At 53.7% G+C, this 112,166-nt stretch overlaps 1 protein-coding gene across 2 annotated transcripts; it reads left to right on the top strand.

Annotated features, from left to right (window-relative positions):
• Nucleotides 1-25,816: 25,816 nt before the first annotated feature.
• On the top strand, nucleotides 25,817-75,404 carry MAB21L3 (mab-21 like 3). 2 transcript variants are annotated; one of them, XM_077479199.1, is made up of 7 exons: nucleotides 25,817-26,212; nucleotides 53,029-53,169; nucleotides 55,866-55,937; nucleotides 59,605-59,896; nucleotides 65,240-65,421; nucleotides 65,734-65,928; nucleotides 73,657-75,404. In XM_077479199.1, the coding sequence occupies exons 1-7, from the start codon at nucleotides 26,156-26,158 to the stop codon at nucleotides 73,915-73,917; spliced, it is 1,200 nt and encodes a 399-aa protein (XP_077335325.1). In that variant the 5' UTR covers nucleotides 25,817-26,155; the 3' UTR covers nucleotides 73,918-75,404. The 2 variants fall into 2 exon arrangements, with proteins under 2 accessions (XP_077335325.1, XP_077335326.1); XM_077479200.1 differs by lacking the exon at nucleotides 55,866-55,937.
• Nucleotides 75,405-112,166: the final 36,762 nt, after the last annotated feature.

The raw sequence follows: 112,166 nt of genomic DNA, 5'->3' as shown, positions 1-112,166 counted from the left end.
ATATGGGGGGAGGGGAGAGGACAGTGCGGTCACAGACAAGGATTGGAGATATGGGGGGGGAGGGGAGAGGACAGTGCGGTCACAGACAAGGATTGGAGATATGGGGGGAGGGGAGAGGACAGTGCAGTCACAGACAAGGATTGGAGAAAAGGGGGGGGGGGGAGAGGACAGTGCGGTCACAGACAAGGATTGGAGATATGGGGGGAGGGAGAGGACAGTGCGGTCACAGACAAGGATTGGAGATATGGGGGGAGGGGAGAGGACAGTGCGGTCACAGACAAGGATTGGAGATATGGGGGGGGGAGGGGAGAGGACAGTGCGGTCACAGACAAGGATTGGAGATATGGGGGGAGGGGAGAGGACAGTGCGGTCACAGACAAGGATTGGAGATATGGGGGGGGAGGGGAGAGGACAGTGCGGTCACAGACAAGGATTGGAGATATGGGGGGAGGGGAGAGGACAGTGCAGTCACAGACAAGGATTGGAGATATGGGGGGGAGGGGAGAGGACAGTGCGGTCACAGACAAGGATTGGAGATATGGGGGGGAGGGGAGAGGACAGTGCGGTCACAGACAAGGATTGGAGATATGGGGGGGAGGGGAGAGGACAGTGCAGTCACAGACAAGGATTGGAGATATGGGGGGGAGGGGAGAGGACAGTGCAGTCACAGACAAGGATTGGAGATATGGGGGGAGGGGAGAGGACAGTGCAGTCACAGACAAGGATTGGAGATATGGGGGGAGGGGAGAGGACAGTGCAGTCACAGACAAGGATTGGAGATATGGGGGGGGAGGGGAGAGGACAGTGCGGTCACAGACAAGGATTGGAGATATGGGGGAGGGGAGAGGACAGTGCGGTCACAGACAAGGATTGGAGATATGGGGGGAGGGGAGAGGACAGTGCGGTCACAGACAAGGATTGGAGATATGGGGGGGAGGGGAGAGGACAGTGCGGTCACAGACAAGGATTGGAGATATGGGGGGGAGGGGAGAGGACAGTGCGGTCACAGACAAGGATTGGAGATATGGGGGGGAGGGGAGAGGACAGTGCGGTCACAGACAAGGATTGGAGATATGGGGGGGAGGGGAGAGGACAGTGCAGTCACAGACAAGGATTGGAGATATGGGGGAGGGGAGAGGACAGTGCAGTCACAGACAAGGATTGGAGATATGGGGGGGAGGGGAGAGGACAGTGCGGTCACAGACAAGGATTGGAGATATGGGGGAGGGGAGAGGACAGTGCGGTCACAGACAAGGATTGGAGATATGGGGGAGGGAGAGGACAGTGCGGTCACAGACAAGGATTGGAGATATGGGGGGGGGGGGAGAGGACAGTGCGGTCACAGACAAGGATTGGAGATATGGGGGGGGGGAGAGGACAGTGCGGTCACAGACAAGGATTGGAGATATGGGGGGGAGGGGAGAGGACAGTGCGGTCACAGACAAGGATTGGAGATATGGGGGGGGGAGGGGAGAGGACAGTGCAGTCACAGACAAGGATTGGAGATATGGGGGGAGGGGAGAGGACAGTGCGGTCACAGACAAGGATTGGAGATATGGGGGGGAGGGGAGAGGACAGTGCGGTCACAGACAAGGATTGGAGATATGGGGGGAGGGGAGAGGACAGTGCAGTCACAGACAAGGATTGGAGATATGGGGGAGGGGAGAGGACAGTGCGGTCACAGACAAGGATTGGAGATATGGGGGGGGAGGGGAGAGGACAGTGCGGTCACAGACAAGGATTGGAGATATGGGGGGAGGGGAGAGGACAGTGCGGTCACAGACAAGGATTGGAGATATGGGGAGGGGAGGGGGAGAGGACAGTGCGGTCACAGACAAGGATTGGAGATATGGGGGGGAGGGGAGAGGACAGTGCGGTCACAGACAAGGATTGGAGATATGGGGGGAGGGGGAGAGGACAGTGCGGTCACAGACAAGGATTGGAGATATGGGGGGAGGGGAGAGGACAGTGCGGTCACAGACAAGGATTGGAGATATGGGGGAGGGGAGAGGACAGTGCAGTCACAGACAAGGATTGGAGATATGGGGGGAGGGGAGAGGACAGTGCGGTCACAGACAAGGATTGGAGATATGGGGGGGGAGGGGAGAGGACAGTGCGGTCACAGACAAGGATTGGAGATATGGGGGGGGAGAGGACAGTGGCAGGTCACAGACAAGGATTGGAGATATGGGGGGGGGAGGGGGAGAGGACAGTGCGGTCACAGACAAGGAGTTGGAGATATGGGGGGAGGGGGGAGAGGACAGTGCGGTCACAGACAAGGATTGGAGATATGGGGGGGGGGGGAGAGGACAGTGCGGTCACAGACAAGGATTGGAGTATGACAGTGCGGTCACAGACAAGGATTGGAGAATATGGGGGGGAGGGGAGAGGACAGTGCAGTCACAGACAAGGATTGGAGATATGGGGGGAGGGGAGAGGACAGTGCAGTCCACAGACAAGGATTGGAGATATGGGGGAGGGGGGAGAGGACAGTGCGGTCACAGACAAGGATTGGAGATATGGGGGGAGGGGGGAGAGGACAGTGCGGTCACAGACAAGGATTGGAGATATGGGGGAGGGGAGAGGACAGTGCGGTCACAGAACAAGGATTGGAGATATGGGGGGAGGGGAGAGGACAGTGCGGTCACAGACAAGGATTGGAGATATGGGGGGGAGGGGAGAGGACAGTGCGGTCACAGACAAGGATTGGAGATATGGGGGGGAGGGGAGAGGACAGTGCGGTCACAGACAAGGATTGGAGATATGGGGGGAGGGAGAGGACAGTGCAGTCACAGACAAGGATTGGAGATATGGGGGGGAGGGAGAGGACAGTGCGGTCACAGACAAGGATTGGAGATATGGGGGGAGGGGGAGAGGACAGTGCGGTCACAGACAAGGATTGGAGATATGGGGGGGGAGGGGAGAGGACAGTGCGGTCACAGACAAGGATTGGAGATATGGGGGGGGGGGAGAGGACAGTGCGGTCACAGACAAGGATTGGAGATATGGGGGGGAGGGGAGAGGACAGTGCGGTCACAGACAAGGATTGGAGATATGGGGGGAGGGGAGAGGACAGTGCGGTCACAGACAAGGATTGGAGATATGGGGGGGAGGGGAGAGGACAGTGCAGTCACAGACAAGGATTGGAGATATGGGGGAGGGAGAGAGGACAGTGCGGTCACAGACAAGGATTGGAGATATGGGGGGGAGGGGAGAGGACAGTGCGGTCACAGACAAGGATTGGAGATATGGGGGGAGGGGAGAGGACAGTGCGGTCACAGACAAGGATTGGAGATATGGGGGGGGAGGGAGAGGACAGTGCGGTCACAGACAAGGATTGGAGATATGGGGGGAGGGGAGAGGACAGTGCGGTCACAGACAAGGATTGGAGATATGGGGGGAGGGGGAGAGGACAGTGCAGTCACAGACAAGGATTGGAGATATGGGGGGGAGGGGAGAGGACAGTGCGGTCACAGACAAGGATTGGAGATATGGGGGGGGAGGGGAGAGGACAGTGCGGTCACAGACAAGGATTGGAGATATGGGGGGGGGGAGAGGACAGTGCAGGTCACAGACAAGGATTGGAGATATGGGGGGAGGGGAGAGGACAGTGCGGTCACAGACAAGGATTGGAGATATGGGGGGGGGGGAGAGGACAGTGCGGTCACAGACAAGGATTGGAGATATGGGGGGAGGGGAGAGGACAGTGCGGTCACAGACAAGGATTGGAGATATGGGGGGGAGGGGAGAGGACAGTGCGGTCACAGACAAGGATTGGAGATATGGGGGGAGGGGAGAGGACAGTGCGGTCACAGACAAGGATTGGAGATATGGGGGGGGGAGGGGAGAGGACAGTGCGGTCACAGACAAGGATTGGAGATATGGGGGGAGGGGAGAGGACAGTGCAGTCACAGACAAGGATTGGAGATATGGGGGGGGGGAGGGGGAGAGGACAGTGCGGTCACAGACAAGGATTGGAGATATGGGGGGGGGGGGGAGAGGACAGTGCGGTCACAGACAAGGATTGGAGATATGGGGGGAGGGGAGAGGACAGTGCGGTCACAGACAAGGATTGGAGATATGGGGGGGGGAGGGGAGAGGACAGTGCGGTCACAGACAAGGATTGGAGATATGGGGGGGGAGGGGAGAGGACAGTGCGGTCACAGACAAGGATTGGAGATATGGGGGGGGAGGGGAGAGGACAGTGCAGTCACAGACAAGGATTGGAGATATGGGGGGGGAGGGGAGAGGACAGTGCGGTCACAGACAAGGATTGGAGATATGGGGGGGAGGGGAGAGGACAGTGCGGTCACAGACAAGGATTGGAGATATGGGGGGAGGGGAGAGGACAGTGCGGTCACAGACAAGGATTGGAGATATGGGGGGGAGGGGAGAGGACAGTGCGGTCACAGACAAGGATTGGAGATATGGGGGGAGGGGGAGAGGACAGTGCAGTCACAGACAAGGATTGGAGATATGGGGGGAGGGGAGAGGACAGTGCGGTCACAGACAAGGATTGGAGATATGGGGGGGGGGGGGAGAGGACAGTGCGGTCACAGACAAGGATTGGAGATATGGGGGGGAGGGGAGAGGACAGTGCAGTCACAGACAAGGATTGGAGATATGGGGGGGAGGGGAGAGGACAGTGCGGTCACAGACAAGGATTGGAGATATGGGGGGGGGGAGGGGAGAGGACAGTGCGGTCACAGACAAGGATTGGAGATATGGGGGGAGGGGAGAGGACAGTGCGGTCACAGACAAGGATTGGAGATATGGGGGGGGGGAGGGGAGAGGACAGTGCAGTCACAGACAAGGATTGGAGATATGGGGGGGAGGGGAGAGGACAGTGCAGTCACAGACAAGGATTGGAGATATGGGGGGGGGAGGGGAGAGGACAGTGCGGTCACAGACAAGGATTGGAGATATGGGGAGGGGGAGGGGAGAGGACAGTGCGGTCACAGACAAGGATTGGAGATATGGGGGGGGAGGGGAGAGGACAGTGCGGTCACAGACAAGGATTGGAGATATGGGGGGAGGGGAGAGGACAGTGCGGTCACAGACAAGGATTGGAGATATGGGGGGGAGGGGAGAGGACAGTGCGGTCACAGACAAGGATTGGAGATATGGGGGGAGGGGAGAGGACAGTGCGGTCACAGACAAGGATTGGAGATATGGGGGGGGAGGGGAGAGGACAGTGCGGTCACAGACAAGGATTGGAGATATGGGGGGAGGGGAGAGGACAGTGCAGTCACAGACAAGGATTGGAGATATGGGGGGAGGGGAGAGGACAGTGCGGTCACAGACAAGGATTGGAGATATGGGGGAGGGGAGAGGACAGTGCGGTCACAGACAAGGATTGGAGATATGGGGGGAGGGGGAGAGGACAGTGCGGTCACAGACAAGGATTGGAGATATGGGGGGAGGGGAGAGGACAGTGCGGTCACAGACAAGGATTGGAGATATGGGGGGGGGGAGGGGGAGGACAGTGCGGTCACAGACAAGGATTGGAGATATGGGGGGGAGGGGAGAGGACAGTGCAGTCACAGACAAGGATTGGAGATATGGGGGGGAGGGGAGAGGACAGTGCGGTCACAGACAAGGATTGGAGATATGGGGGAGGGGAGAGGACAGTGCGGTCACAGACAAGGATTGGAGATATGGGGGGAGGGGAGAGGACAGTGCAGTCACAGACAAGGATTGGAGATATGGGGGGGGGAGGGGAGAGGACAGTGCGGTCACAGACAAGGATTGGAGATATGGGGGGAGGGGAGAGGACAGTGCGGTCACAGACAAGGATTGGAGATATGGGGGAGGGGAGAGGACAGTGCGGTCACAGACAAGGATTGGAGATATGGGGGGGGGGGGGGAGAGGACAGTGCGGTCACAGACAAGGATTGGAGATATGGGGGGGGGGGGGGGAGAGGACAGTGCGGTCACAGACAAGGATTGGAGATATGGGGGGGGGGGAGAGGACAGTGCGGTCACAGACAAGGATTGGAGATATGGGGGAGGGGAGAGGACAGTGCAGTCACAGACAAGGATTGGAGATATGGGGGGGGGAGGGGAGAGGACAGTGCAGGTCACAGACAAGGATTGGGAGATATGGGGGAGGGGAGAGGACAGTGCAGTCACAGACAAGGATTGGAGATATGGGGGAGGGGAGAGGACAGTGCGGTCACAGACAAGGATTGGAGATATGGGGGGAGGGGAGAGGACAGTGCGGTCACAGACAAGGATTGGAGATATGGGGGGGGGAGAGGACAGTGCGGTCACAGACAAGGATTGGAGATATGGGGGAGGGGAGAGGACAGTGCAGTCACAGACAAGGATTGGAGATATGGGGGGAGGGGAGAGGACAGTGCGGTCACAGACAAGGATTGGAGATATGGGGGGGGAGGGGAGAGGACAGTGCGGTCACAGACAAGGATTGGAGATATGGGGGGAGGGGAGAGGACAGTGCGGTCACAGACAAGGATTGGAGATATGGGGGGAGGGGAGAGGACAGTGCGGTCACAGACAAGGATTGGAGATATGGGGGGAGGGGAGAGGACAGTGCGGTCACAGACAAGGATTGGAGATATGGGGGGAGGGGGAGAGGACAGTGCGGTCACAGACAAGGATTGGAGATATGGGGGAGGGGAGAGGACAGTGCAGTCACAGACAAGGATTGGAGATATGGGGGGGGAGGGGAGAGGACAGTGCGGTCACAGACAAGGATTGGAGATATGGGGGGGAGGGGAGAGGACAGTGCGGTCACAGACAAGGATTGGAGATATGGGGGGAGGGAGAGGACAGTGCGGTCACAGACAAGGATTGGAGATATGGGGGAGGGGAGAGGACAGTGCGGTCACAGACAAGGATTGGAGATATGGGGGAGGGAGAGGACAGTGCGGTCACAGACAAGGATTGGAGATATGGGGGGAGGGGAGAGGACAGTGCGGTCACAGACAAGGATTGGAGATATGGGGGGAGGGGAGAGGACAGTGCGGTCACAGACAAGGATTGGAGATATGGGGGGGAGGGGAGAGGACAGTGCGGTCACAGACAAGGATTGGAGATATGGGGGGAGGGGAGAGGACAGTGCGGTCACAGACAAGGATTGGAGATATGGGGGGGGGGAGGGGAGAGGACAGTGCGGTCACAGACAAGGATTGGAGATATGGGGGGGGAGGGGAGAGGACAGTGCGGTCACAGACAAGGATTGGAGATATGGGGGGGAGGGGAGAGGACAGTGCGGTCACAGACAAGGATTGGAGATATGGGGGAGGGGAGAGGACAGTGCGGTCACAGACAAGGATTGGAGATATGGGGGAGGGGAGAGGACAGTGCAGTCACAGACAAGGATTGGAGATATGGGGGGGGAGGGAGAGGACAGTGGCGTCACAGACAAGGATTGGAGATATGGGGGGGGAGGGGAGAGGACAGTGCAGTCACAGACAAGGATTGGAGATATGGGGGGGAGGGGAGAGGACAGTGCGGTCACAGACAAGGATTGGAGATATGGGGGGAGGGGAGAGGACAGTGCGGTCACAGACAAGGATTGGAGATATGGGGGGGAGGGGAGAGGACAGTGCGGTCACAGACAAGGATTGGAGATATGGGGGGGGAGGGGAGAGGACAGTGCGGTCACAGACAAGGATTGGAGATATGGGGGGGAGGGGAGAGGACAGTGCGGTCACAGACAAGGATTGGAGATATGGGGGGAGGGGAGAGGACAGTGCAGTCACAGACAAGGATTGGAGATATGGGGGGAGGGGAGAGGACAGTGCGGTCACAGACAAGGATTGGAGATATGGGGGGGAGGGGAGAGGACAGTGCGGTCACAGACAAGGATTGGAGATATGGGGGGGAGGGGAGAGGACAGTGCGGTCACAGACAAGGATTGGAGATATGGGGGGGAGGGGAGAGGACAGTGCAGTCACAGACAAGGATTGGAGATATGGGGGAGGGGAGAGGACAGTGCGGTCACAGACAAGGATTGGAGATATGGGGGGGGAGGGGAGAGGACAGTGCGGTCACAGACAAGGATTGGAGATATGGGGGGGGGGGAGAGGACAGTGCGGTCACAGACAAGGATTGGAGATATGGGGGGAGGGGAGAGGACAGTGCGGTCACAGACAAGGATTGGAGATATGGGGGAGGAGGGAGAGGACAGTGCGGTCACAGACAAGGATTGGAGATATGGGGGGAGGGGAGAGGACAGTGCGGTCACAGACAAGGATTGGAGATATGGGGGGGGGGAGAGGACAGTGCGGTCACAGACAAGGATTGGAGATATGGGGGGAGGGGAGAGGACAGTGCGGTCACAGACAAGGATTGGAGATATGGGGGGGAGGGGAGAGGACAGTGCGGTCACAGACAAGGATTGGAGATATGGGGGGAGGGGAGAGGACAGTGCGGTCACAGACAAGGATTGGAGATATGGGGGGGGAGGGGAGAGGACAGTGCAGTCACAGACAAGGATTGGAGATATGGGGGGAGGGGAGAGGACAGTGCGGTCACAGACAAGGATTGGAGATATGGGGGGGGAGGGGAGAGGACAGTGCGGTCACAGACAAGGATTGGAGATATGGGGGGGAGGGGAGAGGACAGTGCGGTCACAGACAAGGATTGGAGATATGGGGGGAGGGGAGAGGACAGTGCGGTCACAGACAAGGATTGGAGATATGGGGGGGGAGGGGAGAGGACAGTGCGGTCACAGACAAGGATTGGAGATATGGGGGGGGGGGAGAGGACAGTGCGGTCACAGACAAGGATTGGAGATATGGGGGGGGGAGAGGACAGTGCGGTCACAGACAAGGATTGGAGATATGGGGGGAGGGGAGAGGACAGTGCGGTCACAGACAAGGATTGGAGATATGGGGAGGGGAGAGGACAGTGCGGTCACAGACAAGGATTGGATATATGGGGGGAGGGGAGAGGACAGTGCGGTCACAGACAAGGATTGGAGATATGGGGGAGGGGAGAGGACAGTGCAGTCACAGACAAGGATTGGAGATATGGGGGGGAGGGGAGAGGACAGTGCGGTCACAGACAAGGATTGGAGATATGGGGGGGGAGGGGAGAGGACAGTGCGGTCACAGACAAGGATTGGAGATATGGGGGGGGGGGAGAGGACAGTGCGGTCACAGACAAGGATTGGAGATATGGGGGGAGGGGAGAGGACAGTGCGGTCACAGACAAGGATTGGAGATATGGGGGGGGGAGGGGAGAGGACAGTGCGGTCACAGACAAGGATTGGAGATATGGGGGGAGGGGAGAGGACAGTGCGGTCACAGACAAGGATTGGAGATATGGGGGGAGGGGAGAGGACAGTGCGGTCACAGACAAGGATTGGAGATATGGGGGGGGGGAGGGGAGAGGACAGTGCAGTCACAGACAAGGATTGGAGATATGGGGGAGGGGGAGAGGACAGTGCGGTCACAGACAAGGATTGGAGATATGGGGGGAGGGGAGAGGACAGTGCGGTCACAGACAAGGATTGGAGATATGGGGGGAGGGGAGAGGACAGTGCGGTCACAGACAAGGATTGGAGATATGGGGGGGGGAGGGAGAGGACAGTGCAGTCACAGACAAGGATTGGAGATATGGGGGGGAGGGGAGAGGACAGTGCGGTCACAGACAAGGATTGGAGATATGGGGGGAGGGGAGAGGACAGTGCGGTCACAGACAAGGATTGGAGATATGGGGGGGGAGGGGAGAGGACAGTGCGGTCACAGACAAGGATTGGAGATATGGGGGGAGGGGAGAGGACAGTGCGGTCACAGACAAGGATTGGAGATATGGGGGGGGAGGGGAGAGGACAGTGCGGTCACAGACAAGGATTGGAGATATGGGGGGGGGAGGGGAGAGGACAGTGCAGTCACAGACAAGGATTGGAGATATGGGGGGAGGGGAGAGGACAGTGCGGTCACAGACAAGGATTGGAGATATGGGGGGGGGAGAGGACAGTGCGGTCACAGACAAGGATTGGAGATATGGGGGGAGGGGAGAGGACAGTGCGGTCACAGACAAGGATTGGAGATATGGGGGGGGAGGGGAGAGGACAGTGCGGTCACAGACAAGGATTGGAGATATGGGGGGGAGGGGAGAGGACAGTGCGGTCACAGACAAGGATTGGAGATATGGGGGGGGGAGGGGAGAGGACAGTGCAGTCACAGACAAGGATTGGAGATATGGGGGGGAGGGGAGAGGACAGTGCGGTCACAGACAAGGATTGGAGATATGGGGGGGGGGGAGAGGACAGTGCGGTCACAGACAAGGATTGGAGATATGGGGGGGGGGGGAGAGGACAGTGCGGTCACAGACAAGGATTGGAGATATGGGGGGGAGGGAGAGGACAGTGCGGTCACAGACAAGGATTGGAGATATGGGGGGAGGGGAGAGGACAGTGCGGTCACAGACAAGGATTGGAGATATGGGGGGAGGGGAGAGGACAGTGCGGTCACAGACAAGGATTGGAGATATGGGGGGGGGGGGAGAGGACAGTGCGGTCACAGACAAGGATTGGAGATATGGGGGGAGGGGAGAGGACAGTGCGGTCACAGACAAGGATTGGAGATATGGGGGGGGGAGGGGAGAGGACAGTGCGGTCACAGACAAGGATTGGAGATATGGGGGAGGGGAGAGGACAGTGCGGTCACAGACAAGGATTGGAGATATGGGGGGAGGGGAGAGGACAGTGCAGTCACAGACAAGGATTGGAGATATGGGGGGAGGGGAGAGGACAGTGCGGTCACAGACAAGGATTGGAGATATGGGGGGAGGGGAGAGGACAGTGCGGTCACAGACAAGGATTGGAGATATGGGGGGGGGGGGAGAGGACAGTGCGGTCACAGACAAGGATTGGAGATATGGGGGGAGGGGAGAGGACAGTGCGGTCACAGACAAGGATTGGAGATATGGGGGAGGGGAGAGGACAGTGCAGTCACAGACAAGGATTGGAGATATGGGGGGAGGGGAGAGGACAGTGCGGTCACAGACAAGGATTGGAGATATGGGGGAGGGGAGAGGACAGTGCGGTCACAGACAAGGATTGGAGATGGGGTCACAGACAGATGATATGGGGGGGGGAGAGGACAGTGCGGTCACAGACAAGGATTGGAGATATGGGGGAGGGGAGAGGACAGTGCGGTCACAGACAAGGATTGGAGATATGGGGGGGAGGGGAGAGGACAGTGCGGTCACAGACAAGGATTGGAGATATGGGGGAGGGAGAGGACAGTGCGGTCACAGACAAGGATTGGAGATATGGGGGGAGGGGAGAGGACAGTGCGGTCACAGACAAGGATTGGAGATATGGGGGGGAGGGGGAGAGGACAGTGCGGTCACAGACAAGGATTGGAGGATATGGGGGGAGGGAGAGGACAGTGCGGTCACAGACAAGGATTGGAGATATGGGGGGAGGGGAGAGGACAGTGCGGTCACAGACAAGGATTGGAGATATGGGGGGGGGAGGGGAGAGGACAGTGCGGTCACAGACAAGGATTGGAGATATGGGGGGAGGGGAGAGGACAGTGCGGTCACAGACAAGGATTGGAGATATGGGGGGAGGGGAGAGGACAGTGCGGTCACAGACAAGGATTGGAGATATGGGGGGAGGGGAGAGGACAGTGCAGTCACAGACAAGGATTGGAGATATGGGGGGAGGGGAGAGGACAGTGCGGTCACAGACAAGGATTGGAGATATGGGGGAGGGGAGAGGACAGTGCGGTCACAGACAAGGATTGGAGATATGGGGGGGGGGAGGGGAGAGGACAGTGCGGTCACAGACAAGGATTGGAGATATGGGGGAGGGGAGAGGACAGTGCGGTCACAGACAAGGATTGGAGATATGGGGGGAGGGGAGAGGACAGTGCAGTCACAGACAAGGATTGGAGATATGGGGGGAGGGGAGAGGACAGTGCGGTCACAGACAAGGATTGGAGATATGGGGGGGGGAGGGGGAGAGGACAGTGCGGTCACAGACAAGGATTGGGATATGGGGGGAGGGGAGAGGACAGTGCGGTCACAGACAAGGATTGGAGATATGGGGGGAGGGGAGAGGACAGTGCGGTCACAGACAAGGATTGGAGATATGGGGGGGAGGGGAGAGGACAGTGCGGTCACAGACAAGGATTGGAGATATGGGGGGGAGGGGAGAGGACAGTGCGGTCACAGACAAGGATTGGAGATATGGGGGGGGGAGGGGAGAGGACAGTGCAGTCACAGACAAGGATTGGAGATATGGGGGGGGAGGGGAGAGGACAGTGCAGTCACAGACAAGGATTGGAGATATGGGGGGGGGAGGGGAGAGGACAGTGCAGTCACAGACAAGGATTGGAGATATGGGGGGGAGGGGAGAGGACAGTGCGGTCACAGACAAGGATTGGAGATATGGGGGGGGGGGGGAGAGGACAGTGCGGTCACAGACAAGGATTGGAGATATGGGGGGGGGAGAGGACAGTGCGGTCACAGACAAGGATTGGAGATATGGGGGGGAGGGGAGAGGACAGTGCGGTCACAGACAAGGATTGGAGATATGGGGGGAGGGGAGGACAGTGCGGTCACAGACAAGGATTGGAGATATGGGGGGAGGGGAGAGGACAGTGCGGTCACAGACAAGGATTGGAGATATGGGGGGGGGAGGGGAGAGGACAGTGCGGTCACAGACAAGGATTGGAGATATGGGGGAGGGGAGAGGACAGTGCAGTCACAGACAAGGATTGGAGATATGGGGGGAGGGGAGAGGACAGTGCAGTCACAGACAAGGATTGGAGATATGGGGGGGAGGGGAGAGGACAGTGCAGTCACAGACAAGGATTGGAGATATGGGGGGGAGGGGAGAGGACAGTGCAGTCACAGACAAGGATTGGAGATATGGGGGGGAGGGGAGAGGACAGTGCAGTCACAGACAAGGATTGGAGATATGGGGGAGGGGAGAGGACAGTGCGGTCACAGACAAGGATTGGAGATATGGGGGGGAGGGGAGAGGACAGTGCAGTCACAGACAAGGATTGGAGATATGGGGGAGGGGAGAGGACAGTGCGGTCACAGACAAGGATTGGAGATATGGGGGGAGGGAGAGGACAGTGCGGTCACAGACAAGGATTGGAGATATGGGGGGAGGGGAGAGGACAGTGCAGTCACAGACAAGGATTGGAGATATGGGGGGGGGAGGGGAGAGGACAGTGCGGTCACAGACAAGGATTGGAGATATGGGGGGGGGGAGAGGACAGTGCAGTCACAGACAAGGATTGGAGATATGGGGGGGGGAGGGGAGAGGACAGTGCGGTCACAGACAAGGATTGGAGATATGGGGGGAGGGGAGAGGACAGTGCGGTCACAGACAAGGATTGGAGATATGGGGGAGGGGAGAGGACAGTGCGGGTCACAGACAAGGATTGGAGATATGGGGGGGGGGAGGGGAGAGGACAGTGCGGTCACAGACAAGGATTGGAGATATGGGGGGGAGGGGAGAGGACAGTGCGGTCACAGACAAGGATTGGAGATATGGGGGAGGGGGAGAGGACAGTGCGGTCACAGACAAGGATTGGAGATATGGGGGGGGGAGGGGAGAGGACAGTGCGGTCACAGACAAGGATTGGAGATATGGGGGGGGGGAGGGGAGAGGACAGTGCGGTCACAGACAAGGATTGGAGATATGGGGGGGGGAGGGGAGAGGACAGTGCGGTCACAGACAAGGATTGGAGATATGGGGGGAGGGGAGAGGACAGTGCGGTCACAGACAAGGATTGGAGATATGGGGGAGGGGAGAGGACAGTGCGGTCACAGACAAGGATTGGAGATATGGGGGGGGGGGGAGAGGACAGTGCGGTCACAGACAAGGATTGGAGATATGGGGGAGGGGAGAGGACAGTGCGGTCACAGACAAGGATTGGAGATATGGGGGAGGGGGAGAGGACAGTGCAGTCACAGACAAGGATTGGAGATATGGGGGAGGGGAGAGGACAGTGCGGTCACAGACAAGGATTGGAGATATGGGGGAGGGGAGAGGACAGTGCGGTCACAGACAAGGATTGGAGATATGGGGGAGGGGAGAGGACAGTGCGGTCACAGACAAGGATTGGAGATATGGGGGAGGGGAGAGGACAGTGCGGTCACAGACAAGGATTGGAGATATGGGGGGAGGGGAGAGGACAGTGCGGTCACAGACAAGGATTGGAGATATGGGGGGAGGGGAGAGGACAGTGCGGTCACAGACAAGGATTGGAGATATGGGGGAGGGGAGAGGACAGTGCGGTCACAGACAAGGATTGGAGATATGGGGGAGGGGAGAGGACAGTGCAGTCACAGACAAGGATTGGAGATATGGGGGGGGAGGGGAGAGGACAGTGCGGTCACAGACAAGGATTGGAGATATGGGGGAGGGGAGAGGACAGTGCGGTCACAGACAAGGATTGGAGATATGGGGGAGGGGAGAGGACAGTGCGGTCACAGACAAGGATTGGAGATATGGGGGGGGGAGGGAGAGGACAGTGCGGTCACAGACAAGGATTGGAGATATGGGGGGGAGGGGGGGAGAGGACAGTGCGGTCACAGACAAGGATTGGAGATATGGGGGGGGGAGGGGAGAGGACAGTGCGGTCACAGACAAGGATTGGAGATATGGGGGGAGGGGAGAGGACAGTGCGGTCACAGACAAGGATTGGAGATATGGGGGAGGGGAGAGGACAGTGCGGTCACAGACAAGGATTGGAGATATGGGGGGAGGGGAGAGGACAGTGCAGTCACAGACAAGGATTGGAGATATGGGGGAGGGGAGAGGACAGTGCGGTCACAGACAAGGATTGGAGATATGGGGGAGGGGAGAGGACAGTGCGGTCACAGACAAGGATTGGAGATATGGGGGGAGGGGAGAGGACAGTGCGGTCACAGACAAGGATTGGAGATATGGGGGGGGAGGGGAGAGGACAGTGCGGTCACAGACAAGGATTGGAGATATGGGGGGAGGGGAGAGGACAGTGCGGTCACAGACAAGGATTGGAGATATGGGGGAGGGGAGAGGACAGTGCGGTCACAGACAAGGATTGGAGATATGGGGGAGGGGAGAGGACAGTGCGGTCACAGACAAGGATTGGAGATATGGGGGGGGGAGGGGAGAGGACAGTGCGGTCACAGACAAGGATTGGAGATATGGGGGAGGGGAGAGGACAGTGCGGTCACAGACAAGGATTGGAGATATGGGGGGGGGGGAGAGGACAGTGCGGTCACAGACAAGGATTGGAGATATGGGGGGGAGGGGAGAGGACAGTGCGGTCACAGACAAGGATTGGAGATATGGGGGAGGGGAGAGGACAGTGCGGTCACAGACAAGGATTGGAGATATGGGGGGAGGGGAGAGGACAGTGCGGTCACAGACAAGGATTGGAGATATGGGGGGAGGGGAGAGGACAGTGCGGTCACAGACAAGGATTGGGGATATGGGGGAGGGGAGAGGACAGTGCAGTCACAGACAAGGATTGGAGATATGGGGGGGGAGGGGAGAGGACAGTGCGGTCACAGACAAGGATTGGAGATATGGGGGGGGAGGGGAGAGGACAGTGCGGTCACAGACAAGGATTGGAGATATGGGGGAGGGGAGAGGACAGTGCAGTCACAGACAAGGATTGGAGATATGGGGGGAGGGGAGAGGACAGTGCGGTCACAGACAAGGATTGGAGATATGGGGGAGGGGAGAGGACAGTGCAGTCACAGACAAGGATTGGAGATATGGGGGGGGAGGGGAGAGGACAGTGCGGTCACAGACAAGGATTGGAGATATGGGGGAGGGGAGAGGACAGTGCAGTCACAGACAAGGATTGGAGATATGGGGGGAGGGGAGAGGACAGTGCGGTCACAGACAAGGATTGGAGATATGGGGGGAGGGGAGAGGACAGTGCGGTCACAGACAAGGATTGGAGATATGGGGGAGGGGAGAGGACAGTGCAGTCACAGACAAGGATTGGAGATATGGGGGGGAGGGGAGAGGACAGTGCGGTCACAGACAAGGATTGGAGATATGGGGGAGGGGAGAGGACAGTGCGGTCACAGACAAGGATTGGAGATATGGGGGGAGGGGAGAGGACAGTGCGGTCACAGACAAGGATTGGAGATATGGGGGGGGGAGGGGAGAGGACAGTGCGGTCACAGACAAGGATTGGAGATATGGGGGGGGGAGGGGAGAGGACAGTGCGGTCACAGACAAGGATTGGAGATATGGGGGGGAGGGGAGAGGACAGTGCGGTCACAGACAAGGATTGGAGATATGGGGGGAGGGGAGAGGACAGTGCGGTCACAGACAAGGATTGGAGATATGGGGGAGGGGAGAGGACAGTGCGGTCACAGACAAGGATTGGAGATATGGGGGGAGGGGAGAGGACAGTGCGGTCACAGACAAGGATTGGAGATATGGGGGGGGAGGGGAGAGGACAGTGCAGTCACAGACAAGGATTGGAGATATGGGGGAGGGGAGAGGACAGTGCGGTCACAGACAAGGATTGGAGATATGGGGGAGGGGAGAGGACAGTGCGGTCACAGACAAGGATTGGAGATATGGGGGAGGGGAGAGGACAGTGCGGTCACAGACAAGGATTGGAGATATGGGGGGAGGGGAGAGGACAGTGCGGTCACAGACAAGGATTGGAGATATGGGGGGAGGGGAGAGGACAGTGCGGTCACAGACAAGGATTGGAGATATGGGGGAGGGGAGAGGACAGTGCGGTCACAGACAAGGATTGGAGATATGGGGGAGGGGAGAGGACAGTGCGGTCACAGACAAGGATTGGAGATATGGGGGGGGGAGGGGAGAGGACAGTGCGGTCACAGACAAGGATTGGAGATATGGGGGAGGGGAGAGGACAGTGCGGTCACAGACAAGGATTGGAGATATGGGGGGGGGGAGAGGACAGTGCGGTCACAGACAAGGATTGGAGATATGGGGGGGAGGGGAGAGGACAGTGCGGTCACAGACAAGGATTGGAGATATGGGGGAGGGGAGAGGACAGTGCGGTCACAGACAAGGATTGGAGATATGGGGGAGGGGAGAGGACAGTGCGGTCACAGACAAGGATTGGAGATATGGGGGGAGGGGTGGAAGTGGGGTGTGCAGCAGGAAATGTCTCCCCCGGGGGCAGCACTTTATCCTGATGGTTGGAGGTGGGCGGAGTCTCACATTGATCTGTATGTCTGCAGGGGGAGGATGACCCAGATATCCCCCATCAATAATAACACGGGGGAGGGGAGGCAGGAAATGGAGGGGCACCTTGGACACGGCTGAGGGCAGATAGAAGGGGGAATTCCTCTATATAGATAATATAAAGGAGAACTCCGCCACACACACTTCCTACAAACTGGGGGTGTAAAGGTGGTGGGCTAGTCATGGAGGTGTGGGGTAGTTGTAGAGCTGGTGAGCTCTCCTCTGATCTCTATGCTCTCCTCTGATCTCTATACTCTCCTCTGATCTCTATGCTCTCCTCTGATCTCTATACTCTCCTCTGATCTCTATACTCTCCTCTGATCTCTATACTCTCCTCTGATCTCTATACTCTCCTCTGATCTCTATGCTCTCCTCTGATCTCTATACTCTCCTCTGATCTCTATGCTCTCCTCTGATCTCTATGGTCTCCTCTGATCTCTATACTCTCCTCTGATCTCTATACTCTCCTCTGATCTCTATGCTCTCCTCTGATCTCTATACTCTCCTCTGATCTCTATGCTCTCCTCTGATCTCTATGCTCTCCTCTGATCTCTATACTCTCCTCTGATCTCTATACTCTCCTCTGATCTCTATGGTCTCCTCTGATCTCTATACTCTCCTCTGATCTCTATACTCTCCTCTGATCTCTATGCTCTCCTCTGATCTCTATACTCTCCTCTGATCTCTATGCTCTCCTCTGATCTCTATGCTCTCCTCTGATCTCTATACTCTCCTCTGATCTCTATACTCTCCTCTGATCTCTATACTCTCCTCTGATCTCTATACTCTCCTCTGATCTCTATGCTCTCCTCTGATCTCTATGCTCTCCTCTGATCTCTATGGTCTCCTCTGATCTCTATACTCTCCTCTGATCTCTATGCTCTCCTCTGATCTCTATGCTCTCCTCTGATCTCTATGCTCTCCTCTGATCTCTATACTCTCCTCTGATCTCTATGCTCTCCTCTGATCTCTATACTCTCCTCTGATCTCTATACTCTCCTCTGATCTCTATACTCTCCTCTGATCTCTATACTCTCCTCTGATCTCTATGCTCTCCTCTGATCTCTATGGTCTCCTCTGATCTCTATACTCTCCTCTGATCTCTATGCTCTCCTCTGATCTCTATACTCTCCTCTGATCTCTATACTCTCCTCTGATCTCTATGCTCTCCTCTGATCTCTATGCTCTCCTCTGATCTCTATGGTCTCCTCTGATCTCTATGGTCTCCCCTGATCTCTATGGTCTCCTCTGATCTCTATGGTCTCCTCTGATCTCTATACTCTCCTCTGATCTCTATGCTCTCCTCTGATCTCTATACTCTCCTCTGATCTCTATACTCTCCTCTGATCTCTATACTCTCCTCTGATCTCTATGGTCTCCTCTGATCTCTATGCTCTCCTCTGATCTCTATACTCTCCTCTGATCTCTATGCTCTCCTCTGATCTCTATACTCTCCTCTGATCTCTATGCTCTCCTCTGATCTCTATACTCTCCTCTGATCTCTATGGTCTCCTCTGATCTCTATACTCTCCTCTGATCTCTATGCTCTCCTCTGATCTCTATGGTCTCCTCTGATCTCTATGCTCTCCTCTCATCTCTATACTCTCCTCTGATCTCTATACTCTCCTCTGATCTCTATACTCTCCTCTGATCTCTATGGTCTCCTCTGATCTCTATGCTCTCCTCTGATCTCTATGGTCTCCTCTGATCTCTATACTCTCCTCTGATCTCTATACTCTCCTCTGATCTCTATACTCTCCTCTGATCTCTATACTCTCCTCTGATCTCTATACTCTCCTCTGATCTCTATGGTCTCCTCTGATCTCTATGGTCTCCTCTGATCTCTATGGTCTCCTGTGATCTCTATGGTCTCCTCTGATCTCTATACTCTCCTCTGATCTCTATGCTCTCCTCTGATCTCTATGGTCTCCTCTGATCTCTATGCTCTCCTATGATCTCTATGCTCTCCTCTGATCTCTATGGTCTCCTCTGATCTCTATACTCTCCTCTGATCTCTATACTCTCCTCTGATCTCTATGGTCTCCTCTGATCTCTATGCTCTCCTCTGATCTCTATACTCTCCTCTGATCTCTATGGTCTCCTCTGATCTCTATGCTCTCCTCTGATCTCTATGGTCTCATCTGATCTCTATGGTCTCCTCTGATCTCTATACTCTCCTCTGATCTCTATGCTCTCCTCTGATCTCTATACTCTCCTCTGATCTCTATGCTCTCCTCTGATCTCTATGCTCTCCTCTGATCTCTATACTCTCCTCTGATCTCTATGGTCTCCTCTGATCTCTATACTCTCCTCTGATCTCTATACTCTCCTCTGATCTCTATGGTCTCCTCTGATCTCTATACTCTCCTCTGATCTCTATACTCTCCTCTGATCTCTATGGTCTCCTCTGATCTCTATGGTCTCCTCTGATCTCTATGCTCTCCTCTGATCTCTATACTCTCCTCTGATCTCTATACTCTCCTCTGATCTCTATGGTCTCCTCTGATCTCTATGGTCTCCTCTGATCTCTATACTCTCCTCTGATCTCTATGGTCTCCTCTGATCTCTATGCTCTCCTCTGATCTCTATGGTCTCCTCTGATCTCTATGCTCTCCTCTGATCTCCATACTCTCCTCTGATCTCTATGGTCTCCTCTGATCTCTATGCTCTCCTCTGATCTCTATGGTCTCCTCTGATCTCTATACTCTCCTCTGATCTCTATGGTCTCCTCTGATCTCTATGGTCTCCTCTGATCTCTATGCTCTCCTATGATCTCTATGCTCTCCTCTGATCTCTATACTCTCCTCTGATCTCTATACTCTCCTCTGATCTCTATACTCTCCTCTGATCTCTATGGTCTCCTCTGATCTCTATGCTCTCCTCTGATCTCTATGGTCTCCTCTGATCTCTATGCTCTCCTCTGATCTCTATACTCTCCTCTGATCTCTATGGTCTCCTATGATCTCTATGCTCTCCTCTGATCTCTATACTCTCCTCTGATCTCTATACTCTCCTCTGATCTCTATGCTCTCCTCTGATCTCTATACTCTCCTCTGATCTCTATACTCTCCTCTGATCTCTATGCTCTCCTCTGATCTCTATACTCTCCTCTGATCTCTATGCTCTCCTCTGATCTCTATGGTCTCCTCTGATCTCTATGGTCTCCTCTGATCTCTATACTCTCCTCTGATCTCTATGGTCTCCTCTGATCTCTATGGTCTCCTCTGATCTCTATGCTCTCCTATGATCTCTATGCTCTCCTCTGATCTCTATACTCTCCTCTGATCTCTATACTCTCCTCTGATCTCTATACTCTCCTCTGATCTCTATGGTCTCCTCTGATCTCTATGCTCTCCTCTGATCTCTATACTCTCCTCTGATCTCTATGGTCTCCTCTGATCTCTATGGTCTCCTCTGATCTCTATGGTCTCCTCTGATCTCTATACTCTCCTCTGATCTCTATGCTCTCCTCTGATCTCTATGGTCTCCTCTGATCTCTATGCTCTCCTCTGATCTCTATACTCTCCTCTGATCTCTATGGTCTCCTCTGATCTCTATGCTCTCCTCTGATCTCTATGGTCTCCTCTGATCTCTATGCTCTCCTATGATCTCTATGCTCTCCTCTGATCTCTATGGTCTCCTCTGATCTCTATACTCTCCTCTGATCTCTATACTCTCCTCTGATCTCTATACTCTCCTCTGATCTCTATGGTCTCCTCTGATCTCTATGGTCTCCTCTGATCTCTATGCTCTCCTCTGATCTCTATACTCTCCTCTGATCTCTATGCTCTCCTCTGATCTCTATGCTCTCCTCTGATCTCTATACTCTCCTCTGATCTCTATACTCTCCTCTGATCTCTATGGTCCCCTCTGATCTCTATGCTCTCCTGTGATCTCTATGCTCTCCTCTGATCTCTATACTCTCCTCTGATCTCTATGCTCTCCTCTGATCTCTATGCTCTCCTCTGATCTCTATACTCTCCTCTGATCTCTATACTCTCCTCTGATCTCTATGGTCTCCTCTGATCTCTATGCTCTCCTGTGATCTCTAAGCTCTCATGTAATCTCTAAGGTCTCCTCTGATCTCTATGGTCTCCTCTGATCTCTATGGTCTTCTCTGATCTCTATGGTCTCCTCTGATCTCTATGGTCTCCTCTGATCTCTATGCTCTCCTCTGATCTCTATGGTCTCCTCTGATCTCTATGCTCTCCTCTGATCTCTATGCTCTCCTCTGATCTCTATGCTCTCCTCTGATTCTATGCTCTCCTCTGATCTCTATGCTCTCCTCTGATCTCTATGGTCTCCTCTGATCTCTATGCTCTCCTCTGATCTCTATGGTCTCCTCTGATCTCTATGCTCTCCTCTGATCTCTATGCTCTCCTCTGATCTCTATGCTCTCCTCTGATCTCTATGCTCCCCTCTGATCTCTATGCTCTCCTCTGATCTCTATACTCTCCTCTGATCTCTATACTCTCCTCTGATCTCTATACTCTCCTCTGATCTCTATACTCTCCTCTGATCTCTATGGTCTCCTCTGATCTCTATGCTCTCCTCTGATCTCTATGGTCTCCTCTGATCTCTATGGTCTCCTCTGATCTCTATGCTCTCCTCTGATCTCTATGGTCTCCTCTGATCTCTATGCTCTCCTCTGATCTCTATGCTCTCCTCTGATCTCTATGCTCTCCTCTGATCTCTATGCTCTCCTCTGATCTCTATGGTCTCCTCTCATCTCTATGGTCTCCTCTGATTCTATGCTCTCCTCTGATCTCTATGCTCTCCTCTGATCTCTATGCTCTCCTCTGATTCTATGCTCTCCTCTGATCTCTATGCTCCCCTCTGATCTCTATGCTCTCCTCTGATCTCTATGCTCCCCTCTGATCTCTATGGTCTCCTCTCATCTCTATGGTCTCCTCTGATCTCTATGCTCTCCTCTGATTCTATGCTCTCCTCTGATCTCTATGCTCTCCTCTGATCTCTATACTCTCCTCTGATCTCTATACTCTCCTCTGATCTCTATGGTCTCCTCTGATCTCTATGGTCTCCTCTGATCTCTATGCTCTCCTCTGATCTCTATACTCTCCTCTGATCTCTATGCTCTCCTCTGATCTCTATGCTCTCCTCTGATCTCTATGGTCTCCTCTGATCTCTATGGTCTCCTCTGATCTCTATGCTCTCCTCTGATCTCTATACTCTCCTCTGATCTCTATGCTCTCCTCTGATCTCTATGCTCTCCTCTGATCTCTATACTCTCCTCTGATCTCTATGGTCTCCTCTGATCTCTATACTCTCCTCTGATCTCTATACTCTCCTCTGATCTCTATACTCTCCTCTGATCTCTATGCTCTCCTCTGATCTCTATGCTCTCCTCTGATCTCTATACTCTCCTCTGATCTCTATGCTCTCCTCTGATCTCTATGCTCTCCTCTGATCTCTATGCTCTCCTCTGATCTCTATACTCTCCTCTGATCTCTATGGTCTCCTCTGATCTCTATACTCTCCTCTGATCTCTATACTCTCCTCTGATCTCTATACTCTCCTCTGATCTCTATGCTCTCCTCTGATCTCTATGCTCTCCTCTGATCTCTATACTCTCCTCTGATCTCTATGCTCTCCTCTGATCTCTATGCTCCCCTCTGATCTCTATGGTCTCCTCTCATCTCTATGGTCTCCTCTGATCTCTATGCTCCCCTCTGATCTCTATGCTCCCCTCTGATCTCTATGCTCTCCTCTGATCCTCATGGCTTCCTCTGATCTCTATGCTCTCCTCTGATTCTATGCTCTCCTCTGATCTCTATGCTCTCCTCTGATCTCTATGCTCTCCTCTGATCTCTATGCTCTCCTCTGATCTCTATTCTCTCCTCTGATCCTCATGGCTTCCTATGATCTCTATACTCTCCTATGATCTCTATACTCTCCTACGATCTCTATACTCTTCCATGATCTCTATACGCTCTCCTGTGCTCTCTATGTCCTCCTCTGAGCACAGTGTCTGGGCTCACACATGAGCTGTATGATAATAGCAGTGTGAGTCATGTGACTAATGTCAGTCTGTGAGGTGGAGGAGGATGTTGGGTGTGATGAAGGAGGAGGATGTTGGGTGTGATGAAGGAGGAGGATGTTGGGTGTGATGAAGGGGGGGGATGTTGGGTGTGATGAAGGAGGAGGATGTTGGGTGTGATGAAGGAGGAGGATGTTGGGTGTGATGAAGGAGGAGGATGTTGGGTGTGATGAAGGAGGAGGATGTTGGGTGTGATGAAGGAGGAGGATGTTGGGTGTGATGGTGACAATTGCTGAGTGTTTACAGTAAAGCTTGTTGGAGGAGAGCGGTGGGGTGGGGAGGGGAGAGCTGGTGACATTGATTGTCCGGGAAAGTCCGGTCTTCATACACACTGAGGACACCAGAGGAGAAACATCCCCAACCTCCACTGCTGGGACCACCTACCTCCTACCAATCATCATATAGCCCATAATGTAGGTGGAGGGATTGTAGAATAGGCATAGAGCTGGTATTGTACTTCTAGAGCTGTATGGTAGTTATACTGCTGATATGGTAGTAAGTGAAGCTGCTGTGGTAGGAGTAGAGCTGATAGGGTAGTTGTAGAACTTCTAGAGAGGGATTCTGCCTTTAAAGGTAGTTATAGAGCTGTTCTGATAGTTGTTGTAGAACTGTGGGGTAATTGTAGAGATGTTAGGATAGTAACAGATAAGTCTGTGTGGGTCTGGCAGATTAGTTGTAGGGCTGTGGGGTCGTTGTAGGGTTGTGGTAGTAGGTGTACAGCTGTGGGGTAGTTGTTGGGTTGTGGTGGTATTTGTTGGGTTGTGGTGGTAGTTGTAGAGCCGTGGTGGTAGTTGTAGAGCCGCGGTGGTAGTTGTTGGGTTGTGGAGGTAGTTGTAGTATTGTGGAGGTAGTTGTAGAGTTTGTTTTTGTAGTAGTTGGGTTGTGGTTGTAGTTGTTGGGTTGTGCTGGTAGTGGTTGGGTTGTGGTGGTAGTTGTAGTGTTGTAGAGGTAGTTGTAGGGTTGTGGTTGTAGTTGTTGGGTTGTGGGGGTAGTTGTAGAGCCGTGGTGGTAGTTGTAGACCTGTGGTAGTAGTTGTTGGGTTTTGGTGATAGTTGTAGAACCGTGGTGGTAGTTGTAGATCCCTGGTGGTAGTTGTAGAGCTGTTGTGGTGGTAGTAGAGCCGTGGTGGTAGTTGTTGGGTTGTGGTGGTAGTTGTAAAGCCCTGGTGGTAGTTGTTGGGTTGTGGTGGTAGTTGTAAAGCCCTGGTGGTAGTTGTAAAGCCCTGGTGGTAGTTGTTGGGTTGTGGTGGTAGTTGTAGGGTTGTGTTGGTAGTTGTAAAGCCCTGGTGGTAGTTGTTGGGTTGTTGTGGTAGTTGTAGGGTTGTGGTGGTAGTTGTAGAGCCCTGGTGGTAGTTGTTGGGTTGTAGTGGTAGTTGTAGAGCCGTAGTGGTAGTTGTTGGGTTGTGGTGGTAGTTGTAGGGTTGTGGTGGTAATTGTAGAGCCCTGGTGGTAGTTGTTGGGTTGTGGTGGTAGTTGTAGAGCCGTGGTGGTAGTTGTTGGGTTGTGGTGGTAGTTGTAGAGCCGTGGTGGTAGTTGTTGGGTTATGGTGGTAGTTGTAGAGCCCTGGTGGTAGTTGTTAAGTTGTGGTGGTAGTTGTTGGGTTGTGGTGGTATTTGTAGAGCCGTGGTGATAGTTGTTGGGTTGTGGTGGTAGTTGTTGGGTTGTGGTGGTAGTTGTTGGGTTGTGGTGGTAGTTGTAGAGCCGTGGTGGTAGTTGTTGGGTTGTGGTGGTAGTTGTTGGGTTGTGGTGGTATTTGTAGAGCCGTGGTGATAGTTGTTGGGTTGTGGTGGTAGTTGTTGGGTTGTGGTGGTAGTTGTAGGGCCCTGGTGGTAGTTGTTGGGTTGTGGTGGTAGTTGTTGGGTTGTGGTGGTAGTTGTTGGGTTGTGGTGGTAGTTGTAGAGCCGTGGTGGTAGTTGTTGGGTTGTGGTGGTAGTTGTTGGGTTGTGGTGGTAGTTGTAGAGCCCTGGTGGTAGTTGTTGGGTTGTGGTGGTAGTTGTTGGGTTGTGGTGGTAGTTGTTGGGTTGTGGTGGTAGTTGTAGAGCCCTGGTGGTAGTTGTTTGGTTGTGGGGGTAGTTGTAGAGCCCTAGTGGTAGTTGTTGGGTTGTGGGGGTAGTTGTTGGGTTGTGGTGGTAGTTGTAGAGCCCTGGTGGTAGTTGTTGGGTTGTGGGGGTAGTTGTAGAGCCCTAGTGGTAGTTGTTGGGTTGTGGTGGTAGTTGTTGGGTTGTGGTGGTAGTTGTTGGGTTGTGGTGGTAGTTGTAGAGCCCTGGTGGTAGTTGTTTGGTTGTGGGGGTAGTTGTAGAGCCCTAGTGGTAGTTGTTGGGTTGTGGGGGTAGTTGTTGGGTTGTGGTGGTAGTTGTAGAGCCCTGGTGGTAGTTGTTGGGTTGTGGTGGTAGTTGTTGGGTTGTGGTGGTAGTTGTTGGGTTGTGGTGGTAGTTGTAGAGCCCTGGTGGTAGTTGTTGGGTTGTGGTGGTAGTTGTTGGGTTGTGGTGGTAGTTGTTGGGTTGTGGTGGTAGTTGTTGGGTTGTGGTGGTAGTTGTTGGGTTGTGGTGGTAGTAGAGCTGTGGTGGTAGCCTGTGTGGGTCTGGTGGGTTAGTTGTGGTGTGGGTACCGGCAGTGCAGTTGTCATGGTGATTACGGTGGTGATGGCGCTCATCCATGGCTGGTAGAGGATTGGTTGGATGGCCAGTCCGGGGTGATCAGTACTCCGGTGATGGTAGGTGAGTCGCTGTGTTGGGTCGATCTTCAGGAAGTGTTGGTGGGGGTATATGAACCCGGCAGGCGCTGAGATTGTGGGATCCTTCCTGGCACTTCGGTGATTATGGGGCTGGCAGAGCAGTGGCGGAGTTGGTAGAGTGATTGGCACTTTGGTATCGGGGGCGTCGGCTTCTTCTGGTTCTACACAGAGAGGACCCCGGAGGGGAGATGGAGAAGAAGACGAGGATCACTGAGGAGGAGCTCAACGACTTCCTTCACAACACGGTACTCACTCCTCCGTCTGTCTGTATATAGAGTATATATGCTCACCGGCCGCTTCATCTCGGGGGTCCCTCTTGCTAGCAGCGGGTTGGACCCCCTTTATTGGGTTCCCCTTTCTCCCGCCATTCTCTATAATCCCGAGAGATGATTGTGTGTGAAAATCCCAGAAATCCTCAGACCGGCCCGTCTGCCACCAACAACCAACCATGCCACCTTCAAAGTCACCCAGATCCTCTTTCTGATGTTCGGTTTGAACTTCAGCAAGTCGTCTTCACCACATCTAGATGCCTAAATGCATTGAGGGGCTGCCATGTGATTGGCTTATTAGCAATTTGTGTTGCCAAGCAATTGTACAGGCGTGAGTGTATATGGTGTATGTATATATGGAGTATATATATATATATATATAGGGTGTATATAGAGAAGTTTTATTTCACATGAGAAAAGAACGTGTTTCGTGGCTCAGGGTCACTTCATCAGGACTGAGAGACACAATATCATAGAAATCTGTTTAGGGAAACACAATGTGATCTGTCTGTGTGCTCAGCGAGCTTCATGGACCATCTTCTATATGATATGTAGCATTGGAGGCTGGTGGGTTTTGTTTTCAAGGGGGTGGCACCAACCACCCTCCGGTTGGCCGGGACCCCCCGACAACCCCTGCATATAGATTTGGGGCATTGGATGGGGAGGAGTAGAATACTTTAACAGTGACCTCATCTCATTGGACCTGATAGAATCTGATTAGATATGATTGGATCTAATGGGATGTGATTGGATCTAATGGGATGTGATTGGATCTAATAGGATGTGATTGGATCTGATTGGATCTAATAGGATGTGATTGGATCTAATAGGATGTGATCAGATCTGATTGGATCTAATAGGATGTGATCGGATGTGATTGGATCTAATAGGATGTGATTGGATCTGATTGGATCTAATAAGATGTGATTGGATCTGATTGGATCTAATAGGATGTGATTGGATCTAATAGGATGTGATCGGATGTGATTGGATCTAATAGGATCTGATTGGATGTGATCGGATCTGATTGGATCTAATAGGATGTGATTGGATCTAATAGGATGTGATTGGATCTAATAGGATGTGATCGGATGTGATTGGATCTAATAGGATGTGATTGGAACTGATTGGATCTAATAGGATGTGATCGGATGTGATTGGATCTAATAGGATGTGATCGGATGTGATTGGATCTAATAGGATCTGATTGGATCTAATAGGATGTGATTGGATCTAATAGGATGTGATTGGATCTAATAGGATGTGATTGGATCTGATTGGATCTAATAGGATGTGATTGGATCTAATAGGATGTGATCGGATGTGATTGGATCTAATAGGATGTGATTGGAACTGATTGGATCTAATAGGATGTGATCGGATGTGATTGGATCTAATAGGATGTGATCGGATGTGATTGGATCTAATAGGATGTGATCAGATCTGATTGGATCTAATAGGATGTGATTGGATCTGATTGGATCTAATAGGATGTGATTGGATCTAATAGGATGTGATTGGATCTGATTGGATCTAATAGGATGTGATTGGAACTGATTGGATCTAATAGGATGTGATTGGATGTGATCGGATGTGATTGGATCTAATAGGATGTGATCGGATGTGATTGGATCTAATAGGATCTGATTGGATCTAATAGGATCTGATTGGATCTAATAGGATGTGATTGGAACTGATTGGATCTAATAGGATGTGATCGGATGTGATTGGATCTAATAGGATGTGATTGGATCTAATAGGATGTGATTGGATCTAATAGGATCTGATTGGATCTAATAGGATGTGATTGGAACTGATTGGATCTAATAGGATGTGATTGGATGTGATCGGATGTGATTGGATCTAATAGGATGTGATCGGATGTGATTGGATCTAATAGGATCTGATTGGATCTAATAGGATCTGATTGGATCTAATAGGATCTGATTGGATCTAATAGGATGTGATTGGAACTGATTGGATCTAATAGGATGTGATCGGATCTGATTGGATCTAATAGGATGTGATCGGATGTGATTGGATCTAATAGGATGTGATTGGATCTAATAGGATGTGATCAGATCTGATTGGATCTAATAGGATGTGATTGGATCTAATAGGATGTGATTGGAACTGATTGGATCTAATAGGATGTGATTGGATCTAATAGGATGTGATCGGATGTGATTGGATCTAATAGGATCTGATTGGATGTGATCAGATCTGATTGGATCTAATAGGATGTGATTGGATCTAATAGGATGTGATTGGATCTAATAGGATGTGATCGGATGTGATTGGATCTAATAGGATGTGATTGGAACTGATTGGATCTAATAGGATGTGATTGGATCTAATAGGATGTGATCGGATGTGATTGGATCTAATAGGATGTGATCGGATGTGATTGGATCTAATAGGATCTGATTGGATCTAATAGGATGTGATTGGATCTAATAGGATGTGATTGGATCTAATAGGATGTGATTGGATCTAATAGGATGTGATTGGATCTGATTGGATCTAATAGGATGTGATTGGATCTAATAGGATGTGATCGGATGTGATTGGATCTAATAGGATGTGATTGGAACTGATTGGATCTAATAGGATGTGATCGGATGTGATTGGATCTAATAGGATGTGATCGGATGTGATTGGATCTAATAGGATGTGATCAGATCTGATTGGATCTAATAGGATGTGATTGGATCTGATTGGATCTAATAGGATGTGATTGGATCTAATAGGATGTGATTGGATCTTATTGGATCTAATAGGATGTGATTGGAACTGATTGGATCTAATAGGATGTGATTGGATGTGATCGGATGTGATTGGATCTAATAGGATGTGATCGGATGTGATTGGATCTAATAGGATCTGATTGGATCTAATAGGATCTGATTGGATCTAATAGGATCTGATTGGATCTAATAGGATGTGATTGGAACTTATTGGATCTAATAGGATGTGATCGGATGTGATTGGATCTAATGGGATGTGATTGGATCTAATGGGATGTGATTGGATCTAATGGGATGTGATTGGATCTAATGGGATGTGATTGGATCTAATAGGATGTGATTGGATCTAATAGGATGTGATTGGATCTGATTGGATCTAATAGGATGTGATTGGATCTGATTGGATCTAATAGGATCTGATTGGATCTAATAGGATGTGATCGGATGTGATTGGATCTAATAGGATGTGATCGGATGTGATTGGATCTAATAGGATGTGATCAGATCTGATTGGATCTAATAGGATGTGATTGGATCTAATAGGATCTGATTGGATCTAATAGGATGTGATTGGATCTAATAGGATGTGATTGGAACTGATTGGATCTAATAGGATGTGATCGGATGTGATTGGATCTAATGGGATGTGATTGGATCTAATGGGATGTGATTGGATCTAATAGGATGTGAGTGGATCTAATAGGATGTGATTGGAACTGATTGGATCTAATAGGATGTGATCGGATCTGATTGGATCTAATAGGATGTGATCGGATGTGATTGGATCTAATAGGATGTGATTGGATCTAATAGGATGTGATCAGATCTGATTGGATCTAATAGGATCTGATTGGATGTGATCGGATCTGATTGGATCTAATAGGATGTGATTGGATCTAATAGGATGTGATTGGAACTGATTGGCTCTAATAGGATGTGATTGGATCTAATAGGATGTGATCGGATGTGATTGGATCTAATAGGATCTGATTGGATGTGATCGGATCTGATTGGATCTAATAGGATGTGATTGGATCTAATAGGATGTGATTGGATCTAATAGGATGTGATTGGAACTGATTGGATCTAATAGGATGTGATTGGATCTAATAGGATGTGATCGGATGTGATTGGATCTAATAGGATGTGATCGGATGTGATTGGATCTAATAGGATGTGATTGGATCTAATAGGATGTGATCGGATGTGATTGGATCTAATAGGATGTGATTGGAACTGATTGGATCTAATAGGATGTGATCGGATGTGATTGGATCTAATAGGATGTGATCGGATGTGATTGGATCTAATAGGATGTGATCAGATCTGATTGGATCTAATAGGATGTGATTGGATCTGATTGGATCTAATAGGATGTGATTGGATCTAATAGGATGTGATTGGATCTGATTGGATCTAATAGGATGTGATTGGAACTGATTGGATCTAATAGGATGTGATTGGATGTGATCGGATGTGATTGGATCTAATAGGATGTGATCGGATGTGATTGGATCTAATAGGATCTGATTGGATCTAATAGGATCTGATTGGATCTAATAGGATCTGATGGGATCTAATAGGATGTGATTGGAACTGATTGGATCTAATAGGATGTGATCGGATGTGATTGGATCTAATGGGATGTGATTGGATCTAATGGGATGTGATTGGATCTAATGGGATGTGATTGGATCTAATGGGATGTGATTGGATCTAATAGGATGTGATTGGATCTGATTGGATCTAATAGGATGTGATTGGATCTGATTGGATCTAATAGGATCTGATTGGATCTAATAGGATGTGATTGGATCTAATAGGATGTGATCGGATGTGATTGGATCTAATAGGATGTGATCAGATCTGATTGGATCTAATAGGATGTGATTGGATCTAATAGGATCTGATTGGATCTAATAGGATGTGATTGGATCTAATAGGATGTGATTGGAACTGATTGGATCTAATAGGATGTGATCGGATGTGATTGGATCTAATGGGATGTGATTGGATCTAATGGGATGTGATTGGATCTAATAGGATGTGAGTGGATCTAATAGGATGTGATTGGATCTGATTGGATCTAATAGGATGTGATTGGATCTGATTGGATCTAATAGGATGTGATCGGATGTGATTGGATCTAATAGGATGTGATCGGATGTGATTGGATCTAATAGGATGTGATCAGATCTGATTGGATCTAATAGGATGTGATTGGATCTGATTGGATCTAATAGGATGTGATTGGATCTGATTGGATCTAATAGGATGTGATTGGAACTGATTGGATCTAATAGGATGTGATTGGATGTGATCGGATGTGATTGGATCTAATAGGATGTGATCGGATGTGATTGGATCTAATAGGATCTGATTGGATCTAATAGGATCTGATTGGATCTAATAGGATCTGATTGGATCTAATAGGATGTGATTGGAACTGATTGGATCTAATAGGATGTGATCGGATGTGATTGGATCTAATAGGATGTGATTGGATCTAATAGGATGTGATTGGATCTAATAGGATGTGATTGGAACTGATTGGATCTAATAGGATGTGATCGGATCTGATTGGATCTAATAGGATGTGATCGGATGTGATTGGATCTAATAGGATGTGATTGGATCTAATAGGATGTGATCAGATCTGATTGGATCTAATAGGATCTGATTGGATGTGATCGGATCTGATTGGATCTAATAGGATGTGATTGGATCTAATAGGATGTGATTGGAACTGATTGGATCTAATAGGATGTGATTGGATCTAATAGGATGTGTTCGGATGTGATTGGATCTAATAGGATCTGATTGGATGTGATCGGATCTGATTGGATCTAATAGGATGTGATTGGATCTAATAGGATGTGATTGGATCTAATAGGATGTGATCGGATGTGATTGGATCTAATAGGATGTGATTGGAACTGATTGGATCTAATAGGATGTGATTGGATCTAATAGGATGTGATCGGATGTGATTGGATCTAATAGGATGTGATCGGATGTGATTGGATCTAATAGGATGTGATCAGATCTGATTGGATCTAATAGGATGTGATTGGATCTGATTGGATCTAATAGGATGTGATTGGATCTAATAGGATGTGATTGGATCTGATTGGATCTAATAGGATGTGATTGGAACTGATTGGATCTAATAGGATGTGATTGGATGTGATCGGATGTGATTGGATCTAATAGGATGTGATCGGATGTGATTGGATCTAATAGGATCTGATTGGATCTAATAGGATCTGATTGGATCTAATAGGATCTGATTGGATCTAATAGGATGTGATTGGAACTGATTGGATCTAATAGGATGTGATCGGATGTGATTGGATCTAATAGGATGTGATTGGATCTAATAGGATGTGATTGGATCTAATAGGATGTGATTGGAACTGATTGGATCTAATAGGATGTGATCGGATCTGATTGGATCTAATAGGATGTGATCGGATGTGATTGGATCTAATAGGATGTGATTGGATCTAATAGGATGTGATCAGATCTGATTGGATCTAATAGGATCTGATTGGATGTGATCGGATCTGATTGGATCTAATAGGATGTGATTGGATCTAATAGGATGTGAATGGAACTGATTGGATCTAATAGGATGTGATTGGATCTAATAGGATGTGATCGGATGTGATTGGATCTAATAGGATCTGATTGGATGTGATCGGATCTGATTGGATCTAATAGGATGTGATTGGATCTAATAGGATGTGATTGGATCTAATAGGATGTGATCGGATGTGATTGGATCTAATAGGATGTGATTGGAACTGATTGGATCTAATAGGATGTGATTGGATCTAATAGGATGTGATCGGATGTGATTGGATCTAATAGGATGTGATCGGATGTGATTGGATCTAATAGGATCTGATTGGATCTAATAGGATGTGATTGGATCTAATAGGATGTGATTGGATCTAATAGGATGTGATTGGATCTGATTGGATCTAATAGGATGTGATTGGATCTAATAGGATGTGATCGGATGTGATTGGATCTAATAGGATGTGATTGGAACTGATTGGATCTAATAGGATGTGATCGGATGTGATTGGATCTAATAGGATGTGATCGGATGTGATTGGATCTAATAGGATGTGATCAGATCTGATTGGATCTAATAGGATGTGATTGGATCTGATTGGATCTAATAGGATGTGATTGGATCTAATAGGATGTGATTGGATCTGATTGGATCTAATAGGATGTGATTGGAACTGATTGGATCTAATAGGATGTGATTGGATGTGATCGGATGTGATTGGATCTAATAGGATGTGATCGGATGTGATTGGATCTAATAGGATCTGATTGGATCTAATAGGATCTGATTGGATCTAATAGGATCTGATTGGATCTAATAGGATGTGATTGGAACTGATTGGATCTAATAGGATGTGATCGGATGTGATTGGATCTAATGGGATGTGATTGGATCTAATGGGATGTGATTGGATCTAATGGGATGTGATTGGATCTAATGGGATGTGATTGGATCTAATAGGATGTGATTGGATCTAATAGGATGTGATTGGATCTGATTGGATCTAATAGGATGTGATTGGATCTGATTGGATCTAATAGGATCTGATTGGATCTAATAGGATGTGATCGGATGTGATTGGATCTAATAGGATGTGATCGGATGTGATTGGATCTAATAGGATGTGATCAGATCTGATTGGATCTAATAGGATGTGATTGGATCTAATAGGATCTGATTGGATCTAATAGGATGTGATTGGATCTAATAGGATGTGATTGGAACTGATTGGATCTAATAGGATGTGATCGGATGTGATTGGATCTAATGGGATGTGATTGGATCTAATGGGATGTGATTGGATCTAATAGGATGTGAGTGGATCTAATAGGATGTGATTGGAACTGATTGGATCTAATAGGATGTGATCGGATCTGATTGGATCTAATAGGATGTGATCGGATGTGATTGGATCTAATAGGATGTGATTGGATCTAATAGGATGTGATCAGATCTGATTGGATCTAATAGGATCTGATTGGATGTGATCGGATCTGATTGGATCTAATAGGATGTGATTGGATCTAATAGGATGTGATTGGAACTGATTGGCTCTAATAGGATGTGATTGGATCTAATAGGATGTGATCGGATGTGATTGGATCTAATAGGATCTGATTGGATGTGATCGGATCTGATTGGATCTAATAGGATGTGATTGGATCTAATAGGATGTGATTGGATCTAATAGGATGTGATCGGATGTGATTGGATCTAATAGGATGTGATTGGAACTGATTGGATCTAATAGGATGTGATTGGATCTAATAGGATGTGATCGGATGTGATTGGATCTAATAGGATGTGATCGGATGTGATTGGATCTAATAGGATGTGATTGGATCTAATAGGATGTGATCGGATGTGATTGGATCTAATAGGATGTGATTGGAACTGATTGGATCTAATAGGATGTGATCGGATGTGATTGGATCTAATAGGATGTGATCGGATGTGATTGGATCTAATAGGATGTGATCAGATCTGATTTGATCTAATAGGATGTGATTGGATCTGATTGGATCTAATAGGATGTGATTGGATCTGATTGGATCTAATAGGATGTGATTGGAACTGATTGGATCTAATAGGATGTGATTGGATGTGATCGGATGTGATTGGATCTAATAGGATGTGATCGGATGTGATTGGATCTAATAGGATCTGATTGGATCTAATAGGATCTGATTGGATCTAATAGGATCTGATTGGATCTAATAGGATGTGATTGGAACTGATTGGATCTAATAGGATGTGATTGGATCTAATGGGATGTGATTGGATCTAATGGGATGTGATTGGATCTAATGGGATGTGATTGGATCTAATGGGATGTGATTGGATCTAATAGGATGTGATTGGATCTAATAGGATGTGATTGGATCTGATTGGATCTAATAGGATGTGATTGGATCTGATTGGATCTAATAGGATCTGATTGGATCTAATAGGATGTGATCGGATGTGATTGGATCTAATAGGATGTGATCGGATGTGATTGGATCTAATAGGATGTGATCAGATCTGATTGGATCTAATAGGATGTGATTGGATCTAATAGGATCTGATTGGATCTAATAGGATGTGATTGGATCTAATAGGATGTGATTGGAACTGATTGGATCTAATAGGATGTGATCGGATGTGATTGGATCTAATGGGATGTGATTGGATCTAATGGGATGTGATTGGATCTAATAGGATGTGAGTGGATCTAATAGGATGTGATTGGAACTGATTGGATCTAATAGGATGTGATCGGATCTGATTGGATCTAATAGGATGTGATCGGATGTGATTGGATCTAATAGGATGTGATTGGATCTAATAGGATGTGATCAGATCTGATTGGATCTAATAGGATCTGATTGGATGTGATCGGATCTGATTGGATCTAATAGGATGTGATTGGATCTAATAGGATGTGATTGGAACTGATTGGCTCTAATAGGATGTGATTGGATCTAATAGGATGTGATCGGATGTGATTGGATCTAATAGGATCTGATTGGATGTGATCGGATCTGATTGGATCTAATAGGATGTGATTGGATCTAATAGGATGTGATCGGATGTGATTGGATCTAATAGGATGTGATTGGAACTGATTGGATCTAATAGGATGTGATTGGATCTAATAGGATGTGATCGGATGTGATTGGATCTAATAGGATGTGATCGGATGTGATTGGATCTAATAGGATGTGATTGGATCTAATAGGATGTGATCGGATGTGATTGGATCTAATAGGATGTGATTGGAACTGATTGGATCTAATAGGATGTGATCGGATGTGATTGGATCTAATAGGATGTGATCGGATGTGATTGGATCTAATAGGATGTGATCGGATGTGATTGGATCTAATAGGATGTGATCGGATGTGATTGGATCTAATAGGATGTGATCAGATCTGATTGGATCTAATAGGATGTGATTGGATCTGATTGGATCTAATAGGATGTGATTGGATCTGATTGGATCTAATAGGATGTGATTGGAACTGATTGGATCTAATAGGATGTGATTGGATGTGATCGGATGTGATTGGATCTAATAGGATGTGATCGGATGTGATTGGATCTAATAGGATCTGATTGGATCTAATAGGATCTGATTGGATCTAATAGGATCTGATTGGATCTAATAGGATGTGATTGGAACTGATTGGATCTAATAGGATGTGATTGGATCTAATGGGATGTGATTGGATCTAATGGGATGTGATTGGATCTAATAGGATGTGATTGGATCTAATAGGATGTGATTGGATCTAATGGGATGTGATTGGATCTAATGGGATGTGATTGGATCTAATGGGATGTGATTGGATCTAATAGGATGTGATTGGATCTAATAGGATGTGATTGGATCTGATTGGATCTAATAGGATGTGATTGGATCTGATTGGATCTAATAGGATCTGATTGGATCTAATAGGATGTGATCGGATGTGATTAGATCTAATAGGATGTGATCGGATGTGATTGGATCTAATAGGATGTGATCAGATCTGATTGGATCTAATAGGATGTGATTGGATCTAATAGGATCTGATTGGATCTAATAGGATGTGATTGGATCTAATAGGATGTGATTGGAACTGATTGGATCTAATAGGATGTGATCGGATGTGATTGGATCTAATGGGATGTGATTGGATCTAATGGGATGTGATTGGATCTAATAGGATGTGAGTGGATCTAATAGGATGTGATTGGATCTGATTGGATCTAATAGGATGTGATTGGATCTGATTGGATCTAATAGGATGTGATCGGATGTGATTGGATCTAATAGGATGTGATCGGATGTGATTGGATCTAATAGGATGTGATTGGATCTAATAGGATGTGATTGGATCTGATTGGATCTAATAGGATGTGATTGGAACTGATTGGATCTAATAGGGTGTGATCGGATCTGATTGGATCTAATAGGATGTGATCGGATGTGATTGGATCTAATAGGATGTGATTGGATCTAATAGGATGTGATTGGATCTAATAGGATGTGATTGGATCTGATTGGATCTAATAGGATGTGATTGGATCTAATAGGATGTGATCAGATCTGATTGGATCTAATAGGATCTGATTGGGTGTGATCGGATCTGATTGGATCTAATAGGATGTGATTGGATCTAATAGGATGTGATTGGATCTAATAGGATGTGATTGGAACTGATTGGATCTAATAGGATGTGATCGGATGTGATTGGATCTAATAGGATGTGATCGGATGTGATTGGATCTAATAGGATGTGATCGGATGTGATTGGATCGAATAGGATCTGATTGGATCGAATAGGATCTGATTGGATCTAATAGGATGTGATTGGATCTAATAGGATGTGATTGGATCTAATAGGATGTGATTGGATCTGATTGGATCTAATAGGATGTGATTGGATCTAATAGGATGTGATTGGAACTGATTGGATCTAATAGGATGTGATTGGATCTAATAGGATGTGATCGGATGTGATTGGATCTAATAGGATGTGATCGGATGTGATTGGATCGAATAGGATCTAAATTGGATCTAATAGGATCTGATTGGATCTAATAGGATGTGATTGGAACTGATTGGATCTAATAGGATGTGATTGGATCTAATAGGATGTGATCGGATCTGATTGGATCTAATAGGGTGTGATCGGATCTGATTGGATCTAATAGGATGTGATCGGATCTGATTGGATCTAATAGGATGTGATCGGATCTGATTGGATCTAATAGGATGTGATTGGATCTGATTGGATCTAATAGGATGTGATCGGATCTGATTGGATCTAATAGGATGTGATTGGATCTGATTGGATCTAATAGGATGTGATCGGATCTGATTGGATCTAATAGGATGTGATCGGATCTGATTGGATCTAATAGGATGTGATTGGATCTAATAGGGTGTGATCGGATCTGATTGGATCTAATAGGATGTGATTGGATCTAATAGGATGTGATCGGATCTGATTGGACGCCGTCACTGTTCCACCTTCAATATTCCCCCCCAAATCCTTCAATTTTCCATGGGGTTTTGTGGAGAGGAAATCTGAGCCGCGTCTGGCTGGATTTGGGGAGAAGATCCCAATAAGGAGGTGAACTGCTTGAGGGTCCTTTTTACTATGACATCATAATGATTGACAGGAAACCCCAACTACAGGCCCAGGGCTGAAACATGATGCTGCCCCCTGGGGTTTAGTCGGGGAGCTCCTCAAATTTATTTGCCAGGAGTATTTATCTTGGTCGATTGATAGAGATCTGTTGATTTGACCCTAAGTTTGGCCTTGTTGCACTTTTCTCTTCTACCACTAGGTGGCCGGGTACTTGGTGGTACTACATACAAGGAGGGCAACCCAAGGTCAGGTTATGGGTATATGGGGTATCTCAGCCAATGGGCAGGGGTTTTCTTGAATGCCTTGGCCTGCTGGGAGAGGCTATATATTCGGGAGAGGTCAGGTGATCGATGTTCTGCACCACCTGGACGTCTGTCTGGGTGGATGTGTGTCGTCTGCCCCGGGCTGCTAGGCCGGAGATTGGGCCTATCCGGGGGGGCATTTGGCTGCCAGGCTGTGTGAGGTCCTATCCAGAAGTAAGAGAGCAGCGCAGGGTTGGGATTGCGGCTTGTAGTCCAACCAGAAGTGACGGTTCTGCCGGCTGGAGAAGTTGTCGTTGTCAGAGGTAGAAGGGAAGTTGTCACCACGAAGGGACCAACCACCATATTACCGGGGACCACAGGGAGTAACTGAAGCAAATACCGGAGCAACATTCTCACCGAACGGCACAGTGAGAGAGCTCTGGGCCCCATAGCAGCCACATGGTCGGAGAGGTCCGGGCCCCACAACAGTCACATGGTCGGAGAGCTCTGGGGCCCATAGCAGTCACATGGTCAGACTGCTCCGGGCCCCATAGCAGTCACATGGTCAGACTGCTCCGGGCCCCATAGCAGCCACATGGTCGGAGAGCTCCGGGCCCCACAACAGTCACATGGTCGGAGAGCTCCAGGCCCCACAGCAGTCACATGGTCGGAGAGCTCCAGGCCCCACAGCAGTCACATGGTCGGAGAGCTCCAGGCCCCACAGCAGTCACATGGTCGAAGAGCTCTGGGCCCCATAGCAGCCACATGGTCAGACAGCTCTGGGCCCCATAGCAGTCGTGTGGTCAGACAGCTCTGGGCCCCACAGCAGTCACATGGTCGGAGAGCTCTGGGTCCAATAGCAGTCATATGGTCGGTGAGTTCTTGGCCCCATAGCAGTCACATGGTGGTGAGTTCTGGGCCCCATAGCAGTCACATGGTCAGTGATTTCTGGGCCCCATAGCAGTCATATGGTCGGTGAGTTCCGGGCCCCATAGCAGTCACATGGTCGGTGAGTTCCGGGCCCCATAGCAGTCACATGGTCGGTGAGTTCCGGGCCCCATAGCAGTCACATGGTCGGTGAGTTCCGGGCCCCATAGCAGTCACATGGTCGGTGAGTTCCGGGCCCCATAGCAGTCATATGGTCGGTGAGTTCCGGGCCCCATAGCAGTCACATGGTCGGTGAGTTCCGGGCCCCATAGCAGTCATATGGTCGGTGAGTTCCGGGCCCCATAGCAGTCATATGGTCGGTGAGTTCCGGGCCCCATAGCAGTCACATGGTCGGTGAGTTCCGGGCCCCATAGCAGTCATATGGTCGGTGAGTTCCGGGCCCCATAGCAGTTACATGGTCGGTGAGTTCCGGGCCCCATAGCAGTCACATGGTCGGTGAGTTCCGGGCCCCATAGCAGTCACATGGTCGGTGAGTTCCGGGCCCCATAGCAGTCACATGGTCGGTGAGTTCCGAGTTTTGAAAACTAACAGCTGAAAAAACGAATATACCAACCTTCCTAATCCAAGGACGTACCACTACGTCAATGATCGGCAGATGATAGCATGGGCTGTGACAGGTCCTCTTTATGGAGACATCTGGGGGGTATTAGACCCCAGATCTTTCTACTATCCTTCAGGTTATATCCATACTGCCCCCCCCCCCCCCCGGATTGCTCAGGAGGGGAAGAGCCCTGTAAAAGTGAGTCAGTGGCTCTTTAGCCACGCAGATTACATTTACCAGCTTCAAAATCCGCAGATGAAAAAAAATGATATCCTGGTCATGGCTGCAGCTGCACCTAGATATCACCCTTCCCATCTGAGGACGTACCGGTACGCCACTGGACAGCAAGTGGTTATTGTCGGGGCTGGGCTCAGCCCTTCCTTCTCTGAGCTGGCTGATAAGCTATCGACTAATTGCCAGCTCTCATCTCTCTCTCAACAGTGACTCACCTGTTGATGATATCCTGCTCGTCAGTCCTGCCTACTTAAGCCGTCCAGCCCAGAGGATCTCTGCCTTCTCCTTGGTCACATCTCTAGAGTCGCTCTCCTATTACTGTTTAAAGACTGGCTTGGCTGACATCCCTACTGGCTCCAGATCCTGCTTGCTGTTTCTCTTCATTGATTCCTGACTTCTGGCCTGGCTGACTATCCATTCCGGTTCCTGAACTCTGGCTATGCTTTGACCCCGCTTACTCTATTTACATTTTTATTATCATTATTAAACAAGTGTGATTTGATTGTACTTCTGTCTTGGTCTGATTTCATGGTTTCTGACAGTAGGTGAAGGCCATGAATTCAGAAGATGCAGTCAATCCACTTGTTGGTAATATTTTTTCCAGATTGGATGAGCAAGATCACCGCATGGATCAGTTTGCCTTGGCGTTTCAAACGCTCCTGAATCGCACGGCTCACCTGGAATCCCCCACGGTGGCTTCTCCCGTACAACCTGAGTCGCAGGCCGTCCCTGCTGCTGCGCCAGTCTCTGTGCAGCACCCGCCTCGAGTATTACCTCTATAAGAGGTATGTCTGGTTCTGCTCCACTTCCCCAGCGATTTGGGGGCGATCCAGTTCAATGCAGAGGGTTTCTCGATCAGGTTGAGATATACTTTGAAATGCTGCCCCAGGCGTTTCCCACGGACAGAAGCAAAGTAGGTTTCATGATATCTTTGCTTTCTGAGAGAGCCTTGGCCTGGGCTAACCCTCTATGGGAGACACAAAAACCTGTTGTCTTGAGTTACCCTCAGTTTGTGGCCTCCTTTAAAAGGGTATTTGAGGTTCCACACGCTCCGCTTCTGCTGCCAAGTGCCTCATGTCCATCAGAGTACGAGAACGGTTTCCGACTACACCATTGAATTCCGTACTCTGGCAGCAGAGGTTGCTTGGAACAATGAGGCCCTCGTGGCTTTTTCTCATGGTCTCTCGGATTCCATTAAGGATGAGATAGCAGCCCGAGATATACCCACTGAGCTGGAGAGCTTGATCTCATTTGCTATCCTCATTGACTCCAGACTCAGATAAAGACTTTCTCTTAAGGAGCGCTTGCGGAAGTCTCCTGTACGTTTGCCTCCGATCTTTGTAGTCCCACCCATGCCTCCCTCACCTCCCATGCCCCCCTATCCTCCCATGCCTCCCTCACCTCCCATGCCCCCCTATCCTCCCATGCCTCCCTCACCTCCCATGCCTCCCTCACCTCCCATGCCCCCCTATCCTCCCATGCCTCCCTCACCTCCCATGCCTCCCTCACCTCCCATGCCCCCCTATCCTCCCATGCCTCCCTCACCTCCCATGCCTCCCTCACCTCCCATGCCCCCCTATCCTCCCATGCCTCCCTCACCTCCCATGTCTCCCTCACCTCCCATGCCTCCCTCACTTCCCATGCCTCCCTCACCTCCCATGCCTCCCTCACCTCCCATGCCTCCCTCACCTCCCATGCCCCCCTATCCTCCCATGCCTTCCTCACCTCCCATACCTCCCTCACCTCCCATGCCTCCCTCACCTCCCATACCTCTCTCACCTCCCATACCTCCTGTGCCTCCCTCACCTCCCATACCTCCCTCACCTCCCATGCCTCCCTCACCTCCCGTGCCTCCCTCACCTCCCATGCCTCCCTCCCCTCCCATGCCCCCCTATCCTCCCATGCCTCCCTCACCTCCCATGCCTCCCTCACCTCCCATGCCTCCCTCACCTCCCATACCTCCCTCACCTCCCATGCCTCCTGGTAGTGAGTTGGTCAGTGAAGATGAGCCCATGCACCTGGGCTTCACACGTCTCTCTGCGGATGAGAGAGCCTTTAGGAGGAGGGAGAGATTGTGCCTTTATTGTGGCCAGGCAGGTCACTTTTTGAAGTCTTGTCCTACCTGTCCAGGGAACGCCCGAACCTTGAGGTCCTGTCATGGACAGACCTTAGGTGACGTTGTTTCATCCCCAGTTATCCAGAAGGATAAGCCCCTGGTTTCGGTCACCCTTTCTTGGGCTGAGTCGTCCATCGAGATACAGGCTCTAATCGACTCTGGGGCTGCAGGCCTGTTCATTGATGCTGCATTTGTTTCGCAGCACTCGATTCCGCTGCAGCTGCGTGACACTCCACTTGCCATTGAGGCTCCTGACGGGAGACCTTTACAGCCTGCCCATGTGACTCATGAGACGGTTCCGTTGTCCATGGCCGTAGGGGCTCTTCACCATGAGATAATCCAATTCCAAGTTATTTCCTCACCCAGATTTCCGCTGGTTATTGGTTACCCTTGGTTACAGAGGCACAACTCATCTTTTGATTGGCTCTGTGCTGAGGTTCTCTCCTGGTCACCACAATGCAGGGAGACATGCTTCCTGAAGGTATCCAAGGTCCTGTGCACCGCTTCACTCCCCTCCCTGCCAGAGGAGTACCGAGATTTTGGTGATGTCTTTGATAAAAGTCAAGCCGGTAGTTTGCCTCCACACCGGTCTTATGATTGCGCAATTGACTTTCAACCTGGTGCCATACCTCCTCGTGGCCGGGTTTACCCTTTGTCGGTCTTGGAGGATAAGGCCATGGAGGAGTATGTTGCTGATGCACTTTCCCGAGGTTTCATCCGCAAATCCTCGTCTCCTACTGGTGCTGGTTTCTTCTTTGTGAAAAAGAATAGCGGTGAACTGAGACCTTGTATAGATTATAGGGGTCTTAATCGTGTCACGATTAAGAATGCCTACCCGATTCCATTGATTCCTTTGTTTCTGCTCCTGTGTTGGCACATCCTGATCCTACGTTGCCTTTTATCCTAGAAGTTGATGCTTCTGAGACTGGAGTTGGCACCCTTCTTTCTCAACGTCCTAACTCTGAGAGCGCTATGCATCCGTGTGGATACTTTTCCAAGAAATTGTCACCTGCTGAGTGCAATTATGAGATTGGTGACAGAGAGCTGTTGGCGATCATTTTAGCCCTGAAAGAATGGAGACATCTCCTTGAAGGTACCACTGTGCCCGTTCTTATTCTTACTGACCATAAGAATCTCACATTCTTGCCTGAGGCTAAACGTCTCTCCCAGAAGGGCGCGATGGGCTCTTTCTTGTCGAGCTTTAATTACATTGTCTCATTCTTACCCGGTACTAAGAATGTAAGGGCTGATGCCTTGTCACCACAATTTTCCTCCACTTCCAAGTCGCAGTCGGTTCCGGTTCCTGTGATTCCTCCTGATCGTATCTTGGTTACGGTTCTCACCAGTCTTACTTCTCCTTTGGGTGACAATATTCTTGCTGCTCAGGTCCATGCTTCTCCTGATAAACCTTGTGACCGCTGCTTTGTCCCAGAGAGTCTCCGTACTGCAGAGCTCCAGACTTACCATTCTCCCAAGGCAGCTGGCCATCCTGGGAAGAATCAACTCTTTTGGGCTCATTTCCCAACAATTCTGGTGGCCTAGTCTATGGGCTGATGTTACTGCCTTCGTAGCTGCCTGTCCCGTGTGTGCTCAGAGTAAGACTCCACCACACCTTCCAGTGGGCCTCCTACAACCCATACCCAATGGAGAGAGGCCCTGGACTCCCCTGTCTATGGATTTCATTGTGGAGTTGCCCAACTCCCAAGGCAACACTGTTATCCTTTATGGTGGTTGTCCGGTTCTCAAAGATGTGTCATTGTATTCCACTTAAGAAGTTGCCCCCTCTAAGGAACTGGCTTCCATTTTTGCTCAGGAGATCTTTCTCTTACATGGGCTACCCAAGGTGATTGTCTCGGACAGGGGCAGTCAGTTTGTCTCCCGGTTCTGGAGAGCCTTTTGTGCACAGTTGGGAATCCAGCTTGTGTTCTCTTCTACGTATCACCCACAGTCTAATGGGGCCGCAGAATGAGCCAATCAGTCCTTGGAGCAATTCCTACGTTGCTATATTTCTGACCATCATAACAACTGGTCTGACCTATTACCTTGGGCAGAGTTTGCTCACAACAGTGCCTTGAATTCTGCCTCCCGATTGTCTCCATTTATGGTGAATTATGGTTTCCAACCTTCCATGTTGTCTGACTCGTTTGTTCCGCAGAGTATTCCTGTGTTAGAGGAGCATCTCCGTGGTCTTCGTTCCACTTGGACACAAGTCCAGGAGGCTTTGCATCATGCTAATGATAGGTACAGACTCCATGCTGACCGCAGACGCCTGCCTGCACCTTCCTACCAGGTTGGGGACAGGGTCTGGCTGTCATCTCGCAACCTCCGGCTTCGTGTTCCCTCACTGAAGTTTGCACCTCGGTTTATTGGGCCGTTCCGTATCCTTTGCAAGATTAACGCAGTGGCTTAGTATTTCGAATGTATTTCATGTCTCCTTATTAAAACCTTTGGTTTGCAACCGATTTGCCACCTCGGTGCCACGACCTCACCCTATTCAGGTTGAGAACCATGAGGAGTATGAAGTACAGTCCATTGTTGACTCCCGTAGGTTCCGTGGGCTCATACAGTACCTGGTGCATTGGAAGGGGTACAGTCCAGAGGAACGCTCTTGGGTCTCATCCTCGGATGTACATGCCCCTGTCCTCCTCCGTGATTTCCATAGACGGTTCCCCTCAAGCCTGGTGGTCCTCCGAGGGGGAGGGGTTGTTGTGGAGGGGGTACTGTCAGGGCTGGGCTCAGCCCTTCCTTCTCTGAGCTGGCTACTCAGGTGTCGGCTAATTGTCAGCTCCTATCTCTCCACAGTCACTCAGCTGTTGATGATATCCTGCTCATCAGTCCTGCCTACTTAAGCCGTCCAGTCCAGAGGAGCTCTGCCTTCGCCTTGGTGACATCACAAGAAACTATCTCCTGCATTCCTGTTTACAGACTGGCTTTGCTGACATCCCTTCCTGCTCCAGATCCTGCTTGCTCTCTCACTACGTTGATCCCCGACTTCTGGCTTGTCTGACTATCTGTTCCGGTTACTGAACTCTGGCTATGTTTGTTCTGTTTCATTTTATTATTAAACACGTGTGATTTACCTGTACTTCTGTCTGGGTCTGATTTCATGGTTTCTGACAGTTACATTGTAACAACGGCTCAGCTTAGCCGAATATTAGAGGTTGTTGATTATAAACCTTCTAGAAGAGAAATGTACACCTAAACCACCAGAGAAACCAACATTATAATAATCAACCTCTAATATATATCCCCCCCCTCCCCATACATGCTGCACAGGTGAGGGATCGTCCAGGTGAGATTATGTAACAATTGAATGTATCCAATTAAGGTGATGATTGTCGTCTTTTTTTATAATTTATAAAATCCTTTGATAAGCCTAGGGGACTGGAAGAGTCCGGAGGAAGCGAAACGCGTAGAATATTCAGTCTGCCTGTATTTGGGGTTGTTGTGACTCTGGTCCATGATATAAACGTTTGCCCCGAGGTCACATCCCCCAAGAAGTGTTTTTAATGCCTTTTTGGCTTTCTTTTGTTCAGATTGTATCATAAAATTGGCAATTGTTTGGACTTTGTGTCCATTTATTGAGTGTCCCGCATTCCCTTCAAGTGACTTTGTTGACACAAAACAGCAGCTGTGATTGGTCTGTACACAGAGAGGGGAATGGGGGACACCGTGTGTTGTGTGTGTACACCGCGCCCGGGCTGATCGTTTGTTGTCAACGCCGCAAACACGGAAACACTGCAGCTGTAAATTCCCGACACAGAAACCCTCCGGCTATAGAACAGTTCACAGGACTCTCTGATAATACTGATGTAGTGTGGCAGAGGGAAGACTTGTGTCCCCCCCAGAGAGGAGGCCATGTCCTCCGGGCCCCAAAGACAGACATTTCTCAGAACGTCCCTTTTTATGGAGCACTTTGAGCATGGAGGCGGGGGAGGGGATTGGACTGTGTCTGCTGGTTTGCCCCCCCCCCCCCCCCCCCACCGAAATTATGGTGCCCTCCTGTCTATAACCTCCTTCCTGTAACTATGGCCTCCCTCCTGTGTCTATTGTGTCCTCCCTCCTGTGTCTATGGTGTCCTCTCTCCTGTGTCTATGGTGTCCTCCCTCCTGTGTCTATGGTGTCCTCCCTCCTGTGTCTATGGTGTCCTCCCTCCTGTGTCTATGGTGTCCTCCCTCCTGTGTCTATGGTGTCCTCCCTCCTGTGTCTATGGTGTCCTCCCTCCTGTGTCTATGGTGTCCTCCCTCCTGTGTCTATGGTGTCCTCCCTCCTGTGTCTATGGTGTCCTCCCTCCTGTGTCTATGGTGTCCTCCCTCCTGTGTCTATGGTGTCCTCCCTCCTGTGTCTATGGTGTCCTCCCTCCTGTGTCTATGGTGTCCTCTCTCCTGTGTCTATGGTGTCCTCCCTCCTGTGTCTATGGTGTCCTCCCTCCTGTGTCTATGGTGTCCTCCCTCCTGTGTCTATGGTGTCCTCCCTCCTGTGTCTATGGTGTCCTCCCTCCTGTGTCTATGGTGTCCTCCCTCCTGTGTCTATGGTGTCCTCTCTCCTGTGTCTATGGTGTCCTCCCTCCTGTGTCTATGGTGTCCTCCCTCCTGTGTCTATGGTGTCCTCCCTCCTGTGTCTATGGTGTCCTCTCTCCTGTGTCTATGGTGTCCTCCCTCCTGTGTCTATGGTGTCCTCCCTCCTGTGTCTATGGTGTCCTCCCTCCTGTGTCTATGGTGTCCTCCCTCCTGTGTCTATGGTGTCCTCTCTCCTGTGTCTATGGTGTCCTCCCTCCTGTGTCTATGGTGTCCTCCCTCCTGTGTCTATGGTGTCCTCCCTCCTGTGTCTATGGTGTCCTCCCTCCTGTGTCTATGGTGTCCTCCCTCCTGTGTCTATGGTGTCCTCTCTCCTGTGTCTATGGTGTCCTCTCTCCTGTGTCTATGGTGTCCTCCCTCCTGTGTCTATGGTGTCCTCCCTCCTGTGTCTATGGTGTCCTCTCTCCTGTGTCTATGGTGTCCTCTCTCCTGTGTCTATGGTGTCCTCCCTCCTGTGTCTATGGTGTCCTCCCTCCTGTGTCTATGGTGTCCTCTTGTGTCTATTGTGTCCTCCCTCCTGTGTCTATGGTGTCCTCCCTCCTGTGTCTATGGTGTCCTCCCTCCTGTGTCTATGGTGTCCTCTTGTGTCTATGGTCTCCCTCCTGTGTCTTTGGGCCCCTTCACTCTATGGCCTCCTCCTGTGTCTATGGTGTCCTCCCTCCTGTATCTATGGTGTCCTCTTGTGTCTATGGTGTCCTCCCTCCTGTGTCTATGGTGTCCTCTTGTGTCTTTGGGCCCCTTCACTCTATGGCCTCCTCCTGTGCATTTGGCCTCCCTCCTGTGTCTATGGCCTCCCTCCTGTTTCTTTGGTCTCCCTCCTGAATCAATGTTGCCCTCCTGTGTCTATGGTGTCCTCTTGGATCTATGGTGTCCTCTTGGATCTATGGTGTCCTCTTGGATCTATGGTGTCCTCTTGTGTCTATGGTGTCCTCTTGTGTCTATGGTGTCCTCTTGGATCTATGGTGTCCTCTTGTGTCTATGGTGTCCTCTTGTGTCTATGGTGTCCTCTTGGATCTATGGTGTCCTCTTGGATCTATGGTGTCCTCTTGTGTCTATGGTGTCCTCTTGTGTCTATGGTGTCCTCTTGTGTCTATGGTGTCCTCTTGTGTCTATGGTGTCCTCTTGTGTCTATGGTGTCCTCTTGTGTCTATGGTGTCCTCCTGTGTCTATGGTGTCCTCCTGTGTCTATGGTGTCCTCCCTCCTGTGTCTATGGTGTCCTCTTGTGTCTATGGTGCCCTCCCTCCTGTGTCTATGGTGTAATTCTGTGTCTATGGACTTCTCCGTTTCTTTGACCTCCTCCTGTGTCTTCGTGCCCATCTTCTCCCTATGGCCACCCTCCTGTGTCTATGACCTCCTCCTGTGTCTTCGTGCCCATCTTCTCCCTATGATGTCCTCCTGTGTCTATGACCTCCCTCCTGTGTCTATGCTGTCTCCTGTTTCTATGGTGTCCTCCTGTGTCTACCACCATCCTCATGTGTCTATAACCTCCCCCCTCTGTCTATGGAGCCCTCCCATGTCTGTGGACTTCCTTCTGTGTCTATGGCCTCCCTTTTATGTCTATGGTATCCTCCTGTATTTATGACACCCTCTTGTGTCTATGGCCACCTGGTATAGGGAGTGTGTGGGGAGAAATAGGGGGCACCTGGTTTCAAATCAAGGGAGTCCTGTCCTAAATCAGGGGAGTCTGGTCTGGAATGGAGGCATTGGGTAAGGAAGGGGGCATCTAGTTGGGAATCAGGAGACTTTGGACAGGAATCAGGGACGGTTAGGAGTTGGGAAGTCTGGAGTGTGCAGGGAACTGGAGACTCTAGAACAGTGATTCTCAACCAGGGTTCCTCCAGAGGTTGTAGGGGTTCCTTCAGCATTGGGCCATTTCTGCCTCTCGGATAAGTTCCCTCTCACACCATTGATCTTTATAGCTATCTGTAAGGAGGTAATTCTTCCCAATGACCACAAGTGTGAGGACCATTCTTCCCAATGACCACAAGTGTAAGGACCATTCTTCCCAATGACCACAAGTGTAAGGACCATTCTTCCCAATGACCACAAGTGTAAGGACCATTCTTCCCAATGACCACAAGTGTAAGGACCATTCTTCCCAATGACCACAAGTGTAAGGACCATTCTTCCCACTGACCACAAGTGTGAGGACCATTCTTCCCAATGACCACAAGTGTGAGGACCATTCTTCCCAATGACCACAAGTGTAAGGACCATTCTTCCCAATGACCACAAGTGTGAGGACCATTCTTCCCAATGACCACAAGTGTAAGGACCATTCTTCCCAATGATCACAAGTGTAAGGACCATTCTTCCCAATGACCACAAGTGTGAGGACCATTCTTCCCAATGACCACAAGTGTAAGGACCATTCTTCCCAATGACCACAAGTGTGAGGACCATTCTTCCCAATGACCACAAGTGTGAGGACCATTCTTCCCAATGACCACAAGTGTAAGGACCATTCTTCCCAATGACCACAAGTGTAAGGACCATTCTTCCCAATGACCACAAGTGTAAGGACCATTCTTTCCAATGACCACAAGTGTAAGGACCATTCTTCCCAATGACCACAAGTGTAAGGACCATTCTTCCCAATGACCACAAGTGTAAGGACCATTCCTCCCAATGACCACAAGTGTAAGGACCATTCTTCCCACTGACCACAAGTGTAAGGACCATTCTTCCCAATGACCACAAGTGTGAGGACCATTCTTCCCAATGACCACAAGTGTGAGGACCATCCTTCCCAATGACCACAAGTGTAAGGACCATTCTTCCCACTGACCACAAGTGTAAGGACCATTCTTCCCAATGACCACAAGTGTAAGGACCATTCTTCCCACTGACCACAAGTGTAAGGACCATTCTTCCCAATGACCACAAGTGTAAGGACCATTCTTCCCAATGACCACAAGTGTAAGGACCATTCTTCCCAATGACCACAAGTGTGAGGACCATTCTTCCCAATGACCACAAGTGTGAGGACCATTCTTCCCAATGACCACAAGTGTGAGGACCATTCTTCCCAATGACCACAAGTGTAAGGACCATTCTTTCCAATGACCACAAGTGTAAGGACCATTCTTCCCAATGACCACAAGTGTAAGGACCATTCTTCCCAATGACCACAAGTGTAAGGACCATTCCTCCCAATGACCACAAGTGTAAGGACCATTCTTCCCACTGACCACAAGTGTAAGGACCATTCTTCCCAATGACCACAAGTGTGAGGACCATTCTTCCCAATGACCACAAGTGTGAGGACCATCCTTCCCAATGACCACAAGTGTAAGGACCATTCTTCCCACTGACCACAAGTGTAAGGACCATTCTTCCCAATGACCACAAGTGTAAGGACCATTCTTCCCACTGACCACAAGTGTAAGGACCATTCTTCCCAATGACCACAAGTGTAAGGACCATTCTTCCCAATGACCACAAGTGTAAGGACCATTCTTCCCAATGACCACAAGTGTGAGGACCATTCTTCCCAATGACCACAAGTGTGAGGACCATTCTTCCCAATGACCACAAGTGTGAGGACCGTTCTTCCCAATGACCACAAGTGTGAGGACCATTCTTCCCAATGACCACAAGTGTAAGGACCATTCTTCCCACTGACCACAAGTGTAAGGACCATTCTTCCCAATGACCATCACACTAATGTGTCATGAGTTGTAGACTTCTAATTTTTAGCAGGGGGTTCCCCGAGCCTGGAAAACTATTTCAAGGGTTCCTCTGTGTTGAAAAGGTTGAGAAAGGCTTATCTAGAAGGATTTAGGAAGTCTGTAGGGTGTTGGAGTGTGCAGGGAACTGGAGAGTCTGGAGGGAATTGGAGGGAGTTGGAGAATCTGGGGGGAGTTGGAGAGTCTGGAGGGAGTTGGGGAGTCTGGAGGGAGTTGGGGAGTCTGGGGGGAGTTGGGGAGTCTGGGGGGAGTTGGGGAGTCTGGGGGGAGTTGGAGAGTCTGGAGGGAGTTGGGGAGTCTGGAGGGAGTTGGAGGGAGTTGTAGAGTCTGGGAGGAGTTGGGGAGTCTGGGGGGAGTTGGGGAGTCTGGAGGGAGTTGGGAAGTCTGGAGGGAGTTGGAGAGTCTGGGGGGAGTTGGAGAGTCTGGGGGGAGTTGGAGAGTCTGGGGGGAGTTGGAGAGTCTGGGGGGAGTTGGGGAGTCTGGAGGGAGTTGGAGAGTCTGGAGGGAGTTGGGGAGTCTGGGGGGAGTTGGAGAGTCTGGAGGGAGTTGGAGAGTCTGGAGGGAGTTGGAGGGAGTTGTAGAGTCTGGGAGGAGTTGGGGAGTCTGGGGGGAGTTGGGGAGTCTGGAGGGAGTTGGGAAGTCTGGATGGAGTTGGAGAGTCTGGGGGGAGTTGGAGAGTCTGGGGGGAGTTGGAGAGTCTGGGGGGAGTTGGGGAGTCTGGAGGGAGTTGGAGAGTCTGGAGGGAGTTGGGGAGTCTGGGGGGAGTTGGAGAGTCTGGGGGGAGTTGGAGAGTCTGGAGGGAGTTGGGGAGTCTGGAGGGAGTTGGAGAGTCTGGAGGGAGTTGGGGAGTCTGGAGGGAGTTGGAGAGTCTGGGGGGAGTTGGGGGAGTCTGGGGGGAGTTGGGGAGTCTGGAGGGAGTCTGGGGGGAGTTGGGGAGTTTGGAGGGAGTTGGGGAGTCTGGGGGGAGTCTGGGGGGAGTTGGGGAGTCTGGGGGGAGTTGGGGAGTTTGGAGGGAGTTGGGGAGTCTGGGGGGAGTCTGGGGGGAGTTGGGGAGTCTGGAGGGAACTGGAGAGTCTGGGGGGAGTTGGGGGGAGTTGGAGAGTCTGGGGGAAGTTGGAGAGTCTGGGGGGAGTTGGGGAGTCTGGAGGGAACTGGAGAGTCTGGGGGGAGTTGTGGGGAGTTGGAGAGTCTGGGGGGAGTTGTGGGGAGTTGGAGAGTCTGGGGGGAGTTGGAGAGTCTGGAGGGAGTTGGGGAGTCTGGAGGGAGTTGGGGAGTCTGGGGGGAGTTGGAGAGTCTGGGGGGAGTTGGAGAGTCTGGGGGGAGTTGGGGAGTCTGGGGGGAGTTGGAGAGTCTGGGGGGGAGTTGGAGAGTCTGGGGGGAGTTGGGGAGTCTGGAGGGAGTTGGGGAGTCTGGGGGAAGTTGGAGAGTCTGGAGGGAGTTGGAGAGTCTGGGGGGAGTTGGAGAGTCTGGGGGGGAGTTGGAGAGTCTGGGGGGGAGTTGGAGAGTCTGGGGGGAGTTGGAGAGTCTGGGGGGAGTTGGGGAGTCTGGAGGGAGTTGAAGGAGTTCACTCTGGAATGGGTGGATTTCATCCAAGAATTGGGAATCCAGATCAGGAATGGGGGTGACTGGTGATGAATGGGGGAAATCTATCTGGAATACAGGAGGGGTAATGGGAGGATTTAATTTGTGAATAGGGGAATTCCCATTTCCTCCAGAGATGACAGAAATTGAATCTTCCCTGAATTCCGACCGGCCGGAGCCAGAACTGTCCCGGATATAGAGGAGAGGGGAGGTTGTCCTGGCTGCGGGGTCACCCCCAGCATCTGTTATTACACACAGAGGAACGTTTATAGTAAACCAAATCCAATAATAGAATACGAGGAGTATAAACACCGACTACGAGGAGTATAAACACCGACTACGAGGAGTATAAACACCGACTACGAGGATTATAAACACTGACTACGAGGACAACTTCCTGCACTGACGAACATTCCTCCCATCCATCACACTCCGTCCAATCCTCCCACACATTATACAACCCCCCCCCCCCCCCCTTCACACACAGTCCAAAATGTGTTGTTCTTTTTTTTTTTTTCATTCTAAATCATTCCTAGGATTGTCCTGTGATATTTAGCGCCATCTAGTGGCCAGATGTATTTTTTTCATTTTAAATCAATCATAGGAATTCCCTAGCGTTCTTAGCGCCATCTAGTGGCCAAGTGTGGTGTAGTGTTTGTCTATGAACAGAGATCTGACAATAGACTTTTATGGAGAATTATGTTCAGCAGGGGTGTATGTGTACTGTCTGACATACAAGGAGCCTCCAGAGGGCGCTCCCATACCTCTCTATGATGAAATATATAGTAGTTGTGGTGTCCCTGTACATTATGGCCTCCTCTGGAAATATTCATTGGGAAGTGCTCTGTGGCATTGAGAATGTTCCCCCTCCCCATGATCCTTTAATCCTGACTGCCATGTCTCTGCCCCCAGGGGGACGCCCGGCACCGTCGTGTGGCCCGCATGGTGGAGGAGGTGCAGACTGTCATACTGGCGCTGACAGCGCAGGTCAGTTCCTGGGATTCTCGATTTCAGAGCATTTCCAACTCCGGCATCCACAGCGACCACCTAAAGGTGAGACACCCCACTATCATTGTGACCCGACAGACCCCGGACAGCGCCGCCCTGCAGGACTGAATGAGCAGAGGGGGTTGAAATGCGTGCACAGCCTAAATGTCTTCTTTCAGGTTTTTACTGCTGTCTCCACTGGTAAAATTGAATCTCTGTCTGTCCTGGTGTCACCAAAACAGGAAGTGATAGGAAATCAATCCAGGAGAGGAACAGAGGGGAAATCTCCCAATGAGGAGACCTGTTCTGGTGAGCGGGGATTTCCTCTCACTTCCTGTCGTGTCTCCGGAACAGGAAGTGAAGGGAATGCCCCACAATGGGACTCCTGAGAGGAGTGGTGACCCCCCCCCCCCCCCCCACACTGTATCTGAAATGAGGAAAAGGGTTTTTAGCTTCAGACACACTTCAACTTTCCAAATAAAAAGTAAACTATTTGCCTTCTGTTCATCCAATCAACTGTTAGCTTTCATTTTCGAGACAGCACCAGAACAACAGCTGGGATCTGACTGGATGACAATAGGAAGAGGCGTGGCTGGCTTTGACGCCTCCTCTCTGGCACTGTGGGGAAGGGATCAGATAGGGGAAGGACAATATAGATGCCTAATTACACTGCCTGCCTGGTACCTTGGGGGTGGGATCAGATTTAGGGGGGACATAGGAGGGACCCCATTATACCAGCTGTCCAGTACTGAAGAGAAGGATCAAACAGAGCAGGGCACTATTACACCACCTGCCTGGCACCGTCGGGGAGGGTTCAGATGGGGCATATAAAAGAGGCCCCATTATACCACCTGTCCAGTACTGAAGAAGAGGGATCAGTTGGGGAGGGACCCCATTGCATCACATGTCTAGCACCGTGGGGGAGGGTTCAGATGGGGGACATAGGAGGGGCCAAATTCCATGTTTATATCCGGCACAATGGGGAAGGAGTTAGATAGAGGAGAAACATAGGTGGGACCCCATTACACAACCTGTCTGGCACTGTGGGGGAGGGATCAGATGAGCAAGGACATAAGTGGGACCCATTACATCACATATCCAGCACCATGGGGGAGGAATCAGATGGGAGGAACATAAGGGGGTCCCCATTACACCACCTGTCTGGCACTTTGGAGAAGGGATCAGAGGGGTGGGGGCATAAGAGGCACCCATTACACCCCCTGTCTGAAATTTTGGGGAAGGGATCAGATGGGGAGGGACATAAGAGGGACCCCATTATAGTACCTGTCTGGCACTGTAAGGGAGAGATCAGATGGGTGGGACATAAGCGGGGCCCATTATATAACATATCCAGCACCATGGAGGGAGGGAACAGATGGGGAATGATATAAGAGAGACCCAATTACACCACCTTTCTGGCACTTTGGAGAAGGGATCAGAGGGGTAGGGGCATAAGAGGGACCCATTACACCACCTGTCTGGCATTGTGGGGGAGGAATCAGATGGGTGGGGGCATAAGAGGGACCCATTACACCACCTGTCTGGCATTGTGGGGGAGGAATCCGATGGGTGGGGACATAAGAGGGGCCCATTATACCACCTGTCTGGCATTGTGGGGGAGGGATCAGATGGGTGGGGACATAAGAGGGACCCATTACACCACCTGTCTAGCATTGTGGGAGAGGGATCAGATGGGTGGGGACATAAGAGGGGCCCATTACACCACCTGTCTGGCATTGTGGGGGAGGAATCAGATGGGTGGGGACATAAGAGGGGCCCATTACACCACCTGTCTGGCATTGTGGGGGAGGAATCAGATGGGTGGGGACATAAGAGGGGCCAATTACACCACCTGTCTGGCATTGTGGGGGAGGAATCAGATGGGTGGGGACATAAGAGGGACCCTGTTACACTACCTGTCTGGCATTGTGGGGGAGGGATCAGATGGGTGGGGACATAAGAGGGGCCCATTACACCCCCTGTCTGAAATTTTGGGGAAGGGATCAGATGGGGAGGGACATAAGAGGGACCCCATTACACCACCTTTCTGGCACTTTAGGGAAGGGATCAGATAGAGAAGGGACATAAGAGGAACCAAATTACACTACCTGTCTGGCACTGTGGGGGAGGCATCAGATGGCTGAGGATAAAAGCGGGGCTCATTACATCACATATCCAGCACCATGGGGCAGAGATCAGATGGGGAGGGACATAAGAGGGACCCCATTACACCACCTGTCTGGCACTTTGGGGGATGGGCAGATGGGAAGCACCATAAGAGGGCCCCATTACATCACATATCCAGCACCATGGGGGAGGGTTCGGATAGGGGAGGGTCATTCCAGGGGCACTTAGATGGCAATGTTGTGGCCCTCACTAGGATTGGTACGGAGGGCCCCTACTGAAGGCAGCAACACTTCATGATTCCAACACGACAAATTCACTGAAATCAAATCTTTTTCCAGGAAATCCGATCATCTTCCATACACCGGAGCGTTGTGTGTTAAATTAGAACTCCAGCTGGTGGGGGAGGGGGAGCACCGGATGCCCATGGAGATCTCTCCTCACTTCCTGTCCCAGTGACCACACGATGACCAGGACAGGAAGTGAAAGAGACCCCCCAACCAACACATGGCCCATAATAACACTCACACCGCGCTTCATCTGGTGGGGGGGGGGGGAGGGACCGGCATCGGCCATAGGCGGTCCTTTTCTGTCATTGTCACCATCTTCTCTCTCTCCTTGGCTGCGTGTGGAATCAGGAACAGCCAGACTTACTGGCCCACTGGATGGAGCTGCTGAGGGGGCGCCGCTCACTGCACCCCTGTATACAGGTAACCAGGAATTTATAGAAAGTGTGTGTCACCCCGATCCGCTGCATGCTGACCCCTCCCCCCCCCTGGATCCTCGTCAGGACCCCATCTGTGTGTTCCGGCTGCAATATCAGAGAATGGAGAGGAGTTCCGGAGGGACAATTATCCCAGAGAGGAGGTCGGTGAGGGGAGGGCAGGAATGGGATTTCCTCTTTGTAATTGTAGCCAGGTCTCCGGCCTTGTCCAGTCTGATGAGGACCTCCAAGGCCAAAGATAGCGGACATCCTTCAATATGTGGCGGGTTGTGAGGCATGGTGGGTGCAAAGATGGTGAAAGTTATTGGGCGCCAGACACTTCTTGGATGTAAAAGAGGTTTTATATTTTTGGGAGAAGGAGGGTTGGGGCCAGGACACCCTTAAGTAGTTGTAGATTCAATTGGCAGACTCTGAGACTTCAATAGGAGGGCAGTCGTGCCGGGAAAGGCCCCAGCAAGGCGCCACTTCTGCACGTGCAGGAATGCCGTCTCCTATGGTAACAGTTCCTAACTCAAACGTAACAGATCCTTCAGCTCCACTACACCTTCTTCTTGTAGTTCTTCAGCACTGAGCTCCCGATCTCTCACTAGACCCTCCAATTCACCGACTCCCCTGAGCCCCTCCAAGGTTTGAGTTGGTATTTCTTTCAAGCGTCCCCCCCCCCACTTCTCTGCTGGGTCCCTAGCTTGGCACTCCAGATACTTCTTCACCCTGCTGGCCGGCTCAGTCCCTGGCTTGGCACACAAGACTGCTCTGCGAGGGTCTCCTCCGCTGGTTGGGTCCCTGGCTTGGCACACAAGACTGCTCTGCGAGGGTCTCCTCCGCTGGTTGGGTCCCGGGCTTGGCACACAAGGCTGCTCTGCGAGGGTCTCCTCCGCTGGTTGGGTCCCGGGCTTGGCACACAAGGCTGCTCTGCGAGGGTCTCCACCGCTGGTTGGGTCCTGGGCTTGGCACACAAGGCTGCTCTGCGAGGGTCTCCTCCGCTGGTTGGGTCCCTGGCTTGGCACACAAGACTGCTCTGCGAGTGTCTCCTCCGCTGGTTGGGTCCCGGGCTTGGCACACAAGGCTGCTCTGCGAGGGTCTCCACCGCTGGTTGGGTCCCTGGCTTGGCACACAAGGCTGCTCTGCCAGGGTCTCCTCCGCTGGTTGGGTCCCTGGCTTGGCACACAAGGCTGCTCTGCGAGGGTCTCCTCCGCTGGTTGGGTCCCTGGCTTGGCACACAAGGCTGCTCTGCGAGGGTCTTCTCCGCTGGTTGGGTCCCTGGCTTGGCACACAAGGCTGCTCTGCGAGGGTCTCCTCCGCTGGTTGGGTCCCTGGCTTGGCACACAAGGCTGCTCTGCGAGGGTCTTCTCCGCTGGTCGGGTCCCTGGCTTGGCACACAAGGCTGCTCTGCGAGGGTCTCCTCCGCTGGTCGGGTCCCGGGCTTGGCACACAAGGCTGCTCTGCCAGGGTCTCCTCCGCTGGTCGGGTCCCTGGCTTGGCACACAAGGCTGCTCTGCCAGGGTCTCCTCCGCTGGTTGGGTCCCTGGCTTGGCACACAAGGCTGCTCTGCCAGGGTCTCCTCCGCTGGTTGGGTCCCTGGCTTGGCACACAAGGCTGCTCTGCGAGGGTCTCCTCCGCTGGTTGGGTCCCTGGCTTGGCACACAAGGCTGCTCTGCGAGGGTCTCCACCGCTGGTTGGGTCCCTGGCTTGGCACACAAGGCTGCTCTGCGAGGGTCTCCTCCGCTGGTTGGGTCCCTGGCTTGGCACACAAGGCTGCTCTGCGAGGGTCTCCACCGCTGGTCGGGTCCCTGGCTTGGCACACAAGGCTGCTCTGCGAGGGTCTCCACCGCTGGTCGGGTCCCTGACTTGATCACCGCCTGAGGTCTCCAGGTTCTCCACCGTGCCGTTCGGTGAGAATGTTGCTCCGGTACTTGCTTCAGTTACTCCCTGTGGTCCCCGGTAATAAGGTGGTCGGTCCCTTCGTGGTGACAACTTCCCTTCTACCTCCGACCGTGACATCTTCTCCAGCCGGCAGAACCGTCACTTCTGGTTGGACTACAAGCCGCAATCCCAACCCTGCGCTGCTCTCTTACTTCTGGATAGGACCTCACACAGCCTGGCAGCCAAATGCCCCCCGGGGTAGGCCCAATCTCCGGCCGAGCAGCCCGGGGCAGACGACACCCATCCACCCAGACAGACGTCCAGGTGGTACAGAACACAGATCACTGGACCTCTCCCGAATATATAGGTTCTCCCAGCAGGCCAAGGCATTCAAGAAAACCCCTGCCCATTGGCTGAGATACCCCATATACCCATAACCTGACCTTGGGTTGCCCTTCTTGTATGTAGTACCACCAAGTACCCGGCCACCTAGTGGTAGAAGAGAAAAAGTGCAACAAGGCCAAACTTAGGGAGAAATCAACAGATCTCTATCAATCGACCAAGATAAATACTCCTGGCAAATACATTTGTGAGGAGCTCCCCGACTAAACCCCAGGGGGCAACAATTACTTCATCCTCACCCACCTGTAACCCCCCCACCCATCCCCCCATGTCTAAAATCTTCATTTTCGTTGATCTATTCATAACAAGTCAACAGACATCATCCAGCACCGTCACTACTATCACTATATATAACCAGCACTGTCACTACTATCACTATATATAACCAGCACCGTCACTACTATCACTATATATAACCAGCACTGTCACTACCATCACTATATATAATCAGCACTGTCACTACTATCACTATATATAATCAGCACTGTCACTACTATCACTATATATAATCAGCACTGTCACTACTATCACTATATATAACCAGCACTGTCACTACCATCACTATATATAACCAGCACTGTCACTACTATCACTATATATAATCAGCACTGTCACAACTATCACTATATATAATCAGCACTGTCACTACTATCACTATATATAACCAGCACTGTCACTACTATCACTATATATAACCAGCACTGTCACTACTATCACTATATATAATCAGCACTGTCACTACTATCACTATATATAATCAGCACTGTCACTACTATCACTATATATAACCAGCACTGTCACTACTATCACTATATATAATCAGCACTGTCACTACCATCACTATATATAATCAGCACTGTCACTACTATCACTATATATAACCAGCACTGTCGCTACTATCACTATATATAATCAGCACTGTCGCTACTATCACTATATATAACCAGCACTGTCACTACTATCACTATATATAACCAGCACTGTCACTACTATCACTATATATAATCAGCACTGTCACTACTATCACTATATATAATCAGCACTGTCACTACTATCACTATATATAACCAGCATTCACTATATATAACCAGCACTGTCACTACTATCACTATATATAACCAGCAATCACTATATATAACCAGCACTGTCACTACTATCACTATATATAATCAGCACTGTCACTACCATCACTATATATAACCAGCACTGTCACTACTATCACTATATATAATCAGCACTGTCACTAATATCACCATATAATCAGCACTATCACTACCATCACTATATATATAACCAGCACTGTCACGACTATCACAATATATTCAGTACGGTGGCTGATTTCACAGATTGCTCAGCGGTATGATAACTCTCTCTATTCCTCCTGACAGGTGATGGCGCCCTCCCAGCTTCTGGTCACAGTTCCCCTTCGAGGCCTCAGTGGTTTCCGCCATAGACGTTCTCGGCGTTGGCGGTATTACACGCCTAGTGGTGTCCGCCTCCTCACCCCGGTCATGGAGCCAGAGAAACTCCACCAATGGCTGGAAGTGGAGCAATTCCAGAAGAGCACCCCCCAGTGGCATGACGGAGATGTTAACATTCAGGGTGATTTGGTGCCGGCCCGAGTGGTGAATGTCTTCCATGGGCTCCTCCACCGAGCTATTCCTGCCTGTAACTTGTCTGGTAAGAGGACCCCGTCCCTCCCCCGTCCCTCCTCCGTCCCTCCTCCGTCCCTCCCCCGTCCCTCCTCCATCCCTCCCTGTCCCTCCTCCGTCCCTCCCCCGTCCCTCCTCCGTCCCTCCTCCATCCCTCCCTGTCCCTCCTCCGTCCCTCCTCCGTCCCTTCCCCGTCCCTCCTCCATCCCTCCCTGTCCCTCCTCCGTCCCTCCCCGTCCCTCCTCCGTCCCTCCCCCATCCCTCCACCACATCCCTCCCCGTCCCTCCTCCATCCCTCCCCCGTCCCTCCCCCGTCCCTCCTCCGTCCCTCCTCCGTCCCTCCCCGTCCCTCCTCCATCCCTCCCCGTCCCTCCTCCGTCCCTCCTCCGTCCCTCCTCCGTCCCTCCTCCATCCCTCCCTGTCCCTCCTCTGTCCCTCCTCCGTCCCTCCTCCGTCCCTTCCCCGTCCCTCCTCCGTCCCTCCCCCGTCCCTCCTCCGTCCCTCCCCCGTCCCTCCACCACATCCCTCCCCGTCCCTCCCCCGTCCCTCCTCCGTCCCTCCTCCGTCCCTCCCCGTCCCTCCTCCATCCCTCCTCCGTCCCTCCTCCAGTCCCTCCCCCGTTCCTCCTCCGTCCCTCCCCTGTCCCTCCCCGTCCCTCCTCCGTCCCTCCCCCATCCTTCCTCCGTCCCTCCCCTATCCCTCCTCCGTCCCTCCCCCTGTCCCTCCTCCATCCCTCCCTCGTCTCTCCCAGTCCCTCCTCCTTCCCTCCCCGTCCCTCCCCCTTCCCTCCTCCGTCCCTCCCCATCCCTCCCCCGTCCCTCCCCTGTCCCTCCTCTGTCCCTCCTCCGTCCCTCCCTCGTCCCTCCTACGTCCCTCCCCCTTCCCTCCCCCTGTCCCTCCCCCGTCCCTCCTCCGTCCCTCCTCCAGGAGTCACTGGTGAGATAGGAGGACACAGAGGTCACTGGTGATATAGGAGCACACAGGGGTCACTGGTGATATAAGAGCACACAGGGGTCACTGGTGATATAGGGGCACACAGGGGTCACTGGTGATATAGGGGCACACAGGGGTCGCTGCGGACACAGGGGTCACTGGTGATATAGGGGCACACAGGGGTCACTGGGGACAAAGGAGCACACGGGTCACTGGAGACACAGGAGTCACTGGTGAGATAGGAGGACACAGGGGTCACTGGTGATATAGGCGCACACAGGGGTCACTGGAGACACAGGAGCACATGGGTCACTGGAGACATAGGAGTCACTGGTGAGATAGGAGGACACAGGAGTCACTGGTGAGATAGGAGCACACGGGAGTCACTGGTGAGATAGGAGCACACAGGGGTCACTTGTGAGATAGGAGGACACAGGAGTCACTGGAGACACAGGAGACACAGTAGTAACCGGTGAGATAGGAGCACACAGGGGTCACCGGTGAGATAGGAGCACACAGGGGTCACCGGTGAGATAGGAGCACACAGGGGTCACTGGAGACACAGTAGTCACTGGTGAGATAGGAGCACACAGGAGTCATTGGTGAGATAGGAGGACACAGGTGTCACTGGTGAGATAGGAGGACACAGGAGTCACTGGTGAGATAGGAGGACACAGGAGTCACTGGTGAGATAGGAGCACACGGGAGTCACTGGTGAGATAGGAGCACACAGGGGTCACTTGTGAGATAGGAGGACACAGGAGTCACTGGAGACACAGCAGACACAGTAGTAACCGGTGAGATAGGAGCACACAGGGGTCACCGGTGAGATAGGAGCACACAGGGGTCACCGGTGAGATAGGAGCACACAGGGGTCACTGGAGACACAGTAGTCACTGGTGAGATAGGAGCACACAGGAGTCATTGGTGAGATAGGAGGACACAGGTGTCACTGGTGAGATAGGAGGACACAGGAGTCACTGGTGAGATAGGAGGACACAGGAGTCACCGGTGAGATAGGAGCACACAGGGGTCACCGGTGAGATAGGAGCACACAGGGGTCACCGGTGAGATAGGAGCACACAGGGGTCACCGGTGAGATAGGAGCACACAGGGGTCACCGGTGAGATAGGAGCACACAGGGGTCACCGGTGAGATAGGAGCACACAGGAGTCACTGGGGAGATAGGAGGACACAGGAGTCACTGGTGAGATAGGAGCACACAGGGGTCACTGGTGAGATAGGAGCACACAGGGGTCACTGGTGAGATAGGAGCACACAGGGGTCACTGGAGACACAGGAGCACACGGGTCACTGGAGACACAGGAGTCACTGGTGAGATAGGAGGACACAGGGGTCACTGGTGATATAGGCACACAGGGGTCACCGGGGACACAGGAGCACACAGGAGTCACTGGAGACACAGGAGCACACGGGTCACTGGAGACATAGGAGTCACTGGTGAGATAGGAGCACACAGGAGTCACTGGTGAGATAGGAGCACACAGGGGTCAATGGTGAGACAGGAGGACACAGGGGTCACTGGTGAGACAGGAGGACACAGGGGTCACTGGTGAGATAGGAGCACACAGGAGTCACTGGTGAGATAGGAGCACACAGGGGTCACTGGTGAGATAGGAGCACACAGGAGTCACTGGTGAGATAAGAGGACACAGGAGTCACTGGAGACACAGGAGACACAGTAGTCACCGGTGAGATAGGAGCACACAGGGGTCACCGGTGAGATAGGAGCACACAGAGGTCACTGGAGACACAGGAGACACAGTAGTCACTGGTGAGATAGGAGCACACAGGGGTCAAGGGTGAGATAGGAGCACACAGGGGTCACCGGTGAGATAGGAGCACACAGGAGTCACTGGTGAGATAGGAGCACACAGGGGTCACTGGTAAATTATAGGAGCACACAGGGGTCACTGGAGACACAGGAGACACAGTAGTCACCGGTGAGATAGTAGCACACAGGGGTCACCGGTGAGATAGGAGCACACAGGGGTCACTGGAGACACAGGAGACACAGTAGTCACCGGTGAGATAGGATCACACAGGGGTCAAGGGTGAGATAGGAGCACACAGGGGTCACCGGTGAGATAGGAGCACACAGGGGTCACTGGTGAGATAGGAGCACACAGGAGTCACTGGTGAGATAGGAGCATACAGGAGTCACTGGAGACACAGGAGACACAGGAGACACAGTAGTCACCGGTGAGATAGGAGCACACAGGGGTCAAGGGTGAGATAGGAGCACACAGGGGTCACCGGTGAGATAGGAGCACACAGGGGTCACTGGTGAGATAGGAGCACACAGGAGTCACTGGTGAGATAGGAGCACACAGGGGTCACTGGTGAGATAGGAGCACACAGGGGTCACTGGTGAGATAGGAGCACACAGGAGTCACTGGTGATATAGGAGCACACAGGAGTCACTGGTGAGATAAGAGGACACAGGAGTCACTGGAGACACAGTAGTCACCGGTGAGATAGGAGCACACAGGGGTCACCGGTGAGATAGGAGCACACAGGGGTCACCGGTGAGATAGGAGCACACAGGGGTCACTGGTGAGATAGGAGCACACAGGAGTCACTGGTGAGCTAAGAGGACACAGGAGTCACTGGAGACACAGGAGACACAGTAGTCACCGGTGAGATAGGAGCACACAGGGGTCACTGGTGAGATAGGACCACACAGGAGTCACTGGTGAGATAGGAGGACACAGGAGTCACTGGTGAGATAGGAGCACACAGGGGTCACTGGTGAGATAGGAGGACACAGGGGTCACTGGTGAGATAGGAGCACACAGGGGTCACTGGTGAGATAGGAGGACACAGGGGTCACTGGTGAGATAGGAGGACACAGGAGTCACTGGAGACACTGGAGACACAGTAGTCACCGGTGAGATAGGAGCACACAGGGGTCACCGGTGAGATAGGAGGACACAGGGGTCACCGGTGAGATAGGAGCACACAGGGGTCACCGGTGAGATAGGAGCACACAGGGGTCACTGGTGAGATAGGAGCACACAGGAGTCACAGGAGACACAGTAGTCACCGGTGAGATAGGAGCACACAGGAGTCACTGGTGAGATAAGAGGACACAGGAGTCACTGGAGACACAGGAGACACAGTAGTCACTGGTGAGATAGGAGCACACAGGGGTCACTGGTGAGATAGGAGCACACAGGGGTCACTGGTGAGATAGGAGCACACAGGGGTCACTGGTGAGATAGGAGGACACAGGGGTCACTGGTGAGATAGGAGGACACAGGAGTCACTGGAGACACTGGAGACACAGTAGTCACCGGTGAGATAGGAGCACACAGGAGTCACTGGTGAGATAAGAGGACACAGGAGTCACTGGAGACACAGGAGACACAGTAGTCACTGGTGAGATAGGAGCACACAGGGGTCACTGGTGAGATAGGAGCACACAGGGGTCACTGGTGAGATAGGAGCACACAGGGGTCACTGGTGAGATAGGAGCACACAGGGGTCACTGGTGAGATAGGAGGACACAGGAGTCACCGGTGAGATAGGAGCACACAGGAGTCACCGGTGAGATAGGAGCACACAGGGGTCACCGGTGAGATAGGAGCACACAGGAGTCACTGGTGAGATGGGAGCACACAGGGGTCACCGGTGAGATAGGAGGACACAGGAGTCACTGGTGAGATAGGAGCACACAGGAGTCACTGGTGAGATGGGAGCACACAGGGGTCACCGGTGAGATAGGAGCACACAGGGGTCACCGGTGAGATAGGAGCACACAGGGGTCACTGGTGAGATAGGAGCACACAGGGGTCACCGGTGAGATAGGAGCACACAGGGGTCACCGGTGAGATAGGAGCACACAGGAGTCACTGGTGAGATAGGAGCACACAGGGGTCACCGGTGAGATAGGAGCACACAGGGGTCACCGGTGAGATAGGAGCACACAGGAGTCACTGGTGAGATAGGAGCACACAGGGGTCACCGGTGAGATAGGAGCACACAGGGGTCACCGGTGAGATAGGAGCACACAGGGGTCACTGGTGATATAGGGGCACACAGGGGTCACTGGGGACACAGGGGTAACTGGTGATATAGGGGCACACAGGGGTCACCGGTGAGATAGGAGCACACAGGGGTCACCGGTGAGATAGGAGGACACAGGGGTCATTGGTGAGATAGGAGCACACAGGGGTCACCGGTGAGATAGGAGGACACAGGGGTCATTGGTGAGATAGGAGCACACAGGGGTCACCGGTGAGATAGGAGCACAGGAGTCGCTGAGATTTGCCTCGTGGTTGGTTGCAGCGGCAGCACTCTGAGCGAGGGATAGGACTGATGCTGGGACCACGGAGCGGTGAGTGTAAAACTCATGTTCATTATAATTGCTCAGCACAGTCACCAATGTCCGTGTTTTGCCCCCTCTCTCCTACAGACAAGGTGAGTGTGATGGAGTCCATCGGCCCAATCATCAGAGTGAATGTGGAGACCTCCATGCAGATGGTGGACGTGGAGTTGGTTCCTATGGTGGAAATTCCTGGCAGTTGGCCCCGGTCGGCCCGCTGGCCGCGGTTCTTCAAGCGGTGGCCCTCCAAAGACAAGGCGCGGTGTGTTAAGGTACGAGGGCCACTGAACACCAATCACAGGACATGTTTTATCTTCCATGTAAAGAGTTTGTCGCACCTTCTCCACTCCTTCTTCCACTCTGTCCCGATGGTGTCATAAAGACCAGCGGTGACACCAAAGTTTGGAGACTTTGATAAGATTCTTTTTGGTGATGGAGAATTTGAGGGGAAATGTTTCCTATTGGGTTCCTAGATACTCCTCACCCACACCGTCTCCTTCTACCCCCTCCCCCGCACCTCTCAGACTTCCTTCCACCCTTCCAGTCCAAATAACTAACATCTGATCCCTTCCCCCACCTTGCAGTCCTTCGGCTTTGACCTCATCGCTCGGACCAATTACCACTGGCAGTTGTCCTTCCTACGCGCTGAGCGCCTCCTGCTGGAGGGGATGGAAGAGGATGGCGGGTGCCGGATGAAATGTTTGCGGGTTGTGCGGCAGTTGAAGGAGGAGGTGTGGTGTCCTGGAAATCGCCCCGTCATCACATCGCAACATCTCCAGGTACCACCATTCTTTTCTAGAAGAGGAAAGGGTTGGGTTCATATTGTATCTCTGGTGGGTTCCATCCTGACATGGGATACTTGTACTACGTGCCCCCCCCCTGACACTGGGTAACAGACCCAAGCGTCTGATTGGCTGAGAGATAATTCATTGTTAGCAAAGTGAATATTCATTCGTTTTTCTAACACACCTGGGTGAGGTGCGAGTGCAATGCTTTGCACTCACAGGTCAACTTTTTTCAAGCCTATTAGAGCCAAAGGCTCCAATCAGGTGCTTCAAAAACCACCCCCGCTGCTGTAGTTCAGGCTCCCGGCATCCAAAAAGAGGCCGGATGACTGAATAGGGGGTGGCTACAGGGGCAATGGATAGATTAATGCTCTTCATGAATCTGTCCATACTACACAGGGGTGGCTGGAGAGAGGGGAGGCGCCCCTTAGTGGACGCACCACCACTGCTCTATATAGTGGGAGGGGACAGACTCCATCAAGAGGGAGGGGGCAGACTCCATATAGGGGGAGGAGACAGAATCCATCAAGAGGGAGGAGACACTCCATATAGTGGGAGAAGACACTCCATATAGTGGGAGGAGACATACTCCATCGGGAGGGAGGAGACAAACTCCATATAGTGGGAGGAGACATACTCCATCGGGAGGGAGGAGACAAACTCCATATAGTGGGAGGAGACAGACTCCATATTGTTGGGAGGAGACACTTCATATAGTGGGAGGGGACACTCCATATAGTGGGAGGAGACAGACTCCATATTGTTGGGAGGAGACACTCCATATAGTGGGAGGCGACAGACTCCATATTGTTGGGAGGAGACATTCCATATAGTGGGAGGAGACACTCCATATAGTGGGAGGAGACACGCCATATAGTGGGAGGAGACAGACTCCATATTGTTGGGAGGAGACACTTCATGTAGTGGGAGGAGACAGACTCCATATTGTTGGGAGGAGACACTCCATATAGTGGGAGGAGACACTCCATATAGTGGGAGGCAACAGACTCCATATAGTGGGAGGAGACAGACTCCATATAGTGGGAGGAGACACTCCATATAGTCGGAGGAGACACTCCATTTAGTGGGAGGAGACACTCCATATATTGGGAGGAGACACTCCATAGAGTGGGAGGAGACACTCCATATAGTGGGAGGAGACACTCCATATAGTGGGAGGAGACAGACTCCATATAGTGGGAAACAGACACTCCATATATTGGGAGGAGACACTCCATATAGTGGGAGGAGACAGACTCCATATAGTGGGAGGAGACAGACTCCATATAGTGGGAGGAGACAGACTCCATATAGTGGGAGGAGACACTCCATATAGTGGGAGGAGACACTCCATATAGTGGGAGGAGACAGACTCCATATAGTGGGAGGAGACAGACTCCATATAGTGGGAGGAGACACTCCATATATTGGGAGGAGACACTCCATATAGTGGGAGGAGACACTCCATATAGTGAGAGGAGACACTTCCTATATTGGGAGGAGACACTCCATATAGTGGGAGGAGACAGACTCCATATAGTGGGAGGAGACACTCCATATAGTGGGAGGAGACAGACTCCATATTGTTGGGAGGAGACAGACTCCATATAGTGGGAGGAGACACTCCATATAGTGGGAGGCGACAGACTCCATATAGTGGGAGGAGACAGACTCCATATAGTGGGAGGAGACACTCCATATAGTGGGAGGAGACACTCCATATAGTGGGAGGAGACAGACTCCATATAGTGGGAGGAGACACTCCATATAGTGGGAGGCGACAGACTCCATATAGTGGGAGGAGACAGACTCCATATAGTGGGAGGAGACACTCCATATAGTGGGAGGAGACACTCCATATAGTGGGAGGAGACAGACTCCATATAGTGGGAGGAGACACTCCATATATTGGGAGGAGACACTCCATATAGTGGGAGGAGACAGACTCCATATTGTTGGGAGGAGACATTCCATATAGTGGGAGGAGACACTCCGTATATTGGGAGGAGACACTCCATATATTGGGAGGAGACATACTCCATATAGTGGGAGGAGACACTCCATATATTGGGAGGAGACAGACCCCATATATTGGGAGGAGACACTCCATATAGTGGGAGGAGACAGACTCCATATATTGGGAGGAGACAGACTCCATATAGTGGGAGGAGACAGACTCCATATAGTGGGAGGAGACACTCCATATATTGGGAGGAGACAGACTCCATATATTGGGAGGAGACACTCCATATAATGGGAGGAGACAGACTCCATATATTGGGAGGAGACACTCCATATAGTGGGAGGAGACACTCCATATAGTGGGAGGAGACAGACTCCATATAGTGGGAGGAGACACTCCATATATTGGGAGGAGACAGACTCCATATTGTTGGGAGGAGACAGACTCCATATAGTGGGAGGAGACACTCCATATATATGGAGGAGACAGACTCCATATAGTGGGAGGAGACAGACTCCATATAGTGGGAGGAGACACTCCATATAGTGGGAGGAGACAGACTTCATATAGTGGGAGGAGAAACTCCATATAGTGGGAGGAGACAGACTCCATATAGTGGGAGGAGACAGACTTCATATAGTGGGAGGAGACACTCCATATAGTGGGAGGAGACAGACTTCATATATTGGGAGGAGACACTCCATATAGTGGGAGGAGACAGACTCCATATAGTGGGAGGAGACAGACTCCATATAGTGGGAGGAGACAGACTTCATATATTGGGAGGAGACACTCCATATAGTGGGAGGAGACAGACTCCATATAGTGGGAGGAGACACTCCATATAGTGGGAGGAGACAGACTCCATATTGTTGGGAGGAGACAGACTCCATATAGTGGGAGGAGACACTCCATATAGTGGGAGGAGACAGACTCCATATAGTGGGAGGAGACAGACTCCATATAGTGGGAGGAGACACTCCATATAGTGGGAGGAGACAGACTCCATATAGTGGGAGGAGACAATCCATATAGTGGGAGGAGACAGACTTCATATAGTGGGAGGAGACACTCCATATAGTGGGAGGAGACAGACTCCATATAGTGGGAGGAGACACTCCATATAGTGGGAGGAGACAGACTCCATATAGTGGGAGGAGACAGACTCCATATAGTGGGAGGAAACAGACTCCATATTGTTGGGAGGAGACACTCCATATAGTGGGAGGAGACAGACTCCATATAGTGGGAGGAGACAGACTCCATATTGTTGGGAGGAGACACTCCATATAGTGGGAGGAGACAGACTCCATATAGTGGGAGGAGACAGACTCCATATAGTGGGAGGAAACAGACTCCATATTGTTGGGAGGAGACACTCCATATAGTGGGAGGAGACACTCCATATATTGGGAGGAGACAGACTCCATATAGTGGGAGGAGACACTCCATATATTGGGAGGAGACAGACTCCATATAGTGGGAGGCGACAGACTCCATATAGTGGGAGGAGACAGACTCCATATTGTTGGGAGGAGACACTCCATATAGTGGGAGGAGACACTCCATATAGTGGGAGGCGACAGACTCCATATAGTGGGAGGAGACAGACTCCATATAGTGGAAAACAGACACTCCATATAGTGGGAGGAGACAGACTCCATATAGTGGGAGGAGACACTCCATATAGTGGGAGGAGACAGACTCCATATAGTGGGAGGAGACACTCCATATAGTGGGAGGAGACAGACTCCACATAGTGGGAGGAGACAGACTCCATATAGTGGGAGGAGACACTCCATATAGTGGGAGGAGACAGACTCCATATAGTGGGAGGAGACAGACTCCATATAGTGGGAGGAAACAGACTCCATATTGTTGGGAGGAGACACTCCATATAGTGGGAGGAGACACTCCATATAGTGGGAGGCGACAGACTCCATATAGTGGGAGGAGACAGACTCCATATAGTGGAAAACAGACACTCCATATAGTGGGAGGAGACAGACTCCATATAGTGGGAGGAGACACTCCATATAGTGGGAGGAGACAGACTCCATATAGTGGGAGGAGACACTCCATATAGTGGGAGGAGACAGACTCCACATAGTGGGAGGAGACAGACTCCATATAGTGGGAGGAGACAGACTCCATATAGTGGGAGGAGACACTCCATATAGTGGGAGGAGACAGACTCCATATAGTGGGAGGAGACAGACTCCATATAGTGGGAGGAGACACTCCATATAGTGGGAGGAGACAGACTCCATATAGTGGGAGGAGACAATCCATATAGTGGGAGGAGACAGACTTCATATAGTGGGAGGAGACACTCCATATAGTGGGAGGAGACAGACTCCATATAGTGGGAGGAGACACTCCATATAGTGGGAGGAGACAGACTCCATATAGTGGGAGGAGACACTCCATATAGTGGGAGGAGACAGACTCCATATAGTGGGAGGAAACAGACTCCATATTGTTGGGAGGAGACAGACTCCATATAGTGGGAGGAGACACTCCATATAGTGGGAGGAGACAGACTCCATATAGTGGGAGGAGACAGACTCCATATAGTGGGAGGAGACACTCCATATAGTGGGAGGAGACAGACTCCATATAGTGGGAGGAGACAATCCATATAGTGGGAGGAGACAGACTTCATATAGTGGGAGGAGACACTCCATATAGTGGGAGGAGACAGACTCCATATAGTGGGAGGAGACAGACTCCATATAGTGGGAGGAGACACTCCATATAGTGGGAGGAGACAGACTCCATATAGTGGGAGGAAACAGACTCCATATTGTTGGGAGGAGACACTCCATATAGTGGGAGGAGACAGACTCCATATAGTGGGAGGAGACAGACTCCATATTGTTGGGAGGAGACACTCCATATAGTGGGAGGAGACAGACTCCATATAGTGGGAGGAGACAGACTCCATATAGTGGGAGGAAACAGACTCCATATTGTTGGGAGGAGACACTCCATATAGTGGGAGGAGACACTCCATATATTGGGAGGAGACAGACTCCATATAGTGGGAGGAGACACTCCATATATTGGGAGGAGACAGACTCCATATAGTGGGAGGAGACAGACTCCATATAGTGGGAGGAGACAGACTCCATATAGTGGGAGGAAACAGACTCCATATTGTTGGGAGGAGACACTCCATATAGTGGGAGGAGACACTCCATATAGTGGGAGGAGACAGACTCCATATTGTTGGGAGGAGACACTCCATATAGTGGGAGGCGACAGACTCCATATAGTGGGAGGAGACAGACTCCATATAGTGGAAAACAGACACTCCATATAGTGGGAGGAGACAGACTCCATATAGTGGGAGGAGACACTCCATATAGTGGGAGGAGACAGACTCCATATAGTGGGAGGAGACACTCCATATAGTGGGAGGAGACAGACTCCACATAGTGGGAGGAGACAGACTCCATATAGTGGGAGGAGACAGACTCCATATAGTGGGAGGAGACACTCCATATAGTGGGAGGAGACAGACTCCATATAGTGGGAGGAGACAGACTCCATATAGTGGGAGGAGACACTCCATATAGTGGGAGGAGACAGACTCCATATAGTGGGAGGAGACAATCCATATAGTGGGAGGAGACAGACTTCATATAGTGGGAGGAGACACTCCATATAGTGGGAGGAGACAGACTCCATATAGTGGGAGGAGACACTCCATATAGTGGGAGGAGACAGACTCCATATAGTGGGAGGAGACACTCCATATAGTGGGAGGAGACAGACTCCATATAGTGGGAGGAGACAGACTCCATATAGTGGGAGGAGACACTCCATATAGTGGGAGGAGACAGACTCCATATAGTGGGAGGAAACAGACTCCATATTGTTGGGAGGAGACACTCCATATAGTGGGAGGAGACAGACTCCATATAGTGGGAGGAGACAGACTCCATATTGTTGGGAGGAGACACTCCATATAGTGGGAGGAGACAGACTCCATATAGTGGGAGGAGACAGACTCCATATAGTGGGAGGAAACAGACTCCATATTGTTGGGAGGAGACACTCCATATAGTGGGAGGAGACACTCCATATATTGGGAGGAGACAGACTCCATATAGTGGGAGGAGACACTCCATATATTGGGAGGAGACAGACTCCATATAGTGGGATGAGACAGACTCCATATAGTGGGAGGAGACAGACTCCATATAGTGGGAGGAAACAGACTCCATATTGTTGGGAGGAGACACTCCATATAGTGGGAGGAGACACTCCATATAGTGGGAGGAGACAGACTCCATATTGTTGGGAGGAGACACTCCATATAGTGGGAGGCGACAGACTCCATATAGTGGGAGGAGACAGACTCCATATAGTGGAAAACAGACACTCCATATAGTGGGAGGAGACAGACTCCATATAGTGGGAGGAGACACTCCATATAGTGGGAGGAGACAGACTCCATATAGTGGGAGGAGACACTCCATATAGTGGGAGGAGACAGACTCCACATAGTGGGAGGAGACAGACTCCATATAGTGGGAGGAGACAGACTCCATATAGTGGGAGGAGACACTCCATATAGTGGGAGGAGACAGACTCCATATAGTGGGAGGAGACAGACTCCATATAGTGGGAGGAGACACTCCATATAGTGGGAGGAGACAGACTCCATATAGTGGGAGGAGACAATCCATATAGTGGGAGGAGACAGACTTCATATAGTGGGAGGAGACACTCCATATAGTGGGAGGAGACAGACTCCATATAGTGGGAGGAGACACTCCATATAGTGGGAGGAGACAGACTCCATATAGTGGGAGGAGACACTCCATATAGTGGGAGGAGACAGACTCCATATAGTGGGAGGAAACAGACTCCATATTGTTGGGAGGAGACACTCCATATAGTGGGAGGAGACAGACTCCATATAGTGGGAGGAGACAGACTCCATATTGTTGGGAGGAGACACTCCATATAGTGGGAGGAGACAGACTCCATATAGTGGGAGGAGACAGACTCCATATAGTGGGAGGAAACAGACTCCATATTGTTGGGAGGAGACACTTCATATAGTGGGAGGAGACACTCCATATAGTGGGAGGAGACAGACTCCATATTGTTGGGAGGAGACACTCCATATAGTGGGAGGAGACAGACTCCACATAGTGGGAGGAGACAGACTCCACATAGTGGGAGGAGACAGACTCCATATAGTGGGAGGAGACACTCCATATAGTGGGAGGAGACACTCCATATAGTGGGAGGAGACAGACTCCATGGGAGGAGACACTCCATATAGTGGGAGGAGACAGACTCCATATAGTGGGAGGAGACAGACTCCATATAGTGGGAGGAGACAGACTCCATGGGAGGAGACACTCCATATAGTGGGAGGAGACACTCCATATAGTAGGAGGAGACACTCCATATAGTGGGAGGAGACACTCCATATAGTGGGAGGAGACACTCCACATAGTGGGAGGAGACACTCCATATAGTGGGAGGAGACAGACTCCACATAGTGGGAGGAGACACACTCCATATAGTGGGAGGAGACACTCCATATAGTGGGAGGAGACACTCCATATAGTGGGAGGAGACACTCCACATAGTGGGAGGAGACAGACTCCATATTGTTGGGAGGAGACAGACTCCATATAGTGGGAGGAGACACTCCATATAGTGGGAGGAGACACTCCATATAGTGGGAGGAGACATTCCATATCTGTGTCACCGTCTTTCTTTGTTCTTGGCAGATGATCCTCCTTTGGGAGTGTGAAAGCCGCCCGTCCTCGAAGTCATGGCTGGATTTCGGGTCCTGTTTCCTTCGCCTGGTCCGCAGACTTCTGAAATGTTCCAGACAACGCTTCCTGCGCCATTACTTTGTCCGACGGGCGAATCTGCTGAAAAATGCCGATGCCAACCAGCTGGACAACCTCGCTGACAAACTGGCCCGCTTCTTGCAGAAGCCTTCTTTGGACATGGCTTCCTTTGACGGCCACTCCTTTACTTGTTAAAGACAGCCCCTGCGGAGCAAGGAAGGTGGGGCCTCACCCAAAGCCCCTCCCCCCTTCAACTCAGGACATAATGAGCTCCCCAAAGGGCCCCTCTAGCCCAGTACAGTGGGGGGCATGGTGTACTCAGAATTGTCCATGAGCTTTTCCAATCTACATTTCCAACTTGTTCGGGGCGGTCTCTCAGGATCCTCAGTGGATGGTTTGTCCAAATGCTTCCGAGGAACTATTACATATTAAATGTTGAGAAACATCGCAGTGGTCACAAGAGAGCAAAGTCCGTGCCAAGGTTGTTCTTTCGGGAGGCATTACCTTCCAGCCCCTCAATGAGGTGCAGATACGTAGAGCAAGGAGGGGCAGTGTGTGGCTGAGGATGGATCTGTAACTCAAGTCTTTGGATTGTGGGGCACTTGGCCACAAATAATAAAAAATGTGCTCTATGATGCCGGCTGATGGTCAGAGCAGGAACTGCATTGCTTATCAGAGAATCACGTGACCTCCTCTGCACAGAACGCCAAGCGGCCCGGGGATTATCATATAATTTGTAGTTGTGGCATCATATGGTCCCCTCACTGACTGATTGGAGGAAGAGCTAGTGAGGAACATGGACTGAGGAACAATGGACCATGGACTCTACACCAGACTTCCTTAGTAAAGGGGTACTCCGTCCTCCATCATTCATTCAACCATCATATCTCTCTATCGGATCTCACTGCTCTACTGGGCCAGCGTGGCCCTTCAAGGAGGAGCTGTTTCTGGACTGGGGAACAATGGCCCATGGACTGGTCACAAATCCTCCCTAATGAAGAGATATTTCCCTCATGGCTGCCATGACAGGAACAGGCCTGCCGGTAATTTAGCCTGGATGGTGAGGCTGTAATGGGGAGGGGGTTAGGGTCGTATCCCACTGACATGCTCTGTGGAGCCAACAGGTGATGCCCATGGACTGGGCACCAGACTTCCCTAATAAAGGGCTATTGCCCCATGGCTGCCATGGCAAAGACAGGCCTGCTGGTAATTTAGCTTGGAAGGTGAGGCTGTAATGGGGGGTTAGGGTCGTGTCTCACATGCTCTGCGGAGCCAACAGGTGATGTTTCCGGACCAAGGAAAAAATTGGGCGGCACAGTGATGTTGGGTGGCACAGTGGTGTAGTGGGTAACACTCTCACCTAGCAGTAAGAAGGGTTGCTGGTTCAAATCCCAACCATGGCACCACCTGCCTGGAGTTTGCATGTTCTCCCTGTTCCTGTGTGGGTTTCCTCCGGGTACTCCGGTTTCCTCTCACACTCCAAAAACATGCAGGTCTTCTGTCCAAAATTGGCTCTACTATGTAGTAGTAGTAATAGTAGGGGACCTTGGATTGTGGGCTCCTTATGGGTAGGGACCAATGTGAGTGCGATGTATGTGTGGAGTGCTGCATAAATTGACGCCACTGTATGGGTACCTTAAATAAAATAATATATAATAGGCATTTTGTAGACACTCACTCAAGATGGACTGGTGTCTTTATTCAACCTTACTAACCATGTAACTATGTAAGGAAGTATGGCCCATGGCCTGGGCACCGGACTTCCCTAATAAAGGGATGGCATGGCAAAGACAAGCCTGCTGGTAATTTAGCCTGGATTGTAAGAGCGTATCTATGGGGTGAGAGTATATTACCAACAGGTGATGCCTACGGACGGAGGAACAATGGCCCACTGACTGGACACCGGGCTACCTTAAAAAAGGGATATTTTCACCATGGCTGCCATGGCAGGGACCAACTTGCTAGTAATTTATCCTGGAAGGTGAGGCTGTATGGGGGAGGGGTTGGGGTCATATCTCACTGACTGCTCTATGAGGCCAACAGATGATGTCTCCAGACCAAGGAATGGTGGCCCATGGACTGGACACCAGGCTTCCTTAATAAATAAATATTTCCCCATGGCTGCCATGGCAAAGACAGACCCGCTGGTAAACTAGCCTGGATGGCGAAGCTGTAATGGGGGATGTGAAGGACTGCTCTGTGGAGCCAACAGGTGATGTCTCCAGACTGAGGAATTATGGCCCATGGACTATGAATTGGGCAATGGATAACCATGGAGTATCAATAATAAGGAGATATTTCCCCGTGGCTGCCATGGCAAGGACAGTACTCCATGATACTCCATGGTTAATACCGGTGAGCCTGTATAGCAGGGTGGGGGTGGGGGGGTCACATCTCACTAACTGCTCTACGAAGCCAATGAGGGCCCTTTATAGAGGTGCCTTCATCTCTCTGATGACGCCATTGATGTGATATGAAAAATAAGTTCAACCAAACGATGAGATGTATAAATATAATAAATAGTACATTATAACCCCAATCTGTCCATCCCAATTCATCAACCTCCCCAGCACCAGACCCCCGACAACAACAGCCCCCCGACAACAGCCCCCCGACAACAGCCCCCCGACAACAGCCCCCCGACAACAGCCCCCCGACAACAGACCCCCGACAACAGCCCCCCGACAACAGCCCCCCGACAACAGACCCCCGACAACAGCCCCCCGACAACAGCCCCCCGACAACAGCCCCCCGACAACAGACCCCCGACAACAGCCCCCCGACAACAGCCCCCCGACAACAGCCCCCCGACAACAGCCCCCCGACAACAGCCCCCCCGACAACAGCCCCCCGACAACAGACCCCCGACAACAGCCCCCCGACAACAGCCCCCCGACAACAGACCCCCGACAACAGCCCCCCGACAACAGCCCCCCGACAACAGACCCCCGACAACAGACCCCAGACAACAGCCCCCCGACAACAGCCCCCTGGACATTCCATCCAAACCAACTAGGAAATGTCAGACACCCTCACTAGAGTGATATTCTACCCCCCCCCCCCCCCCCAAATTCCATCTAAAGGGTATCTACAACATTTTCACAACTGTATGCAAATGAGGTCAATAATCTGTAGATAAAATTATCAATGATTTTTTAACAAAATCGATATATTGTATAATCTATATGTATCTGGGGACTGCCCATGGCCAAGGAAAGACACCAGAAATAGTACAGGAGCCATTCGAGATTGGGGGTGTGATCCTGGGGGTGTGATCCTGGGGGTGTGCTTCTGGGGGTGTGATCCTGGGGGTGTGATCCTGGGGGTGTGATCCTGGGGGTGTGCTTCTGGGGGTGTGATCCTGGGGGTGTGATCCTGGGGGTGTGATCCTGGGGGTGTGTTTTGGGGGACACAGAGAGACGGGGGATGCTCTTTGGAAGAAGCCCATAGATTGGGAACACACTTTGGGGGATGCATTTCAGGAGAAGTTCAGAGACCGTGAATGTCCTTCTGGTGACATAATTCTGGGCATGTGCTTTGGTGGGCACTGAGAGTAGGGAGATGGCCAGAGATGGGGAAATGTTTCACAAGATGCTCAGAGACTGGGGACATGATTCTGGGGACTCCCAGGGACTGGGGACATGATTCTGGGGACTCCCAGGGACTGGGGACATGATTCTGGGAACGCCCAGGGACTGGGGACGTGATTCTGGAAACGCCCAGGGACTGGGGACATGATTCTGGGAACGTCCAGGGACTGGGGACATGATTCTGGGAACGCCCAGGGACTGGGGACGTGATTCTGGGAATGCCCAGGGACTGGGGACATGATTCTGGGAATGCCCAGGGACTGGGGACGTGATTCTGGGAATGCCCAGGGACTGGGGACATGATTCTGGGAATGCCCAGGGACTGGGGACATGATTCTGGGAACGCCCAGGGACTGGGGACGTGATTCTGGGAACGCCCAGGGACTGGGGACATGATTCTGGGAACGCCCAGGGACTGGGGACATGATTCTGGGAACGCCCAGGGACTGGGGACATGATTCTGGGAATGCCCAGGGACTGGGGACATGATTCTGGGAATGCCCAGGGACTGGGGACCTGATTCTGGGAATGCCCAGGGACTGGGGACATGATTCTGGGAACGCCCAGGGACTGGAGACGTGATTCTGGGAACGATCAGGGACTGGGGACATGATTCTGGGAACGCCCAGGGACTGGGGACATGATTCTGGGAACGCCCAGGGACTGGGGACATGATTCTGGGAACGCCCAGGGACTGGGGACATGATTCTGGGAACGCCCAGGGACTGGGGACATGATTCTGGGAACGCCCAGGGACTGGGGACATGATTCTGGGAACGCCCAGGGACTGGGGACATGATTCTGGGAACGCCCAGAGACCCTGGGGACATGATTCTGGGGACTCCCAGGGACTGGGGACGTGATTCTGGGAACGCCCAGGGACTGGGGACATGATTCTGGGAACGCCCAGGGACTGGGGACATGATTCTGGGGATTCCCAGGGACTGGGGACGTGATTCTGGGAACGCCCAGGGACTGGGGACATGATTCTGGGAACGCCCAGGGACTGGGGACATGATTCTGGGGACTCCCAGGGACTGGGGACATGATTCTGGGAATGCCCAGGGACTGGGGACATGATTCTGGGGACTCCCAGGGACTGGGGACATGATTCTGGGAAAGCCCAGGGACTGGGGACATGATTCTGGGAACACCCAGGGACTGGGGACATGATTCTGGGAACACCCAGCGACTGGGGACATGATTCTGGGAACGCCCAGGGACTGGGGACGTGATTCTGGGAACGCCCAGGGACTGGGGACATGATTCTGGGGATTCCCAGGGACTGGGGACGTGATTCTGGGAACGCCCAGGGACTGGGGACATGATTCTGGGAACGCCCAGGGACTGGGGACATGATTCTGGGAACACCCAGGGACTGGGGACATGATTCTGGGAACGCCCAGGGACTGGGGACATGATTCTGGGAACGCCCAGGGACTGGGGACATGATTCTGGGAACGCCCAGGGACTGGGGACATGATTCTGGGAACTCCCAGGGACTGGGGACATGATTCTGGGAACACCCAGGGACTGGGGACATGATTCTGGGAACACCCAGGGACTGGGGACATGATTCTGGGAACTCCCAGGGACTGGGGACATGATTCTGGGAACACCCAGGGACTGGGGACATGATTCTGGGAACACCCAGGGACTGGGGACATGATTCTGGGAACGCCCAGGGACTGGGGACAATATTCTGGGAACACCCAGGGACTGGTGACATGATTCTGGGGACTCCCAGGGACTGGGGACATGATTCTGGGGACCCCCAGGGACTGGGGACATGATTCTGGGGACTCCCAGGGACTGGGGACATGATTCTGTGAACGCCCAGGGACTGGGGACAATATTCTGGGAACACCCAGGGACTGGGGACATGATTCTGGGGACTCCCAGGGACTGGGGACATGATTCTGGGGACTCCCAGGGACTGGGGACATGATTCTGGGAACGCCCAGGGACTGGGGACATGATTCTGGGAACGCCCAGGGACCGGGGACATGATTCTGGGGACTCCCAGGGACTGGGGACAATATTCTGGGAACACCCAGGGACTGGGGACATGATTCTGGGGACTCCCAGGGACTGGGGACATGATTCTGGGGACTCCCAGGGACTGGGGACATGATTCTGGGAACACCCAGGGACTGGGGACAATATTCTGGGAACGCCCAGGGACTGGGGACATGATTCTGGGAACGCCCAGGGACTGGGGACATGATTCTGGGAACGCCCAGGGACTGAGGACATGATTCTGGGAACGCCCAGGGACTGGGGACATGATTCTGGGAACGCCCAGGGACTGGGGACATGATTCTGGGAACGCCCAGGGACTGGGGACAATATTCTGGGAACACCCAGGGACTGGGGACATGATTCTGGGAACGCCCAGGGACTGGGGACATGATTCTGGGAACGCCCAGGGACTGAGGACATGATTCTGGGAACGCCCAGGGACTGGGGACATGATTCTGAGAACTCCCAGGGACTGGAGACATGATTCTGGGAACGCCCAGGGACTGGGGACATGATTCTGGGAATGCCCAGGGACTGGGGACAATATTCTGGGAACACCCAGGGACTGGGGACATGATTCTGGGAACACCCAGGGACTGGGGACATGATTCTGGGAACACCCAGGGACTGAGGACATGATTCTGGGAACGCCCAGGGACTGGGGACAATATTCTGGGAACACCCAGGGACTGGGGACATGATTCTGGGGACTCCCAGGGACTGGGGACATGATTCTGGGAACACCCAGGGACTGGGGACATGATTCTGGGAACGCCCAGGGACTGGGGACAATATTCTGGGAACACCCAGGGACTGGGGACATGATTCTGGGGACTCCCAGGGACTGGGGACATGATTCTGGGGACTCCCAGGGACTGGGGACATGATTCTGGGAACGCCCAGGGACTGGGGACATGATTCTGGGAACGCCCAGGGACTGGGGACATGATTCTGGGAACACCCAGGGACTGGGGACATGATTCTGGGAACACCCAGGGACTGGGGACATGATTCTGGGAACACCCAGGGACTGGGGACAATATTCTGGGAACGCCCAGGGACTGGGGACATGATTCTGGGAACGCCCAGCGACTGGGGACATGATTCTGGGAACGCCCAGGGACTGGGGACATGATTCTGGGAACTCCCAGGGACTGGGGACATGATTCTGGGAACGCCCAGGGACTGGGGACATGATTCTGGGAACTCCCAGGGACTGGGGACATGATTCTGGGAACACCCAGGGACTGGGGACATGATTCTGGGAACACCCAGGGACTGGGGACATGATTCTGGGAACGCCCAGGGACTGGGGACAATATTCTGGGAACACCCAGGGACTGGGGACATGATTCTGGGGACTCCCAGGGACTGGGGACATGATTCTGGGGACTCCCAGGGACTGGGGACATGATTCTGGGGACTCCCAGGGACTGGGGACATGATTCTGGGGACTCCCAGGGACTGGGGACATGATTCTGGGGACTCCCAGGGACTGGGGACAATATTCTGGGAACGCCCAGGGACTGGGGACATGATTCTGGGAACGCCCAGCGACTGGGGACATGATTCTGGGAACGCCCAGGGACTGGGGACATGATTCTGGGGACTCCCAGGGACTGGGGACATGATTCTGGGAACGCCCAGGGACTGGGGACATGATTCTGGGAACGCCCAGGGACTGGGGACATGATTCTGGGAACTCCCAGGGACTGGGGACATGATTCTGGGAACGCCCAGGGACTGGGGACATGATTCTGGGAACGCCCAGGGACTGGGGACATGATTCTGGGAACGCCCAGGGACTGGGGACATGATTCTGGGAACGCCCAGGGACTGAGGACATGATTCTGGGAACTCCCAGGGACTGGGGACATGATTCTGGGAACGCCCAGGGACTGGGGACATGATTCTGGGAATGCCCAGGGACTGGGGACATGATTCTGGGAACACCCAGGGACTGGGGACATGATTCTGGGAACACCCAGGGACTGGGGACATGATTCTGGGAACGCCCAGGGACTGGGGACAATATTCTGGGAACACCCAGGGACTGGGGACATGATTCTGGGGACTCCCAGGGACTGGGGACATGATTCTGGGGACTCCCAGGGACTGGGGACATGATTCTGGGAACGCCCAGGGACTGGGGACATGATTCTGGGAACGCCCAGGGACTGGGGACATGATTCTGGGAACACCCAGGGACTGGGGACATGATTCTGGGAACACCCAGGGACTGGGGACATGATTCTGGGAACACCCAGGGACTGGGGACAATATTCTGGGAACGCCCAGGGACTGGGGACATGATTCTGGGAACACCCAGCGACTGGGGACATGATTCTGGGAACGCCCAGGGACTGGGGACATGATTCTGGGAACACCCAGGGACTGGGGACAATATTCTGGGAACGCCCAGGGACTGGGGACATGATTCTGGGAACGCCCAGCGACTGGGGACATGATTCTGGGAACGCCCAGGGACTGGGGACATGATTCTGGGAACACCCAGGGACTGGGGACATGATTCTGGGAACTCCCAGGGACTGGGGACATGATTCTGGGAACTCCCAGGGACTGGGGACATGATTCTGGGAACACCCAGGGACTGGGGACATGATTCTGGGAACGCCCAGGGACTGGGGACATGATTCTGGGAACGCCCAGGGACTGGGGACATGATTCTGGGAACGCCCAGGGACTGAGGACATGATTCTGGGAACGCCCAGGGACTGGGGACATGATTCTGGGAACTCCCAGGGACTGGGGACATGATTCTGGGAACGCCCAGGGACTGGGGACATGATTCTGGGAATGCCCAGGGACTGGGGACATGATTCTGGGAACACCCAGGGACTGGGGACATGATTCTGGGAACACCCAGGGACTGGGGACATGATTCTGGGAACACCCAGGGACTGGGGACATGATTCTGGGAACGCCCAGGGACTGGGGACAATATTCTGGGAACACCCAGGGACTGGGGACATGATTCTGGGAACTCCCAGGGACTGGGGACATGATTCTGGGGACTCCCAGGGACTGGGGACATGATTCTGGGAACGCCCAGGGACTGGGGACATGATTCTGGGAACGCCCAGGGACTGGGGACATGATTCTGGGAACGCCCAGGGACTGGGGACATGATTCTGGGAACGCCCAGGGACTGGGGACATGATTCTGGGAACGCCCAGGGACTGAGGACATGATTCTGGGAACTCCCAGGGACTGGGGACATGATTCTGGGAACGCCCAGGGACTGGGGACATGATTCTGGGAACACCCAGGGATTGGGGACATGATTCTGGGAACACCCAGGGACTGGGGACATGATTCTGGGAACACCCAGGGACTGGGGACATGATTCTGGGAACGCCCAGGGACTGGGGACAATATTCTGGGAACACCCAGGGACTGGGGACATGATTCTGGGGACTCCCAGGGACTGGGGACATGATTCTGGGGACTCCCAGGGACTGGGGACGTGATTCTGGGAACGCCCAGGGACTGGGGACATGATTCTGGGAACGCCCAGGGACTGGGGACATGATTCTGGGAACACCCAGGGACTGGGGACATGATTCTGGGAACACCCAGGGACTGGGGACAATATTCTGGGAACGCCCAGGGACTGGGGACATGATTCTGGGAACGCCCAGCGACTGGGGACATGATTCTGGGAACGCCCAGGGACTGGGGACATGATTCTGGGAACACCCAGGGACTGGGGACATGATTCTGGGAACTCCCAGGGACTGGGGACATGATTCTGGGAACTCCCAGGGACTGGGGACATGATTCTGGGAACTCCCAGGGACTGGGGACATGATTCTGGGAACACCCAGGGACTGGGGACATGATTCTGGGAACACCCAGGGACTGGGGACATGATTCTGGGAACACCCAGGGACTGGGGACATGATTCTGGGAACACCCAGGGACTGGGGACATGATTCTGGGAACACCCAGGGACTGGGGACATGATTCTGGGAACGCCCAGGGACTGGGGACAATATTCTGGGAACACCCAGGGACTGGGGACATGATTCTGGGGACTCCCAGGGACTGGGGACATGATTCTGGGGACTCCCAGGGACTGGGGACATGATTCTGGGGACTCCCAGGGACTGGGGACATGATTCTGGGAACACCCAGGGACTGGGGACATGATTCTGGGAACACCCAGGGACTGGGGACATGATTCTGGGAACGCCCAGGGACTGGGGACAATATTCTGGGAACACCCAGGGACTGGGGACATGATTCTGGGGACTCCCAGGGACTGGGGACATGATTCTGGGGACTCCCAGGGACTGGGGACATGATTCTGGGAACGCCCAGGGACTGGGGACAATATTCTGGGAACACCCAGGGACTGGGGACATGATTCTGGGGACTCCCAGGGACTGGGGACATGATTCTGGGGACTCCCAGGGACTGGGGACAATATTCTGGGAACGCCCAGGGACTGGGGACATGATTCTGGGAACGCCCAGCGACTGGGGACATGATTCTGGGAACGCCCAGGGACTGGGGACATGATTCTGGGAACACCCAGGGACTGGGGACATGATTCTGGGAACACCCAGGGACTGGGGACATGATTCTGGGAACGCCCAGGGACTGGGGACAATATTCTGGGAACACCCAGGGACTGGGGACATGATTCTGGGGACTCCCAGGGACTGGGGACATGATTCTGGGGACGCCCAGGGACTGAGGACATGATTCTGGGAACGCCCAGGGGCTGGGGACAATATTCTCGGAACACCCAGGGACTGGGGACATGATTCTGGGGACTCCCAGGGACTGGGGACATGATTCTGGGGACGCCCAGGGACTGGGGACAATATTCTGGGGACTCCCAGGGACTGGGGACATGATTCTGGGGACTCCCAGGGACTGGGGACATGATTCTGGGGACTCCCAGGGACTGGGGACATGATTCTCGAGATGCTCAGAGACTGGGGACATGATTCTGGGAACGCCCAGGGACTGGGGACAATATTCTGGGAACACCCAGGGACTTGGGACATGATTCTGGGGACTCCCAGGGACTGGGGACATGATTCTGGGGACTCCCAGGGACTGGGGACATGATTCTGGGAACACCCAGGGACTGGGGACATGATTCTGGGAACACCCAGGGACTGGGGACATGATTCTGGGAACTCCCAGGGACTGGGGACATGATTCTGGGAACTCCCAGGGACTGGGGACATGATTCTGGGAACACCCAGGGACTGGGGACATGATTCTGGGAACGCCCAGGGACTGGGGACAATATTCTGGGAACACCCAGGGACTGGGGACATGATTCTGGGGACTCCCAGGGACTGGGGACATGATTCTGGGGACTCCCAGGGACTGGGGACATGATTCTGGGGACTCCCAGGGACTGGGGACATGATTCTGGGAACACCCAGGGACTGGGGACATGATTCTGGGAACACCCAGGGACTGGGGACATGATTCTGGGAACGCCCAGGGACTGGGGACAATATTCTGGGAACACCCAGGGACTGGGGACATGATTCTGGGGACTCCCAGGGACTGGGGACATGATTCTGGGGACTCCCAGGGACTGGGGACATGATTCTGGGAACACCCAGGGACTGGGGACATGATTCTGGGAACGCCCAGGGACTGGGGACAATATTCTGGGAACACCCAGGGACTGGGGACATGATTCTGGGGACTCCCAGGGACTGGGGACATGATTCTGGGGACTCCCAGGGACTGGGGACAATATTCTGGGAACGCCCAGGGACTGGGGACATGATTCTGGGAACGCCCAGGGACTGGGGACATGATTCTGGGGACTCCCAGGGACTGGGGACATGATTCTGGGAACGCCCAGGGACTGGGGACATGATTCTGGGAACGCCCAGGGACTGGGGACATGATTCTGGGAACGCCCAGGGACTGAGGACATGATTCTGGGAACGCCCAGGGACTGGGGACATGATTCTGGGAACTCCCAGGGACTGGGGACATGATTCTGGGAACGCCCAGGGACTGGGGACATGATTCTGGGAATGCCCAGGGACTGGGGACATGATTCTGGGAACACCCAGGGACTGGGGACATGATTCTGGGAACACCCAGGGACTGGGGACATGATTCTGGGAACACCCAGGGACTGGGGACATGATTCTGGGAACGCCCAGGGACTGGGGACAATATTCTGGGAACACCAAGGGACTGGGGACATGATTCTGGGGACTCCCAGGGACTGGGGACATGATTCTGGGGACTCCCAGGGACTGGGGACATGATTCTGGGAACGCCCAGGGACTGGGGACATGATTCTGGGAACACCCAGGGACTGGGGACATGATTCTGGGAACGCCCAGGGACTGGGGACATGATTCTGGGAACACCCAGGGACTGGGGACATGATTCTGGGAACACCCAGGGACTGGGGACATGATTCTGGGAACACCCAGGGACTGGGGACAATATTCTGGGAACGCCCAGGGACTGGGGACATGATTCTGGGAACGCCCAGCGACTGGGGACATGATTCTGGGAACGCCCAGGGACTGGGGACATGATTCTGGGAACTCCCAGGGACTGGGGACATGATTCTGGGAACACCCAGGGACTGGGGACATGATTCTGGGAACACCCAGGGACTGGGGACATGATTCTGGGAACGCCCAGGGACTGGGGACAATATTCTGGGAACACCCAGGGACTGGGGACATGATTCTGGGGACTCCCAGGGACTGGGGACATGATTCTGGGGACTCCCAGGGACTGGGGACATGATTCTGGGGACTCCCAGGGACTGGGGACATGATTCTGGGAACACCCAGGGACTGGGGACATGATTCTGGGAACACCCAGGGACTGGGGACATGATTCTGGGGACTCCCAGGGACTGGGGACATGATTCTGGGGACTCCCAGGGACTGGGGACATGATTCTGGGGACTCCCAGGGACTGGGGACATGATTCTGGGGACTCCCAGGGACAGGGGACATGATTCTGGGAACACCCAGGGACTGGGGACATGATTCTGGGAACACCCAGGGACTGGGGACATGATTCTGGGAACACCCAGGGACTGGGGACAATATTCTGGGAACGCCCAGGGACTGGGGACATGATTCTGGGAACGCCCAGCGACTGGGGACATGATTCTGGGAACGCCCAGGGACTGGGGACATGATTCTGGGAACACCCAGGGACTGGGGACATGATTCTGGGAACTCCCAGGGACTGGGGACATGATTCTGGGAACTCCCAGGGACTGGGGACATGATTCTGGGAACTCCCAGGGACTGGGGACATGATTCTGGGAACACCCAGGGACTGGGGACATGATTCTGGGAACACCCAGGGACTGGGGACATGATTCTGGGAACGCCCAGGGACTGGGGACAATATTCTGGGAACACCCAGGGACTGGGGACATGATTCTGGGGACTCCCAGGGACTGGGGACATGATTCTGGGGACTCCCAGGGACTGGGGACATGATTCTGGGGACTCCCAGGGACTGGGGACATGATTCTGGGAACACCCAGGGACTGGGGACATGATTCTGGGAACACCCAGGGACTGGGGACATGATTCTGGGGACGCCCAGGGACTGGGGACAATATTCTGGGGACTCCCAGGGACTGGGGACATGATTCTGGGGACTCCCAGGGACTGGGGACATGATTCTGGGGACTCCCAGGGACTGGGGACATGATTCTCGAGATGCTCAGAGACTGGGGACATGATTCTGGGAACGCCCAGGGACTGGGGACAATATTCTGGGAACGCCTAGGGACTGGGGACATGATTCTGGGAACGCCCAGGGACTGGGGACAATATTCTGGGAACACCCAGGGACTGGGGACATGATTCTGGGGACTCCCAGGGACTGGGGACATGATTCTGGGGACTCCCAGGGACTGGGGACATGATTCTGGGAACACCCAGGGACTGGGGACATGATTCTGGGAACACCCAGGGACTGGGGACATGATTCTGGGAACGCCCAGGGACTGGGGACAATATTCTGGGAACACCCAGGGACTGGGGACATGATTCTGGGGACTCCCAGGGACTGGGGACATGATTCTGGGAACACCCAGGGACTGGGGACATGATTCTGGGAACACCCAGGGACTGGGGACATGATTCTGGGAACGTCCAGGGACTGGGGACATGATTCTGGGGACGCCCAGGGACTGGGGACAATATTCTGGGAACGCCCAGGGACTGGGGACATGATTCTGGGGACTCCCAGGGACTGGGGACATGATTCTGGGGACTCCCAGGGACTGGGGACATGATTCTGGGAACGCCCAGGGACTGGGGACAATATTCTGGGAACACCCAGGGACTGGGGACATGATTCTGGGGACTCCCAGGGACTGGGGACATGATTCTGGGGACGCCCAGGGACTGGGGACAATATTCTGGGAACACCCAGGGACTGGGGACATGATTCTGGGGACTCCCAGGGACTGGGGACATGATTCTGGGGACTCCCAGGGACTGGGGACATGATTCTGGGAACGCCCAGGGACTGGGGACAATATTCTGGGAACACCCAGGGACTGGGGACATGATTCTGGGGACTCCCAGGGACTGGGGACATGATTCTGGGGACTCCCAGGGACTGGGGACAATATTCTGGGAACGCCCAGGGACTGGGGACATGATTCTGGGAACGCCCAGCGACTGGGGACATGATTCTGGGAACGCCCAGGGACTGGGGACATGATTCTGGGAACGCCCAGGGACTGGGGACAATATTCTGGGAACACCCAGGGACTGGGGACATGATTCTGGGGACTCCCAGGGACTGGGGACATGATTCTGGGGACTCCCAGGGACTGGGGACATGATTCTGGGAACACCCAGGGACTGGGGACATGATTCTGGGAACACCCAGGGACTGGGGACATGATTCTGGGAACGCCCAGGGACTGGGGACATGATTCTGGGGACTCCCAGGGACTGGGGACATGATTCTGGGGACTCCCAGGGACTGGGGACATGATTCTGGGAACACCCAGGGACTGGGGACATGATTCTGGGAACACCCAGGGACTGGGGACATGATTCTGGGAACACCCAGGGACTGGGGACATGATTCTGGGAACGCCCAGGGACTGGGGACAATATTCTGGGAACACCCAGGGACTGGGGACATGATTCTGGGGACTCCCAGGGACTGGGGACATGATTCTGGGGACGCCCAGGGACTGGGGACAATATTCTGGGGACTCCCAGGGACTGGGGACATGATTCTGGGGACTCCCAGGGACTGGGGACATGATTCTGGGGACTCCCAGGGACTGGGGACATGATTCTCGAGATGCTCAGAGACTGGGGACAATATTCTGGGAACGCCCAGGGACTGGGGACATGATTCTGGGAACGCCCAGCGACTGGGGACATGATTCTGGGAACGCCCAGGGACTGGGGACAATATTCTGGGAACGCCCAGGGACTGGGGACATGATTCTGGGAACGCCCAGCGACTGGGGACATGATTCTGGGAACGCCCAGGGACTGGGGACATGATTCTGGGAACACCCAGGGACTGGGGACATGATTCTGGGAACTCCCAGGGACTGGGGACATGATTCTGGGAACTCCCAGGGACTGGGGACATGATTCTGGGAACTCCCAGGGACTGGGGACATGATTCTGGGAACACCCAGGGACTGGGGACATGATTCTGGGAACACCCAGGGACTGGGGACATGATTCTGGGAACGCCCAGGGACTGGGGACAATATTCTGGGAACACCCAGGGACTGGGGACATGATTCTGGGGACTCCCAGGGACTGGGGACATGATTCTGGGGACTCCCAGGGACTGGGGACATGATTCTGGGGACTCACAGGGACTGGGGACATGATTCTGGGAACACCCAGGGACTGGGGACATGATTCTGGGAACACCCAGGGACTGGGGACATGATTCTGGGGACGCCCAGGGACTGGGGACAATATTCTGGGGACTCCCAGGGACTGGGGACATGATTCTGGGGACTCCCAGGGACTGGGGACATGATTCTGGGGACTCCCAGGGACTGGGGACATGATTCTGGGAACGCCCAGGGACTGGGGACATGATTCTGGGAACGCCCAGGGACTGGGGACAATATTCTGGGAACGCCTAGGGACTGGGGACATGATTCTGGGAACGCCCAGGGACTGGGGACAATATTCTGGGAACACCCAGGGACTGGGGACATGATTCTGGGGACTCCCAGGGACTGGGGACATGATTCTGGGGACTCCCAGGGACTGGGGACATGATTCTGGGAACACCCAGGGACTGGGGACATGATTCTGGGAACACCCAGGGACTGGGGACATGATTCTGGGAACGCCCAGGGACTGGGGACAATATTCTGGGAACACCCAGGGACTGGGGACATGATTCTGGGGACTCCCAGGGACTGGGGACATGATTCTGGGAACACCCAGGGACTGGGGACATGATTCTGGGAACACCCAGGGACTGGGGACATGATTCTGGGAACGTCCAGGGACTGGGGACATGATTCTGGGGACGCCCAGGGACTGGGGACAATATTCTGGGAACGCCCAGGGACTGGGGACATGATTCTGGGGACTCCCAGGGACTGGGGACATGATTCTGGGGACTCCCAGGGACTGGGGACATGATTCTGGGGACTCCCAGGGACTGGGGACATGATTCTGGGGACGCCCAGGGACTGGGGACAATATTCTGGGAACACCCAGGGACTGGGGACATGATTCTGGGGACTCCCAGGGACTGGGGACATGATTCTGGGGACTCCCAGGGACTGGGGACATGATTCTGGGAACGCCCAGGGACTGGGGACATGATTCTGGGGACTCCCAGGGACTGGGGACAATATTCTGGGAACGCCCAGGGACTGGGGACATGATTCTGGGAACGCCCAGGGACTGGGGACAATATTCTGGGAACACCCAGGGACTGGGGACATGATTCTGGGGACTCCCAGGGACTGGGGACATGATTCTGGGGACGCCCAGGGACTGGGGACAATATTCTGGGAACACCCAGGGACTGGGGACATGATTCTGGGGACTCCCAGGGACTGGGGACATGATTCTGGGGACTCCCAGGGACTGGGGACATGATTCTGGGAACGCCCAGGGACTGGGGACAATATTCTGGGAACACCCAGGGACTGGGGACATGATTCTGGGGACTCCCAGGGACTGGGGACATGATTCTGGGGACTCCCAGGGACTGGGGACAATATTCTGGGAACGCCCAGGGACTGGGGACATGATTCTGGGAACGCCCAGCGACTGGGGACATGATTCTGGGAACGCCCAGGGACTGGGGACATGATTCTGGGAACGCCCAGGGACTGGGGACAATATTCTGGGAACACCCAGGGACTGGGGACATGATTCTGGGGACTCCCAGGGACTGGGGACATGATTCTGGGGACTCCCAGGGACTGGGGACATGATTCTGGGAACACCCAGGGACTGGGGACATGATTCTGGGAACACCCAGGGACTGGGGACATGATTCTGGGAACGCCCAGGGACTGGGGACAATATTCTGGGAACACCCAGGGACTGGGGACATGATTCTGGGGACTCCCAGGGACTGGGGACATGATTCTGGGAACACCCAGGGACTGGGGACATGATTCTGGGAACACCCAGGGACTGGGGACATGATTCTGGGAACACCCAGGGACTGGGGACATGATTCTGGGAACGCCCAGGGACTGGGGACAATATTCTGGGAACACCCAGGAACTGGGGACATGATTCTGGGGACTCCCAGGGACTGGGGACATGATTCTGGGGACGCCCAGGGACTGGGGACAATATTCTGGGGACTCCCAGGGACTGGGGACATGATTCTGGGGACTCCCAGGGACTGGGGACATGATTCTGGGGACTCCCAGGGACTGGGGACATGATTCTCGAGATGCTCAGAGACTGGGGACAATATTCTGGGAACGCCCAGGGACTGGGGACATGATTCTGGGAACGCCCAGCGACTGGGGACATGATTCTGGGAACGCCCAGGGACTGGGGACATGATTCTGGGAACGCCCAGGGACTGGGGACAATATTCTGGGAACACCCAGGGACTGGGGACATGATTCTGGGGACTCCCAGGGACTGGGGACATGATTCTGGGGACTCCCAGGGACTGGGGACATGATTCTGGGAACACCCAGGGACTGGGGACATGATTCTGGGAACACCCAGGGACTGGGGACATGATTCTGGGAACGCCCAGGGACTGGGGACAATATTCTGGGAACACCCAGGGACTGGGGACATGATTCTGGGGACTCCCAGGGACTGGGGACATGATTCTGGGGACTCCCAGGGACTGGGGACGTGATTCTGGGAACGCCCAGGGACTGGGGACATGATTCTGGGAACGCCCAGGGACTGGGGACATGATTCTGGGAACACCCAGGGACTGGGAACATGATTCTGGGAACTCCCAGGGACTGGGGACATGATTCTGGGAACTCCCAGGGACTGGGGACATGATTCTGGGAACTCCCAGGGACTGGGGACATGATTCTGGGAACACCCAGGGACTGGGGACATGATTCTGGGAACACCCAGGGACTGGGGACATGATTCTGGGAACGCCCAGGGACTGGGGACAATATTCTGGGAACACCCAGGGACTGGGGACATGATTCTGGGGACTCCCAGGGACTGGGGACATGATTCTGGGGACTCCCAGGGACTGGGGACATGATTCTGGGGACTCCCAGGGACTGGGGACATGATTCTGGGAACACCCAGGGACTGGGGACATGATTCTGGGAACACCCAGGGACTGGGGACATGATTCTGGGGACTCCCAGGGACTGGGGACATGATTCTGGGGACTCCCAGGGACTGGGGACATGATTCTGGGAACGCCCAGGGACTGGGGACAATATTCTGGGAACACCCAGGGACTGGGGACATGATTCTGGGGACTCCCAGGGACTGGGGACATGATTCTGGGGACTCCCAGGGACTGGGGACAATATTCTGGGAACGCCCAGGGACTGGGGACATGATTCTGGGAACGCCCAGCGACTGGGGACATGATTCTGGGAACGCCCAGGGACTGGGGACATGATTCTGGGAACTCCCAGGGACTGGGGACATGATTCTGGGAACTCCCAGGGACTGGGGACATGATTCTGGGAACACCCAGGGACTGGGGACATGATTCTGGGAACACCCAGGGACTGGGGACATGATTCTGGGAACGCCCAGGGACTGGGGACATGATTCTGGGAACACCCAGGGACTGGGGACATGATTCTGGGAACACCCAGGGACTGGGGACATGATTCTGGGGACGCCCAGGGACTGGGGACAATATTCTGGGGACTCCCAGGGACTGGGGACATGATTCTGGGGACTCCCAGGGACTGGGGACATGATTCTGGGGACTCCCAGGGACTGGGGACATGATTCTCGAGATGCTCAGAGACTGGGGACATGATTCTGGGAACGCCCAGGGACTGGGGACAATATTCTGGGAACGCCTAGGGACTGGGGACATGATTCTGGGAACGCCCAGGGACTGGGGACAATATTCTGGGAACGCCCAGGGACTGGGGACATGATTCTGGGGACTCCCAGGGACTGGGGACATGATTCTGGGGACTCCCAGGGACTGGGGACATGATTCTGGGAACACCCAGGGACTGGGGACATGATTCTGGGAACACCCAGGGACTGGGGACATGATTCTGGGAACGCCCAGGGACTGGGGACAATATTCTGGGAACACCCAGGGACTGGGGACATGATTCTGGGGACTCCCAGGGACTGGGGACATGATTCTGGGAACACCCAGGGACTGGGGACATGATTCTGGGAACACCCAGGGACTGGGGACATGATTCTGGGAACGTCCAGGGACTGGGGACATGATTCTGGGGACGCCCAGGGACTGGGGACAATATTCTGGGAACGCCCAGGGACTGGGGACATGATTCTGGGGACTCCCAGGGACTGGGGACATGATTCTGGGGACTCCCAGGGACTGGGGACATGATTCTGGGAACGCCCAGGGACTGGGGACAATATTCTGGGAACACCCAGGGACTGGGGACATGATTCTGGGGACTCCCAGGGACTGGGGACATGATTCTGGGGACGCCCAGGGACTGGGGACAATATTCTGGGAACACCCAGGGACTGGGGACATGATTCTGGGGACTCCCAGGGACTGGGGACATGATTCTGGGGACTCCCAGGGACTGGGGACATGATTCTGGGAACGCCCAGGGACTGGGGACAATATTCTGGGAACACCCAGGGACTGGGGACATGATTCTGGGGACTCCCAGGGACTGGGGACATGATTCTGGGGACTCCCAGGGACTGGGGACAATATTCTGGGAACGCCCAGGGACTGGGGACATGATTCTGGGAACGCCCAGCGACTGGGGACATGATTCTGGGAACGCCCAGGGACTGGGGACATGATTCTGGGAACGCCCAGGGACTGGGGACAATATTCTGGGAACACCCAGGGACTGGGGACATGATTCTGGGGACTCCCAGGGACTGGGGACATGATTCTGGGGACTCCCAGGGACTGGGGACATGATTCTGGGAACACCCAGGGACTGGGGACATGATTCTGGGAACACCCAGGGACTGGGGACATGATTCTGGGAACGCCCAGGGACTGGGGACAATATTCTGGGAACACCCAGGGACTGGGGACATGATTCTGGGGACTCCCAGGGACTGGGGACATGATTCTGGGAACACCCAGGGACTGGGGACATGATTCTGGGAACACCCAGGGACTGGGGACATGATTCTGGGAACACCCAGGGACTGGGGACATGATTCTGGGAACGCCCAGGGACTGGGGACAATATTCTGGGAACACCCAGGGACTGGGGACATGATTCTGGGGACTCCCAGGGACTGGGGACATGATTCTGGGGACGCCCAGGGACTGGGGACAATATTCTGGGGACTCCCAGGGACTGGGGACATGATTCTGGGGACTCCCAGGGACTGGGGACATGATTCTGGGGACTCCCAGGGACTGGGGACATGATTCTCGAGATGCTCAGAGACTGGGGACAATATTCTGGGAACGCCCAGGGACTGGGGACATGATTCTGGGAACGCCCAGCGACTGGGGACATGATTCTGGGAACGCCCAGGGACTGGGGACATGATTCTGGGAACGCCCAGGGACTGGGGACAATATTCTGGGAACACCCAGGGACTGGGGACATGATTCTGGGGACTCCCAGGGACTGGGGACATGATTCTGGGGACTCCCAGGGACTGGGGACATGATTCTGGGAACACCCAGGGACTGGGGACATGATTCTGGGAACACCCAGGGACTGGGGACATGATTCTGGGAACGCCCAGGGACTGGGGACAATATTCTGGGAACACCCAGGGACTGGGGACATGATTCTGGGGACTCCCAGGGACTGGGGACATGATTCTGGGGACTCCCAGGGACTGGGGACGTGATTCTGGGAACGCCCAGGGACTGGGGACATGATTCTGGGAACGCCCAGGGACTGGGGACATGATTCTGGGAACACCCAGGGACTGGGGACATGATTCTGGGAACTCCCAGGGACTGGGGACATGATTCTGGGAACTCCCAGGGACTGGGGACATGATTCTGGGAACTCCCAGGGACTGGGGACATGATTCTGGGAACACCCAGGGACTGGGGACATGATTCTGGGAACACCCAGGGACTGGGGACATGATTCTGGGAACGCCCAGGGACTGGGGACAATATTCTGGGAACACCCAGGGACTGGGGACATGATTCTGGGGACTCCCAGGGACTGGGGACATGATTCTGGGGACTCCCAGGGACTGGGGACATGATTCTGGGGACTCCCAGGGACTGGGGACATGATTCTGGGAACACCCAGGGACTGGGGACATGATTCTGGGAACACCCAGGGACTGGGGACATGATTCTGGGGACTCCCAGGGACTGGGGACATGATTCTGGGGACTCCCAGGGACTGGGGACATGATTCTGGGAACGCCCAGGGACTGGGGACAATATTCTGGGAACACCCAGGGACTGGGGACATGATTCTGGGGACTCCCAGGGACTGGGGACATGATTCTGGGGACTCCCAGGGACTGGGGACAATATTCTGGGAACGCCCAGGGACTGGGGACATGATTCTGGGAACGCCCAGCGACTGGGGACATGATTCTGGGAACGCCCAGGGACTGGGGACATGATTCTGGGAACACCCAGGGACTGGGGACATGATTCTGGGAACACCCAGGGACTGGGGACATGATTCTGGGAACGCCCAGGGACTGGGGACAATATTCTGGGAACACCCAGGGACTGGGGACATGATTCTGGGGACTCCCAGGGACTGGGGACATGATTCTGGGGACGCCCAGGGACTGAGGACATGATTCTGGGAACGCCCAGGGACTGGGGACAATATTCTGGGAACACCCAGGGACTGGGGACATGATTCTGGGGACTCCCAGGGACTGGGGACATGATTCTGGGGACGCCCAGGGACTGGGGACAATATTCTGGGGACTCCCAGGGACTGGGGACATGATTCTGGGGACTCCCAGGGACTGGGGACATGATTCTGGGGACTCCCAGGGACTGGGGACATGATTCTCGAGATGCTCAGAGACTGGGGACATGATTCTGGGAACGCCCAGGGACTGGGGACAATATTCTGGGAACACCCAGGGACTGGGGACATGATTCTGGGGACTCCCAGGGACTGGGGACATGATTCTGGGGACTCCCAGGGACTGGGGACATGATTCTGGGAACACCCAGGGACTGGGGACATGATTCTGGGAACACCCAGGGACTGGGGACATGATTCTGGGAACTCCCAGGGACTGGGGACATGATTCTGGGAACTCCCAGGGACTGGGGACATGATTCTGGGAACACCCAGGGACTGGGGACATGATTCTGGGAACGCCCAGGGACTGGGGACAATATTCTGGGAACACCCAGGGACTGGGGACATGATTCTGGGGACTCCCAGGGACTGGGGACATGATTCTGGGGACTCCCAGGGACTGGGGACATGATTCTGGGGACTCCCAGGGACTGGGGACATGATTCTGGGAACACCCAGGGACTGGGGACATGATTCTGGGAACACCCAGGGACTGGGGACATGATTCTGGGAACGCCCAGGGACTGGGGACAATATTCTGGGAACACCCAGGGACTGGGGACATGATTCTGGGGACTCCCAGGGACTGGGGACATGATTCTGGGGACTCCCAGGGACTGGGGACATGATTCTGGGAACACCCAGGGACTGGGGACATGATTCTGGGAACGCCCAGGGACTGGGGACAATATTCTGGGAACACCCAGGGACTGGGGACATGATTCTGGGGACTCCCAGGGACTGGGGACATGATTCTGGGGACTCCCAGGGACTGGGGACAATATTCTGGGAACGCCCAGGGACTGGGGACATGATTCTGGGAACGCCCAGGGACTGGGGACATGATTCTGGGGACTCCCAGGGACTGGGGACATGATTCTGGGAACGCCCAGGGACTGGGGACATGATTCTGGGAACGCCCAGGGACTGGGGACATGATTCTGGGAACGCCCAGGGACTGGGGACATGATTCTGGGAACGCCCAGGGACTGAGGACATGATTCTGGGAACGCCCAGGGACTGGGGACATGATTCTGGGAACTCCCAGGGACTGGGGACATGATTCTGGGAACGCCCAGGGACTGGGGACATGATTCTGGGAATGCCCAGGGACTGGGGACATGATTCTGGGAACACCCAGGGACTGGGGACATGATTCTGGGAACACCCAGGGACTGGGGACATGATTCTGGGAACGCCCAGGGACTGGGGACATGATTCTGGGAACACCCAGGGACTGGGGACATGATTCTGGGAACGCCCAGGGACTGGGGACATGATTCTGGGAACACCCAGGGACTGGGGACAATATTCTGGGAACACCCAGGGACTGGGGACATGATTCTGGGGACTCCCAGGGACTGGGGACATGATTCTGGGGACTCCCAGGGACTGGGGACATGATTCTGGGAACGCCCAGGGACTGGGGACATGATTCTGGGAACACCCAGGGACTGGGGACATGATTCTGGGAACGCCCAGGGACTGGGGACATGATTCTGGGAACACCCAGGGACTGGGGACATGATTCTGGGAACACCCAGGGACTGGGGACATGATTCTGGGAACACCCAGGGACTGGGGACATGATTCTGGGAACACCCAGGGACTGGGGACATGATTCTGGAAACACCCAGGGACTGGGGACAATATTCTGGGAACGCCCAGGGACTGGGGACATGATTCTGGGAACGCCCAGCGACTGGGGACATGATTCTGGGAACGCCCAGGGACTGGGGACATGATTCTGGGAACTCCCAGGGACTGGGGACATGATTCTGGGAACACCCAGGGACTGGGGACATGATTCTGGGAACACCCAGGGACTGGGGACATGATTCTGGGAACGCCCAGGGACTGGGGACAATATTCTGGGAACACCCAGGGACTGGGGACATGATTCTGGGGACTCCCAGGGACTGGGGACATGATTCTGGGGACTCCCAGGGACTGGGGACATGATTCTGGGGACTCCCAGGGACTGGGGACATGATTCTGGGAACGCCCAGGGACTGGGGACATGATTCTGGGAATGCCCAGGGACTGGGGACATGATTCTGGGAACACCCAGGGACTGAGGACATGATTCTGGGAACACCCAGGGACTGGGGACATGATTCTGGGAACACCCAGGGACTGGGGACATGATTCTGGGAACGCCCAGGGACTGGGGACAATATTCTGGGAACGCCCAGGGACTGGGGACAATATTCTGGGAACACCCAGGGACTGGGGACATGATTCTGGGGACTCCCAGGGACTGGGGACATGATTCTGGGGACTCCCAGGGACTGGGGACGTGATTCTGGGAACGCCCAGGGACTGGGGACATGATTCTGGGAACGCCCAGGGACAGGGGACATGATTCTGGGAACACCCAGGGACTGGGGACATGATTCTGGGAACACCCAGGGACTGGGGACATGATTCTGGGAACACCCAGGGACTGGGGACAATATTCTGGGAACGCCCAGGGACTGGGGACATGATTCTGGGAACGCCCAGCGACTGGGGACATGATTCTGGGAACGCCCAGGGACTGGGGACATGATTCTGGGAACACCCAGGGACTGGGGACATGATTCTGGGAACTCCCAGGGACTGGGGACATGATTCTGGGAACTCCCAGGGACTGGGGACATGATTCTGGGAACTCCCAGGGACTGGGGACATGATTCTGGGAACACCCAGGGACTGGGGACATGATTCTGGGAACACCCAGGGACTGGGGACATGATTCTGGGAACGCCCAGGGACTGGGGACAATATTCTGGGAACACCCAGGGACTGGGGACATGATTCTGGGGACTCCCAGGGACTGGGGACATGATTCTGGGAACACCCAGGGACTGGGGACATGATTCTGGGAACACCCAGGGACTGGGGACATGATTCTGGGAACGCCCAGGGACTGGGGACATGATTCTGGGAACGCCCAGGGACTGGGGACAATATTCTGGGAACACCCAGGGACTGGGGACATGATTCTGGGGACTCCCAGGGACTGGGGACATGATTCTGGGGACTCCCAGGGACTGGGGACATGATTCTGGGAACACCCAGGGACTGGGGACATGATTCTGGGAACACCCAGGGACTGGGGACATGATTCTGGGAACGCCCAGGGACTGGGGACAATATTCTGGGAACACCCAGGGACTGGGGACATGATTCTGGGGACTCCCAGGGACTGGGGACATGATTCTGGGAACACCCAGGGACTGGGGACATGATTCTGGGAACACCCAGGGACTGGGGACATGATTCTGGGAACGCCCAGGGACTGGGGACAATATTCTGGGAACACCCAGGGACTGGGGACATGATTCTGGGGACTCCCAGGGACTGGGGACATGATTCTGGGGACTCCCAGGGACTGGGGACATGATTCTGGGAACGCCCAGGGACTGGGGACAATATTCTGGGAACACCCAGGGACTGGGGACATGATTCTGGGGACTCCCAGGGACTGGGGACATGATTCTGGGGACTCCCAGGGACTGGGGACAATATTCTGGGAACGCCCAGGGACTGGGGACATGATTCTGGGAACGCCCAGCGACTGGGGACATGATTCTGGGAACGCCCAGGGACTGGGGACATGATTCTGGGAACACCCAGGGACTGGGGACATGATTCTGGGAACACCCAGGGACTGGGGACATGATTCTGGGAACGCCCAGGGACTGGGGACAATATTCTGGGAACACCCAGGGACTGGGGACATGATTCTGGGGACTCCCAGGGACTGGGGACATGATTCTGGGGACGCCCAGGGACTGAGGACATGATTCTGGGAACGCCCAGGGACTGGGGACAATATTCTGGGAACACCCAGGGACTGGGGACATGATTCTGGGGACTCCCAGGGACTGGGGACATGATTCTGGGGACTCCCAGGGACTGGGGACATGATTCTGGGAACACCCAGGGACTGGGGACATGATTCTGGGAACACCCAGGGACTGGGGACATGATTCTGGGAACGCCCATGGACTGGGGACAATATTCTGGGAACACCCAGGGACTGGGGACATGATTCTGGGAACACCCAGGGACTGGGGACATGATTCTGGGGACTCCCAGGGACTGGGGACATGATTCTGGGGACTCCCAGGGACTGGGGACATGATTCTGGGAACGCCCAGGGACTGGGGACATGATTCTGGGGACTCCCAGGGACTGGGGACATGATTCTGGGGACTCCCAGGGACTGGGGACATGATTCTGGGAACGCCCAGGGACTGGGGACAATATTCTGGGAACACCCAGGGACTGGGGACATGATTCTGGGGACTCCCAGGGACTGGGGACATGATTCTGGGGACTCCCAGGGACTGGGGACAATATTCTGGGAACGCCCAGGGACTGGGGACATGATTCTGGGAACGCCCAGCGACTGGGGACATGATTCTGGGAACGCCCAGGGACTGGGGACAATATTCTGGGAACACCCAGGGACTGGGGACATGATTCTGGGGACTCCCAGGGACTGGGGACATGATTCTGGGGACTCCCAGGGACTGGGGACATGATTCTGGGAACACCCAGGGACTGGGGACATGATTCTGGGAACACCCAGGGACTGGGGACATGATTCTGGGAACGCTCAGGGACTGGGGACAATATTCTGGGAACACCCAGGGACTGGGGACATGATTCTGGGGACTCCCAGGGACTGGGGACATGATTCTGGGAACACCCAGGGACTGGGGACATGATTCTGGGAACACCCAGGGACTGGGGACATGATTCTGGGAACGCCCAGGGACTGGGGACAATATTCTGGGAACACCCAGGGACTGGGGACATGATTCTGGGGACTCCCAGGGACTGGGGACATGATTCTGGGGACGCCCAGGGACTGGGGACAATATTCTGGGAACACCCAGGGACTGGGGACATGATTCTGGGGACTCCCAGGGACTGGGGACAATATTCTGGGAACACCCAGGGACTGGGGACATGATTCTGGGGACTCCCAGGGACTGGGGACATGATTCTGGGGACTCCCAGGGACTGGGGACAATATTCTGGGAACGCCCAGGGACTGGGGACATGATTCTGGGAACGCCCAGCGACTGGGGACATGATTCTGGGAACGCCCAGGGACTGGGGACATGATTCTGGGAACGCCCAGGGACTGGGGACAATATTCTGGGAACACCCAGGGACTGGGGACATGATTCTGGGGACTCCCAGGGACTGGGGACATGATTCTGGGGACTCCCAGGGACTGGGGACATGATTCTGGGAACACCCAGGGACTGGGGACATGATTCTGGGAACACCCAGGGACTGGGGACATGATTCTGGGAACGCCCAGGGACTGGGGACAATATTCTGGGAACACCCAGGGACTGGGGACATGATTCTGGGGACTCCCAGGGACTGGGGACATGATTCTGGGGACTCCCAGGGACTGGGGACATGATTCTGGGAACACCCAGGGACTGGGGACATGATTCTGGGAACACCCAGGGACTGGGGACATGATTCTGGGAACGCCCAGGGACTGGGGACAATATTCTGGGAACACCCAGGGACTGGGGACATGATTCTGGGGACTCCCAGGGACTGGGGACATGATTCTGGGAACACCCAGGGACTGGGGACATGATTCTGGGAACACCCAGGGACTGGGGACATGATTCTGGGAACGCCCAGGGACTGGGGACAATATTCTGGGAACACCCAGGGACTGGGGACATGATTCTGGGGACTCCCAGGGACTGGGGACATGATTCTGGGGACGCCCAGGGACTGGGGACAATATTCTGGGGACTCCCAGGGACTGGGGACATGATTCTGGGGACTCCCAGGGACTGGGGACATGATTCTGGGGACTCCCAGGGACTGGGGACATGATTCTGGGAACACCCAGGGACTGGGGACATGATTCTGGGGACTCCCAGGGACTGGGGACATGATTCTGGGAACACCCAGGGACTGGGGACATGATTCTGGGAACACCCAGGGACTGGGGACATGATTCTGGGAACGCCCAGGGACTGGTGACATGATTCTGGGAACACCCAGGGACTGGGGACATGATTCTGGGGACTCCCAGGGACTGGGGACATGATTCTGGGGACGCCCAGGGACTGGGGACAATATTCTGGGAACACCCAGGGACTGGGGACATGATTCTGGGGACTCCCAGGGACTGGGGACAATATTCTGGGAACACCCAGGGACTGGGGACATGATTCTGGGGACTCCCAGGGACTGGGGACATGATTCTGGGGACTCCCAGGGACTGGGGACAATATTCTGGGAACGCCCAGGGACTGGGGACATGATTCTGGGAACGCCCAGCGACTGGGGACATGATTCTGGGAACGCCCAGGGACTGGGGACATGATTCTGGGAACGCCCAGGGACTGGGGACAATATTCTGGGAACACCCAGGGACTGGGGACATGATTCTGGGGACTCCCAGGGACTGGGGACATGATTCTGGGGACTCCCAGGGACTGGGGACATGATTCTGGGAACACCCAGGGACTGGGGACATGATTCTGGGAACACCCAGGGACTGGGGACATGATTCTGGGAACGCCCAGGGACTGGGGACAATATTCTGGGAACACCCAGGGACTGGGGACATGATTCTGGGGACTCCCAGGGACTGGGGACATGATTCTGGGGACTCCCAGGGACTGGGGACATGATTCTGGGAACACCCAGGGACTGGGGACATGATTCTGGGAACACCCAGGGACTGGGGACATGATTCTGGGAACGCCCAGGGACTGGGGACAATATTCTGGGAACACCCAGGGACTGGGGACATGATTCTGGGGACTCCCAGGGACTGGGGACATGATTCTGGGAACACCCAGGGACTGGGGACATGATTCTGGGAACACCCAGGGACTGGGGACATGATTCTGGGAACGCCCAGGGACTGGGGACAATATTCTGGGAACACCCAGGGACTGGGGACATGATTCTGGGGACTCCCAGGGACTGGGGACATGATTCTGGGGACGCCCAGGGACTGGGGACAATATTCTGGGGACTCCCAGGGACTGGGGACATGATTCTGGGGACTCCCAGGGACTGGGGACATGATTCTGGGGACTCCCAGGGACTGGGGACATGATTCTGGGAACACCCAGGGACTGGGGACATGATTCTGGGGACTCCCAGGGACTGGGGACATGATTCTGGGGACTCCCAGGGACTGGGGACATGATTCTGGGAACACCCAGGGACTGGGGACATGATTCTGGGAACACCCAGGGACTGGTGACATGATTCTGGGAACGCCCAGGGACTGGGGACAATATTCTGGGAACACCCAGGGACTGGGGACATGATTCTGGGGACTCCCAGGGACTGGGGACATGATTCTGGGGACTCCCAGGGACTGGGGACATGATTCTGGGAACGCCCAGGGACTGGGGACAATATTCTGGGAACACCCAGGGACTGGGGACATGATTCTGGGGACTCCCAGGGACTGGGGACATGATTCTGGGGACTCCCAGGGACTGGGGACAATATTCTGGGAACGCCCAGGGACTGGGGACGTGATTCTGGGAACACCCAGGGACTGGGGACATGATTCTGGGAACGCCCAGGGACTGGGGACATGATTCTGGGAACGCCCAGCGACTGGGGACATGATTCTGGGAACGCCCAGGGACTGGGGACATGATTCTGGGAACACCCAGGGACTGGGGACATGATTCTGGGAACACCCAGGGACTGGGGACATGATTCTGGGAACGCCCAGGGACTGGGGACAATATTCTGGGAACACCCAGGGACTGGGGACATGATTCTGGGGACTCCCAGGGACTGGGGACATGATTCTGGGGACGCCCAGGGACTGAGGACATGATTCTGGGAACGCCCAGGGACTGGGGACAATATTCTGGGAACACCCAGGGACTGGGGACATGATTCTGGGGACTCCCAGGGACTGGGGACATGATTCTGGGGACTCCCAGGGACTGGGGACATGATTCTGGGAACACCCAGGGACTGGGGACATGATTCTGGGAACACCCAGGGACTGGGGACATGATTCTGGGAACACCCAGGGACTGGGGACATGATTCTGGGAACGCCCAGGGACTGGGGACAATATTCTGGGAACACCCAGGGACTGGGGACATGATTCTGGGGACTCCCAGGGACTGGGGACATGATTCTGGGGACTCCCAGGGACTGGGGACATGATTCTGGGAACACCCAGGGACTGGGGACATGATTCTGGGAACACCCAGGGACTGGGGACATGATTCTGGGAACTCCCAGGGACTGGGGACATGATTCTGGGAACTCCCAGGGACTGGGGACATGATTCTGGGAACACCCAGGGACTGGGGACATGATTCTGGGAACGCCCAGGGACTGGGGACAATATTCTGGGAACACCCAGGGACTGGGGACATGATTCTGGGGACTCCCAGGGACTGGGGACATGATTCTGGGGACTCCCAGGGACTGGGGACATGATTCTGGGGACTCCCAGGGACTGGGGACATGATTCTGGGAACACCCAGGGACTGGGGACATGATTCTGGGAACACCCAGGGACTGGGGACATGATTCTGGGAACGCCCAGGGACTGGGGACAATATTCTGGGAACACCCAGGGACTGGGGACATGATTCTGGGGACTCCCAGGGACTGGGGACATGATTCTGGGGACTCCCAGGGACTGGGGACATGATTCTGGGAACACCCAGGGACTGGGGACATGATTCTGGGAACGCCCAGGGACTGGGGACAATATTCTGGGAACACCCAGGGACTGGGGACATGATTCTGGGAACACCCAGGGACTGGGGACATGATTCTGGAAACACCCAGGGACTGGGGACAATATTCTGGGAACGCCCAGGGACTGGGGACATGATTCTGGGAACGCCCAGCGACTGGGGACATGATTCTGGGAACGCCCAGGGACTGGGGACATGATTCTGGGAACACCCAGGGACTGGGGACATGATTCTGGAAACACCCAGGGACTGGGGACATGATTCTGGGAACTCCCAGGGACTGGGGACATGATTCTGGGAACACCCAGGGACTGGGGACATGATTCTGGGGACTCCCAGGGACTGGGGACATGATTCTGGGAACGCCCAGGGACTGGGGACATGATTCTGGGAACGCCCAGCGACTGGGGACATGATTCTGGGAACGCCCAGGGACTGGGGACATGATTCTGGGAACTCCCAGGGACTGGGGACATGATTCTGGGAACACCCAGGGACTGGGGACATGATTCTGGGAACACCCAGGGACTGGGGACATGATTCTGGGAACGCCCAGGGACTGGGGACAATATTCTGGGAACACCCAGGGACTGGGGACATGATTCTGGGGACTCCCAGGGACTGGGGACATGATTCTGGGGACTCCCAGGGACTGGGGACATGATTCTGGGGACTCCCAGGGACTGGGGACATGATTCTGGGGACTCCCAGGGACTGGGGACATGATTCTGGGAACGCCCAGGGACTGGGGACATGATTCTGGGAACGCCCAGCGACTGGGGACATGATTCTGGGAACGCCCAGGGACTGGGGACATGATTCTGGGGACTCCCAGGGACTGGGGACATGATTCTGGGAACGCCCAGGGACTGGGGACATGATTCTGGGAACGCCCAGAGACTGGGGACATGATTCTGGGAACGCCCAGGGACTGGGGACATGATTCTGGGAACGCCCAGGGACTGGGGACGTGATTCTGGGAACGCCCAGGGACTGGGGACATGATTCTGGGAACGCCCAGGGACAGGGGACATGATTCTGGGAACACCCAGGGACTGGGGACATGATTCTGGGAACACCCAGGGACTGGGGACATGATTCTGGGAACACCCAGGGACTGGGGACATGATTCTGGGAACGCCCAGGGACTGGGGACAATATTCTGGGAACACCCAGGGACTGGGGACATGATTCTGGGGACTCCCAGGGACTGGGGACATGATTCTGGGGACTCCCAGGGACTGGGGACATGATTCTGGGAACACCCAGGGACTGGGGACATGATTCTGGGAACACCCAGGGACTGGGGACATGATTCTGGGAACGCCCAGGGACTGGGGACAATATTCTGGGAACACCCAGGGACTGGGGACATGATTCTGGGGACTCCCAGGGACTGGGGACATGATTCTGGGGACTCCCAGGGACTGGGGACATGATTCTGGGAACACCCAGGGACTGGGGACATGATTCTGGGAACGCCCAGGGACTGGGGACAATATTCTGGGAACACCCAGGGACTGGGGACATGATTCTGGGAACGCCCAGGGACTGGGGACAATATTCTGGGAACGCCCAGGGACTGGGGACATGATTCTGGGAACGCCCAGCGACTGGGGACATGATTCTGGGAACGCCCAGGGACTGGGGACATGATTCTGGGAACACCCAGGGACTGGGGACATGATTCTGGAAACACCCAGGGACTGGGGACAATATTCTGGGAACGCCCAGGGACTGGGGACATGATTCTGGGAACGCCCAGCGACTGGGGACATGATTCTGGGAACGCCCAGGGACTGGGGACATGATTCTGGGAACTCCCAGGGACTGGGGACATGATTCTGGGAACACCCAGGGACTGGGGACATGATTCTGGGAACACCCAGGGACTGGGGACATGATTCTGGGAACGCCCAGGGACTGGGGACAATATTCTGGGAACACCCAGGGACTGGGGACATGATTCTGGGGACTCCCAGGGACTGGGGACATGATTCTGGGGACTCCCAGGGACTGGGGACATGATTCTGGGGACTCCCAGGGACTGGGGACATGATTCTGGGGACTCCCAGGGACTGGGGACATGATTCTGGGAACGCCCAGGGACTGGGGACATGATTCTGGGAACACCCAGGGACTGGGGACATGATTCTGGGAACGCCCAGGGACTGGGGACAATATTCTGGGAACACCCAGGGACTGGGGACATGATTCTGGGGACTCCCAGGGACTGGGGACATGATTCTGGGGACTCCCAGGGACTGGGGACAATATTCTGGGAACGCCCAGGGACTGGGGACATGATTCTGGGAACGCCCAGCGACTGGGGACATGATTCTGGGAACGCCCAGGGACTGGGGACAATATTCTGGGAACACCCAGGGACTGGGGACATGATTCTGGGGACTCCCAGGGACTGGGGACATGATTCTGGGGACTCCCAGGGACTGGGGACATGATTCTGGGAACACCCAGGGACTGGGGACATGATTCTGGGAACACCCAGGGACTGGGGACATGATTCTGGGAACGCTCAGGGACTGGGGACAATATTCTGGGAACACCCAGGGACTGGGGACATGATTCTGGGGACTCCCAGGGACTGGGGACATGATTCTGGGAACACCCAGGGACTGGGGACATGATTCTGGGAACACCCAGGGACTGGGGACATGATTCTGGGAACGCCCAGGGACTGGGGACAATATTCTGGGAACACCCAGGGACTGGGGACATGATTCTGGGGACTCCCAGGGACTGGGGACATGATTCTGGGGACGCCCAGGGACTGGGGACAATATTCTGGGAACACCCAGGGACTGGGGACATGATTCTGGGGACTCCCAGGGACTGGGGACAATATTCTGGGAACACCCAGGGACTGGGGACATGATTCTGGGGACTCCCAGGGACTGGGGACATGATTCTGGGGACTCCCAGGGACTGGGGACAATATTCTGGGAACGCCCAGGGACTGGGGACATGATTCTGGGAACGCCCAGCGACTGGGGACATGATTCTGGGAACGCCCAGGGACTGGGGACATGATTCTGGGAATGCCCAGGGACTGGGGACATGATTCTGGGAACACCCAGGGACTGAGGACATGATTCTGGGAACACCCAGGGACTGGGGACATGATTCTGGGAACACCCAGGGACTGGGGACATGATTCTGGGAACGCCCAGGGACTGGGGACAATATTCTGGGAACGCCCAGGGACTGGGGACAATATTCTGGGAACACCCAGGGACTGGGGACATGATTCTGGGGACTCCCAGGGACTGGGGACATGATTCTGGGGACTCCCAGGGACTGGGGACGTGATTCTGGGAACGCCCAGGGACTGGGGACATGATTCTGGGAACGCCCAGGGACAGGGGACATGATTCTGGGAACACCCAGGGACTGGGGACATGATTCTGGGAACACCCAGGGACTGGGGACATGATTCTGGGAACACCCAGGGACTGGGGACAATATTCTGGGAACGCCCAGGGACTGGGGACATGATTCTGGGAACGCCCAGCGACTGGGGACATGATTCTGGGAACGCCCAGGGACTGGGGACATGATTCTGGGAACACCCAGGGACTGGGGACATGATTCTGGGAACTCCCAGGGACTGGGGACATGATTCTGGGAACTCCCAGGGACTGGGGACATGATTCTGGGAACTCCCAGGGACTGGGGACATGATTCTGGGAACACCCAGGGACTGGGGACATGATTCTGGGAACACCCAGGGACTGGGGACATGATTCTGGGAACGCCCAGGGACTGGGGACAATATTCTGGGAACACCCAGGGACTGGGGACATGATTCTGGGGACTCCCAGGGACTGGGGACATGATTCTGGGAACACCCAGGGACTGGGGACATGATTCTGGGAACACCCAGGGACTGGGGACATGATTCTGGGAACGCCCAGGGACTGGGGACATGATTCTGGGAACGCCCAGGGACTGGGGACAATATTCTGGGAACACCCAGGGACTGGGGACATGATTCTGGGGACTCCCAGGGACTGGGGACATGATTCTGGGGACTCCCAGGGACTGGGGACATGATTCTGGGAACACCCAGGGACTGGGGACATGATTCTGGGAACACCCAGGGACTGGGGACATGATTCTGGGAACGCCCAGGGACTGGGGACAATATTCTGGGAACACCCAGGGACTGGGGACATGATTCTGGGGACTCCCAGGGACTGGGGACATGATTCTGGGAACACCCAGGGACTGGGGACATGATTCTGGGAACACCCAGGGACTGGGGACATGATTCTGGGAACGCCCAGGGACTGGGGACAATATTCTGGGAACACCCAGGGACTGGGGACATGATTCTGGGGACTCCCAGGGACTGGGGACATGATTCTGGGGACTCCCAGGGACTGGGGACATGATTCTGGGAACGCCCAGGGACTGGGGACAATATTCTGGGAACACCCAGGGACTGGGGACATGATTCTGGGGACTCCCAGGGACTGGGGACATGATTCTGGGGACTCCCAGGGACTGGGGACAATATTCTGGGAACGCCCAGGGACTGGGGACATGATTCTGGGAACGCCCAGCGACTGGGGACATGATTCTGGGAACGCCCAGGGACTGGGGACATGATTCTGGGAACACCCAGGGACTGGGGACATGATTCTGGGAACACCCAGGGACTGGGGACATGATTCTGGGAACGCCCAGGGACTGGGGACAATATTCTGGGAACACCCAGGGACTGGGGACATGATTCTGGGGACTCCCAGGGACTGGGGACATGATTCTGGGGACGCCCAGGGACTGAGGACATGATTCTGGGAACGCCCAGGGACTGGGGACAATATTCTGGGAACACCCAGGGACTGGGGACATGATTCTGGGGACTCCCAGGGACTGGGGACATGATTCTGGGGACTCCCAGGGACTGGGGACATGATTCTGGGAACACCCAGGGACTGGGGACATGATTCTGGGAACACCCAGGGACTGGGGACATGATTCTGGGAACGCCCATGGACTGGGGACAATATTCTGGGAACACCCAGGGACTGGGGACATGATTCTGGGAACACCCAGGGACTGGGGACATGATTCTGGGGACTCCCAGGGACTGGGGACATGATTCTGGGGACTCCCAGGGACTGGGGACATGATTCTGGGAACGCCCAGGGACTGGGGACATGATTCTGGGGACTCCCAGGGACTGGGGACATGATTCTGGGGACTCCCAGGGACTGGGGACATGATTCTGGGAACGCCCAGGGACTGGGGACAATATTCTGGGAACACCCAGGGACTGGGGACATGATTCTGGGGACTCCCAGGGACTGGGGACATGATTCTGGGGACTCCCAGGGACTGGGGACAATATTCTGGGAACGCCCAGGGACTGGGGACATGATTCTGGGAACGCCCAGCGACTGGGGACATGATTCTGGGAACGCCCAGGGACTGGGGACAATATTCTGGGAACACCCAGGGACTGGGGACATGATTCTGGGGACTCCCAGGGACTGGGGACATGATTCTGGGGACTCCCAGGGACTGGGGACATGATTCTGGGAACACCCAGGGACTGGGGACATGATTCTGGGAACACCCAGGGACTGGGGACATGATTCTGGGAACGCTCAGGGACTGGGGACAATATTCTGGGAACACCCAGGGACTGGGGACATGATTCTGGGGACTCCCAGGGACTGGGGACATGATTCTGGGAACACCCAGGGACTGGGGACATGATTCTGGGAACACCCAGGGACTGGGGACATGATTCTGGGAACGCCCAGGGACTGGGGACAATATTCTGGGAACACCCAGGGACTGGGGACATGATTCTGGGGACTCCCAGGGACTGGGGACATGATTCTGGGGACGCCCAGGGACTGGGGACAATATTCTGGGAACACCCAGGGACTGGGGACATGATTCTGGGGACTCCCAGGGACTGGGGACAATATTCTGGGAACACCCAGGGACTGGGGACATGATTCTGGGGACTCCCAGGGACTGGGGACATGATTCTGGGGACTCCCAGGGACTGGGGACAATATTCTGGGAACGCCCAGGGACTGGGGACATGATTCTGGGAACGCCCAGCGACTGGGGACATGATTCTGGGAACGCCCAGGGACTGGGGACATGATTCTGGGAACGCCCAGGGACTGGGGACAATATTCTGGGAACACCCAGGGACTGGGGACATGATTCTGGGGACTCCCAGGGACTGGGGACATGATTCTGGGGACTCCCAGGGACTGGGGACATGATTCTGGGAACACCCAGGGACTGGGGACATGATTCTGGGAACACCCAGGGACTGGGGACATGATTCTGGGAACGCCCAGGGACTGGGGACAATATTCTGGGAACACCCAGGGACTGGGGACATGATTCTGGGGACTCCCAGGGACTGGGGACATGATTCTGGGGACTCCCAGGGACTGGGGACATGATTCTGGGAACACCCAGGGACTGGGGACATGATTCTGGGAACACCCAGGGACTGGGGACATGATTCTGGGAACGCCCAGGGACTGGGGACAATATTCTGGGAACACCCAGGGACTGGGGACATGATTCTGGGGACTCCCAGGGACTGGGGACATGATTCTGGGAACACCCAGGGACTGGGGACATGATTCTGGGAACACCCAGGGACTGGGGACATGATTCTGGGAACGCCCAGGGACTGGGGACAATATTCTGGGAACACCCAGGGACTGGGGACATGATTCTGGGGACTCCCAGGGACTGGGGACATGATTCTGGGGACGCCCAGGGACTGGGGACAATATTCTGGGGACTCCCAGGGACTGGGGACATGATTCTGGGGACTCCCAGGGACTGGGGACATGATTCTGGGGACTCCCAGGGACTGGGGACATGATTCTGGGAACACCCAGGGACTGGGGACATGATTCTGGGGACTCCCAGGGACTGGGGACATGATTCTGGGAACACCCAGGGACTGGGGACATGATTCTGGGAACACCCAGGGACTGGGGACATGATTCTGGGAACGCCCAGGGACTGGTGACATGATTCTGGGAACACCCAGGGACTGGGGACATGATTCTGGGGACTCCCAGGGACTGGGGACATGATTCTGGGGACGCCCAGGACTGGGGACAATATTCTGGGAACACCCAGGGACTGGGGACATGATCAGGGACTGGGGACAATATTCTGGGAACACCCAGGGACTGGGGACATGATTCTGGGGACTCCCAGGGACTGGGGACATGATTCTGGGGACTCCCAGGGACTGGGGACAATATTCTGGGAACGCCCAGGGACTGGGACATGTTCTGGGAACGCCCAGCGACTGGGGACATGATTCTGGGAACGCCCAGGGACTGGGGACATGATTCTGGGAACGCCCAGTGACTGGGGACAATATTCTGGGAACACCCAGGGACTGGGGACATG

This window comes from Lithobates pipiens, unplaced genomic scaffold (genome assembly GCF_037356315.1).
Source record: "Lithobates pipiens isolate NorthernLeopardFrog02 unplaced genomic scaffold, aLitPip1_a1.2 Scaffold_141, whole genome shotgun sequence".
NCBI lineage: Eukaryota > Metazoa > Chordata > Amphibia > Anura > Ranidae > Lithobates > Lithobates pipiens.
Note: the sequence above shows the minus strand (reverse complement) of the source record. Positions and strands in the feature narration are given on the sequence as shown.

Coding starts and splice junctions, on each gene's coding strand:
- MAB21L3 (XM_077479199.1), top strand. CDS start 26,156: ATGGAGAAGAAGACGAGGATCACTGAGGAGGAGCTCAACGACTTCCTT. Junction 55,938..59,604: donor CACTGCACCCCTGTATACAG/GTAACCAGGAAT, acceptor TCCTCCTGACAG/GTGATGGCGCCCTCCCAGCT. Junction 59,897..65,239: donor TCCTGCCTGTAACTTGTCTG/GTAAGAGGACCC, acceptor TCTCTCCTACAG/ACAAGGTGAGTGTGATGGAG.